Source organism: Martes martes (genome assembly GCF_963455335.1).
Source record: "Martes martes genome assembly, chromosome: 10".
NCBI classification, from domain to species: Eukaryota; Metazoa; Chordata; class Mammalia; order Carnivora; family Mustelidae; genus Martes; species Martes martes.
The window spans coordinates 34,003,446-34,147,624 of record NC_137898.1 but is presented as its reverse complement, the minus strand read 5'-3'; positions in this window follow the sequence as shown (position 1 = coordinate 34,147,624).

The window sequence follows — 144,179 nt, the reverse complement described above, 5'->3', positions numbered from 1 at the left end:
ATTGCTATACCCTCGTATGATCTGACTCTTGGCATTTGATCCCCTGTTTATACTATGCTCCTACTTCTTTGCTTACTATGTTCTATCCATCCTGAACTTCTGAATCTCAAAACTCTAAGATGATTGATGCTATAATTTCTTCATACTTCCTGATCTCTCTGTGTAAAGTGCTTCTCCACAGATTCCACATGTCAGCTCCTTTCTCATTAGTTGAGATCCAACTAAAGTATGATGTCCTTGAAATGACTTTTACTATCATTGTAAAGAATCCCCCACATAGTTATTATTGATTATCTTGTTTTGTTTTCTTCAAATCTTTAATCTGAAATTATCTGTTCACTTATTTGCTTGTATACTTATTGTCTGCTTACTCTCACTAGAATGTAAGCTTTATGACAGAAGAAATGTTTCTATCATCACTGCATCTGTGGAAACTTATAGAGCACCTTGCAAAAATTATGCTGTCCCACAAGTATTTGTTTAAATGAAAGTTAAGTTTCAGATTTTGTTGGATGCTGTATTCTTTAAATTGACATTGGAAGAGCACTTGGGTGGCTCAGTCAGTTAAGCATCTGCCTTTGGCTTATGTCATGATCTCAACGTTCTGGGATGGAGCCCTGCTTAGGGCTCCCTGCTCAGCAGGGAGTCTGCTTGCCCCTCTCTCTTTGCCCCCCCGAACTCATGTTCTTTTTCAAATAAATAAAATCTAAATAATTTTTTTTTAAAAAGTTGAAATTGGAAGATGCACACTTCATTTTAAAGACAACAGCATAATAGGGAGTAGGTATTGAACAATAATATTTCAAATGGCCTCAGAGAGCTCATAGTTACAACATAGCATACAGCAAAATCATTTCACACAAAAGAAATAACAAGAAATATTTTGAATTTTTAAATATGATAAAGATGAAATTTCTCAACCCTCAAGTTTCATTTAGTTCTTTAAATCCAATAAATTTTCTGACAAGCAAATTGCCTAAAAAATAACTGTTAATTTTGAATATGTGCTGCATTTAGAAAGTATACTCTAGAGATGTAGAGAATCATGTTTCAAATTATATTTACAGTGAAGCAACCTCTAGAATGAAATGTTTCTAATATCAGGTACACAACAGCCTATTTTATCACGTCAAGTCCTTCACAAGTACCAAATTATCTTGTAGTTGTAGTTGATGTCAAATCATTTCCTCTGTAAAGCATATCCAGTTAGACCTCATTATATTTTCTTGTTCCACATGTAACAAAATTAATTAGTTAAGTAGCATCAAGATGGCATTTATTAAATGTTATAGACCTTGTTTCTCACCTATAGCACCAGTAGTGCTGCACTGTATTGAGAGCAATATGATCTCTCCAAGCTTATGGTTCAAACAATACTGTCAAGCTCCTGCAGATCTTTGATAAGATAATGTCTAGCTGCACAAATGAAATTTGTGTGTTATAACATCATCATCATCATCATCATCATCATCATCAGTTTTTAAAGATGTGTGAAGAATTGTTCAGTCATAAAGAACACAGATGGCAAATATCAAGGTCTAAAAAATTTATAAAGAACTCAGTTTCTCCAATGCAAAAACAAAAACAAAAACAATGTAAAGCATGACACCTTTTAGTTGTTTTTATATTCAGATCCAGATATTCCCCAGCTTGCATGAGTGAAGAAATCTATTTTAATATAATTGAGAACTCTCTTCCCACCATGGGGAAGCTCTCAGTAGAGAGTAAGCAGTTTTTAGGACTGATTCTGACTGCTCTCCCCCAGCGTTGCCATCCTGTCATCTAGCCACATGTGCTCCTGATCCAAATCACCATGCATATGCATAGCCATATGTTTCCTCCTTGTAGGCCTCCTTAGTCTCATCATTTGGTTCAATATCAACACTCCCGTCCCCTCCCTTGCAATTCCACACATTGTGTTTCACTCATTGCACCTCTAACCACACCTCAGGAAAACTGTTGCTATCCAGAGGGAAATGATATTGCCTGAGATATGTGAGGGTTGTCAGTCTGACCATCTATACCATCTATACCAAGGCTGTTTTTGACTGCCTTCTCCTCTGATCTGTCATCACAGAAAAGTCAGTGTTTTTCTCTGCTTTGTAAATTGGAGTGTAGGCTGAAGTTCTTTGCCATCCTCCACTTCTCAAATGAATTAAGGTTCTCAGAATAACTCTGAGGGGAACTGAGTTTTGCATGTGTTTCTAGCAGCTTTGTCTGCAATGGAGGTGATCTAAACTGCTAGGATACCCAGGGAACTTGGGTGAGAAATGCCATCTGACTCGTCATCATCCATGAAATATAAGTGTGAAATACTGGGGCCGGGAGGGGGGTAGGTATCCAGGGGAAGGAAACAAAGTAGAAATATGAGGAGAGACAGTGGGGTTTCTTTCTCTGTATGTCAACAGGGAAGGTAAACAAACATTTAAGTAATAACTGTTTTCTTTAAGTAAGATCTCCTGAGAAACAAAATTACCCAGAAAAACAAAATGCCCTGTGGATTTGGGGGGAAAAGGAACTTTAGAAAAGGAAACTACATGGCAAGAAATAGCTTACATTTCCTACATAAAATTTCGTTGTTAATTGATTCTGCTCCTAGGTCCAGGTACATCATTTGTGAGGCCTGGTGCAAAATGAAAATGTAGGTTTCCTTGCATGAAAAGTGGCAGAAAAAAGTTATGTTAAATGTACTAAAAAGTTTTTCTTCCTTTTGTGGTCTCACTCTCAGTCTGTGGTCATGTTTATTATTCACTGTTTGATGCCATCCTAAGTAAGTAGAAATAAAAAATTTTAACCAATGATCAGGAATTTTACCTTTCAGCTTAATATTGTACAATGTCAATTTTAAATACAATAGAGAATAATTCTTATGTGGAATCCCTGAAGTTATGTAATTTGCATTTTGTGGCTTATACCTTCATATGTATTTTGTATGTACCAGAACTGTAGAAATATTTCACAAAACGAACTCACTTCTTCTACTATTTGACATGTACTCATCTACCAGTACCATCTGTCTTTGGCTTACTAAGGAATAAGGAAAGACAGGAATGTAAAGGACTATGGGATGCTCTATATCTTATTTTTCTATTTTCTGTGTCATTTTCAGCCTAAGTGGTTGACTACTACAGGGAAGCAACATCAGTAAGAAGAATATGATAGGATTCCCTTGTTACTCTTGTTTCTTACAACGTCTCTATCTTCTTTCTACATTTCAAGCAAGTTCTGGTTCAAATAAAATGTGGTCTCTTAGGACTATTAGTCCTCTTGCTTACTTTTTTTGTGAACTCAACAGGTTTACCTTTTACTTTTATGAAAGTTTCACTGAACAGTCGCACATTTTGAGTCTATTGGAATTCTGTTCTCATGGGATATTTTAAATTCTATATGCAAATGGAGTGACAAGGAACAGGGGATAAACATATTGCATATATCTCTGCTTTATTGTCCCATTGTACTTCATTTTCAAAATTCAAGTTCAAAGATAAGATCATTAAGAATTGCAAGATGGTAACAACAGAGCATTAAACCAAGTATAAAACCTGTCTGATTTCAAAGCCCTGTGTGACTATATAACTGCAATCCCATAAAGGTGTCATTGTCTACTCTTGATTGTTATCTCGGTAAGTGGGAATCTGTTTGAGAACCTTAAAGTTGTATTACATTCACCCTCATTCAGTCATGCCCTGATACATCTTCAAACTATGAGGATAAATTCTCCAACCCATTTATTTGAAAACAAAGGAAACCTTGGGGTGGGGAATCAAGAATAAATTAAATTAAGTAAATTTTGCTCAAACAAGTACTATATGTGTTAGAGATATCTGAATCTAAGGGTATCCATATCAACGGGCTTATCCTAAAGGCCTAAGGAAGGAATGGCCTATTAAAGAAAGAACACAAATCAATATAGTGATGTCTTAATACAGTCTCTATAACATTTTACAAGTAGGAGTCCTCCTTGTTTGTCACCTGTGTAAGGAATAATAGCACCATATCTCAGAGAATAATACTTAAATTTCTTGGAAGATTAATATTGGAGTATGAAATTCATACAATGAGCAGCCTCCAACCCAGAAAAGAAACTCATCAGTATTTCAGGCTCTAGATGAAATTAATGCTTTTAATACAAAATTTTTGACTTCCTGGTGTCACCACAAAAGCTTCAATACTAATAGCAATATGAAAGAGACCCATGGGAAGAGTAAAAATTTAGCAAATACAATTTGTCAATAATGGTAATAGTAGTGATGATAAATAGTAATTGTGGCTAATATTGTAAGTAAAAATTTTGAACTCTGTGCTATAGTGTGCTTAGAGTATGTATTATCTTATTCTCCACAATAAATCTGTAGGAGAGACAGAGAAGAAACAAACTTTATTAAGGTCCCATTTTAAATGTGATACATAGGGGATCTAGAGAATTAACTATGTTGCCTAAAGTCTGTCAGAGGATAGACTGTGGAGGCAAGGTTCGAGAGCAGGTACAAAGGATGACTTAGGATCTTTGGACCATCGGCATGTAATATACCTTGTCTTTATGAACTGCACCAGGAGACACCTGGGTGGCTCAGTCAGTTAAGTGGCTGCCTTTGCCTCAGGTCATGATCCCAGGGTCCTGGGATTGATCCCACATTGGGCTCCCTGCTCAGCAGAGAGCCTGCTTCTCCCTCTGCCTGCTGCTCTGCCTACTTGTGCTCTCTATCTCTCTGTCAAATAAATAAAATGTTAAAAAAAGAGAGGAAGAAGAAAAAGAAGAAGAACAACAACAATAACAACAACTCCACCAGAGGCACCTGGGTGGCTCAGTCAGTTGGGTGTCTAACTCTTGATTTTGGTTCAGGTCATGATCTTAGTGATGCAGTTATCAAGCCCCACATTGGGCTCTCAGTGGGGAGTCTGTTTGAGATTCTCATTTTCTCTCTCTCTCTCCCTCCCCTAGCATATATATTCTCTTGTGCTCTGTTTCTCTCTCCAAGAAATCTTGAACAAACAAACAAACAAAAAATACTTCACCATATCCCTCTTCCAGAGGTAGAATCCCATAGACAGGTATATAAAGTATATAAAGTACTATAGCTCCTTCTTTGAAGAAGCTCTATAGGTTGATTAGATAGGTATAAATATCCCCTCCAAATTAGTCAATAAAAATATTTGTTGAAACTTTTGAAACCTACAGTGATTTTACATCAGTACCAAGTATTCATACTCATATAGTTACAACATTTATATGCATAATAGTCTGATATTTTCTGTTCTGTTTTTCATTTCTAAGAATGCAAACTACGAAATTCATTCAATAGATTGAAAAACAAATTTTAATTTGAAAAAAAAAATACTGGTTGATAAGAATCTGTCTCCCAGGATTTTGGAATTAAGACTGAAAGAAAACTAATTAACTTCTTTTGTGATTCTAACAGTGATGTGTGAGTTCCGTTTATTGCTGTTGTGGGGGGGTGTTGGAAGCCATATTCTGCTACTTCTAATCTAAAATTTTGTGTTTGCAAAAGGTAAAGAGGAAGAGAATGACTTATAGTACTTAATTTTGACTTTTAAAAAATATTTTATTTATTTTTTTGGCAGAGAGAGAGAGGGAGAGCAAGCACAAGCAGGGGGAGCTGCAGACAGATGCAGGGGCAGAGAGAGAGGGAGAAACAGGCTCCCCATTGAGCAAAGAGGCTGATGTGGGGTTCCATCCTGGGACCCTGGGAACATGACCTGAGTTGAAGGCAGATGCTTAACCAATTGAGCCACCTAGGTGTCCCTTAATTTTGACTTTTGATTTTTCTAGTCAGTTACTAGTTTGCTGATTGGATTAGAGAAACAGAAAAACCAGGTGAGATTAAGTTCTCCCTCTCTCGGTTTTAAGTCATCATCTGTTTTGGTTCTATAGATAAGAGAGGAGAAGGAAACATTATCTAAATATAGAGAAACTGCTCTTATCCAGAGGACAAGATTATAATCCTTCTAATAAACTGGGATAGGAACATATCTCACAATCAGAAACATATGAATCTTGACAAAAAATATTGGCAAAAGCCAATATGTAAAGGTTTTAGTAAAAATAATTTTTGTTTGTTTGTTTGTGTTTTACTGTTGATTCCCACAAGAGAACCTAAAGAGAATACATGTGAGAAATACTCAGGAATCCCCTAGTATGTTTAGCTCTGGTTGACAATAAATTCAGTGTTGTGGGAACTGCCAGTTTTATTTTTGTCTCCTCTTCCTCTACAAAAGAGGAAAAGGCATTGCCCATTATTTCAGTGATAACCTGTAAATCCCATAGTTAACTGGTGAGTTATCCTGTGGGGTGCATCTTTGTTTAAACTAATCTTGAGTCACAGAGGCAATTCCAAATTCCACTTGCATTTTCTGCTCATCACCCCTTACTCATTGTCCAAAGCAATGATTGCTTATATTGTAGAGTGAGAGTATGGAAAGCTGGCACAATTAAGAACTGAACTATATGTTGTCCTGAAGCTCAAATTTACTGGGATAGAGCTGGTTTGAGAAGTTTCTAGTTCTCATTCCTATCTCTAGTGCATCAGCTTCACTACTTATATGACAAAAAACTTACATGCAATAGTAACTGAGTTGTCAGGAATCCAGAGGATTTTATGCTGGATTATAACTACTGAGACCTGCTTAAAAATATCTAGGATGGCTCAAATGGTTAATAAACATCTGTCTTCAGCTCAGGTCATGATCCCAGAGTCCTGGGATCAAGCTCCTCACAGGACTCCCTGCTTGGCAGGGACCCTGCTTCTCCCGTTCTCTTTCTGCTGTTCCCCTGTTGTGCTGGCTCACTCTTTCCATCAAATAAATAAACAAAGTCTTTAAAAAAAAATATCCAGGAATAAATATGTCACAGTCTAGCCTTCATGATTTGGCCTTTTCTTAGTTTCATTCAATAATTCTTCCATTCATATTTTTAATGGCCAATTACTACATATGAAGTGCTAGGTAATAATGTGAGAAGACAATTGTATTTTTCAGATAAATGTGTGTGTATGTGTATTTCATTTTGCATGCTCTCCCTACAATGTGACTGACACTCTTCCCACTGAGATGTATGTTTCAGGTGTCTATGCATCACCACCTTGAACCCAAGCAAACTTTTCTAACTACCTCAAGCAAAAAAATTCAGCAGAAGTGACTCTATATGATAGCTAGCTCCTATAGGGCAAAGCAGCTCCTACTGACTCTTTCTCAGAAAGTTCCTCAGTGAAATCCATGTAGGCATGAAGACTACATATGGAGGTCCAGGAACATGGGAACTGCGATTCTCAGCCAACAGTCTGAATCAATGGGAGAAAAAGAGACTTTAAAAACTCAGTCTTTCATTCTCTCTGGCTGAGCTCTTTCCTGTCCAAATTCCTGGTTCACAGAAACCAGGAAAGAAGAGAAATGACAATCATTGCTTTAAAAAATATTAATTAATTTTTATAAATAAAATATATAATATAGATTATATAAATAAAATTATTTATTTATTTATTTCTCGGGAGAGAACACAAGCAAGGGGAGTGGCAGGCAGAAGGAGACGCAGACTCCCTGCTGATCAGGGAGCCTGATGCAGGACTTGATCCCAGGACTCTGGGATCATGATCTGAGTGGAGGCAGATGCTTAATCAACTTAGCCACCCAGGTGCCCCAATAATTACTGTTTTTAGCCACTAAGTTTAGAACAACTTGTTATGTGGCCAAGATAACGGTGACAAGGGAAAAGAAAAAAAGCCCTTCAACCTCATAGAGATAATAATTTGTTGAGAATCAGATATATATTAATCCAATATAAAAACATTAATTTCATGAATATGAAAATATTAATCCAATATGAAAACAAACAACTATAAACTCTTAATTACAAGTTGTAAAAGCTAGAATGTAAACTCCAGGCAGAAATAGCATCTCAAATATTGTCTTATCTGCAAAGCTTAATGCAAAAACATAGTAACCCCTGAATTATTGAGTAGGTAAATGAATGAATCAAATGTTACAAAGGAAGTACATACAGTTATGACAGCATTTACAGAACCTGAATGAGCCTGAGGGATTAGGGCAGAATTCTTGAAGAATGTTTCATGAATTCTTTCAAGAATGTTCAGCAATAACATGTGTTAAAACCTGACTGGAAATAAGGAACGTGATATGTGCAAAGGTCTAAAATAAGGTCAGTGGAGCTGGAATACAGAGGGTAATGGTGAAAGTAGTTCATAATAGGGAATAAAGTTTTATTCTAAAGCTAATGGGAACTTGGGGCACCTGGGTCGCTCAGTTGGTTAAGCATCTGCCTTTAGCTCAAGTCATGATCCTGGGGTCCTAGATCAGCAAGGAGCTTATTTCTCCCTCTGCCACTCCCTCTGCTTTTGTGATCTCTTTCTCTCTCAAATAAATAAAATTAAAAAAAAAAATTAAGTCAATGGGGCATTTGTATTTATGTATTTATGTATTTAATCAGGGGCATGATACAACAAGATTTTTTTTTTAAATTTGATTCGGACTCGAGTATAAAGGTGTGGATGGAGGAATTAGTGCATTTTTTTTTCAGTAGTCCAGATGAGAAGTTTAGATTAAAACATTTGTAGTAGGATGAAATAAATAAGTGGGTTCAAAAGATTTGTAGAAAATAAAATCTATAGGACTTGGAGATGGATGACTTTTGGAAATAGAGGGGGGAAGAAGCATTAAGGACATCTTCAAGTGTCAAGAAATGGATACATTTTCTTCCCATAAATTGAGAAAGGAACCATTTAAAAAAATGAGGTTTAGGGGTTAAGATCACAAAATGTACCTTTTAGGCATCTGAGTGGAGATGTCATGTAGGTGCTTAGAAATATGGATTTGAGGTTCAGAGGAGATGACGACTAGAAATAAAACTTGGTATAGTATGGTATATTAATGATTAGTGAAATTTGGGGCAGAGATTAAGTCATTTAGTTCAAAGGAAGGAAAAAAAAGAGCCTAAACTAATATTTTGTAATGTATAAAGGAAGAGTCTAGAGAGGAAACTGAAATGGTATGATTAAAGAGATAGAATTGAAAATATGAAGTCATGGAAACCGAGGGAGAAATCATTGCACCAAGGAAGGTATATAGTATTGCATAGTGGGAGAAAGCCAAATGAGAAATAGATTAAAAATTATTTTTTTTAATTTTGTATTTATTTTCAGCGTAACAGTATTCATTGTTTTTTCACCACACCCAGAAAATTATTTATAGTGACCTGAAGTATATTGTTGACCTCACACAGTGTTCACTTATGTCAGGCATTAGATTAGGCTGTACATACATGTTATTCATTTATATTTACAAATGAGGAAAGAGATCAGAAGATCTAATAACTTGTTTCAGCCTTTCGTTAAACAGAAGACACATCTAGAAAACTGAAGTTAACTATGGTTTCTATTTTGGAGAATGGTGATAAGGATTGTGTACCCCACCAATGAATTCATTAAGATATATTTGTGTTTTACATGCACTCACCTTTTAAAGAAAATTAAATAGGAAGAGTTTTAAAATGGGACTAAAATATCAATGACACCAATCTGCTAGTTTTAGGGATGAAACTACATAACCTTATGCAAGATGTAAAAATCATTTTAGCAAAATAATGGATGATTTATAAACTTGTGAAATGTAGGTAATAGTTATGATCTATTGCATACTGCTTAGAGCACAAAGAGGTTATAAAATTTGGCAACAGTAAGTTAATCAGTGTACTGCTGGTCCCCAAATTAAAGTCTATAAAGTTTCTATATTGTGCATTTTACCCTTACATGAGTATTTGGCCATAACAGCGAACACTAGAATACAATCAAGTTCATAAAAACACATCATGGTGGAAAAAAGGCCATGGCCTCTGTAATGTCTAAGAACAAGGAAGAAAGCTAAGGTTTGCTACTCTAATTTAGATACTTCCTCTACTCTGGGTGGCTACTTTGCTTGCATTGGCTAATATTGAAAGGGATCAGGAGACCCTCATGGACAAGAATCACAAGAGTAAAAAGTATAAAATTATGTCTGCTCAATACTGGTAGAAAGTTTTAGAAGGAATGTGGACTAGAAAGACTTTCTTACTATGATTGGGCTCATCTATAGCTTCATGCTCCACTGGCCTTACTACCAAATTAGAGGAAATGGGTCACAGCATTCTTGTTAACTGCTCACAGTTTACCATTTCTCAGCTCAGGTGAATTTAGCATTTCTTAAAACATTGGAGGTAGAAGAAAGCAATCCATACCCAAAGGGGATAGAGAGAAGACTTGCAAGTAGAGAAGAGGTATGGTCAGAAAATATATGGGAAGGCTGTTTATTAAGACTTTGATGGGGGAAAAAAAAAACTAGAATATTCAAACTGGGTAATTTGAGAATTAAACACAGGGATAATTTATATAAATGTGTATTAAGAGTTGAAACCAATCAAGAATCGTACAGTGTTCTGGTTACGTGTATCCTTATAACTGTAAGAACCCATTGGGATTCAGAATTGAAGGAGCCAGGAGAGGAAGCATTTATTGGAACTCAGTAATGACCTGCTAAGAAGAGACCCAGAGGGATAAATATGCTTAGTTTCATTCTTATCCTTTTCTTCCATGGCCTCTTATTGACCAAACCCAACCAAAAATGAGAGGGCAAAAGAGCTTGTTGATGCAGTCCATTGAGTTCTGCTTCTCTACACATAGAACACAGTGGAGAGTACATCTGGAAGGTCAAATTGAAGACTATTCCTAAGTATTGTCTCTAATTAAAGATCATGCTGGAAGTTCCCTCATTTTATGTTTAATTAAATTGAACAAACATTTATTCAGAGCAGAATAGACACAATAGGCATACACTTGGAGACTTAGAAAGATGAACAAATCTCAAATTCTATTCTTAGAGGACCAGCAAAGTAGCCAAGAGACTATACTACAACTTACATAAAGAAAAAAAATAATTTTAAAAAGGGATATATTTACCTTAACATATTAGGAAATGAATCTGGTATGCAAACTCTTTTTAGCTGGAGAAAATTGAAAATTTTGTTGTTGGTTGTTCTAATTAAGTCTTAGCCAGTAGTCCTTTATGCTAATCAGATAAAAGAGGCACACTGGTTAAAGTAGCATGAGTCAGGAAGTATGTCTATAAAGGACAAAAATCTGCCATTATGTGTAAATAAGAAATGATATAAAATTTTTGGAACGAACAAAAGTTTTTTCAAGTGCCTGCTATGCAATAGATACTACGCTGTGTACTGGTGTTATAATAGTGAATAATAATGCAACATTCTTAGTCTTCACAGAATTAAAAATCTGGGATGGGGGAGGACAGAGAATTAGCCAGGCAATTGCAGTTCAAGTAGATGAGAATTACTATGAAGAAAGTAGAGGTGCTTTGGGAGCACAGATGAGGGAATAAGGATTAGAGATTTGTAGCTCAGGACAAATAGATCACAAGAGACTTTCCAGGTGAAGTAATATCTAAATTGTTACCTGATAGAATTTACTCAGGCCAAGGGGAGAGAATTTTCCAGGCAGAGAGATTGGCATATATAAAACTTGAGAAAATAGGGACAGTGTTAGCATGATGTTTTCAGAGAGAAGTAACAGATTGAAGATTACTGGAATTGAAAAGGAAAGATGAAACAGCTAAGATAAGGCAGATAAGCAAAGGCATATTCATGATGAGAGCATAAGAGGAAAGAGCTCAGATTTTATATAGAAGGCCTTGGAATATCTTTGAGAGAATTTAAGCAAGGATGTGGCCTTAGTCTATTTGCATTTTATTTATTTATTTTTAAAGATTTTATATATTTATTGGTGAGAGAGAGAGCTTGAGAGAGAGAGTATAGGTGTGGAACAGAAGGAGAGGGAGAAGCAGACTCCCCTCTGAGCAGGGAACCCGCCAAGGGGCTTCTTCCCTGGACACTGAGATCATGATCTGAACTGAAGGCAAATGCTTAGTGGACTGAGTCACTCAGGTGTCCCTGTATATTTGCATTTTAAAAGACTGTTCTAATTAACAGAGTAGATCAGAAGAAAGCTAGATGTTAAACTTATACACAGTAATCTACAAAAAGGATAATGATAACCTGAGCTGGGGTGGTAGGAATAGAGTTGTGAAAGCTGATGAATTCCAGAAATATTGAAGAGGTATAATTGTCTGGATTAATGATGGATTTGTTGTGGCCACAGAAAAAAGAGAAGTACATATAGATCCCTCCTGTTTCTGAGTTGGCAATTCAATAGTCTGTGGTTCCATTTATAGGGAAATTGCAAGGAAAGAAGCAGGTTTGGAGTGGGGAGAAATGAGTTTAATTTTTGATATTTCAGACTGCATTACTTGGAAAATATTCAAATATAAAAGGATAGTAAGCATTTGAAAACATGAATCTGAATTTCCTATGGATGTTATTGGGTAGACCTCTAAATTTAGGAGTTGTCAACATGAGTAGTAATTAAGCTCCTTACCAGTTTAAGGTTACTATGAGAATGTATGAAGTGATGGGGCGGGGGGGAAGATAGCTTGAAACATAAAAATTTAAGGATGGCCAGAGGAAGAGAAGCCTGCCAATTGACTAAGAATAGGTGGTGTGAGGCAGGAAAGAAACTAGAAAAACGTGGTATTCAAAAACCCTTACAGGAGAGGGTTTCCAGAAGAATTGGCTTTTGACAATAGCATGGCCATAATCCAGTGGTGTGAAGGACAGACTAAAGTTCTTGCTGATACCTGTCTTAGGAGAGACAGGTTTTTATCCTATCTTCCAGTTTCAAATTTTTGTTTTCCGTGTCTGTGACAAACAATTTCCTTCACTTCTCTATATTTCAGCAGGTCAGTGGAGACATAAACCACCATGTTAACATTTTCTAAAAGTCTGTAATATGGGTGAAGTAGATTGAGGAAATTTTCTACCACAGAGTTATTTCAGTAACTATATATGGAATTATTGCCATTTTATTTGACCACTCAAATCAGTACTTCTTAGCATCAATTTGTAAGACTTCTCTGACTGAAAAAAAAATCATTTGCCAATGTGAAAAAAGGAGAAAACAATGACAGACAAGAGGAATTTCACAATAAGTGAATATATTATTTAAGTCATATATATATTATATGAGAATGCATATGTACATTCTATCCTATTATGTTATAGTATATCAAGCATAGTACATTGTTTTATAATAATTATATATAAATGTTTGTTCTTGCTTGAGTCCTGCTTATATAAATATAATCCAGAATATATGATGAGAAAATTGGATGTTTTTGGACTTGATGAGTCAGAGGAATAAGTAGAAATTTCTTATTAGACTGAAGCATTGATGGACTCCAGACTTGCATTATCAACCATATGTTTTTAAAAAATTTTCAGCTTCCTCCTTTTATTAGTTTAGGAGTAGGACACAAAATTTCAGAGCTCTCATTTAGTCAGACACAAAGTTGTAAGAGTGTAAGTGAACAAGGCACACACTTGTTTTTGCTGTATACAAGCACATTGAGTGATTCTAATCCATCTAAATTAATTGGGCCTCTTGATACCAAGAATCAAAGATTTACTACCCAGATAATGTTAATGACTTAGCCCTGAGTGACAAAGGCACTATTCTGTTGGATCTAAATGGTTAAACTTGATAACAAAAATCTTCACCGGTTTTTCTTTTTAAAGAATTCACTAAAACCTCAAGATAGGCAAAGAAATAAAGCAGTTTAAAGTATTTATTCTAAAAAGTTTAAAAGATATCAATCAGGACAATTATACCTATATTATTAGAGATAAATAATTTTGGAAAATAAATCCTCTGGGGCAAAAACTGTGTCCATTTTGTTCATCACTATATCCTTAGCTCTTAGCACTTAATATTGCCTGGTACTTATTAGGCATTCATATTTTTTTTTGAAAGATGTAGCATAATCTCAGTTTGGTTAAAAAATTCTTGGCTAGGGGCACCTGGGTGGCTCAGTGGGTTAAGCCTCTGCCTTCACCTCAGGTCATGATCTTCAGGGTCCTGGGATTCAGCCCCACATTGGGCTCTCTGCTCAGCAGGGAGCCTGCTTCCTCCTTTCTCTCTGCCTGCCTCTCTGCCTACTTGTGATCTCTCTCTCTCTCTGCCAAATAAATAAATAAAATCTTTAAAAAAAAATCTTGGCTAAAAAATCCTGACCTAATTTAAGTATGGTTTCTGTGATCAGATAGTTTCCTCTACCCATCAATTATGATTGATGTCTAGCCCACATTACGTTGAATTGGAAGACACATTCACAGCTTCTACACAATAACTATAATGGAGAACCAAAGATCTCTAAAACTGCCTAGTGGTTCCACATATAGAACAAAGATCATCATAATAATGTTGACCCTTTAAAATTATATAACACTTTACATAATATAAAGCATTGTAGACTTTTTGTTTTCATTTGAGCTTCACAACAACCCAGGTGGAGAAGAAAGCAGAATACTATCTCCAATTCACACCTCTCTGTGTGATTAATTATTCTTTCAGCAGGCACTGATTGTGTTCCAAATGCTGGCAGTACCCCTTGCCAAATAGATACACAGATTATTAGGCTTGAATCCTACACTTAGGAAGCTGACATTCTTTTAACGGAGATATGATAACGACATAAACAATTATAAGGGAGTAAAGAGAGCAATGTCAACTAAAATGTGTAACCACATTGTATAAGGAGGCTGGGGAAGGGTACAATGAAGCCTTTAAGGAGGAAGGTACATGTCTGTGAGATTTTGAGATATGCATTTTATCAATATTTGGAGCTCATTTAATAATTAATAGATGCCTACTGTGTCTTAGGCACTGCACAAAGTGCTGTGGATACAAAAAAAAGAATTAAAACTATTTCTAATTTTTTGGTGAACTGTTTAACATTAAATGAAAGCAAATCATTACATTAATAAGGAAAAATTTGTGACAAAAATCCACTACAATAGAGCCAGTACCTCCTTAGTCCTGGACAAATGGGGACTTTGCTTCAGTCCCTAGTTCATGTAGAAAGGAGTTACATTAAAAAAAAAAAAAAATCACAGGAGATGAGACCTTGTATACTTTAGAGGAGGCCCTGGGTAATAAGATGAACTAAATATACTTGTGGGACATATACAGAGGAAAATACCTGAATGAAGTGGTTAAGGAAGGCTTCCAAAGGAGATAACATTTTAAATGAGAGGATTTGATATTAAGAACATTATATTGCTCTTTTTAGCTACTATAATTATTATTTCAAAAGATATAATTATTATTTGTACCCATTCCAAAAGGAATTCTGTGAACAGTGTTAATACAGATATAAATTTTATACTATTTACAGCATGGCTAGAATAATATGAGGCTTGAACATAAACCCTAAATGAGTTAGACCTACTATATAAAACCTTGCCAAATTCCCCAAATTAATTTGTTTTGCAAAAAAGGGTTTTATTTTACTCATACATTATTAAAATAATTTTTTGAGAATGAAAATAAAAATGATATAAGGGATATATGGTGCAATGGGAAAAGAACTGGATTTTGGTTGTAGCTATTAAAGTTATGCTGAAAAGTATTGAAACAATACAAAAAATTTATCCCTCATTTTTTTCCCAGCTTATTTCCTATAAGCACTCATGATGTGAATTGTAGGATATTGTTCATTTATTATTTCTATTTCTTCTTCCACCACAGTTAAGTTATATTATTTTTCTGGGAAAAAGTCCTTTATATTATCTAAAATGACTATCACTAAATGTGGCACATAAAAATACACTAAAAAATGGTCATATAAAATTTAACAAGTAGGAATGAGAATTTCCTTTTTAATTTCCTCTTACTGTAAATAGTTATTATAAAGACTTTTGGATTAATTTTAATGGAATGGATTATTTATGAAACAACAATAAAAAAGAAACCTATAAAAATACTTCATGTAATATAGATCAAACACCGGTTTCACAGATGGTTGGTCTTATTTAAATTTTATACTTTCAACAGATATTTGTTATCAATGAAGAAAAAAAAAAAATCCAAGTCACAAAAAACTACTCTGAGAATGAGACACTGATAAATGAAATTCACACAAGTGAAAATTATAGTAAAAGTCATTTGGTTTTTAAAAAAATTCTATTGGGGAAAACATCAAAAGCAATTAAGTCAAATCTTCTCATTGGGACCTGTTGGTAGCATTCTTAGAAGCTTTAGGGTCTCTGTGGCAGATCTGAATTTTATTTTCTCAAGAATTACAGATGAAGCCTTAAGGTGTGTTTAGTAAGTCCACACTCTCCGGAAATTTTTCTTTAGCAATTCAGTTTTGTTTCTTTATAAGAAATCTTCATTATTAACTCACAGGAAGGTAGAGGCTTTTCTTTAATTCAAGTTAGTTAACATGTAGTATGTTATTAGTTTCAGGGGTAGAATTTAGTGCTTCATCATTGCATATAACACCTAGTGTTCGTTACATCAAGTGTCCTCCTTGTTATAATATAACATAATATAATAATAATAATAAGGTTAATAATAAAAATAAAAATAAATAATATCATAACAATAATCCTAAAATTTGTATCAAACAAGAAAAGATCCAGAATAGCCAGATATGTGAGATATAGATATATGTATCTCAATATATTGATATTAAGAACATTATATTGCTATTTTAGCTACTATAATTATTTCAAAAGATATATTTTCACATCTTTTTTTTTTTCCCAACACAATTTGTTGAAGAGACTGTCTTTTTTTCCATTGAACATCCTTTCCTCCTTTGTCCAAGATTAGTGACCATAGAGTTGAGGGTCCATTTCTGGACTCTCTATTCTGTTCCATCAATCTATGTGTCTGATTTTGTGCCAGTACCATATTGCCTTGATGATTACACTTTGTAATAGAGCTTGAAGTCTGGAAATGTGATACCACCAACTTTGGTTTTCTTTTTCAACATTCCTCTAACTATTTGGGGTCTTTTCTGGTTCGATATAAATTTTAGGATCATTTGTCCTATTTCTTTGAAAAAAATATGGTATTTGATAGGGATTGCATTGAATGTGTACAATGCTTTAGGTAGCATAGACATTTTCACCATATTTTTTCTTCCAATCCATGAGCAAAGAACATTTTTCCATTTCTTTGTATCTTCCTCAATTTCTTTCATGAGTACTTTATAGTTTTCTGAGTACAGACTCTTTACCTCTTTGGTTAGGTTTATTTCTAGGTGTCTTGTGGTTTTGGGCACAACTGTAAATGGGATCAACATCTTAATTTCTCTTTCTTCTCTCACACTATTGGTGTATAGTAATGCAACTGATTTCTGTGCATTGATTTTGTATCCTGAGACTTTACTGAATTCCTTTATGAGTTCTAGCATTTTTGGAGTGGAGCCTTTTGGGTTTTCCACATAAAGTATCATATCATCCACAAAGAGTGAGAGTTTGACTTCTTCTTTGCCAATTCAGATGCCTTTTATTTCTTTTTGTTGTCTGATTGCTGAGGCCAGGACTTATAGTACTATGCTGAATAGCAGTAATGATAGTGGACAGTCCTGCTGTGTTCCTGACCTTAGCGAAAAATCTCTCAGTTGTTCCGAACTGAGAATGATATTCACTGTGGGATTTTCACAAATGGCTTTTATGATGTTGAGTATGTACCTTCTACCCCTACACTTTGTAGAGTTTTGATCAAGAAAGGATGCTGTACTTTGTTAAATGCTTTTTCAACATCTATTGAGAGTATCATATGGTTCTTGTTCTTTCTTTTATTGATGTATTGTATTACACTGATTGATTTGCAGATGTTGAACCAACCTTGCAGCCCAGGAATAAATCCCACTTGGTTATGGTGAATAATCCTGTTGACGTACTGTTGGATCCTATTGTCTAGTAGCTTGGTGAGAATTTTTGCATCCATGTACATCAAGGGTATTAGTCTGTAATTCTTCTTTTTTGGTGGGGTCTTTGTTTGATTTTGGGATCAAGGTAATGCTGTCCTCATAAAAGGAGTTTGGAAGTTTTCTCCCCATTTCTATTTTTTGGAACAATTTCACAAGAATAGGTATTAATTCTTCCTTAAATGTTTGGTAGAATTCCCCTGGGAAGCCATCTTCCCATGGGGTCTTGTTTGTTGGAAAATTGTTGATGACTGCTTCAATCTCCTTACTGGTTATGGGTCTGTTCAGGTTTTCTATGTCTTCCGGGTTCAGTTTTGGTAGTTTATATGTCTCTAGGAATGCATCCATTTCTTCCAGATTATCAAATTTGCTGGCATATAGTTGCTCATAATATGTTCTTATAATCGTTTGTATTTCTTTGGTCTTGGTTGTGATCTCTCCTCTTTCACTCATGATTTTATTTATTTGGGTCTTTTCCCTTTTTGATAAATCTGGCCAGGGGTTTATCAATCTTATTAATTCTTTCAAAGAAAAAACTCCTAATTTTATTGATCTGTTCTTTGGTTTCTATTTCATTGATTTCTGCTCTGATCTTTATAATTTCTCTTCTCCTGCTGGGTTTTGGCTTGCTTTGCTATTCTTTCCCCAGCTCCTTTAGATATAGGGTTATGTTGTATATTTGAGACCTTTCTTGTTTCTAGAGAAAGGCTTGTTATTGTTATATACTTTCCTCTCAGGACTGCCTTTGCCGTATCCTAAAGATTTTGAACAGTTGTGTTTTCATTTTCATTTGTTTCCATGTTTGTTTGTTTGTTTGTTTGTTTTTTCAATTCTTCCTTAATTTCCTGGTTGGCCCATTCATTCTTTAGTAGGATGCTCTTTAGCCTCCAGGTATTTGGGTTCTTTCCAACTTTCCTCTTGTGATTGAGTTCTAGCTTCAGAGCATTGTGGTCTAAAATATGAAGGGAATGACTCCAATCTTTTGGTACAATTGAGACCTGATTTGTGACACAGGATGTGATCTATTCTGGAGAATGTTCCATGTGCACTAGAGAAGAATGTGTATTCTGTTGCATTGGGATGGAATATTCTAAATATATTTGTGATGTCCATCTGGTTCAGTGTGTCATTTAAAGCCTTATTTCCTTGTGGATCTTTTTCTTAGTTGTTGTCCATTGCAGTGAGGGATGTGTTAAAGTCTGCTACAATTATTATATTATTTTTAATATGTTTATTTGATTTTATTATTAATTGGTTTATATAATTGGCTGTTCCCATGTTAGGGGCATAGATATTTAAAATTATTAGATCTCCTTGTTGGACAGACCCTTTAAGTATGATATAGTGTCCTTCCTCATCTCTTATTATATAGTCATTTGTTTAAAATCTAATTTATCTGATATAAGGATTGCTGCCCCAGATTTCTTATGATGTCCATTAGCATGGTAAATTATTTGCCACTCCATCACTTTAAATCTGGAGATGTCTTTGGGTCTAAAATGAGTTTCTTGTAGACACCATATTGATGGGTCTTGTGTTTGTTTGTTTGTTTGTTTGTTTGTTTCTTCCCCACTCTGATACCCTGTGTCTTTTGATTGAGACATTTAACCCATTTACATTCAGGGTAACTATGGAAAGATATGAATTTATTGCTATTGTATTGTCTGTAAGGTGACTGTTACTTTATATTGTCTCTGTTTCTTTCTGATCTGTTTCTTTTAGGCTCTCTCTTTGCTTAGAGGACCCCTTTCAATATTTCCTGTAGGGCTGGTTTGGTGTTTGCAAATTTTTTTAGCTTTTGTTTTGTCCTGGAAGCTTTTTATCTCTCCTTTTATTTTCAATGACAGCCTAGCTGGATATAGTATTATTGGCTACATATTTTTCTCTTTTAGTGTTCTAAATATATCATGCCAGTCTATTCTGTTCTGTCAGGTCTCTGTGGATAGCTCTGCTGCCAATCTAATATTTCTACTGTTATATGTTACTTTTTGTCCCAAGCTGCTCTCGGGATTTTCTCTTTGTCACTGAGATTTGTAAGTTTTACTATTAGATGATGGGGTGTGGACCTATTTTTATTTATTTTGATGGGGGTTCTCTGTGCCTCCTGGATTTCAATACTTATTCCCTTTGCCAAATTATGAAAATTCTCTGCTATAATTTTTTCCAATATACTTTCTGTCCATCTCACTTTCTTCTTCTCCTGGGATCCCAATTATTCTAATATTGTTTTTTCTTATGGTATCACTTATCTTGCATTCTCCCCTCGTGGCCCAGTAGTTGTTTGTCTCTTTTTTGCTCAGCTTCTTTATTCTCCACCATTTAGTCTTCTGTATCACTAATTCTCTCTTCTGCCTCATTTATCCTAGCAGTAAGAGCCTCCATTTCTTATTGCACCTCATAATAACTTTTTTTGATTTCAACTTGGTTGTATTTTAGTTCTTTTATTTCTCCAAAAAGGGATTTTATTTCTCCAGAAAGGGATTATCTAAAATCTTCCATGTTTTGTTGTTGTTGTTGTTTTTTTAATCCAGCTAGCACCTTGAAAATAATCATTCTGAACATGAGTTCTGACATATTACTAATGTCCATATTGATTAGGTCCTTGGCCATTGGTACTGTCTCTCATTCTTTTTTTTTTTTTTTTTTTTTTTTTTTTGTGGTGAGTTTTTCCACATTGACATTTTATCCAGATAAAAATAGATGAATGGGAAAACAAAATATTAAAAGGGTAACAGTGACCCTAGAAAAATATACACTAACGAAATAAGAAGAGACCCAAAACTGGGGGAAGGAGAAAGGGGGAAAAAAGAAAAAGAAAAAAAATATATATATATAAAAAATATATGTATATTTTATATATATATAAAATATATATAAATATATTTTATATTTTTAAAAATATATTATATTTTATATATATATTAGACTGGCAAATAGAACAGAGCCACCCACTTGATTTTGAGTGTATTCTGATCTTAGAAGAAACTACCTCTGAATATTTTAAAGAAAGAAAAACTTATTTGTATACAAAAATATGGGTAAACATGATGAAGGGTTGGAATATGACTCTAGAGATGAAAATTAAAAGATATTCTTAACAAGAAATTGATAATAAGTGGTTGAAAGAAGAAAAAGAAAGAGGGGTGAATATGCTCAGGCTGAAGACTAGAACAAAGCTATGTGCTAGATTTAAGGTACATTTTGATCTTTTAGAAAAAATTGTATCCCAAAATTAAAAAAAAAAAACTATATGTATATAAAAAATAAGGTTAAATACAATGAAGGGATAAAATATGACTATAAGAATGAAAATTAAAAAGATTTTAAAAGGTATTGATAAGATTTTTAAAATTTTTTAAAAAGTTAAAAAGATTTTACAAAGTTAAAATAGGAAAGATGAAAAGTTTAAAAAGTAGAATAAGAAAAAAATAAAATTACAACAAATTTAACTTGATAGACTAAAGGATCATTGGAAATAAACCATTAATTCTATGTATTGCTTTCCCCTAGCTCTGGAGTTCTGTACTTCTCACTGATCAGTGAACTTGGTCTTGGCTGGATGTTCTTGATGATCTTCTGGGGCAGGGGCTTGTTGCAGTGACTCTCAAATGTCTTTGCCTGAGGTGGAATTGCACTGCCCCTGCCAGGGGCCAGGCTAAGTAACCTGCTCAGATTTGCTCTTGGGTGTTTTTTGTTCCTTTAATGCTTTCCATACAGCTTTAGAGGGCGGGGATGAAAATGGCGGCCTCCCAATCTCTGCCCAGTAGGAGCCAAGAGCTCAGGGCCCCACTCCTCATTGTGCCCTCAGAGAAGGCAGTCAATCCCTCCCATCTCCCTGGTCTCTGGCTGTGCTCCGTGCTCACCCAGCCTGTGACCAAGTGTTCCTGTCTCTGGTGCACAGTCCCATTTGGAGTCTCCAAACCCAGCTGATTCCTGCAGTACTCCTACACCACTGCTCCTGGAGGAGGAATATCCCCAGATCTGCTGCTTGTTGTGTCCTTGACCAAAAAGCAGTGGCTGAACTGTGCTGCAAGTCATAGTTTAAGGTAATCCTGAGCTGAGGGCCTGCTCCTTAGCTCTGTCTCACTTCCCCACTCCAATACCTGGGAGCTTTGTCACGCTCAGGCACCCCTGGTCTTTTTGTGACCCTGAAGGTCCTGAGACCACATTGTCCCTGTAAAGGCTCCACCCCCACCCCCACCCCCACTTAGCCTCTGGAGTGATGTCCCTCAGTGGAGCAGACTTCTAAAAGTTCTAATTTTGTGTTCTGCTGCTCTATCATTTACTGGGATCTGGCCCCTCCTGCCATGGTCTATCTTCCCATTTGTTGCCTTGGATTCACTTCACCCATTCTACCTTCCGGAAGGTGGTCTATTTTCTCTTCCTAGAATTGCTGCCCTTCTTCTCTTCTCTCTCCTGTTGAGTTTTTAGCTATTTAGAATAACCAGTTTGACAACTATCTAGCTGAACTCCTGGGACCTAATGATATTTTAGGTCTCCTACTACTCTGCCATCTTGCTTCCCCTCCCATACCACATCTTCTTTATCCATATTATTTGGTGGAAGTCTGGGCTCTTTCCATATTTTGGCTATTGTGGGCTTTGCTTCTGCAAACATTAGGGTGCATGTGCCCCTCCGATTCACTATTTTTGTATCTTTTGAATAAATACCTAGTAGTATAATTCCTGGGTTGTAGGGTATTTCTATCTTTAACTTTTTGAGGAAACTTTATACTGTTTTCCAGAGTGGCTTCACCAGTTTGCATTCCTACCACAATGTAAGAGGGTTCCCCTTAGGTAGAAACTTAAAATTATATCTATATCTATATCTATATCTATATCTATATCATGTATATAGATATCTACATCTACCTACATACCTAGATATATATATATATACACATATATATATATGTATATATATATATATATATATATATATATATCGTTATTTAAGAGAAAGAGAGAGGACACAAGGGCAGGGAGGGGCAAAGGGAGTTAGAAACTCAAGTAGACTCCTCTCTTAGTGGTGAGACTGACACAGGCCTTGATCCCATAACTGTGAGAGCACAACCTGAGTTGAAATCAAGAGTCAATCCCTTAACTGACTCTGTCACCTAGGCACTCCTAAATATTTATAAATAATAATAATAATGATTAACTAAATCAAACAAAATGAAACCACTGGTTTGAATCTCATCTTCATAACTCACTGTATGAATCATTTATAGGAATTGAATTTAAATATAAAGTAGTGTTTGAAATATTTCTATTCCAGTTATGGTGAGGTAATATATTAAGCTATCCTTTTTCCTAAGAACAGCTATCAAACTGGATAAAATTGAAGGGGGAAAAAAGCATCTATTTGAATGTTAGAAAACAGCCACTAAGACTTAAAGAACCAAGACGCTAGAGACAATGAGAAATACTGGAAACACATCTAGACGTGGTATATAATTATGCCTAAATTTTCTTCTCAGGGAGGTTGTTGATTTTCATGGTGAGACGTAGAGGGTGGACAGAAAGTAGTGATCTGCATATTGTAGTTTCACTGGACAAGTGCAGCTAAAACTTGAATTTAGGGCTGCCATGGCATTCTACAACTCAAGGGGCTATCTCAGAGAAAAGAAAGCCACAGAACAGTAAACCATGAATTTCATGTGTGATTTGCTCTTGAGGCATTTGTTGGTTTCTGAATTGAATATCTGTGGGCCAAAATTCTGAAAATGTAAAATGGGAATAGTTATTGGATGACTAAAAGTCAAGCAGATATTTAAGCAGTTCCAATGTGCTAAAGACACAAATACTGGAGTTGAGAGACCACCCAGAGGGTGCTACTAGTGAATATCAATGACATTTTAGTTAAAAACTCAGCAAAGGATAGGACTTAAGACTAATAGAAATTGGAAATATATTAGTTAAGGTGATATTCCCCATAGACAATAAGCTGCCAGAGAAAAGTTAGTTTCTTACATCATTTAGACTCTGTACAATTTTTCACATCAGTTTCTAAGGTTTAATGAAAAAAAATGATGGCACTACTTGAAAATAGATCCAAATGACTAAAACAAAACAAAACAAAAAAATAGATTACATGAGGGTTACAAAAGGGAGGGAGGTAGGGGAATGGGATAACTGGGTGATGGATATTAAGGAGGGTATGTGTGGTGATGAGCACTGGGTGTTTTATGCAACTAATAAATCATTGAACGTTACAACAAAAACTAGTGAAGTATTATATGTTGGCTAATTAAACATTATTTTAAAAAGCATAAAAATAAGAAAGACCTATAAGGTATAGAAATATTGGAATTACCATCTAAGGAGTGTAAAATAACAGTGATTAATAGATTTAGGAAAATCGTTGTATAAGATAAAGAATTTCCTCAAAGAAGTTTAATGTATTACAAAGGATCTGGAAATAATGGAACTGAAAAATAAAATGAGTGACATAAAAAATTCAATAGACAACAAATTAAACAATGTAAAACAGGTAATTAGTAAACTGAATGTTGTTTTGGTAAAATAATTCAGCTTGGAAAATCCAGAAGAATAACGAACATAAAATTAGAGAAAGAATCTTATAGGGCCCAGTGAAAGTTTTAACATAAATGTAACATGAGTCTCAATGAGAAAGTACTAGAAAGTTAAGTGGGTCAGAAACAATATTCAAAAATATAATGATAAATAATTTTCAAAATTAATGAGAGCTATCAACCCAGAGATTTGAGAAAGATTTGTAACCCTAAGTAAAGTAAAAAAAGAGATTAACCATACCAAGGCATATCATAGTAAAACAAGTAAAAAACAAAGATAAGAAAAAAATCATTCAGAAATAAAAGACATACTGTCTTCAAACAATAAGATTCAGGAGTAACTGTTTACTATAAACTATGGATGTCCAAAGATAAAGGGATAACATTTTAATAGTACCAAACTAGAATATTATCCTAATATTCATTATCCAACAAAAATAGCTTTGAAAATGAAGGTAAAATTAACATCTCTGACAATTCCCACAAAAAAAAAAACAATAAAATCTATAAAGGGCTTGTGGCCAATAGATTCAAAATAAAGAAGATATTAAAGGTAGTTCTTCAGACAAATGAAAACTGATCCTACATGAAAGTTATGTAAGAATAAGTGAAGACTGCTGATAAAAGTAAATGTTTTAAATACATTGCAACAGTACAAAGAGTATAAGTTTGTACGCTCAGGAAATAGGAAAGATAACAATGTCCAGGGAAGTCACTAGAAATAATTAAAGGATGATTTTATAACAAGTTAAAAAGAGTGTATCATGGACAATTTTTATTGTTAAATAAAAACAGAATAAACAGATTAAACTTTTTGTAAAAAAAAGATTAAACTAAAATTCTTAGAAAAAGTAAAATTTGTCAAAAGTGACACAAAAAATAGACAATGTAAATAAGTTTATATCCGTTAAAATATAAACATAATTTACAACCTTTCTGCAAAGATAACTCCTGAATTAGAAGGCTTCATCTGCAAATCCTTTCAATATTTAAGAGAGAAAAAACAATACTATGTGCAATTCCAGAAGATAGATAATAAAGATGAAGTACATACCACCAAAATTTTGAAAGAACCTTAGATTGTAGAAACAAAGATAATACAATAAAAGAAAATTACAGGCATTATCTCAAAAACCTGGATATAGAAATCTTGAACACACTATTGGAAAACTGGATCCAGCAGCATATAAAATGACAACACATCACAACCAAGTTAGATTTTCCAGAAATGTAATATTGGTTTACCATTTAAAAATTATTATGATTCAGTACAGTAAAGGAAACACATCATATGTTCATTTCAATAGATATAAAAAGCAATTTATAATAATTTGATAACCATTCATGCTGAAAACTTTTGGCAAACTAGAAATAGAAGGGAACTTTGTTAAACTGTAAAGTTTAACTTAAAATCTAGAGCAAACATGATATTTAATAGTGAGTTATTGAAAGCTCCTCCCCAGGGATAAAAATTAGGGTGCCTGCTATCATTGCCTTTATTCAGCATTTTTTTTTAAGATTTTTATTCATTTGACAGACAGATCACAAGTAGGCAGAGAGGCAGGCAGAAAGAGAGAGAGAGGGAAGCAGGCTCCCCACTGAGCAGGGAGCCCAATGTGGGACTCCATCCCTGGACCCTGTGATCATGACCTGAGCCGAAGGCAGAGGCTTTAACCCACTGAGCCACCCAGGTGCCCCTATTCAGCATTTTAATGGAAATCTCCCTGATCTTCCTGAGTAGTGCAATAAAACAAGAAAAAGAAATGCATTTCATGAGATTTTGAAGGGAGGGAAAAAATTATCAATTCATAGATAACATGATTGTATACTAGAATTAATATGTGTATGTGTGTACATACATCTGAATTTAGCAATGAGAATATATACAAGGTTAATATAAAGTAATTAGATTTTATTTCCAGCAGTGAACTGTATGGATACCTAGGAACAGATCAAAAGAGAGATATTGCCACTTTGAAGCAAGGTTTCCAATGTCTTTGGCTTCCAATGTCAGTAAGTCATTAAGCATGGGTTATTTTCTGTCCTTGCTCCATGGTGGACATCAGGAGATATAACTCTCCTGTATGGTCATTTGCAAAGGCAGTTTTCTGGAGAAGAGGGCAACTGTGAGCCATTAACAGCCAATATTCACAGCTTCCAGTGGCTGGTGTCTTGGTGCACTTGCTTAGTAAGTTAGATGTTGGGGTGGAGGGCATATCAATAGAGTCCTCCACATTTGAATTTCTGCTGGTTGTCTCCTGCTATGGGCTGAATGTTTGTATCCCCTGAAAATTCATAGGTTGAAAACCTAATGCCCAAAATGATGGTATTAGGAGGTGAGACATTGGGGAAGACTCTTAGGTCCTGAGGTTAGAACTCTCATGAATGGTATTAGTGCCTTGATTGATTGATTGATTTTTAATTTAAATTCAATTTGCCAAGGTATAGTACATCATTAGTTAGGTTTGTTTTTTTCTTTTGTTTTGTTTTGTTTTTAAGATTTAATTTATTTATTTGGCAGAGAGAGAGAGAGAAAGCAGGGGGAGGAGGCAGAGGGAGAGGGAGAAGTAGGCTCCCCACTGTGCAGGAAGCCTGACATGGGGCTCAATCCCAAGACCCTGGGATCCTGACCTAAGCCAAAGGCAGACACTTAACCAACTGAGCCATCCAGGCACCCCAACATCATTAGGGTTGTTTGTTTGTTTGTTTGTTTGTTTTTATTACCATATAATATATTATTTGCTGCAGGGGTACATCGTTAGTTTTTGGTATAATGTTCAATAATTCATTTGTTGAGTATATCACCCAGTGTTCATCATATCACATGCCCTCTTTAATGCCTTTATAAAAGATTCCACAGAGGTAGCTTGCCCCATACACTATGTGAGGATACAATAAGAACTCTGTGACTCTGAAGAGGGCTCTCACCCAGCTGTGCTTGCATGCTGATCTTGGACTTGCTCCTCCAGAACTGCAAGAAGTAAATTTCTGCTGTTACAGGCACCTGAGTACTCAGTCTGTTTTGTTATAACAGCCTAAAATGACTAAGACACTGCACTAAAAGAATAATACTCACATTTCTCTAATTATAATTTATTATATATCATTCAATACTTAGTTTTAGAAGATGACATGAAATATTTTTTTTAATATACAAGAAGACATGAGTTTTATAAAAGAAGATGAGAGTATATGGTGAAATGGGGAAAAACAGTATGAGATAAAAGCAAAAATTTCTGAAAATATGCCAAAATAAGAAATTACTCTAATACAGAAATATAAAATTGAGAATTACAAAAACAGGAATATAATTTTTATATAAAGGTAGCATCCAATTAGCAAAATATATTCTATCAAATGGAAACTATAAAGTGCTTTTTAAACTAAGACATGCAATCTTGAAAACAAAATCAAAGATAATTTTTCACTAACTATGGATTTGAAGATAAGAAATGAAAATCATCACTAGTGACTGAACTGAAACACAATTTCATTCTAAAAAGAAATAAAATTTGAGGAAGGAAATGAGAAGATGTCTTTGCATTGCATGCCTTTGTATCAAAGATCAGGATCTGTACTAAGAAAACTTTGTCCTCTTTCTACTCCCTTAATCCAGTAATACATTCATGCATTTAGGCACCCTATTTATTGTAATAATTATATCAATGAGTAGATGCTAGCACACTTATTCTAAAATTTGAAGTCAGACTAGTAATAGTTTATGACAGAAAAGTCACGGGAGTAGTACAACCTTGAAATCTGTTTTCATTCAGGCTTTTTGGCAAGGGGAAACTATTACTTTAAATTACTGAAACCTAAACTTTAATTTTCTTAGTTCCAGTCAGTTTTAGTAGATGACTCCTCCCCTCAATTCTGTAGCCAGATTTAAAAATATATATATATATTGCTAGGTACACAAATTTTGCCTAGAGGATATGCACATCTGTGGCCCTCTAGCTTAAGTCCTGAGAGGAAATTCTGCTATTTGTAACCAGGAAACAGGGATAGAAACAAAAGAGAAAGACTTGTTTATGGCAAAATGCTAGGAATGACTGTTTTCTTTTCATTCAAGGATGTGTAAATAGAAATACAAACCCAAAAAACATGACCATGAAAGGTCTCTGTACTCAAGTCATAGAAAAAAGGGATAGAATACTCAAGAAACAGAAGAACATACATGTAAAAAATAGTAAAGTTAAGAAGCAAATAAATTTAAGGAAAGTATTTGCTTTGTCTTCATAATATTAATCAAAGAATTAAGGACTTAAAATTAAAACTTTGATAAAAGAACAGTATAAGATAAAAAATACATTGTTCAGAGGGGGTAAGAAATGAAAAGGCATCCAGTTTAGATATGGAATTATTGGAACAGGTTTTAAGTATTGATGGACATATAAAGAAATATACAAAATATATTTTTAAAGTATTAAAAACAGTAGATTACAAAATTTTAGAGAAAACAGACTTCATGATTTGTAAGATAACTTACAGTAATTATTAGAATACAGAAGTAGATTAATGCAGGGGAACCAAGGTGGCAAAGTGGCAAAGTTGATTAAGCATCCAGCTCTTGGTTTCATCTCAGGTTTGATTTCAGGGTCATGAGATAGAGCCCCACGTTGGGATCTGGGCTGAGTGGGGAAGCTACTTTTGATTTTCTCCTTCCTTCTCATGCTCTCTCTCTCAAATAAATAAATAAATAAATAATCTTTTCAAAAAAGTAATGCAATTGGGAAACTGGGGAGAAAGCATGATCTATATGAAAGACACAAAGGAAAACACACATTGTTTATGGGAGTTTTACATAATAGATTCATATTGAATTACTGGTATAAATCAATATGCTCATTTATTCAACAAATATTTAGCACTGCAATGAACCGTATGGTACTATAGATGAACTGGAAGCATAGATGAACAATGGAGTTAAAGATCCCCTACCTATATAGAGCTTTTAAAGTGAGAGGACAGACAAAAATAATACAATAAATAGTTACATAGCTAGCACTTTGAGGGTAGAAATTACATAAGAAATGAGGTGATAAAGATGTGTTTAATTGAGGATGTAGGATTTCTTTTTAAGATTTTAATTCCAGTTAATATACAGTGTTATTAGTTTCAGGTACAATATAGTGAGTCAACAATCCCATATATCATACAGTGCACTCCTTAATCCCCATCACCTATTTCATCCATCCCCCATGCCCCCTCCTCTTTGGTAATCATCAGTTTGTTTTCTATGATAAAGAGTTTTTCTTGATTTCTCTCTCTCTCCCTCCCTTTGGTTGTTTGTTTTGTTTCTTAAATTCTATTTTTTTTATTATGTTCAGTTAGTCAATATATAGTACATCACTAGTTTTTGATGTACTGTTTGATTCATTAGTTGCATATAACACCCAGTACTCATCACAACAGATGACCTCCTTAATACCCACCACCTGGTTACCCCATCCCTCTACCCCCCTCCCTTCTGTAACCATCAGTTTGTTCCCCAGAGTTCAGAGTCTCTCATGGCTTTTCTCCCTCTCCTTCTTCCCATTCATTTCTTTCCCTCCCTTCCCCTATGGTCCTCTGCTCTATTCCTTATGTTCCATATATGAGTGAAACCATATGACAATTACCTTTCTCTGCTTGACTTATTTCACTTAGCATAATCCCCTCCAGTTCCACCCATGTCAATGTGAATGGTAGGTATTTATCCTTTCTAATGGCTGAGTAATATTCCATTATATATATATCTATATCTATATATATATATACATATATAAATTATATATATATATATATAAATTCTACATGTAAGTGAAATCATATGGTATTTGTCTTTCTCTGATTTATTTTGCTTAGCATTGTATACTGTAGCTCTATCTATATGGTGGCAAATGGCAAGATTTCATCCATTTTATAGCTGGATAATATTCCATTGTATCTGTATACCATATCTTCTTTATCCTTTCATCAATCAATGGATAGTTGGGTTGTTTCCATATCTTTGCTCTTGTAAACAATGCTGCTATAAACATGGGGCTTCATGTATTCCTTGGAGTTAGTGGTGTTTTCTTTTTTTGTTTGTTTGTTTGTTTTTGGTTTTGGGTTTTTTCCCCCCTTTGGGTAAATACCCAATACTATGATTGCTGGATCTCAGGATAGTTCCATTTTTTAATTTTGAGGGACTTCCATACTCTTTCCCACAGTGGCTCCATCAGGTTGCATTCCCACCAACAGTATAAGAGTTCCTCTTTCTCCATATCCTCATCAATACCTGTTGTTTCTTTTGTTGTTGGTTTTAGCCATTCTGACAGGTGTGAGATGCTATCTCACTGCAGTTTTCATTTGCATCCCCCTGATGATGAATGATGTTGAGCATCTGTCCACATGTCTGTTGGCCATCTATATGTCTTCTTTGGAAAAATGCCTATTCATGTCTTTTTCCCATTTCTTAACTGGACTATTTGTTGTTTGGATAAATTGAGTTTGATAAATTCTTTATAAATTTGGAAAATTTGATAAATTCTTAATAAATTTGGAAAACGAATCCTTTATCAGATTTCATTTGCAAATATCTTCTCCCATTCTATAGGTTGCTTTTTAGTGTAGTTAATTGTTTCTTTCACTGTGCAAAAGCTTTTTATCTTGACGAAGTCTCTATAGTTTATTCTTGCTTTTGTTTCGCTTGCCTCAAGAGACATATCTAGTTAGAAGTTGTTACGGCCAGTGTTAAGGAGGATAATGCCTGTGTTCTCCTCCAGGATTTTGATGGTTTCCTGTTTCACATTTAGTTCTTTCATCTGTATTGAATTTATTTTTGTGTATGGTGTAATAAAATGGTCCAATTTCATTCTTTTGCATATCGCTGTCCAGTTTTCCCAAAACCATTTGTTGAGGACATTGTCTTTTTCCTATTGGATATTCTTTCCTGCTTTGTCAAAGATCAGTTGACCACAAAGTTATGGGTTCATTTTCAGGCTTTCTCTTCTAGTCCATTGATCAATGTGTTTGTTTTTGTGATAATACCAAACTGTCTTGATTACTATGACTTTGTAATATAACTTGAAGTTCAGAATTGTGATACCTCCAACTTTGTTTTTCCAAGTTTACTTTGGTTATTCAGGGTCTTTTGTGGTTCCATACAAATTTTAGGAATGTTTGTTCTACCTCTGTGAGAAATGCTAATGGTATTTTGATGAGGATTACATTAAATGTGTAGATTGCATTGGGTAGTAAAGGACATTTTAGCAATATTTGTTCTTCCAATCTATGAGCATGGAATGTTTTTCCATTTCTTTGTGTCATCTTCAATTTCTTTCATAATTGTTCTATGGTTTTCTTTGGTTAGGTTTATTCCGAGGTATGTTATTATTTTTGGTGCAATTGTAAATGGGATTGTTTTCTTAATTTCTCTTTCTGCTGCTTTAATATTGGTATATAGAAATACAACAGATTTCTGTATGTTGATTTTATATCCTGTAATTTTACTGAATTCTTTTATCAGTTCTAGCAGTTTTCTCATGGAGTGTTTCAGGTTTTCTGTTTATACTATCATGTCATGAGCAAATAGTGTAACTTTTACCTTCCTTACCAAGTTGGATTCTATTCATTTTATTGTCAGACTTCTGTGGCTAAGATTTCCAGTACCAGTTTAAATAAAAGTGATGAGACTCGGCATCCTTGTCTTATTCCTTACCTTAGGGGAAAAGTTCTCAGTTTTTCCCCATTGAGGGTGATGTTAGATGTGGGGTTTTATATATGTCCTTTATTATGCTAAGGTGTGTTTTGAGGAGGTGAGATTTGAGGAAAAAGATGCAGGTCATATCACCAACTCCAAGAAGATGGCTGAGGGAAAAATAATTCACAAGAAAGCAAAGGCTTTGAGAAGTTAGAGCATGCCTGTTGTCTAAAAAGAGCAGCCAGGAGACCACATCTGCTTGCTGTAGAGCAAATGAGGAGGAAACTTAGAGAAGGGAGGTGAGAGACTTAAATAGTGTGCCAGGGTCGCCTGGGTGGCTTAGTCATTGAGTGTCTGCCTTCACCTCAGGTTATGATCCCAGGGTCCTGGGATCAAGCCCCACATGGAGCTCCCTGCTCAGCTGGAAGCCTGCTTCACCCTCTCCCACTCCTTCTGTTTGTGTTCCCTCTCTAGCTGTCTCTCTCTCTGTCAGTTGAAGAAATTAAATCATAAATGAATGAATGAATGATGAATGAATGAATAAATAAATAAATAGTGTGCCAGATAAGCAGAACTTTACTTTGACTTGGAGAACCATTAGGGTTTAGAACAACACTTTTACATTTGAATTTAATTAGATGAAAAAGATTTAAAAACATTCATATCCATTGCCTTAGTAATTATATATCATAGAATTTAGCCTGAACATATACTCAGTTATGAAGTAGTGACTTAAGTCTAAGAATGGCATAACTTAGGTGGATTTATTGTAAAAAACAATTGCAAACAGTTTACTGCTCTAGTAGTAGAATAATGATTAAAATGTAAATACTCTTCAGTCTTTACAAATGTATTTTTTCTAAAAAATATTTAATAATATGAAAAATGCTTATGGCCTAAAAGGTGGGAAGAATTGAATTGAACCTGTGTAAATATGCATTTTTGTTAATGAAATTTTTAATTAATATAAGTGTATGAATTAATATGCTAAGAGAAGAGAAATACTAGCATGGTAGGAAAGTATATGTCTGGATGCTGGTATTAAGAAACTAAAAAAAAAAAAAAATTCTATAGACATATTTACCTTTAAGTTGTTTTGTTTTCTTTTATTTTGTTTTTATAAATTAGCATACATATTTGAAAGCAACAATAGATCATTCTTCAAAATAAGAAATGGATTGTGAAGCAAATCACTTTTTTAAAAAAAATGCGTGCTGGGACATCTGTATGGCTCAGTTAAGCATCTGGCTTGGGCTCAGGTCATGATCCTGGAGTCCTGGGATTCAGCCCCACATTGGGCTCCCTGTTCAGCAGGGAGCCTGCTTCTTCCTGTCCTGCTCCCCCTGCTCATGCTCTCTCTCTCTCTCTCTCTCTGACAGATAAATAAATAAAATATTTTTAAAAATTAAAAAATAAAAAATGTGTGTTTGAGAAATCAAACATGATAGAAGCTATTTTAATTATGACAATAGGAAACAGAATTCTTACTGTGAGCTAGACATTAGCTTAAATGCTTTATCTTAATTAACTCAATCTGCTTTCTAATCTGCTGGATTAAAATTAACTTTGTTGAGTAGAAGTTGTAGGAATGTATTTCATTTTATCTATTGAATCAAAAGATGTCAAACACACAGTAAATATGTCTTGATAGCATTCTGATGGGCAAAATTTTCATCTTTTGAACAGGATTTCAGCCCATAAAACTCTGATTATAAAATAAAACAAAAACGCTTTACTTATTGATGAGCATTTCTATGTTTTTGAGGTTATAGGAGTTTTCTTTTTTTTTTAATGTTTTATTTATTTGATACAGAGAGAGAGTGAGCACAAACAAGGGGAGGAGCAGGCAAAAGGAGAGGCAGGCATAGGGAAAGGGAGAAGCAGGCTCCCCACTGAGCAGGAAGCCTGATGTGGGGCCTAATGTGGGGCCAGATGTGGGGCTCTATGCCAGGACCTTGAGATCAAGACCTGAGCCAAAGGCAGATGCTTAACCAACTGAGCCACCTAGATGCCCTTGAGGTTACAGGAAACATTGACACACTTCATACCTTTTAATCTTTACAATAGTTACATGAAATAGTCATTATTCATCATTTACATCTTATAAAACCAAGTCTTTGGGTAATTACATTGTCCAAAACATCTTAGCTGGATGACAAAAGCAGGACACAACCCAAGAAACATCTAACAGTCTTATTTTCTTAACCACTACTGTGAACTCTAAGGGATACAACTTTAACTCTTAAATTACTAGATTTTTCATGCTGGATTTTGCATGCTAGATAATGTGTTCACTAAATTCATCTACTTCCTTAAATTCTCAGTCTAGGGACACCTATGTGGCTCAGTTGGTTAAGCATCTACCTTCAGCTCAGATCATGATCTCAGGGTCCTGGGATCCAGCCCCACCTAGGGCTCCCTGGTCAGTGGGAAACCTGCTTCTCCCTCTTGCTCTGCCTCTCCCCCAGCTTGTGCTTGCTCGCTCTCTCTCTGTCAGATAAATAAATAAAATCTTTAAAAATAATTTTCAGTCGGGGCACCTGGGAGGCTCAGTGGGTTAAAGCCTCTGCTTTCGGCTCAGGTCATGATCTCAGGGTCCTGGGATTGAGCCTCGCATCGGGCTCTCTGCTCAGCAGGGAGCCTGCTTCCCTCCCTCTCTCTCTCTGCCTGCCTCTCTGCCTACTTGTGATCTCTGTCAAATAAATAAAATCTTTTAAAAAAAATTAAAAAAGTAATTTTCAGTCTATCTAGGAATTTTTAATGAATATATTACATACTTAGTATAGAATGCTAGAATCCAAAAAAACTTTAATTATCTTCTCTAACCTTATATCCCAATACAAAATTTTATTTATTTTAAATTTTTTTAGAGAGGGAAATAAGGGGTATGGGCAAAGGGAGAGAATCTTAAGCAGGCTCCACACCCAGCATGAGCCAACCACAGAATTCAATCTCATAACCTTGAGTTCTTGACCTGAACCAAAATCAAGAGTCAGATGCTTAACCAACTGAGCCACTCAGGCACCCCTGCCAAAATCCCATTTAAAAATTTATTCTATTTGAGAGAGAGAGAGAGAGAGAGAGAGAGAACATGAGTGGGAGGGGCAGAGGGAAAGGGAGAATCTCAAGCAGCCTCTGTGCTGAGTGTGGAGCCCAACTTGGAGTTTGATCTTCATGAGCCCAAGATCATAACCTGAGCAAAAACCAAGATTTGGACACTTAACCAACTGTATCCTCCAGGTGTCCCCCCATATCCCATTTTAATGTGTATTTACCATGTCAGGTATTCCCCTTGCTCTAAGTTATGATATATCTGGGTGACATCTCTTGTTAGCAGTATCCTGACTGTAATCCCTACTTGAATGAAACTGTTTCCACAGCATTTTTCAAATATTGTTTGATAGTTTCAAGGATCCTTCTAGGCTTTAGTAAATTTAATGTGAGCTTATGCTCTAGTATCTTAGCCTTTAGAAGGAGCAATAGTATCCTTAGTAGCATATTTAGTTTAGTAACTGAGTCTAATGAGTATACATTCAATATTTGGACACACACATATGCACACTATTACCTCATTCATTTAGTAGCAATTATTTATTGAACACCTATTACATGTGAGGCAATGCTCTAAATGCTAATGACAGTAGTGAACAAAACAGATAACATCTCTTACCTTCAGACTTCTGTGTATACCCAAACTAGTCAAGATAATTTTCAGAATGGGAAAGAATAAAGACTACATAGCTGATACTAAGACTAGACCCAAAGTAATTGTTTTAAAACTATTAAGTTAATTTCATTAACTTAAGTGACACTAACTTTATTGCAGAACTGCCTGAGGCCTTGTTATTTTGTAAAATTTTGGAGTTGAAAAGAATAGTAAACATGACCTATGTTCAACCTTCCTGATCATGGATAGGATTCCTTTCTTTAACTTCCCCCATTGATCCAAGTTCTGACTACTAGAATATAGGACAAGAAAATATGACATAAGAAAAGGATTTTAAACATTATGATGCTTTGCAATACATATGAGCATTCCCATTTTATAAATTAAAAAGTTGACACTTAAAGATATAAATTGCCAGTCTAAAACATGCGGTTTTTAAGTGTATGATCTGATGTTAAATAGAACACAGGTCTGTCTTGAAACCTGGGCTTCTAAACAGTGTACTCCCTGCTTCATCAAGTCCTTCCAACTTAACAAGTTTAGCATTTCTGCAGAGATTATGCTAAATGATTTGGAAAATAAACCAGTGTGTCTTCACTTCAGAGAAGTACTATGGGAGTAGAGCTAAAGACATAATTAATGCCAAATATAGGAAATTGGAGATGATTTCACAAAGAATTTTTGAGGAGGGCATTAAGGATAAATAGAATGCTGACAGATATGGTAAAGCCATATCCCCTCTGGTCTTACCCTGAAATAAACAAGAGTTAACTTCCAAACACTCAAGAGCTTTCTATCACACCCAATCTACTCTTCTTAAGCTTAGAGCAGACCAAAGAGAATTAAAAAAAAAAAAAAAAAAAATTTTTTTTTTTTTTCTTTTAGGAACAGCTGTCAACCAATGACAAATGGGAGCTGGTACAGAAATATCCCAGTTCCTTTATCCTCAGGCAGGTTAACTATGAGGCACAATTCCACACAGACTCCTAGAGTTTTCAACAGAATTAAAGAATTAAGCTTCAGTAACCCATAGAGATAACATGATTTAGTGTACTCTTTATTGTTTTCTTCTCCTTCCTCATTTCCTCTATTCTTTTATTGGCATTTGTTGGTATTATTAACCTACTAAACTACTTGCATTTGAATTGACTCAAGATCTGCTCCTGAATAACCCAAACATTCCTCCTTCACCAGTCTTAACCTGCATGCACATCAGAATGGGTAGTTCTCAAGAGCTTGTAGAGGCCACTGTGAGTCTCAAGGTTATCTAGTAAATATACAAAGGCTAACTCAGAGTAGTTGTCAGTATTTGGCTTGAAGTCAACTGTGAATTTCAACTTTGGCCTATGTGGGGTTGCTAATGCTTCCAAGATTAAAGGGCTATGCTTGTTTTCTACCTTCCAAATATCATATTAGTACATTTATTGACCGCTAGTCCCAAATCTCTGAAAGTAGGGTAAGTGATGTTGAGTTGATAATAGGAAATTCAGCATAATTTTAACCTAAACTTTATCACATTATTTCTCTATACAGATGCCCCCTACTTGCCACCGTTTTCTGTTCATATCAACACCAACCATGGTGAAATTTCTCACCTTCTCTCTTTCTCTTTGCCAATAATCCTACCCAATCTTCAAAGTGCAGCTTTTGTCATTACCTTGCAATGATGTTAGGGGGCTGGAGGAGATTTGGATAAAAATCAGCCGCTTTTATTGAGAATTAACACAGGGAAGTGGTCAACCTAAGGCGGGGGGGGGGGGGAACGACCTAAGGAATAAAAAAAAAAAAAAAAAGCTGTAAAGAATTAGGACATTTATTCAAATCCATATGGCTAACTACTGATTTTCCAAATTATTTTGAAAATCTTCCATTAAGGAATTACATTTTCTGACAAGACTGACAACACGTAGTGTTCAGTCTTTCCGACTGCTAGGGAGAATTACCATTTCCAAAGTGTTATCCTACAGCCTTAATCAGTAAAATGGGAGCAGATAGTACTGCTAGAAAAGTTTTAACCTAATTTAAATTTAAAGCTGAATGTTGGTTTGATGATCTTCTTTAAAGACTCACAAAGGAAATCAAAACTACTTTGCAAACATTTTCTTCTTTCTGTTTTCTTTATGTTTGTAATCAAGGCATCTGACCAAAGATTTCCCCAAGTTTTATTTCTCTGAAATAAACAAATTCAATCTTTAGATATGTATGTATTTGTGTCTAGTGTTTGTGTGTGCCCCTGTCCATTCCAAAGGAAGAAAATACTTGCAATTATTTTCTAGATATGTATTTCTAATCACTTATGGATTGTTACAGTAATTATACCTGAAATTTTTTTAATATATAAGGCTGTCTCAAATTTGTATATTCATATTCTCATTTAATCCTGACAATAGATCTACTATGTGTGTACTTTTATTATCGCCACTTGTATAAAAAGGTTGATAAGTTAAATATCCTAAGAGCACAAACTATTAAGAACTAGTCAGAAGTTGAATCTAAGACTATTACCTTCCTGCTAGCAACCAATAAAATACTCTGCCTCTAGAAAGTACTTAGTTTTGATTAAGGGCTTATAGTACAATTTAAGAGTACTGCCCTATCATAGGCACAGTATCTATGGTCCCAGAAATACAAGACAGACCAGTCTGTTTGCAGTTTTCTTTCCATTGCCATATTTGACTCTGTATATCAGCCTCCTGATCATAGGTAGTAAACACCAGCTTTGGTTAAATTCTCCAGACAGGATTTTCTCTATGGAATCTAGATCTCCATTAAAAAAAAAATATATATATATATATATATATATATATATATATATGTGTGTGTGTGTGTGTGTGTGTATAAATATAGAAATTGATGGGTATAATTAGGATCAATGTTTCATAATTGTTATTGGAAAGGCCACTATATCACTAGTTGTGATTCGAGGACTGCTCCAACAGTAGGTGGAACACAGTCAAAATCATAATTTTAAAGTTTCCTGTGTTAAACAGACAAATGACTGGAAATAAAGAACAGCTCCCTTGAATCCTTCGGTTTGCTTCCCTGACATACTATGACTTCTCTATAATCGACTTCTAATGAGCAAGAATAACTTAAGAACACAATAAGACCACAAATAAATAGGACCTATTTTGTGTTGCTGGATTTGGTAACTAAATATATAAAAGTGTCCAATTTGTGCTATAGAAACATATGATCTTTAAAGTCCCAGGACAAGGTAGAAAAAGGGTTTGGAAACCAAACGTTAAGAAAGATAGTCCACTACAATGATCACATGGTAAGTCAGAACTTAGCATGGACTCTCTCTCAACTGTCATCTGTCCTCTATAAGGTAATTTTTTTTTTCAGAGTCCCGATTCATAAAGTGTCTTTCTGTTCTTTCTGTTTAGAACAGATTCTGTTTAAGTAACACTTCTGCCCTATTTGTGAGTCTGGACAATACAGCCAATACAGATTACAAACAAAACAAAACAAGAAAATACATAAACAGGCCATGTGGCAATTAAACCTTGATTTCACTGACTACAGGTAATGCATAAGTTAATGAAGTGGGATTGTTGAATTGCAACAGAAGAGAAATGCCAGATGTGAGGTCAACCAAGAGTTGTTACATCAAGGATTATTCTAGGTAAGAGGTAATTTAATTATTTGAAAGGAGCAATAACCAAGACTTTTATTTAACACCCAGTGAAGATGTGGTAAGGATGGACTGTCATAATAATTTTTTCAGTATTCATTTCTGAAGGATTTCTAAATACACTTAAGTTTAATGGAGTCAGAAAGAAAATACCTGTTGAGAAAACAAGCCTTAGAATACAGTTCAGAATAATCACTGTATGCTCTTGATTAGAAATGGGTTCCAAAATAAATGTATATGACCATTTAAGAGGAGAAAGAAGCAAGAATAATAACAAAATTGAATTATTCTTCATCCACACTGGATTTTAGAATTGAAGACACTTTGCTGAACAAAACTTTTAGAATTGAAGACACTTTGCTGAACAAAACATATTTTTTTTAGTTGCCTGGATTCTGATTTTCAATTTCTTAGTGCTTTAGGAGGATTATATCTGATGTGACCAGTCTCTTCTCTGCTTCAACAAGCTCTTTGAATTTCTTTAGCATATTTTTTAAAATTTATATAACCAGAACTTTAATAACATGAAATAAAGATCTTATATCATAAATTATTATCCTTCAAGGAGACAACATATTCTCCTTTTGCCAAAATATCTTCCCTCATATTTGATTGCTGGAAGTTTCCCAAGCATCTTGGGGTGTATCTTATATTTATACATTCCTGGAATACCTTACTTGTCTTGTAAGAGCATAAAGAACCATGAGGAATGCTCTGAAGTCACACTCCCCTGTTTCAAATCCCAGTGCTACCATTTCCTCATTGTATGATATTTAGCAAATTGCTTAACTCCCTAAATTTTAATGTCCTTATTTATAAACTTAGAGTATCACTGATAGCTACTCATAGAGTTGTTGAAAGATTAAATAAGATAACCCATGTGGAGGATTTAGCTAAATGTCTAGCTATAGCATATACAAAGAATGATAGCAATTCTTATAATATTACCATATCTATAAAAATTATGTCCAGGCTCTTTGAGCAAGACGAACCATTTTAAAATCTTGCTCACAGGTTCTCATGATATGTTGAAGAACTAATGAATGATAAAACTAATGTTTGGAAGCTAAAGTCAAAAAACAAAACAAAGTGTCAAATATTTCCTTAAGATCACCTAAAGATTCAATGTGAGAAGATTCTAGAAATATAAAGGGCACAGGGATGCCTGATTTTAGTGACTTAGCTAAGACTACCAAAACTTTTTGTTTTTCATTTTTCTTTTTAAGATTTTTATTTTTTTTAAGATTTTATTTATTTATTTGACAGAGATCACAAGTAGGCAGAGAGGGAAGCAGAGAGAGAGGAGGAAGTATGCTTCCCGCTGAGCAGAGAGCCCGATGCGGGGCTCGATCCCAGGATCCTGGGATCATGACCTGAGCTGAAGGCAGAGGCTTTAACCCACTGAGCCACCCAGGCGCCCCAAGTTTTTTAAATTTTTATTTAAATTCCAGTTCACTCAATTAGTGAACATGCAGTGTAATATTAGTTTCAAGTGTACCATATGGTGATTCAACACTTCCATACAATACTCAATGTTCATCACAGCAGGTGCATTCCTTAATCCCTATCACGTGTTTTTCCCATGCCTCCACCAACCTTGACTCTGGTAACCACCAGTTCTCTATAGTTAAGAGTCTGTTTCTTGGTTTGCTTCCTTCTCTTTTTCCCCTTTGTTCATTTGTTTTGTTTCTTAAATTTTAGGTCTCTACCTCCCCCTGAAAAGCCACAAAGTTAATCATGGTTTAACCCTTTTGAGATTTTCCATAATTTTCAGGGTAAAGTCTGTATTTCATTCAACAAGGGCTGCAAACTTTTCTAAATCTGCCTCTTTTCTTCCCTTCACCTTCCTTCCTTTTATTATATGATCCAGTAACACATCACTTTTTTTGTAGTTCTTTGATTATAACAAACTATCAAAACTCAGGCCTTCTGTCATATTGTTTCCTCTAGTTGGAAAGCTTTCTCTCTTCCCTCACCTTCTCAGTTTATCCTTCCAGACACAGCTTGTGCATCATCTATTATCTAAGTGAGTTCAGTGTGTGTCATTTACACACCAGTCACATTCTCTGTGTCCTTTATTCACCATAGTGTTCCATTTTTTAAAATTATATGTTTTTATTTAATTTCCAGTTTAAAAACAGTGTAATATTAGTTTCAGGTGAAGAGTTTAATGATTCATCACTTAAATACAACACCCAGTGCTCATCATAACTAGTGCCCTCCTTACCCATCATCCAGTTACCCTATCCCCCCACCAACCTCCCCTCCAGTCAACCTCAGTTTGTTCCCTGTAGTTAACAGTTTGTATTCTAGTTTGCCTCAGTTTCCGCCCTCCAGGTTCATATGTTTGTTTCTTAAATTCCACATGTGAGTGAAATCAAATGATCTTTTTCTTTCTCATCTTACCTCACTTAGCATAATACTCTCTAGCTCCGTCCACATTGTAGCAAATGAAAAGATTTCACTTTTTTGACAGCTGAATAATGTTCCATTACACACATGCATGCACACACACACACACACACACACACCACATCTTCTTTATCCATTCATCAGTCAATGGACATTGGACTCTTTCCATTATTTGGCTATTGTTGATAATGTTGCTATAAACATTGGAGTGCATGTAGTACAATTGATAGATCATAGGGTAGTTCTATTTTTAACTATTTTATGAACTTCCATACTCTTTTCCAGAATGGCTCTACCACATTGCATTCCCACCAGCAGTGTAAGAGGGTTCCCCTTTCTCTACATTCTTGCCAAAGTCTTTGGTTTCCTATAGTGTTCATTTTAGCCATTCTGACAGGAATGAGGTGACATCTCATGTGGTTTTCATTTGCATTTCTCTGATAGCAAGTAATAATGAGCATCTTTTCATGAGTCTGTTGGCCATCTGTATGTTTTCTTTGAAAAAATCCTTATTCATGTCTTCTGCCATTTCTTAACTGGACTATTTGTTGTTTGGGTGTTGAGTTTGATAAGCTCTTTATAGATTTGGAAAACTAACTCTTTATCAGATATGTCATTTGCAAATATCTTCTCCCATTCTGTACATTGTCTTTGTTTTGTTGATTGTTTCCTTCACTGTGCAAAAGCTTTTTATCTTGGGGTGCCTTGGTGGCTCACTGGTTTAAGCCTCTGTCTTCAGCTCAGGTCATGGGATTGAGCCCTGAATTGGGCTCTCTTCTCAGTGGGAAGCCTGCTTCCCCCTCTCTCTCTGCCTGTTTCTCTGCCTACTTGTGATCTCTCTCTCTCTGTCAAATAGTAAATTTTTTTTAAAGCCTTTTATCTTGATGAATTACCTGTAGTTTATTCTTACTTTTGTTTCCCTTGCCTCTGGAGACCTATCTAGTAAGAAGTTGCTACGGCCAATGTCAAGGAAGAAAATGCCTGTGTTCTTCAGGACTTTGATGGTTTCCTGTCTCACATTTAGGTCTTCCAACCATATTGAATTTATTTTATTTATTTTATTGTTGTGTATGGTGTAAGAATGCTCCAGTTTCAGTCTTTTTCATGTTACTATCCAGTTTTCTCAACACCATTTGTTGAGGACACTGTTTTTTTCCTATTGCATATTCTTTCCTGCTTTGTTGTAGATCAGCTGACTGCATAGTTGTGGATTCATTTCTGGGTTTCCTCTTCCGGTCTATTGATCAGTGTGTCTGTTTTTGTGCCAATACCATACTGTCTTGATTGCTACAGTTTTGTAATATAACCTGAAGTCCAGAAATGTGATGCCTCCAGCTTTACTTTTCTTTTTCAAGGTTTCTTTGACTATTTGGGGTCTTTTGTGGTTCCATACAAATTTTAGGATTATTTGTTCTAGTTCTGTGAAAAATGCTATTGGTATTTTGATGGGGATTACATTGAATAGTAAAGGACATTTTAGCAATATGTTTTCTTTCAATCCATCAGCATGGCAGGTTTTTCCATTTCTTTGTGTCATCTTCCGTTTCTTTCATAAGTGTTCTATGGTTTTCAGAGTACAGATCATTTATCTCTTTGGTTAGGTTTATTCCTAGGTGTCTTAGGGTTTTTGGTGCAATCAGTGTTCTATGGTAGCCTGCTTTCATCCTCTCTTTTCATCTTCAGTAGGAAGTGAGCTTGAAAGTGGAGGTCCTGTTCTTTTCTGCATCTGTGTGCAGTACACTGTGCTATATACATAGGAGGAGTATAAGTGAGTGTTAATATCTGATGACAGTATTTTGACTGGACTTTGTATGATATAAATAAATAACTTATGCCTATTAACTGATAGGATGAAGCAGGCTTTGATAACAAGGAGGACCCCATGGGGAAGAATTATAATCATAAGACTAAAGAAAGTATAAACACTTTGGTTATAAAATATAAATTACCTATATCCTATTCCAATGAAGTAAGTAGGTATATGTATTTTAAGCTATTCAGATAACATTTTGCACAGTTAGTACTAAGATTCAATTATAAAAAGTTCTCAGAAGATTTTATTGTCATGTTTTGGTAACAAAACTCTTCTGGTGTAAATAATGATAGTGGGCCTAAATCTCTACTACTGAAACTAAGTATTAAAAGTATTCACATGATTGGAATGCTCATGGAATACAATGGAATGTTCTGGACAATTACATTTCTTGATTGAACAGTAATTTTCATAATAATCCCTTTTATTTTTTCAGTACTCTATTAACCAAGTTCCTTTAATATTGACAAGAAGATTATGGAATAGATATAATTCTTAATTTTCACAGGTGTTTCCTATAAGGGCTATATCTACTTACCTAGAAGTTGTATAAATGGTCACATTAATTACATTTTGTTTTTGTTTCTACTATGTAGAATAACTTTGTAAAATGAGAAAATTGTAACAATTGAGAGCTGAAAAATAATTTTTCCCATTCTTGTGTTAAGCTTATTTCCTGCTTTATGAAGAAGAATAAATCTTGCCATTTGAAATAAGTAAGTCCTATGTCCTTCACAAATATCCAAATTCATGAATATCAATATAACTCCTTTGGAAACAAAGAGTTTTAAAGTCATTTTTTGAGACTCCCTAAATAGTGAGCAATGTATGTCTGAATGACAGAAATGGCTATTGAGAAGCAAATATAGATAACAGATTTAACCTATAGCATCCACTTAATACTGATTCGAATTTGTGACATAAAAATTACAAACAGCCAAAAGTTATGGATCCTTAGGGCAGTTTTTGAGTGGCCCAAACTATAAAGAGTAAATTTATAGTAGTCAATCCAGTAAAGATATTTAACCCTTTGATATTTAAAAGGTTTTTAGTGCTCTAGGATCTTGACTCTGAGTCTGATTTCTACTTATATGAAGGTATAATAGTTCAAAAAGGTATACAGAGTGAAATGCATAAATTGGTAAGCAGATAGTTAGGGATCCAAGAGCAAGTGCAAAATCTTTCTCTCTCTTTTAACAAGCCCATTATATCAGTTTCTTTTCTTGATTATTATCTTTCTGTCCTAAAATCAAAGTACAACAAATGAAAATTTCTCAATATTTCTACCTCCTTTCCTCTAGCATTCTAATAGGGTTCCCTAGAGTAAGATATTGAAGGTTGAGACCAGTCGTGCCAAGAGAATCTTATTTATCTAAATATGCAGTTCTCCACATATCAAGAAGGTATATAAAGCTTAAACAAAAAAAAAAAAGGAAGAAAGAAATTGCATTTCTCAGCTGTTAAAATTTAACAATTTTTAAAAGATTTTACTTATATGAGAGAAAGAGAGAGCATGAGCATGACCAGGAGTAGGAGTAGAGAGGCAAGCAGACTCCCTGCTGAGCAAAGAGCCCTACCTGGGGCTCCATTCCAGGACCCTGAAATCATGACCTGAGCTGAAGGCAGACATTTAACCAACTGAGCCCCCCGGATGCCCCTAAACAATTTCTACAACATCACCATTGTTTTTTTTTTTTTTTTTTACCATTGCTTTCTTCTAGTTTTTTGTTCATATTGCAAGCATGGTACATTTTGGAGATGTGAACATAGTCATATCACACTTTACTTAAAATAGTAGGATGCCTTTTCTTTGGGATTTCTTAGGAAAAAGACACAGATGCTTCCTAAGAGGATCTGCTCTGTGGCCTGACCCCTGCTTACCTCTCTGACTTAATTTCCCAAGGAGCAATGAAATCTCTAAGCAGTCACTTCTTTAGCCTTCTTCTTATTTCTCCAAATTACTGTGTTGCTTTTGCACTGGGGCTTTTGTTCAACCTCTCTTCTCTACACCTCCTTCCTACTGTCTTTGTGTAGATATCATCTTTCCTTTTTTCCCTTCTGAGCTCATTCTCAGTTTCTTCAGGAAAATTTTGCCTACTCTCCCTGAATAGGTAAAAGCCCCTATTAGAATTTTTTTCACAGACATTATTTCTTTTTTACAGCCTTTATCACAACCATAAGCTTATTTGTTTGTGTAATTATTGATTTGTTTATTTGCCCTTCTGTAAAGGGCAGTAAGTTATGTATTGATACTCTGTTTTAGTGATATTATATCCCAGCATCTAGCAGTGTGTCAAGGACAAAATAGGTGCTTAATAAATTTTGGTGGGCTGTTATAAGAATTTATAGAAACTAAAAATGTATATGCTTCATATTATATAATTCAGTGATGGCTAGAAAAGATAAATGAATATGAAGTCATATGGCCGAATAGGTAATAAGAAAATTGAAAAATTGGAAGTCTTTTCATATGTGTGGTTTGAGCTCTTCTTAACTGATAGGAAATTGATAGGTAAGGAAATGTTTAAAAAATGGTTACATGCTAGGAATCACAAAATGTAATTTAATTTTGTCACCTTATAATTAATGGATTTTTGTCTAAGATCCTGTCTGATATATAACCGTAAGGATACTGTCTTCATCACTCTGGGCTGCTGTAACAAGTTTGTGGCTTAAACATGAAACACTTTTTCTCATAGTTCTGGAGGCTGGAGTTCAAGATCAAGGCAACATCAGATCAGGTGTTTGGTGAGATTTTTTTTTTTTTTCTAGTTTGCAAATGGCCTGTCTTCTCATTGTATCCTCATGTGGTAGGGAGGGAGAGAAAGAGAGAGAGAGAGAGATCATATCTCTCAAGTCCCTTCATATAAAGGCATTAATGCCATTTGTGAGGGGTCTTCCCTTATGGGCTAATTACCTCCCAAAGGCCCTACCTCTATTACAATGGGGACTTGGGCTTCGATATATGAATTTTGGAGGGATACAGGCATTCAGTACACAGCAGATACAGTATGCTTGTTATGGAAAACAACATTTGTTATGTTTATTAGAAAAATCCTAGTTGTTCATGTAGGGTTATAAGCCTTATCAGTCATAAGAGGATGATTTTTCCATCTATATTAGTGGTAATTAATTTAGTGAACATAACTGATCTACCTCTAATTAACTGGTAAAAAAATATGGTGAAGTTCCTAAATTTATTAAAATGAGGAAATTACTAGAGGAATATTTAATCCTTATAAGATAGATTTGCAAATAGAGTCAATTTTAAAATAAACCACACATCCTAAATAGTGTGAAAATGGTGACATGTAATAAAACGTCTGTTAAATAACTTTGTGGGTTTCTGGTTTAATCAAAGTTAAATTAGATTCTTTATTTCAGTGTCTCAGAATCTTTAATATAATGATCTTCACTGTGAAACTTAAGGTAGGGATAGTACAAACTGTATTTAATAAATTCATTTGGAAACATAATTCTTTTTTTTACAAGCAGCTCCAAAAGAATATTCTAGCTGATAGTGGAATACTTTCCATTTCTGTAATGTTACATTCCATTTCTGTAATGTTACATTTTATGTCTTAAATGTATACTACAATGAATATATAGTATACTATAATGAATATATCTAGACAAGTGAAAAGACATGTGAAAAGAAAAGACATAAACTGTTTTTAAATAAAGTGAGGATATCAGGCTTAGATAACTGGGAAAAGTCATTCAGATATAGAATTAAGGTGGAAAATGGCACACTCAGCCCTCTGCAATTCCCCAACTCAACTCTGAATTTGCAATGTTATTCCTTCATGTAAAGTATGCACATAAATTAACCCCAACATTTGTTGGTTAAATATGCTAATGATGTTTTCATGACTGTGTGTATAATCCAAATATTTACTTCACTGAACAGTTGCACACTGACTGGCTAGTTTCAATAGACAATTTAAAATTTAAATTCTAAAGTAGTTAAGTAGAAATTTCTTTTCATGCCCCCCTAACTTAAGCATCAAATTATATTAATTATTTAAGATATTTTGTCAAGAAATGTGGCCAGCTTTAATTCATATCAGCAAATAAATTTGAAAGAACACATTCATTATATTCTCCCATTATGTTCTTGTCATTGTTATTGGTATGAATGTTCTGACCTTTGAAAATGATGAACAATTTAGAAATTAACATTAAAAAAGCAACATTAAACTGTGATTAAGGATACTAAAGAGTTGTTTTGATATTATTGACTTTTGGAATTTGCTACTAGTTGTTACCAATTTCATCTAGACTTTCTCTTGATAAAAATACATGAATAAACTCTAAAGTAGCTGTAAAGCAGACATATGAGAACTTTTATTAGAAATTCAAATATGGAGTTTTAAGACTCTTTCTCAATCTTGCACCATGGTATTACAGAATCTATTCAAATGTTAAAGGTCAGGATTTTTATCCATCACATTCTGTTGCCTCTAATTTCTATTTACCAAATGTCTACATGCAGAAGGTAAATGCTCAAATTACCTTCTGAGTAATTGGCATTTTTATTTAAGGATTTATAGTACTTTTGGTATGTAAATATATAAAGAACTAACAAATAATGCATGGGCTGCCTGAGAGGGTCAGTCCTTAAGCATCTGCCTTTAGCTCAGGTCATGATCCCTGTGTCCTGGGATGGAGCCCTGTATCAGGCTCCCTGTTTGGTGGGAAGCCTGTTTCTCCCTCTCCCTCTGCCCTGTTTGTGTTCCCTTTCTCTCTGTGTCTCTCTCTGTCAAATAAATAAATAAAATCTTTTTTAAAAAGCATGCATTTAAATATAGAATATCCAATGTGATGACATCACAGGAGAGATGCTACATGTGGATTTCAAGGAAGAATGCAAAACAGGTTATTTTAGTTGGGTCTTAATACATGAGTAGGTCTTCACAGGAGGGAAAAAAGAGGGGGGGTCATAGTAGTAAAGGCAGAATTGGGGCAACCTAAGATTGCCAGTTTGGACAAGAAAGAATATAGGATGTCTTTGGGAGTCTCTTATTTTTTTTTTTTTTTTTTTTGCATTCCAGATTCAATGGGACTAGTATACCTATATGATTGATTGATATTAACTTACATATATAAGGGATAATCTTGTGTCAATACAATATTGAACTTAGAATGGTGTGGAATAAAAAAAAAAAAAAAAAAGAATGGTATAGAATGCCAAGATGCTACATAGAGTGAGTGGGAGTCAATGAAACTCAAAGTATGTGAATTTAAAAGACATGTGGAGCAACCATTATGGAGAATGATAATAATTACTGACTAGTACCAATGAAAAGAATTCCCTCATGGCATTGAAATTGCAGTGAATTAGAAGTGGTCTTTATATATTATTTCCAATATTTGTATACTTGATACAGTGTAAGCACATATACAGATATAGTTTTAGGTATATGAATGCTGCTTATGTATTTTCTTAAATGCTACATATACCTAATTTTATTTTACTGTAAAATGAATGCATATGTAATATAGGGAATTTGAAAGTACACAATACATAAATAGAAAAGAAAAAAACAGAGGTACCTGTGTGGCTCAGTTAAGCATCTGCCTTCCACTCAGGTCATGATCTCAGACTCCCAAGATCTAGCTCCAAGTCATGCTCCCTGCTCAGTGGGGAGTCTGCTTCTCCCTCTGCCCTTCATCTCACTCATGCTCTCTCTCTCTCTCTAAATTAATAAAATATTTTTTAAAAAAGAAAAAATAATCATATCAGCACATAAACAACATTTTGTTATTACATATTATATATGAAAATATAGATCTAGAGATATTATATGCATACATAGCTATATATAATATTTAAATATTTGTGCACTATTCTTGCACTTACTATTACAGGAAATCATTTTACTTAATTAAAATAATATGAAAATACTATTTTCAATGGCTACATAATATTGTTTGTATTGATAATTACTGAAACAATTCCCAATTATTTAACTTAGAAGGCTTTTCAACTTTGCATTGTTAGAATAACACTACAGTAAAATAATCCTGTAACATAGAATTATTGTTTATATTTTTGATGTTTTTAGAATGAATTCCAAAAAGCATAATTACTTAATTAAAGCATATGCATTTTTTAGCTCTCTGGATTTGTTTTGACAAATTGCTTTCTAGAAAAGTGTTATAAATTAACTTCTGGTAGTATTTGATTCAGTGTAAATTCACAAATACTCAATGGTTTTAAAAATTACTATTATAGGAGCACCGGGGTGGCTTTGTTGGTTAAGCATTTGCCTTCAGCTCAGGGTGTGATTGCAGGGTCCTGGAATGGAGTCCTCATATTTCTCCCTCTTCTTTTGCCTCTCCCCCTCTACCATCCTCTCCCCATGTACGCTTGCTCACTCTCTCTCAAACTGTTCTTGAAATTTGAAATCTCTTGAAAGTCGAAATCTCTAAATATTCTTGAAAATTACATTTCTTTCTTTACTAGGAAATTTTATTAGGAAGAGGAAACATGGGCGCTCCTAATTTTATGAGTTATCTGTTTATGTCTTTCCCCAGTTTTCTATTAGGCTTTAACTTTTATTTTCTTAATAACTTAGAACAACTATTTATTCTTTTTTTTAAACTCATGGTCATATCATTTAAAATATATTTCTAATTGTATTTGCTTTTTGTGATAGGAATATGATATATAGTAACTTGAAAGTTTCATGTAGTCAAATGTGTCACTATTCTATTTCCTCATTGTTTGTTTGCATAGAATAATTTTCTCTAGCCAAAAAGTAGATAGATATTCATTAAACTTTTTAGTGTTTTATTTTATCTTTTTCTTTCTTTTTTAAAAACTCCAAATCCTTTAAAATTTGTTTTGGTGCAAAATCAAAGGTAAGGATGTAATATACTAATAATTTAGGATAGCCAAACTTCCCACCTCGATTTATTGATTGACAGGATTATCCCAAATACAAGTTTGCAGTGAATTATTTTGTAATATATCAAGTTGATAGAGACATAAACATTGATATATAATCTGTTTTGGTACCATCTGTTGTGTTACTTTCAACTTACTGTTCACTCTTGAACCAGTTCCACACTTAATGAGGCTGTTTAATTTGTATAGTGTCAGGACCACTGCCCTCAACCTCTTTCCTTAAAACCATTATGCTTAAGTGTCCAAAATAATTTCACTGATGATTTTTTTTTCAAAAAAAATAGTTTTGTCAATTCCTTTTGTCAAGGGAATTTTATTAGGTTGATATCAGGACTATAAATTAATCTGGTAAGAACTAAGAATTTTGAAACAATGTTCTCTTCAAGAAACATAATTCTAACACTAGCATTTACTGGATGTTATTATATACCATTATTCTGAGGCATATCCACTTACTAACTCATTTAAAACCAAATGTACTCACTTCTTTGGTGATTTGATTGAATTCCAAGGGTTTGAATGTACTTTTCTATGAGAACATCTACATTTCCTTTTCCAGTTAGGAGCACCATCCTAAACTCTATAAAATATGAATCACCTTCCTACTCAACACCTCTTCTTGGAGTTTAACAGCATTTCAAACATGACATATCCAAAACTGGACTTCACTACTGCCTTCTCTTTTTCAGTTAATGGCTTCATTTAAAAGCCTCTCAGTCTTAACAGTCTTCTCTTCATTCCATATTGTACATATAATATATCATGTGCTCTTACATTTATAATATCTCCTAAAATACATCCATCAATATCTCTTCTTTCAAAATATATCCAAAATCTAAATATTCTGGATTTTTTTTTTACTGAATGTATTTCTCAGTACACCCACTGCCATCACATTGGTCCAAACCATCTCACACCTATATTGCTGTAGTAGCCTCCTTAGAGGGTCTCTTCACTCTGATCATTGCTCCACTAGGACATCTTTCCAACAGAGTAGAATTATTTTAATAGGTAGCTCAGGTAATGCCACTTCTGAGGGTACAACCTCCCATGGCCCCTTCATTACAGTGGCCCCATGGCCACAGTCATTACAGTGACCTAAAATGCTCTAACATTCCAATTTACTTATTTAGTTTTCCTTTGGTTTATTTTCTGTTTGCCTCTTGAGAATGTATGATCCCCAAAGGTGGGGACCTTTGTCCATTTTGTTTATGGGATATCAAAGCACCCAGAATGTATATTTTTGGCAGAAGATAGTTACTCAGTATCTTTCATTAGTGTATAAAATCATAATGCAATCCAATAAGTTATATACTATTATTGTTTCTACTTTTCACATGAGAAAAACAAGTCATAACAAAACAAATACTCTCAAGATACTTAGAGTCAATTGTCAGAGACACAGGTGCTGCTACTGGAATCTGAATTCTTAATCTAAATTGCATATTGTAACCAGCCACTATTTTTTTTTCAGTTAGGTTAAGGTTAGTATTGCATTACCTCCCCCCTTTGAAATTAGCTATAACATATGTCTTACTTTGGCCAATGAAATGTAAGCAGAAATGGTGCAGAAGTCTGTTGAACAATTTCCATCCTTCTTTCCCCTTGCCACAGTACAAAACATATCAATATCTGGGTCCCTGAATGAGAACCAGAGAAGTGTAGCCCCCTTCCAATTGACCAAAGATGTGAAACGTAAGTGAGAAATAAACCAAGTTATTTAGGGGAATTATTTGTCCCTACAACATAACCTACCTTATCCAGAAAAATACAAGCATTTTATAATTTTTTTTTCTTATAGGTTCATATAATTATATTACTAAGCAATGGTTGAATGTGTATATGTGTGAAGAGTATAGTGTTTTCTGTGTTTACATTATGGTATACTTTTGGTTTTAGGATATTTGATTGAAAAAAATTTTTTTTTATATTTCAGGTACTGTGTTTCAAGCACAGCTGATGTACTTAATTTTTATATTAATCTGATTTTTATACTAATCTAGAATACAACCACTTTTTAAAGATGAATTCTGTCTAAAAGGTTATCCCCCAAATCTCTAACATTTCTTTATAAATAATTCTGCCACCTGCAAATAATGTTAATTTTGTCTCATTTCCAAGAGTTATATCTCTTATTTCTATCTCATGCTTTATTACTTTGGACAGAACTTCCAGACAATGTTAAAAAATAATGATGTCTTTGTCTTGTTCCTGATTTTAATGGGAATGACTATAGTATTTTACCATTAAGTATGATGTTGGCATTTGGTTTAAAAAAACATTCTTTATCATGTGAAAGAAGTAACCTTCCATTCTGATGTTTCTTTGTGTTACTTTTCTTTTTATCCAGAAGTAATTATTTAATGCCTCTAAATGCCTTTTTGGTGATATTGTTATTTATCAAAATGATAGTTGTTCTCTATATTAATCAGTAGGATTAATATTACCATATTAATTGATCCCCAAGTGAGATGATATTTTTGATGTGCAATCTCCCAAATAGCCCCTTTTCAGCAATTTGTTTTTCTGAAGCTCTTCCACCACTAAGGTAAGGCTTATAGCCACAGTTAAGAATATGAATACTGCCTCTGGAAGGAAAAAGAAGATACTGAAAAGTTGCTTACAGACCAGAAGGGAAAATGGCAGCACCTTCTGTTGCAAAGGTGAACTTCTAGGAAGAGAGAGGGAAGGATAGATAGTACCTGGGGGTCTGGAGCACACATACCCCCAAAGATGAAATCCCTACTGTCTCATATGTACAGATGACCCAAGATATAGGGGATAAAAATATTTTCTAATTTTCCAAAGTTTTTGTAATATGTTCTTAAAATAAAGAAAACTATTTTTGTTCCTAGGTAAAAGCAGAAGTTTAAGCTTCTGACTGGTGGCTGTTTAATACTTATAGTAAAGGAGCTATGAATTTTTAGAGATTTTTGACATTTATCATTTGGCTGGTTGTTTAGTGAAGTAATCACAACTCTTTGGTTGCAAGTAACAGAAATTCAACTTAAAGCAAATTAATGAAATAGTGAGATTGATGCTTATAGGTATGCATGGGTGGCAGAGTCAGTTAAGCTACGACTCTTGGTTTTGGCTCAGGTAGGGATTTCAGGGTCATGAGATTGAGCCCCACCTTGAGCTTGACATAGGCTAATCCACAATGTTGAGTCTGCTTAAGGTTGTTTTCTTTAAGGTTCTTTTCTTCCTCTGCCCCTCTCCGTGCTCTCTCATTCTCACTCATACTCTCTTTCTAAAACAAATAAATAAATTTTAAAAAGTAGGAAACAAAAATTATGGTATGAGGTGAGCTGAGAATTTTTCAGTTGAGATGAAAAGGACACATGGAATCTTATGTGCTAATTTTAAGTTCCTATATCCCAATATGTGTGGTATCACAAACATTCCAAGCACAAGGGTAACACCCACAGAGTTATGGCACATCTTTATTTCTCATCTACCTGAGAATTAATAACTGTTCTTGAACAGCCACAGTGTCAAGAGACCATAAAGAAAGAAGGTGGTTCATGGAAGATGGGCTAAAACTTAAGTAGCATTTCCTTTTTTTTTTAATATATTTTATTTATTCATTTGACAGAGAGAGACAGCAAGTAGGCAGACAACAGACAGAGAGAGAGGGGGAAGCAGGCTCCCTGCTGAGCAGAGAGCCCGATGTGGGGCTTGATCCCCGGACCCCAGAATCATGACCTCAGCCGAAGGCAGAGGCTTAACCCACTGAGCCACCCAGGAGCCCCTAAGTAGCATTTCTGTTAATAAAGAAGTTAAGCTGTCTAAATAGTATTAAGTAGTATTTAAAATTAAGTATTCTATTATAAAAATTAGGGAGATGAATATGATAGTATATAAACACTTGAAGAAATTAATATGGTTACAAAGGAAAAGCTCGATGAAATAAGGTTTCAAGTCATGACAAAAGATATATGTATTGGATGAATTTTTTATCCATCCCCATATTCTCTTTGCCTACAATTTTATTCCAGGCTTTGGTGTGGAATCCAGATTTCAACAGGTGTAAACTAATACACCACTTCTCAGTTGTACTATATACCTCTCACTTTCTGCTTCCAGGCTTCCATTCAACCCTTTTGATATTTTTACAAACAAATACTGAAGTAGTTATGTGTCAACCCTTGACTGGTAGGAAATAAAATCTAGTGGATTAACACCTGCCTCTTCTGACCCTTAGGCAGACAATTTGAATTGCATTTTACATGAATCCTCAAAGACTTCTAGCAGGATTGTATCCCACTTGCCCACGATAGGATTGGCTTGTGACTTACTCTTTGGGTTATCTTTTTCCTTTCCTGTTGCACATTTCCTGATCCCTCATTCTTGTTCTCTGGGATCACTTTCCAAAATAAACTACCTATACAATAATGCCCTTTTCTGGCACTGCTTTTGGGGAAATTTTAGAGTAGGGCAATGGGATAAAGATGATATACAAGTATGATTGGTACAAATGAATTCAGGGAGGCTGAGGAACAGAACAGATGAAGTTTGCATGCTAAAGGGAAACAGTAATAAAGACGCTGACTTTTTAAGTTATGATCTGGTCGGTGAAATGATAGTTCTACTGTTTGGCGAATATAGTATAATGTGAGGAGATTACAGTGGAAAGAAAAACTTCTTTAGTTTCAACTTCATTAAGAGACACTATATACTATGGTACTCAGAGGCATGTAACCAAAAGCAAACTACTTAACTTCTATTAGCCTCAGTATTTTTTTTTTTAAGATTTTATTATTTGACAGAGATAGAGAAGTAAGCAGAGTGGCAGGCAGAGGGAGAGAGAGAAGCAGGCTCTCCACTGAGCAGGAAGCCTGATGCAGGGCTTGATTCCAGGACTGTGGAATTATGTCCTGAGCCGAAGGCAGCCGCTTAACCAACTGAGCCACCCAGATGCTCCTCAGTGTTCTTATTCTATATAAAATATAAGCAATGATAGCATCTACTTCTTTTGATTGTTTTAGGACCAAATTGGGTAATAAGAAGTAATGATGGTATCTACCTCATTGGTTGTTATAGGACCAAGTGAGGTAATGTCTCTAAATCACTAATATACTTTAAAAATACAAGGGCCAATTTCCCCTTCCTGAAATGAGGGAGAAACAGTTTACAATGTAGTCTGATATATTAATATCTTTTCTGGAAAGAAATTGGGATTCTTCCTACCAAAGTACTCTCAGTAACCATATAGTAATTTTCAGAGGATCACCTATTGTCCAGCAATTTCTTAGGATACCCTTATGCTCTTACTACAACTTCAACAACTACAATTTAACTTCTATCAATACTATTACTTGTGTATCAATATGACTTTATTTATATCTGTACTACTAGTATCTAGCTAGTCCCTTACTTGAGTACTCAGTAAATATTTGTTGAATGTGTAAATAAACAATTTGCTGAACTATGAGAGTATAAAAATTATCATAAAGAGTTGATAGCTATAATGCTATGTGAAATCTCCAGCAGATGTGGTCTCCCTGGTAGCACCAGTTTTGTAGTAAAGACAAAAATTAATATAATTTTCCAGATCTGAAAATAAATTGACATCATGATAGATGTCTGCATCACAGGAGTAGACAACAGAATATATTTTTGTTGTTGTTGTTAACATATAATGTATTATTTGCCCCAGGGGTACTGGTCTGTGAATCATCAGGCTTACACATTTCACAACACACACCATAACACATATGCTCCCCAATGTCCATAACCCAGCCACCCTATGCCTACCCCCTTGCCCCCCAGCAACTCTCGGTTTGTTTTGTGACACTAAGAGACTCATGGTTTTCCTACCTCCCAATTCCACCTTGTTTCATTTTTTCCTTCCCTACTCCCCACAACCCCCCACCCTGCCTCTCATCTCAGAAAGATAGTATAAAAATTCTTTCTCTGATTGACTTATTTTGCCTTAGCATAATACCCTCTACTTCCATCCACATCATAGCAAATGACAAGATTTCATTTCCTTTGATAGCTGCATAGTATTCCGTTGTATATATTATATATATACTGCATCTTCTTTACCCATTCATCTGGTGATGGACATCTAGATTCTTTCCATAGTTTGGCTATTGTGGCCATTGCTGCTATAAACATTAGGGTGCAAGTGCCCCTTTGGATCACTACATTTGTATCTTTAGGGTAAATACCCAGTAGTATGACTGCTAGGTCATAGGGTAGTTCTATTTTCACCTCCACGCTGTTTTCCAGAGTGGCTGCACCAGCTTGCATTCCCACCAACAGTATAGAAGGGTTCCCCTTTCTCTGCATCCTCACCAACATCTGTTGTTTCCTGACTTGTTAATTTTAGCCATTCTAACTGGTGTGAGGTGGTTTTGATTGTATTTCCCTGATGCCGAGTGATGTTGAATACTTTTCCATGTGTCTTTTGGCCTTCTGGATATCTTCTTTGCAGAAATGTCTCTTCATGTCTTCGGCCCATTTCTAGATTGGATTATTTGTTCTTTCAGTGTTGAGGTTGATAAGTTCTTTATAGATTTTGGATACTAGCCCTTTCTCTGATATGTCATTTGTGAATATCTTCTCCCATTCTGTCTTTTGGTTTTGTTGACTGTTTCCTTTGCTGTGCAAAAGCTTTTGATCTTGATAAAGATCCAAGAGTTCATTTCTGCCCTTGCTTCCCTTGCCTTTGGCAATGCTTCTAGGAAGAATTTGCTGTGGCTGAGGTCGAAGAGGTTGCTGCCTGTGCTCTCCTCAAGGATATTGATGGATTCCTGTCTTACATTGAGATCTTCATTCATTTTGAGTCTATTTTTGTGTGTGGTGTAAGGAAATGGTCCAGTTTCATTCTTTTGCATATGGCTGTCCAATTTTCCCAACACCATTTGTTGAAGAGACTGTCTTTTTTCCATTGGACATTCTTTCCTGCTTTGTCAAAGATTAGTTGACCATAGAGTTGAGGGTCTATTTCTGGGCTCTCTATTCTGTTCCATTGATCTATGTGTCCGTTTTGTGCCAGTACCATACTATCTTGATGCTGACAGCTTTGTGATAGAGCTTGAAGTCTGAAATTGTGATGCCACCAACTTTGGCTTTCTTCTTCAACATTCCTCTGTCTATTTGGGGTCTTTTCTGGTTCCATATAAATTTTAAGATTATTTGTTCTATTTCTTTGAAAAAAATTGATGGTATTTTGATAGGAATTGCACTAAATGTATAATTTGCTATAAGTAGCATAGACATTTTCACAATATTTGTTCTTCCAATCCATGAGCATGGAAGATTTTTCTTTTGTGTGTGTGTGTGTGTGTGTGTGTGTCTTCCTCAACTTCTTTCATGAATACTTCATAGTTTTCTGAGTACAGATTCTTTGCCTCTTTGGTTAGGTTTATTTCTAGGTATATTATGGTTTTGGGTGCAATTGTAAATAGGATTGACTTCTTAATTCCTCTTTCTTCTGTCTTGCTGTTGGTGTATAGAAATGCAACTTACTTTGGTGCATTGATTTTATATCCTGAGACTTTACTGAATTCCTGTATGAGTTCTAGGAGTTTTGAAGTGGAGTTTTGGATTTTTCACATAAAGTATCACATCATCCACAAAGAGTGAGAGTTTGATTTCCTCTTTGCCAATTCAGATGCCTTTAATTTCTTTCTGGACAACAGAATATCTTAAGTTTTACTAGAATGAACAAGCTTTTCCAATTTCAACACATTAGTATGTTAAAGAATAAATATCAAGTGTATATATGTATGTATGTATATATATATATATATATATATATATATATATATACATACATACATTGTGATGGGATGAAAGGAGACAAAGGGAAGTGGCAAACGTAATTCTTAGGTTTAGGCCTATGATGAATTGGAGAAAATTAGGAAAGAAGCAAAGTTAATGAGAGATGAGGAGTTTTCCTTTAGATGTAACTTTAGGATACCTGTTATATACAAAACAAAATTTTATGTCAAAGAACAGTTTAATAAGTAAGACCATATATCTAACATTTATTTAGTGTCTACTAGAATGAGACACAGGAAAATAAACTTTCTCCTTGTTTTTGTCTTTATGTAGGTAGACATTTGTTGTTGTTATTATTGTTTTTCCTTGTGGGTCTAGAGGAGAAAGCCAACCTGATGGTCTTGTATCATAGTAGAACTATTAATTGTCAAGCATCAGAGTTACAAATTAGAATGACCCTTGAAGTGTTCTGAAGGATATACCATGTTTATAAAGGAAACATTTATTTTCTCAAAATTTGGAATGCTTAGTTTATTTAAATATTCAATCCGAAAATATGTTGTTATTAGGGTACAGAGTCGACCACCCCTCAATTAGACAGAGAACACTCTCGATAATGCAAGTCACACAGGGAGGTTTATTTGACAAGCTTAAGCTTGGGCCCAAGTATACCCAACACAGTGGAGTAGGGACTTGGACCCCAAGCCAGATTATAGTCAGAGTTTTTAAAGGCAGAGTAGGGGTGGACTTGGCAGTGGGTGAGGACAAAGGAGGTTATCGATGATGTAAGTCTCTAAGGAATTTTGGAAGTGAGGTCTCTAGGACCTTGAGGGGCTAGCTGTTGTCTGGGGAAAAGGTTATTCATTACCAATAATAAAAATCTTCTTGAGAAACCCTTTAGATGTATATCAATGGGTCATATGCTTGAGAATATTCGCTGACACTATCTTGGAGGTTTAGAGATAAAGTTTCACATTTCTCCTATCAAGTGTCCCTGTTAGTGAGATTTAGGTTTAGAAGAAATTTAACTTTATTTACATTTCCTTCTGCCTCAGCCTCCTTCAGTTTTATGGTGGGGAGGGCGACATTAGGGCTTAAGGAACTGAGTTATTTATCTCTTGAAACTGGGCTATTGAGAAGATAGCTTCTGTGTTGTAAATCACTAGGACATTTGTAAACTGGGGGAGACTCCTGTCTTGCAGGATTGTGATCTCTGCAAGTTAACTATTTGTTTTTCTTTTAGGGCAGCCAGGAGTGGCTGAGGAATGTCATACATACTACCGAGGGGAGGGGAGCAGGTGAAGAGAGGGTGCAAGGTGCCAGCTTTTGCTTTGCCAAGATGACTGTACTTATGTCAGGGCTAGACTCAAGGTGGGTACAGCCTTGTTTTTCTTGGCCTCCACAGTTGTATTAATTTCCTGTTGTTAAAATTATCACAAATTTATCATCTTAAAAAAAACTCAGATATATTGTTTTATAGTTTTGGAGGTCAGAAATCCAAAATGAGCCTCTTTGGATTGAATCAGTGTCATCAGGGATGTTGTCCTTTTTGGAAGCTCTTAAAGAGACTCCATAGTCTTGTCTTTTCAACTTTTAGAGGATGTAGGTCCTCCTTGGGTCATGACCCTCTCTCATCTTCAAATTCAGCAATGGTGGCTGAGTCCTTCTCAAAATATAACGCTGACTCTCCTGCCTCTCTTCCATATTGAGCTCACTTAAATAATCCAGGATAATTTCTAGATCTTAAAAATCAGCTGATTAGCAAATATAATTCCATATGCAACTTTAATTCTCCTTTTGCTATGTAACATAGCATATTCACTGATTCTCAGGATGAGGATGTGAATATCTTTGGCGAAACATTATTCTGTCTTTCACATAAACATATAAACTAAGTTTCTCAGGTAAACATTCTAGAAGAAAAGGAAGCTAGGGGAGCCTGGGTGGCTCAGTGGGTTAAAGCCTCTGCCTTCCGCTCAGGTCATGATCCCAGAGTCCTGGGATCAAGCCCCACATCTGGCTCTCTGTTCAGCAGGGACCCTGTTTCCCTTCCTCTCTCTCTGCCTACCTCTCTGCCTACTTGTGATCTCTGTCTGTCAAATAAATAAATAGAATCTTTGAGAAAAAAAAAAAAAAGAAGAAAAGAAAAGGAAGCTGATGAGACCAATGTTAGGGATAACCATTTCTCTATCAATTTTTTCTTTTCTTTTTTTTTTTTTTTGGTTGTTGTTGTTGTAAAAGATTTTATTTATGTGTTTGACAGACAGAGAGTACAAGTAGGCAGAGAGGCAGGCAGAGAGAGAAGGGAAGCAGGCTCTCCACTGAGCAGAAAGCCCAATGTGGGGCTCCATCCCAGGACCTTGAGATCATGACCTGAGCTGAAGGTAGGGGCTTTAAACCCCTGTGTCACCCAGGCACCCCTCTATCAATTATTTTTGTGTATTTTATCACATTGTGAAGAAATATGTAAAGGAAATCACAACATCATTTGCAGCATTTTAAGCATTTCCTAGGTCTGTATCACAACATAGTCAGGTATTAATTACTGGATGAAACTTATGGCTCAAAATGATCCATAGAAATGGATATGTGTTCAGAATTTGCCTATCAGTGGCACCCTACATGTCAGATTTGTTAGAAATGGTCTCTTAGTCTCTTAGTGGGTAACATAATTTTCAATGGAATTTTCTAAAAAACAAAATAGATAGATAGATAATAGATACATAGATAGATGATGGTTAAATGGATGATAGATGATAGATAGGTGATAGATAACTGTTCTTGGCAACTCCTCTTCTTCCCTTCCTCTAAATTGTATATAAATGACTTTATAACACTTTTGGTGGAAGAGAGGCATGATCCTTTCTTCTGTGCCCACATGCAGATAGGAAATTAAATGTATTCTATAGACTTCTGTCAGATACTTCCAGACCACACTTAAATGAATGTCTCTGAAGTTCTAACTATCAAATAGCTTAGATAGATATGCCTTGTTCAGGGAAGACTTCCCTGTGACCCTCACCTTAGAATAATTTCTTCAGTGATATTTCTTCATGGTACTTTGTAATTTTTCTTCATATTTGCTGCAGTTGTAAGGAATTAATTAAATGATTATTTATTTGATAAATTTGTGTTCCTTGAGTACAAAGACCGCCTCTCTCATTGGCTACCTTGCTTTATCACTAGATCTTTACATATGACTTCACCACTTGATGCTTAATAGTTATTTGATGAGTAAATGAAGTCAGCAGACTTAATGTAGATATATATTTTATAACTTATTTATCTCAAAAGATTAATAATAAAGTTAAACTTCAGCAATCCTGTGGGTACCTTATTCATTCCATTTTGAATGGCTTCTTGGAAATCTGGTAAAATGTGTTTTAAAAAATACTCAAGCTAAAATTTTTGTTGCCTTGTGCATTTGTGGGCCTAGAATAGCTACTTATCTATATATTTAAAAGTAGATCCGAAATTATGGAGAAAGATCTTGACCCTGCTGACATATATATACTTGGCTCACCTCGGTGTGGACCTTTAATTTAAGACATTGTTCTTATTAAAACATCTAAACTGTCATAACTTAACCTCTAGACACAATAGTAATCAACATTTATTTAATGTTTACAACCAGCTTTCTACTGTTCTAAATGCTTTTCATACTCATTTAATCCTCACAAAAATCTTGTAATATAGGTATTGTTTACTGCCTTCATTTTACATACCAGGTAACTGAGATACAGAAAAGATAAATACTCAAGGTCGTACATCCTCAAATCTGTTAGTCAGGATTCCAGGTAGCCGGGATTCAATCCAAGGCTGATTTTGCTCCACAGTCCATGCTTTAAACTAGTATAATTTATTGACTATGCAGTAATTGGTAAAGCAACAGAGAATACCTTTATTTCAGGTAATTTTTAAAGGGTGTAGTAAGATGCTCAAACACCAAATAGTTTTCCAAAGCTCAAAAATGGGAACCAATATTTATATGAGACTATCTGAAGAACAAATAGTCTGGACATTCCTCTAGAGCAATGATTCTCAAAATGTAGTCTCTAGACCAGCAGCATTAGCATCTTATGGGAATGTGTTAGAAATGCAAATTCTCTACCACATCACAGACTTACTGAGTTAGAAACTATGGGGGTGGTGCCCCACAATCTGGGTGTTAACAAGCCTCCTACATAATCCTGAAGCATGTTGAGGTCCAGGAACCTCTGCTCTCTTGCATGAGTGGGAAAACTATGGCCCTTGGGCCGAACCTGGTATGCAAGCATATTTTTAATAACATCCCATTAGCAAAGAATTGTTTTTACATTTTTAAAGATGAAAAAAGCAAATGAAGATAATATTTTCTGACATATGAAAATTAGATGAAATTCACACTGTCCGTGAATAAAGGTTTGTTAGAACACAGTCATGCCCATGTATTTATATATCATCTATGGTGCTTTCACACTAAAATACCAAAGTTGAATCATTACAACAGACTCTATGGCATGCAAAGATTAAACCATTTGTTACCTGACAGTTTGTTGATCCCTGATATAATAGAAAAGTAATAGTGAACTAAGAAAATAGAGCTTTGATGAACCTACAGATGCAGAGACCCAACCCAGAGCTATTAAGAATTACCAAGGATAGGACTTAGGTATATGTATTACAACAAAAACAAACCAAATCATGAGGTGCATTTCAGATGCACCCAGTTGAAAACTCCATTTCTAGATACACAATGTCAGGTTTTCCTCTCAACAATACTGAGAAATAAGTGATATTTATTATTTTCTCCAAGTTACTGATGGGAAAACTTAAGTTCAGAGATGTTAAGAATCTTGCTGAGTCACAGTTCGTAGGGTTTGAGGCCTGGATTTTCACTCCAGGCTGAAAACAAAACAAAACAACAACAACAACAACAAAAACCAATGTCTTTAACCCCTTCCTCTGTACTGCTTTGTTTTGTTTTGTTTTGTTTTGCTGCCTAAGGGTGTCTCCTGTGGGCCTCCACCAGTGCATTCCTTTATATATTCTTTCATACTCTTTTCATGGCAGTACTTTTCAGATTCCTGGTTCTCACTTTTTCTAAAGTTTTCTAATGTGTTTGTATATTTCCTCCAGCCTATAAACTTGTGTTTAGCTTTCCAGTCTCTGATCACACAATTTTAGCTTTTAGTTCATTTTCATTTGCCTGTTGTTTCCTGTAGGTCTATCTTGACCTTGTCTCTATGACAAGGTAAAACCCATTGCTCTAGTTTTCAGCCTCTGAAAGCATATGAGCTGTCTTTTACAGGGCTCTGGATTTCTACATCATGGGTCATGCCCTTAGTAGATCTGTTAAACACCTAGAATACATCAAGAGAGCTATGTTTCCATTCAGAAGGAAGGTTATTTTTTACTTGAACCCCAATCAAAAGTAGAACCTATCTTGCTGCATAAATATAAAGCACCATTCACACAGGTCAGAATGCTATCTATGGAGAGACTGCATAGATCAGAGAGCAATGTGGCACCATGGCTCTCATTATTAGAACAGCTCTTTACAAAGTCTGCTGCCGGGTGACTAAGATCACCTGAACTTAGGACTTGTATCAGAGATTTCTAGAACTCTCTAGTATATGAGCTATCCTTTTCTTGGGCACATGGCTAGACTCCTTTCCCCAGAATTCTTTATGTGAGGTGCAGCCATACAACTAAGTTCTGTACAATGGAATAAGAACAGAAGCAGTGTGTTCAAATTCCATTACTGATCCTTAGAAATCTGCCTACTGGATACCCATGCTTTTCTCAATTGCTGAAAGTAGAGAAATCTAAAGATTTAGAAGAATGTAGAGACACAGCATGGTAGGAGCTTTGGTCTCTAAATTTGTGCATAAAGTAAACCCCAACACACACACACATGCACACGCACATGCTACAGTCATTGGATGCATTCTACATGAACAGGAAATTTACTTGTGTGAAGCCACTGAGGTTTGTGCATTTATCTCTAATAACACCCAGTATTATTTACTTTAATACAGTACTTAAAGTCAGTTCTGAGTAATCACATTTGTTGAGGTGAAAATAATATGAAAATAGGCATCAGAGCCTAAAAAACTCAGTTCTGAGTAATCACATTTGTTGAGGTGAAAATAATATGAAAATAGGCATCAGAGCCTAAAAAAAAGGAGGGAACTAAGTACAGATGACTTGGACAGTGAGACATTGCATTTCACAATACTAACTTATTTAATCTTTCAAAACATATAGATGTAGAAACTGATGTATAGGGAGGTTAAGAAACTTTTTTCAAGTTATATAGTTTCAGGTGGCAGAGCTGAGATTCAAAGCTGGTCACTTAGCTCTAAAGTCTAATCTTGGCTACTGTACAATACAAAAGTCTATTGATACGTTTATAATCTTCAGACCACCCTGAGTTAAAGATTTCTTCCACAACCTTTAGGAGCCTTTTGCCATGATAAGACAGTTAATGTACTCAGCAATTATAGATCTGATTTGTCTGAATACTCTATATTGATGCTATTACCCACCTTATGCAGAGGATAACACTGAAGTTTGACAGTTTAAGGTTCAAGGTTCTGCAACTGGTCTGGGGTATTCTTATTAGTATCTTCAGATTCCAGAGCCTCTGCTTTCATAAGCATGCTCTGCTATCTTAAATCTTTGGAAACTCCTCTTCTAGAGTATTCTCTTCCTCCTGGCTGAGTGTCTACAGAGTTGCTTTGTGAGCAGAATGACATAACATTTGGGAAAGTGCTCTGTAAACTAGGAAACACTACACAAACACAAAGTCTGGTTATTACCATTATTACTTAAGACAGAAAACAAACCATGACAGCCAAATTGCATGTACTTCCTTGTTATTCAGAAAGGGAGCTCAGAGGAAAAGGCTTGCCTGGGGAATTCACTGCCATCTGACTGTACGCTCTGCACTTCATTCAGAAAACTGTGATTTGGCAGTTCCCTTCCTAACTTCTGCTTCCCAGTAATTGGGTGATATTCACTTAGATGCAGTGCAGTAGGATCACCTCTGCCTCATGCACCCATGCCTCATTTCCTCACTCAATGTCTTCTTAGTTCCGTTATTTATTTTCTTTAATATTACAGAAGTACAGCAGGATGAGTCACCGCCTGCCATTTCCAGTAGCACCCTCAAAGGCCTATGAAACAATAAGTTGATTGATGAGGCCCCTTCTACCCCAGTGCTACACAATCATGGAAGCTCATTTTCACAGCATTGCTCTCCAGATCAAGAACAGGTGCAGTAATCTGATCAGGGAAGGGGCTCTGGATCCTTTAACTGAGCTCCTGTAATGAAACCATCCTAATACAAGGATACATGGATGGCTAAAGAGAGATGGTAGAGACAAGAGTATGAGGACAAGCAGATGCAGTCTACTGGAAGAGAGATCACAAAAACAGAGCTCAGTTTATACACTATTTTCTTAAGAGAAGGAGAGGGGGTGAATGGGAGGGATAAAGGGAGGGAGAGAATCATAAGTAGGCTCCACATCAAGCTCAGAGCCTGACATAGGGCTCAATTTCACAACCCTGAGATCAAGACCTGAGCCAAAATCAAGAGTCTGATGCTTAACTGAATGAGCCACCCAGGTGCCCTTATATGTTATTTCTTAGAATAGGAATGCCATACATCTAAACCCATAGTTCTCAACTAGGGAATATTTTGTCTCCTAAGGATCACTTGGCAAAAATCTGGAAACATTTTTTTTTTTTTCACAACTGGAAGGAAGAGTGCTATGTGCATTTAGAAAGTAGAGGTCAGAGATTTTTTTTTTTTAAAGATTTTATTTGTTTATTTGACAGAGAGAGAACAAACACAAGGAGGGGGAGCTGCAGAGGAAGAGGGAGAAGCAGGTTCCCTGCTGAGCAGGGAGCCCAGTGCAGGGATCAATCCTAGGATCATGGGATCATGACCTGAACTAAAGGCAGACATTTAACCAGCTGAGCCACCCAGGCGCCCCAGAGGCCAGAGATGATTATAAGCATTCTATGATACACATGACAACTCCAACATAGAATTACCTGCCCCATTTCAGTCATGATGAGGTTGAGAAACCCTGTTCCAGATGAAGAGAAGGCACCTAGTCCCATTCAGAATTGAAGTTTGAACTTTGGGACTGTGATGGAGGAATATGCAATATGATTGCAGTCTCTCAACTGTTGGCGACACCATTATTTTCTTCTATACCATAGTGATTCTTTTGAAAGTTAAATTATATCACTTTCTTTTCAAAATTTTTTGCCAGTTTTATCAAGACATAACTGACATATAACATTCATTAAGTTTAAGGTGTGCAATGTAATGATTATATATATATATATATATGTATATATATATATATACACACACATATTTATATCATGATAAGTTTAGTTAAAATCCATCACCTCACATAGTTACACTTTTTTTTTTCTTTCTGACAAGAACTTTAAAGAGCTGTCTTAGCAGTTTCAAATATAAAATACAGGGTCATTAACTACAGGCATACCTCAAAGATATTGCATGTTCAGTTCCAGACAACTGTGATTGAGTGAAAATTTGAATAAAGCAAGTCAAATAAATGTTTTGGTTTCCCAGTGCATATTGGAGTTATGTTTACATGTACTGTAGTCTATTAAGTGTGTGATACCATTATGTCCATAAGTACAATGTACATAACTTAAACTTTATTGCTAGAAAGTGCTAACCATTATCTGAGCTCTTGGCAAGGCATAATGTTTTGCTGGTGGATGATCTTTCTTCAGTGTTGATGGCTGCTAAGTGATCAGCATGCTGGTTGTTAAAGTTTGGAGTGGCTGTGACAATTTCTTAAAATAACACAACAGTGATCTTTGACTCATCAATTGACTCTTCCTTTCATGAATAATTTCTCTGTATCCTACAGTGTTGTTTAATAACATTTTACCCACAGAACTTCTTTCAAAATGGGAGTCAGTTCTCTTAAATCTTGCTGCTTTATCAACTATGTTCATGTAATAATATATATCTTTTGTCGTCATTTCAACAATCTTCATAGCATTTTCACTAGGGGTAGATTTTATTTCAGGAAACCGCTCTCTTTGCTCATCCATAAGAAGCAATTCCTCATCCATTAAAGTTGGGTCACAAGATGCAGCAATTCAGTCACATATGCAGGGTCCACTTTGAGTTCTAGTCCCCTTTTTATTTTTACCACACCTGCAATTACTTCCTCCACCAAAATCTTGAACTCCTCAAAGTTGTTCATGAGTTTGGGGGGTCAACTTTTTCCAAATTCCTGTTCATGTTGGTATTTTGACCTCTTCCCATGAATAATGAATGTTCTTAGTGGTATCTAGAATGGTGAATTCTTTCCAGAAGATTTTCAATTTACTTCACCCAAATCCGTCATAGGAATTACTATCTAGGGCAACAACAGACTTTTCGAATTTATTTCTTAAATAATAAGATTTGCAAGTTAAAATTACTCCTACAGAATGGGTGTTATAAGAGACACAAAAACAACATTAATATCTTTGCATATCTTTATCAGAACTCTTGGGTGATGAGGTGCATTGTCAATGAGAAGCAATATTTTGAAAGGAATCTTTTTGTCTGAGCAGTGGGTCTCAACAGTGGACTTAAAATATTCAGTAAACCATGTTGTAAAAAGATGTCCTTTCATCCAGGCTTTGTAGTCCCATTTATGAAACACAGGCAGAATAGATTTAGCATAACTCTTCAGGGCCCAGGGATTTTTTGAATAGTAAATCAGCATTGTCTTTGACTTAAAGTCACCAGGCACATAAGCCCCTAACAAGAGAGTTAACCATGTCCTTTGAAGCTTTGAAGTCTGTCATTGGCTTCTCTCTAAGTATGAAAGTCCCTGGAGGATATCTTTCAATATAAGGCTATTCTGTCTATGTTGAAAATCTGTTATTTAGTGTAGACACTTTCATTAATTATCTTAACTAGATCTTCTGGATAACTCACTGCAGCTTCTTCATCAGGACTTGCTGATTTATCTGATAATTTTATGTCACAGGGATGGCTTCTTTCCTTAAACCTAATGAACCAACTTTGACTAGCTTCAGACTTTCTTCTGAAGCTTTCTCACCTCTCTGAAAGACTTGCCTGATAGGGTTGCCACAAGTCTTCAATTTATAAATAATGCATTATCTGTGAAGCACAAAAAAACAAAGCACAATAAAGTGATGCGTGCCTGTAGAATGATCATGCTATGGATATATGCATGTAGAATCACCTACATCCCCAGAGCTTATGTATTGTATAATTGGAATTTTGTACCTTTTTGAGCACTTCACCCAATTCCCCCACCCCATCCCAAACCCCTGTCTCTGGCAATTACCAATCAGTTCTCTGTTTCTATAGTTCAGGTTGTTTTAGGTTCTGTCTGTTGGTGAGCTTATATAATATATCTCCTTCTCTGGTGACTTATTTCACTTAATATAATGTCCTCAAGGTCCATTCCTGTTGTTGCAAATGGTAGGATTTCCATCTTATATGGGGATGAATAGTATTCATATATACCTATATATCTATATCTATAGCTATATATATCATATATATCTGTATGTAAAACATTTACTTTAGTAATTCATTGGTGGATACTCCATATCTTGGCTGTTGTAAATAATGCTGCAATTAACACAGGGTTGCAGATATCTCTTCAGGATATATCACTTTCTTTTTTCTTTTTTTTTTTTTTTTTTTTTTTTGCCTTAACAAAGAGCTTTCTTTATTATTAGCATATAACTTATTTGTTTCAGGGGTACAGGTCTGTGATTCATCAGTCTTACACAATACATGGTGCTCACCACAACCCATACCCTCTCCAGTGTCAATCACCCAGCCTCCCCATCCCAACACCCCTTCCCATCCAGTTACCCTCAGTTTGTTTCCTGAGATTAAGAGTCTCTTATGGGGGCACCTTGGTGGCTCGGTTGCTTTGGCATATGTCTGCCTTTGGCTCAGGTCATGATCTCAGGGTCCTGGGATCAAGCCCCATGTCAGGCTCCCTGCTCAGTGGGGAGTCTGCTTCTCCCTCTATCTCTTCCTTTAAAAGACTGTATTTATTTGAGAGATATATCACTTTCTTAATGAGGAAGTATGTGGACTGAGGAAGGGGCGATGACTTTGGTGGTGGACAGAGTTGAATTCAAAAGCATGGTCAGTCACTTACTAGCTCTGAGACCTTAGAAAATTTTGTAACTTCTTTATATCTAAATTTCTACACCTGTACAGTGGAAATGGTTAATAATTAACTTGCACAGTTGGGTTAATGTTCAATAAATTGTTGAAGTTCCCTGTTAAAATTGAAGTTCTCCACTGTCAGAGCTGCAGTCTAATATTTGGGGCAGTGGGAGAGGAAGAGTGTAAAAATTTGTTTTAGAGCCTTCAATGTGTTGGTGATTTCACACATATCATTTTACGTAATAAACAGGACTTGAATTAGATTGGTTGCAGGGACATGCAAGGAGAGGATGGATGCCACATCCCCTCCTCTAGAACAAGATCAATTGACTGAGGTTTTCCCAGTAGGGATCCTAATTATGCCTGTGGGATGAGGCATTTTCTTAGTGCAGAATAGATTTGACTCCTTAGCAAGACTGCTCACAGTGTCCCCCTTTGCATCTGTGACACTGTCCTCCCTTTGCCTTTGTTCCCACTTTTTTGACTGTTTTTTGATCAACCTCCTTGAAGAAACCATCTTAATTAAGTATTATTGTGTGCCTAGGCCTCTGTCCTAAATCCTCTGAATCTCTGGTTCTTTGTTACTCATTCTTAATTAATGCTGTCCATAAATTATCTCAACAGCCGCTTATAGGAACAGTATATCCAGAATTGCATTTATAGCTCAAATATATATTTTAAGTTCTACTGAGCATCAGCTTTACAAAGTGAGAAAGTCTTGCATAGTGGTTAACAAGTATAGACTTGAAGATATCCAGAATTGTAACATTTTGGCTCTGGAACTTAAAACACATTAAATGAAACAAAGTCATCTCTTTGAGCCTTCATCTTTAAAATAAAAAGATCAATACCTTCATCACAGGACTTTTATGATGACTGATACATGAAGGGCCCATTAGAGTTTCTGATAGTAGGCCACATTATTCTTTATTCAACACAGGTATATTAAAGGTAATTCTGTCTAAATGTAAGTTGCTTTTTTCTGTATTCTGATTCTCCAAGGGAGAAATCCTCCCTTTGTCTTAAATTCTACATCCAAAAACCTATAAATTCTACCTCTAATTCTATTTTGAGTCTGACCTTTCATTTCCATTCTTACTGTTCTTGATTTAGTTGAGGTCTTTATCATTTTTTACCTGAATTACTAAAATAGACTCAAAATGTGTCTTTCTACCTCCACTGTCCCCCACTTCTCTAAACCAACAGTGCATTGATCTTTCTCAAATGTAAATCTGATTATTTTCATTTTGGAACTCAATGATTTCAGTTAACTTTCAGAATAAAATTCAAACTTTTAGTCCATAAGGTTTGTGGTCTGACTCTTGCTGTCCCCTCTAGCCCCATTACTTACTACTCCACCTAGTGAGCTCCAACCTCAGTACTTCATTCACCTTATAAATGACCATTTTTAGAAGACGGACTCCATCATCTCTAAAGACAATTAACTACTTCTTCCTCTGTGTTGCTACGCCACCTTGGTCTCACCTCTGTTTTAGCATCGGTCAGATTATTGTAATTATTTTCTATGTGTCTGGGTGGATTAACTGAGTTTCTGCCAAGAATTTAATATCCATTTGTCACATGAGTGACTAGTAAATGAATTAGTCTTCCAGTGTGAAAGTCAGCAGCTATTGGTATCATGCCCTTGGTATATAACTTATGCTAGTATATCATATTGCCTATTTTTTCCTGCTATACTAGGTGTGTTAAGGTAGAGTAGCACTTACTTGTGTCTGTATTTTTGAGGGGTAAAGGAGAAGAATAGTTCATATATACATACATATTCATATAAGTATATATAGATGCATACTGATTCCCAGTATATAGTCTATGTAGCCAGAACAGGCACTTTTTATTGGGTAGGTGAGATTATTTTATGTATATGTAGCCTGTATACTCCATGAAGTTGCCTTCCTGTTCTTATGAAATTAAATTGTTAAAAAAGGTACTGCTATACATGAAAGAAGTCAAATGCTTCCAGAGACTAGGCTTTCAGAGTTGTGGCTTCCTTTATCACCAAGACTGGTCTAGTAGAGCATGATGTTGAAGGGCCCAGCTTTTGTGGTTAGACAAGTCTGAATTTAAATCCTGCCACTTACTAACTTTGTGAACACATGTCATTTAATCACTTCCAGGGGCTTCATCAATAAACTGAGAATATTACATTCGCCACATAAGACTTTATGAGACTCAGTGTCAGAGTTTCTTGACATTGGCACTATTAAGGGTTTTGACTGAGCAATTCTTTGTTGCGGGGGCTATCCTATTAATTGCAGGATGTTAAGCAGCATAATTGGTCTTTGCCCATTTGGTGCCAGTAGTACCTACCCTGGACGGCTAACAATACATACAAATATTGTCAAATTTCCCTGGGAAAAGATGAAACAGGAGATCACAGTGGTTAAGGGAAAAAAAAAAAAAACTTACATGTGATCATGTGTGTGATATGCCCAGAATATAGATGTTTCCTTAATGTCCTTTTCTTTTCCTTCCTTGACAGGGCTAGTGAAATTCCATACCAAGTATTTACATTTCCTCAGAAAAAAAACAAAACAAAAAACATTTATGTCTACTAATGGCTACATGCCAGTGAATGTTTAACCTGAGATGTGTGGAATTATCAGCCTTGCCTTGCACTCTACAGCTTCGCTTGGAAAACCTGAATTACAGTGCAAAGTGATAGTCTGAATTTTCCAATGGCAAAGTGTGGCCTCTATTAAGTGTTGTCTGTGAAGAAAGAAAAGATATACTTCTTTTAGTAAGAGAGGAAAGAGAAGGAAAAGAAAAAGAAACTACAAACCTGAAATAAATTGGAGGCTGTAGGTGTCATGGCAATGTGAGTTGAGGGATGATCGATTCCCTGAGATTCTGAGTGGCACATTCTGTGCACGGAGAATTGGCTGACGTCAATTGGATTAAGTGGCCTCAATGGGAGCACTGCATGCAAGATGAGTGAAACACAGGCCTCGGATTTGTCATTGCCTCCAAACACAGCTTCCTTCTTCATAGTGGAAGGGAGGGAATCTGGGAAGGAAGAATGAGAAAGGCATGTTCTTGCTTAAGGAAAAGCTTTCTGGGTTTGTAGAATCACTGCAATGCAAGTGAAGTTTAAAAACACTTTACCGTTTTTATGCATGCATTCATTGAGTAGTATCTCTAACCAAATGGCATGCTTTCCTTTTGGATCAGGGCATATAAGCTCCCATTGCTCTATTTAGAGAAAAGGTGACAAACTTTCAAGAAAATATTACCTAAAACATGAATTTAGAGAAAGCAGAAGCTCAGAGTTTATGAATAAATTTGCTACTTCTCCTAAATTAATAATTTAAATGAAGTAATTTATTCAAGGGGCTTAGAATAGCGTCTGACATAATAATTCTATGTGACTGTCAACTGCTTTTATCATCATTACTGCTGCTGCTACTGCTACTCTCACATTTTGCCAAATACTATTTTTCAAGGGTCTTTTGAGGAAAGATTTCCCTAAATTTCCAGGATGGTTAGGCTCCCCTTTGGTGTGGTTCCACAGACGTAAGTCATCTTATTTACAACTATGCCATTTTATTGAAATTGTTTGCTTCACTGTTTTTCTTTATTGAAATAACTTCTTGGATTGTAGGATGTTATTCCTTTTTTTGTGAATTTTAGCATTAGCAAGTTGTTTGGTTCATACATGTTCGTATAATTCAGTTATTAAAATTATTTTCTTAGTGAACAATCTTCATGATCTTTCCGGAATATTTCTGTCATAGAGAAAACATGCTTTAATAACTAATCAAAGTACAAAGAATATAAGAAATTACTTTTACCCCCAAAATTATGGGTTTGCTCTTCAGTGTCATTCATCTGAGTCCAGTAGAGACTGTCATTCTCAGGATATCTGACCAGAGACACATAGGTGGCCCTGTGCAGTAAAGAATTCATCTTAATCAAAAGGTTTTGTTTTTTTTTTTAAGGTTTATGTATTTATTTGTAGGGGGGTGCAGAGGGAGAGGGAGAAAGAGTCTTAGTCAGACTCCATGTTGAAGGTGGAGTCTGACACAGAGCTTTGTCTCAAGACCCTGAGATTGTGACTTGAACTGAAACCAAGCGTTGGACACTGAAATGACTGTACCACTCAAGTGCCCTCAGGAGGTTTACCTTTTATCCTCAACTACTAAGAGTTAACCTCTAGGTCAACGGTATTTTCTCTCTGATAGAGTGTCTTTATTTGCCTGAGGGCTTTCACCACCAAACTACCTAAGGATATGATTTATGATAGAAGCTTTGAGACATATATTATCATTTCCAAACTCTGGGAGAATTGGTGATTGTCATCCAGATGTCTAAGAGGGGTTGAAGACTAAAAGTCACCCATATAGATGATATGTTATCAAGCCATAGTAAAAACTCCAGCTATCAAAACCTAGGGAGAACTTTCCTGGTTGGCACTACTGTACACATATTATCACATATCATGGCCAGGAAGAAGTAATGCTACCCATGACTCCATAAGAAGAGGTCAACCATAAACTCATTGCTTGGACACCTCTGAGACTACCCCATGAATTTGTTTCTTTGGCTAATTTTAACCTGTAACCTTTCCTTATTATAAACCATGGGTATAATAGTGAGCTCTGTGAGATCTTTCTAGTGAATTATCAAAACTGAGGGTGGTTTTGGGAAACCCCCAAACTTGATGTCAGAAGTAAGGGTGGTCTTGTAGAGAATGTTTCTTCTAACTGCACAGTTGGCTAAAACCACTGCATAATGACTAATGGCCATGGTTTGGATAAGTTAATTGTATTATCATTATAAATCATTACTCTGTAACCAGGATCTTTGAGTCTACCAGAGACTTCAGGAGTAAATTTTCCTACCCTTGTTTACCAGCCACAACTGAGTGATTACGGGGGAGGAGGTAAACTGAATATATTATAAGAGTATTAGAAATAGATTTTATATGGGTTGTTTTCCTTTTTTTTTTTTTTTTAACTTGAAAGGCTATCACCCTTTCATCATGAGCTACCTATGGCTTGTGCTGTCCAAAGATAGCTACTTTTGCTCCTCACTTAGAACTATGCATACCTTAGATATATTACTAGAGAATTGACATGATTTTCAGAGTTGGGTCCAGGAACCAACAGAGCAAACCACAGAATAACTTCTTAAGAGGAATACTACTGTCTTTCTTTCTTTCTTTCTTTCTTCTTCTTTCTTTCTTTCTTTCTTCTTCTTCAGCACAAGTTTTATTTTCTACCACCCTCCTGTATCTTCTACCTTTCATCTTGGGACTACTAGTCAGATACATCCTAAGGATATAACAACAAGTTTATAAGTCATGAATCAGAGAAGGTCCACAATCTTCAAGTTCAGGTATACAAATATGTAACTTTCTTATTTAGAACTCGAACACCTTCTATTTCAACCCCTCACACTGGTAGGCTGGAAAGGGATTTTAAATCACTTCCTCTCGGGATGTATCATGATTTCCAGGGACACATGTATACTTTCAGGGTTTCATAGGAAGTGAGAAAGAATATATGTTTTTAAAGATACCTAGATACACAGGTAATCACTGAAACGTCCATATCCCTGGTTAGTTCAGTGGCCCCTGCTTGGCTCTGCTTCCATGCCACTTTGAGTGAGCCTCAAGACTCTTTTTTTTTTTAAGATTTTATTTATTTATTTGAGAGAAAGAAAGAGCACACTAGTGGGGGGAGGGGTAGTGGGAGAAGTAGGTGACCCACTGAGCAGGGAGCCTGATGCAGGACTTGGTCCCAGGAACCTGGCTGGGATCATGACCTGAACTGAAGGCAGACACTTAACCAACCATGCCACCCAGGCACCCCTGAGTCTCAAGACTCTTTGTTTGATCTCTCGAGATCACATTTTCTTCCACTGCCCAGTTCCCTCTCACAGATATTACTACCTTCCAGGGAAGCTACTGAGAAGTTGATGCTGTTCTTCCCTTGCTCTTCTTCCCCATATCTTAGGCCGGAGGAGAACTTCTTATGCCTGTTTTTGACTAAAGTTCTCACTTGTCACTTTTCATACCAGTCTTCTAAATTATATTGGGGACTTCAGTTTTTAGAACAGAAAACCAGAAAGACTATAAAATTATTTTTATTTTATTATATCTATCCCATGAGGCAGTGAATGAAGAACTGACAGTTTCCTTAATATTAGAAGAGGAAAGAAGGAAATTCAGGGAAGGAGAAAAGAGAAGATAATATATTCTAAAGTTTTGCTTTAAAACCTTAAGCTCATTCTACAGCATAACATACTTAGCATCATGGCCAATTACCACATGGGCATACTACCATATTACTATTCATTGTAATGACAAATTATCATGTGTATATACACACACATATACAGTGTCATGTGCATATATACAGACATATAAATACACATATATATAAATACCTATATATATGCATGTGAGTATGTATAAATAAAAGAGAAATACAAATTTTTAAGAAAATGCTTGCCTCTACTATATTGCATGTACTCTGTAAAATGTACTTTCCTATATTCTATTTTGTTATTGTGAATGCCATCCACCAGGATGATTTTATGAGTACTGATGTATTACACAGTTATGTTTAAAAAACACTAACTTGGTTATGTGGCAATTCTTTTTTCACTGTTGAAATTGACTTTTGAGGGAAGTAGCTGAATTCCTTTCAACTTTTAGGTTAAAGAGTCAGTGATCCATCAAACCATGCAATTGGAAGGATTTTGTTGCAGAGGATTATATTAAAGAGATTCCAACACCTATTAAGTCCTATGATTCTAAGAGCACCGTTTGGAAAACTAAAATTAAGACCTTAATAAGTTTCTTTTTTACGTGATCCTAAATCTCTCATATCATCACTCTGGTACAGGTATTATTGTCCTTATTAAATTGACAAAAGAAAAGAAAGAAAGGGAAGGAGGGAGAGGAGAAGGAAGGAAGGGAAAAAAGGAAATTCTGAAAGATTTAGTATCTTTAGGGTTACAAAGCTGATAAGTTCAGATATAGATCCAAATTCATATCCTCAAATTAACTTCATCCATATTTTACTATTCTACTTTGCATTTTTAAGTACATTTAAGGTCAGACTAATAAAGAACTTATTATAAGCCTGGTACCTTAAGACCATTGTAAGTAGTAACTAGTTTAATCATCACTGTTACCCTATAAGTATTATTTCTGACATTTTAAGAAAGCTAAATCTAAAGCAAAATAGTAAAGTAACTTTTTCAATATTATACAAATTACAAAACATGGAGGTAGGATTAAACTGAGATATCTCACTCAAGAGACTCTTTAGTTCAGGGGTGTATAGGAAAGGCATGTTGTTCACTGATCCAAAATAATTTAAAAAATTAGTGACAACTTATTGCTATGAATATAAATTTTCTTACATTTTTAGTTAAGTAGTTATGTCATGCCTCATCAAAATACAGATAACATTAATAACTATAGTGTATGAATGACATGATTACTGTAAACAAAATATATAAATCATAGCAATAATATAATTTAATGTAATGTGGCTGTAAAGTTTACTAAAATATATATGATTTAAGAGATACATTTTGGGATGCCTGGGTGGCTCAGTCAGTTGGGCTTCTGATTTCAGCTCAGGTAATGGTCCCAGAGTCCTGGGATCGAATCCCACATCAGGCTCCCTGCTCAGTGGGGAGTCTGCTTTTTGCTTTGCCTTCTGCTCATTCTCTCTCTTTCTCTCTGACAAATAAATAAAATATTTTTTAAAAAGTACATTTGAAGTGATATAAATAAATCAAAAAGGGAAAATAAAAGTGGGAGAACAATGTGCAATTATTACATAAGAGTCATGATGAAAGGCCTTGGCTTTGTCCACTTGAGACACAGAGAAATTATTTAGTGCTTGTGTTCCTAGAAGGCTATACAAAGAGGTACAAACTGATTTTGATTATTTATAGGATTTTTTAAAGTAAAGTACATTTTTATTACAATGTAACATGGAAAAGAATTGCATTTCATAACAATATTTGGGTAACACCAAAAATCAATTACAAAATTGGCCCAGAGAATTTATGGTTCTATCACAATGTTAGGATTTACAGATTAGCATTTAAAGATAAAGATTTAAAGCTTAAAAGCCAATAAATTCTTGATAATACACATTAGAAAGTAAATAGAAGTGAAAGTGGCATGTGTGTATTAGCAAAGACCACTTCGGTTTAGCAGAACTGTGGTGAGAAATGGACCATATTATTTAGGTAACTTTGCGTGGAGAGTTAAATAAATCTCTGGCACATGGGCACAATCCAGTATAACAGGTCTTGAAGTCTGCCCCCCCATTTCTTTTTAAGTTACACTTGCCAGTGATCCAGTATTTGCAGATTTTGATAAAATATCGGGTTTTTAAGGAAGTAAATTACAGCAATAATTTATAATCCAAACTGGCGAAAATGAAAATTAAAAAGGATTATTAATAATTACATTGTGATAATAGGCATAAAATGGGACCATCTGGGACAATTTGAGAAGTAGAGTCACATGGAGGACATTTAGCCAGTATAGTTGCCAAAATGCACAAGTTATTTTTATGCCAGTTAGAAAATGCCCAATTCTCCAGTGTCCCTAAGTATCTTTTAATGCTTCTGAACCACTTTAGCATATACCCTAAGTCCTGTGAGACCAACTGATGACTCAGCAAATGAAAGGACAATGACGATGGACCCTTTACAGCATGACTTCACTGGAGTCCTCATACCCACAGTAGGGTAACCATTTCCTGGTTTGTACCTAACGTCATTCAATCACCAAAAAATGTCCCAAATTGGATGATGAATTTTATGAATACCCTAGCCATAGGGTAATGGATTTTATGACTACTCTATCCATGCTGAACAAATGTAACAATTCTGATTGGAAGAAGAAAACAGAATATAAACTTTTTCTCAGTTCCCAAATCCTAAACAAGTATTAAGTACTCAAGTTCTGAAATATGGCACATAATAATAGCTTCTCAGTATGACTGGTGTCCTATGGAGTGGGTCTTGCAGCTTTACTCTAGTACACAAAGTGATTTTACTTGAAGCTGTGGACTCCTTTGAATGAGGGTGAGTCAGATAGTCCTTTGGGGCAGGAGAAGGGAATGTACATTACTGCACTGGAATTGATTCGATTTCCTGTGAATATTGTCTTCTCCAGAAATAGCCTTTAGTTCCCAGTAATTATTTTAATATACGTTCCATGTTGACACTGTATTGGCACTTAATATTATGTTTATTTTAAAGCAAAAAGATATTCCAGTCTACCTATATATACTTATCTTATCAGTATCACATTGACTGATGTTCTTCTGGAAGGTGGAAGTGATCAGAAAAGACTAAATTTGCACATTCATAGACTCATTCAATAATTAAATATTTATGAGTACTTTTTTTGTGTGTGACAGTCACTGTCCTAAGTACTTAGAACATATCAGAAAACAAAACAAAATTACTGGGGAGATTGGCACTTTTAAATAAGGGTGGTCAGGGTTATCCTCATTAAAGTGAGATTTGAACAAAGGCATTAAGGAAGTGAGAGATTTAGCTTTATGAATACTTTGGAGAAGAGAATTCCCAGAAGTGAGAATAAGCAGTACATAAGTTCTGAGAGGAGTTTTGCTTAGCCATTCAGAAAGCGTTGTGGAGGTGGGGATGGCTGAAGCTGGGTAAGCAGAAGATGAGGCCAGACAGCAAACAGGCTCCACATAATGCGCAGTCATATAGGGTGTTGTAGCTATCTTTTGTTTCAATCTGACAAAAATGGGAGGTCATTGGATAGCCCTGTGAATATCTGTGACATTGCATGACTTACAGTTTATAAGGCATACTTTGGCTGTTGTGGGTTGAAAGTAGACTGTAGGGATACAGATCTGGAGCCTATTGTAACAATCTAGGAGAGAGATGGTGGTGAGTCAGAATAAGGAAGTCAGGGGCGCCTGGGTGGCTCAGTGGGTTAAGCCTCTGCCTTCGGCCCAGGTCATGGTCTCGGGGTCCTGGGATCGAGCCCCGCATCGAGCCCCGCATCGAGCCCCCCATCGGGCTCTCTGCTCGGCGGGGAGCCTGCTTCCCCCTCTCTCTCTGCCTGCTGCTCTGCCTGCTTGTGATCTCTCTCCCTCTGTCAAATAAATAAATAAAATATTAAAAAAAAAAAGAACAAGGAAGTCAAAGTGAGGGCGGTAAGATTCATCCTATATTTTACAAGTACAGAAACAATATTTTTAAAAAATTTTTATTATGCTCAGTTAGCCAGGATATCATACATCATAACTTCTTGTTGTAGTATTCAATGATTCATTAGTTATGCACAACATCCAGTGCTCATCACGACATGTGCCCTCCTTAATACCCATCATCTGGTCACCCCTTCCCCCCACCCCCTCCCTTCTGTAACATTCAATTTGTTTCCCAGAGTCCAGTCTCTCATGGTTTATCCCCTTCTCTGATTTCTTCCCATTCAGTTTTCTCTTCCTTCCCCTGTGGTCCTCCATGCTGTTCCTTACATTCCACATATGAGTGAAACCATGTAATAATTGTCTTTCTCTGCTTGACTTATTTCACTCAGCATAATGCCCTCCAGTTCCAACCATGTCAATGCAAATGGTGGGTATTCATCCATTCCGATGGCTGAGTAATGTTACATTCTATATATGTATCACATCTTCTTTATCCATTCTTCTGTTGAAGGGCATCTAGTTCCTTCCACAGTTTGGCTACTATGGACATTGCTACCATGAAACAATATTTTTGAGAGGTCTGAAATATGGTAAAAATTAAAAAGGGAAAAGTCAGGGATGATCCCAATACTTGTGTTTCTTTGTTTTACCAATCAGCTTTGTTTTACAGATCACCTGTTGCCATCATGTCATATAAAGATGTTGTGTAGATAAAGATAAGAGGATTGGATGTGGAAAATCCATTTTTTAAATTTAAGATATCTTTTGGGCATAAATGAATATGCCATGTTGACATGTATGTAAGTCAGGAATCCAGACCTTATTTAGGTTTTAATGTGTGAGAAACTGCATTGTATACCAGAGAATATAAAATTGTAGAGGGTACCTTCTTTTTGATCCTGTGACCTCTTCAGTTGATTTATTTCTCTCTTTCACAGCCACATTTTTCAAAAGCACAGTTTATACTTATTTCTACTCACTAAAGATCCCACTCTCAAACCACTACAGACTTCTTCCTTTACTAGTTTTACTCTAAAACTAATCATCCTAAACCAATATGTAATATGCTTGCTGCCGCTCTGAAAGTTATTAGTTCTTTTACTTTACCTCTTCTGATATGTGACAGTGTTGAACATGTTCTCCTGGAAATTGCCTTCCCTTGATTGATGAGGAAGCTCCTGCTCTGTTACTCTTCCATCTCACTATTATTTTCCATTTTCTCTTAATAGGTGATGTTCTTCTGTTCATACTTGAAAGGTAATGTTGTCTCAGGTTGCACAACTACCCTTCAGATCACCTGTCAACAGGCTCTCTCTATGAAATCTGCTTAGTTTCCAGAGCTTCAATGATACACTGTTGACACTGAACTATGTATCTCTAGTTTGGACCTTTTTCGTTGTCCATAGACTCAGAGAGACATCTACTTGTTTGGTATCTTTAATGGTGCATTCCACAGATATCTCAAAGTCAACATCATCTCAACTTTAATTCCTCTTGGACACAAATGCACATACACATGCAGGTATACACATAGTTTCCCTTCTCATTTATGACATTCCCTTCCAAAACAGTCCCTCAAGACAGAAATCTTAAAGTTATCGTGACCCCTCTCTTTCTACCCCACCTGATTAATCCTACCAATTTTAGGTTTTTTGATATAATCCAATTCCTTCCTTTATTATTTCCATTCCCATCACCAGATTTCCTGAGTGTTTTCTTAGTCCAGCCTCACATGCATAAATAACATATATTTCTGGAATTGTTACTTACAGAGTAGACATTATGCTAGCTAACTAAGATGACAATGTGCATATTAAACTTTGCTTACTTGCCTTGTCCATGAAATTCCTTTATTATTTATTTTCATTTATTTTTTAAAGATTTTATTTATTTATTTGACAGAGAGAGAGATCACAAGTAGGCAAAGAGGCAGGCAGAGAGAGAAGGGTGGGGGAAGCAGACCCCCCACTGAGCAGAGAGCCCGATGTGGGGCTCGATCCCAGGACTCTCAGATCAAGACCTGAGCTGAAGGAAGAGGCTTAACCCACTGAGCCACCAGGTGCCACTATTATTTATTTTTATTGAAGTACAGTTGACATACAATGTCACATTAGTATCAAGTATACAGCATAGTGATCCTGTATAAATGTACATTTACCTGTTATGGTGACAGTGGCAACTGTATACATTATGCTGTGCTCACCACAAGTGTAGCTACAATCTGTCACCATGCAACAGTATTACAATACAATTGATTATATACCCTATGAGGTAACTTCAATCACTGTGACTTATTTATTCCATAACTAGATGTCTGCATTTCCCACTCATCTTTGCTCATTTTGCCCAAACCCCTCCCTTGGCAACCATCAGTTTGTTCTCTGTATTTGAGTCTGTTTCTACTTTATGTTTGTTTGGTCATTTCTTTCTTTTTTTAAGATTTTTTTTTTTTTTTAATTTGACAGAGAGAGAGAGAGAGATCACAAGTAGGCAGAGAGTCAGGCTGGGGGTGGGGGGAGCAGGCTCCCCGCCGAGCAGAGAGCCTGATGCAGGACTTGATCCCAAGACTCCAGGACCACGACCCCAGCTGGAGGCAGAAGCCTCAACCCACTGAGCCACCCAGGCACCCCTGTTTTTTTTTTTATGTATTGTGAAATATGTTTTGTGTTTTTACATGTAAGTGAAGCTATATGGTGTTATGGTATTTATCTGATTTATTTCACTTAGAATAATACCCTCTAGCACCATACATATCATAAATGGCAAGATCTCATTCTTTTTTATGGCTGAATAATATTCCATTTTGTGTGTGTATACACACTTCTTTATCCATTCATTGATTTATAGATGATACTGTGTTACTTCAATATCTCAGCTATTGCAAGTAATGTTACAATAAATATATAAGTGCATTTTTTTTTGTATTAGTGTTTCCATTCCCTTTATTTCCTTTCATTGCCAGTAGCAGAATTTTTGGATCATATAATATTTCTATTTTTGATTTTTTGAGGAACTTCCATACCATTTTCCATGCTAGTTGCATCAGTTTACTTTCCCAATATTGAATGTGTTTATACATAAAAATAGGAATTTTGTAAATATATATCTTTAAATATATCTTGTAAATATATATCTTTAATCAACTTAATATCCCTGATCAGTAGTAGAATTGTTATACCCATTTTATAGGTGAGGAAAAAGTTACTATTTACCCAAAGTCATAGAGTACAGAAGTGGTTAGGCTTATATTGAAATTGAAGTTTGATTTTTCAGACAAAGACAAATATTCCATGATTTCACTTACATGTGGAATCTGGGGTGGGGGAAGGGAGACACAGAGATCAGATTGGTGATATTCAGAGGTGGGGTGTGGGTGAAGGTGGCCAGAAGGTATAAACTTCCAGTAATAAGATAAATAAGGTCTCAGGTTGTAATGTAACAGAATGGTGACTATAGCTAACAATACTGTATTGAATATTTAAAGTTGCTCAGAGAGTAGATCTTGAACATTCTCATCACAAGAGAAAAAAGTGTAATTATGATTATTGTGATCACCATTTCACAATCTATACATATATCAAATCATTATGTTGCACTCCTTAAACATATATGTCAATTATATCTCAATAAAACTTTTTTAAAAAGTACAAAAATAATTTAAAAAAAAAAAACAGAAAAGTCTGATTGTAAGAGTCACCTCTCAAGCTCCTCCTAATGCTGCCACTTTAGACAAAACTGGATACTAGGTCACTATGTGATGAGAAAGAACCAATAAACCTCCTGAATAAGCCATCCACATTATTTTTCGTAACATTCTGAAGTGTACAAAAGAAATAATATCATTTCTACAAGTGAAATTTAGCAAAAATTTCAGAGATATTTTTAGGTAAAGAAAAAAACTTTAAGTAAAATTATATAAATGCTCTTACAGTATAAATGTCTTTTCAAGTTTTTTCTCTATTTTTTTGAATTATAGTCAACACACAATGTTGCATTAGTTTCAGATATACAACAATGATACTGTATACGTTATGTGTTATGGTGATGACACCTGTATATTTCATAACTGGAAGACTGTATATCCCACTAAGCTTCATTCATTTGGCCTATGCCTTTATTTGCCTTCCCACGGGCAACCATCTATCTGTTCTCCATATTTATGGGACTGTTGCTGATTTTTGTTTGTTTAATTGTTTTGATTTTTTTTTTAAGATTTCACATGGAAATGAAATCATATGGTGTTTGTCTTTTTCTGTCTGAGATATTTCACTTAGCACAATACCCTCTAGGTCCATACATGTTGTCACAAATGGCAAGATCTCATTCTTTTTTATGGCTGAGTAATATTACATTACATATATGTACCACATCTTCTTTATCCATTCATCTGTCAATGAACTCTTGGGTTGCTTCCATATCTTGGCTATTGTAAGTACTGCTACAGTAAACTAGGAATACATATATCTTTTTACATTATTTTTTTTTCCTTTGGGTAAATAACCAGTAGTGGAATTACTGGATTATATGATATTTTTGTGTAATTAACAGTATAATAATTTTAGGATAATCATAGGATAATCAATTTTTAACAAAACCTAGCAGCATTACAGAACATCGAGATTATTTATTTCAGTTAATATTCAACCAATAGGAATCATCCAGCTTATGTTTATTTTGATAAATATTATAGAATACTAAATAAAATTAGAAATATGAAACTTTGCTTTTTCCTTGCTACTTTGTGATGCAGAAGTGAAAGTAGATTAATCTCTTTAGGAAACTCAGTAGTCTTTTATGGATATCATAATGAATTGTAAAAATTTCTTCTTTTTGATTTATATGTAATGATTTAATGGATAAAAATTTATAAGTGGCCTAATCTAATCTTGGATTATTTATGTTTCATCAGATGTACCTATTAAATGATCCTATCCCCCTTGAGTAGGATAAAACTGTAGGAAGTATGCATGAAACACATACGTTACTTGGTATAGTGTCAGTGTTTTTAGTGTTGTCATTATAGAAGTAGTATTTGTTATTTCTATTGCTATCATTGCTGTCATTATTTCTTTATTATAAGACCCTCAAGGAAAATAACTCAATGGTGCTGTATCCATAAGAATTTTATTTCAGTGTTGTGGGTATCAACTTGTCATGGTGATGATGGTGGTGGTGGTGGTGGTGACAATACCAGCCCATTATTAATAATTTAATATATATCTTCATATTTAGATATATTATCTTACATAATCCTTACTATGATTCTATAAGATGCTCTTTCACTAACTGCTTTTGGCAGGTGAAGAAATTGAAGTTCATAGGAATTAAGATCTATGCCCAAGTTTATATAGCTTATCTGTTTCTGATTATCTTCAAGGTCCATTTACTTTCCATTTCTCATGCTGCCTCTGTTATGCCAATCTCCTTTCAGTCTTTGGCATATTAATCACTGGGGAGGGAACTCACCAGAAGAAACTCATGAAACTTTGAACTTAGCAGTTTGATTAAAAAAGGCATCTCTATCTCTATCTCCACCAAAAAGAAGAGCTTCACTATTGTGCAGCCATCCCTTAAGCAACAATTTAATTCCACCTGTGTATAGTCTTCTCCTGAGAGATTTACCTTCTATTTTGATAAATTATCTCCTGCTTCGGAGAAGCTTTCCTGCACCATTGGAAATACTTCCACCATATATTTTCACTTTTTAATACCCCTAAGAAGAAAACTTGAAGTTTCATATTAGAGATGTATTTATTCCCTATTGAGGAAAGGGGAATGACAATAAAATGCTGAGAGGCTAAAACTTTATAATTCTTCTTAAACTAAGATGAAGCAGTCTAATCCTTAAAGTTGAAGCTTACTTTCTAAGAAATCAAGTTAGGTTTTTTAGTAGCTTTCAAATTATTGTATAGAAAATTTCTGTTGGAACTTAGAAGTTAATGAGAATATCAGAATCAGTGTTTCTGACATCTTATGGTAGCATGGGTCTGACTTGCCTTACTGTGAGTGTGCATCAAACAGAGAGCTTTTAAAGATACTGATGTTTCTGTCACTTGCATTTTTCTCAATGTCTCAGTGAAAGTAATGTCCACAAGTAGTTCTTTAGGAATGGATGTGGAAGGAACATGTTAAATCTATTACAACATTTTTCTCTCCTCAGTTCTTTAGAATTCACCTTCTACATTATTCCAGGAAAGTGTGACACCTCAACTTAATCTAATAGAAGCGATTATTGAGGCCAAGTTTCAGACAAAAAAGAAAGACAAACCTACTTCTTTTTAAAGTTTTTATTTAAATTCCATTTAGTTAACAGGCAGTGTAATATTAGTTTCAGGTGTACAATATAGTGATTCAACACTCCCATACAACACCTAGTGCTCATCACAAGTGAACACCCTGACCCCCATCCCTGTTTAACCCATCCACCCCTGCCCTCTCCCCTCTGATAACCATCAAGTTTGTTCTCTATAATTAAGAATATTTTTGGTATTCCTCTCTTTCTTTTTTTCCCCCTCTTTGCTCATTTGTCTTATTTCTTAAATTCCACATGAGTGAAATCATATACTGACTTATTTCATCTGGCATTATACTCTCTAGCTCCATCCATGTCATTGCAAATGACAATATTTCATTATTTTTTATGGATGACAAATATTCCATTGTGTATATTCCATTGTGTGTGTGTATATACATACACATCTTCTTAATCAATTCATCAGTCAATAAACGCTTGGGCTGTTTCCATATTTTGGCTATTATAGATAATGCTGCTATACACATTGTGGTGAATGTATCCCTTTGAATTACTGTTTTTGTTTTCTTTGGGTAAATACCTAGTAGTGCTGGGTTGCAAAGTACTTAGATTTTTAACTTTTTGAGGAATCTCCATTCTCTTTTCCACAGTGGCTCCAACAGGTGAAGAAGAAAATCTAATCTTAAACTGGGTGTGGAGCCTGACTCAGGGCTCAATCTCATGACCCTGAGCTTGTGACCTGAGCCGAAATCAAATGTTGGACACTTAACTAAGTAAGCCATCCAGGCACCCCATTTATTTATTTTTAAAATAATGTTCAAAGATGGTACAGAGAGTTACAATATATCCTGTCTTAAATTTGCCCATTTTTAACATCTTAAATTTTATGATAAATTTCTTAAAATTAATGAGACAATATTGATATATTACTAATAATTAAAATTCATGATTTTTTGAGGTCCCCTTAGTTTTTATCTAACATCCTTTTTCAGTTCTAAGATGGCTTTGTGGATATCATGTTATATTTAATCATAATACCTTCTTCAGCTCCCCTTTACTGCGACAATTTCTCACATTTACTTTGTTGTTAATGACTTTGACATTCCTGAGGAATACTTTTCATGTGTTTTTAGAATTCCACCCAGGTGGGATTTGTCTGATGTTTTTTCATTATTTCATCAGAGTTATGCAATTTTAGTAGAAAAAAATATGTAGAGGTAAAGTACCATGTTTTTATTATATCATATCCAGGATACCTGCTGTCAACCTGATTTATCATTGTTGCTGTTAACTTGATCACATGGCTGAGGTACTTTATGCTGTATTTATATACTATAAAGATCTTTTTACTATATTTTTACTGTACTTTTGTGGAAGGATGTAGTGACTATGCACAGCTTACATCTAAGGAATGAGGAGTTATGTTCCACCTCTCTGAGGGCAACGTATCTCCATAAATCATTTGATAGTCTTCTGTATGGGAGATTTGTTCATTCTTCCCTGTTTGTTTATTCAATCCTATATTAGTATCACTATTGAATATTTGTCTAAGTATACAGATATTGATTTTATACTTCGGGTTAAAAATCTAGTACTTATTTATATTTATTTCATTTCTCAACATGTTCTAGCTATGGCTATTAGGGACTCTTTCAGTTGGCTTCTGTATTTCTTTAATACATACCCATCGTGTGTGTGTGTGTGTGTGTGTGTGTGTGTGTTTCAACTTTCTGTAACTTCAGGTTTACCCTGTATACACTCTACCCTACTTTCAGATCAGCCATTTCTCTAAAGAGTTCTGGATCCTTTCATGGGAACATAGTATTAGAAATCAATATCTGAGTGCTAGGATACTAACAACCACTGGGATATTTTGCTTATAGCCTCTTTCAGTTGACAGACTAAAGAAATATATGTATGTATGCTAACAACTGTGTATATACTTGTCTATTAATACCTATTTGTGCAAAAAATTATTTGTGCAACCACTTTTATCTATATTAAACTGAACTTGAGTTCCTCTGTATGTCTCCAACTCTGATCCATTATCACATGGATCACACTGACTTTTCCTTTACTTGTCTCTAACCACCCAGTCCAACATTAAGAAATCTGGCTCCCACCATTTGCCATACATAATCATAATTATTCAATTCAGTATATATTTACAGCATTATTATAATGTTAGCCTGTACCTGTGGGGGGAGGGGGGAAATTATCAACTAAATTGTTATTCTTACATATATTTCCTTTTGCCTTTAGTTTTACAGATTGCACATATTTCCAAAATAACTCAGGTCAGCATCACTTTATTCATCTCCTTCAGTAAGGTGATTTCATATATTTTTAATACAGTTACATTGTTGTGTCACATTCTGCATACTAGCATTACATTTTCTAACCTTGTAAATGGGTACTGAAATTTTCCATATATTCAAGTTCAGTCTTTGTGTTGTAAAGTACTCTGAGTTTTGATAAATGTTTTGGTGTATCCATCACTATAGAGCATACAAAATAGTTGAAAGCTCTAAAAAATCCCCAGTGCTTCATCTATTTAAATTTCCTCCATTCCCTAAAATAACTAATTTCTCACCATTCAGTATGATATTAACTGTAGGGGATTTTTTCGGGGTTGTTAGTTTTTTTTTTAACAAAATGTGGCTGTTCCCTTCTATTCCTAGTTTGCTTACTTTTTATCATGAATTACTGTTGTAGTTTGTCAAATACTTTTCAGCATCAATTGATAACAATCATATATTTTTTTTAGTCTGTTAATATAGCAGTTTGAATTGATGATTTTTGAGTGTTGAACCAGTCTTGCATATTGGGATAAATTATATTTAGTCACAGTGTAGTATTTTTCTACATAGCTGGATCAATTTTCTGATCTTCTGTTGAGAATTTTACATTTATGGTGTGAGATTTTGATCTGTACTTTTCCTTTTTTGTAATATCTTTGTTTGATTGGGTATCAGGTAATGCTAACCTTATATTATGAGTTGGGAAGTGTTCCTTCTTCTTTTATTTTTTGGAAAAAATATTTCTTTATAAATATTTGGTAGAATTTACAAGAGAAACCATTGGGGTTTGATGCTTTCATCTTTGAAGATGTATTCATTTTTGATTCAATTTCTTTAGTAGATGTAGGCCTGCTCATATCAATTTCTCCTTGTGTAAGTTTTGGCAGCATGCATGTTTAAAGAATTGGCCCATTTCACTTAAGTGACCAAACTTGTGGACATAGAGATGTTTGTTGTATTCCTTTATTATAATTATTTTATGTCTATGGACCAGTAATGGTCCCTCTTTCATTTTGTTATTGGTGATTTGTGTCTGTTTTTTGTCATTGTTATCAAACTGGGTAGAAGATTGTCAACTATATTTATATTTTCAAAGAACCTATTTTTTTGGTTTTATTGATTTTCTTATGTTTTTAACCTGTTTATAATGTCTGCACTATTTTTTATTGATTTTTTCTCTTATTTTTATTATTTATTTTCTTCTTGCTTTGGGCTTAAATTGTTCTTCCTTCACTAGTCCTAAAATGTAAGTTTAGATTATTGATATTAGATCTTTCTTCTTTTCTAAAATATGCTTAGTGGTATAAATTCCCCCTTAAGGACTACATTCACAATATCCTGCAACTTTTGATAAGTTACATTTTTTCTTTGTTTAAATTTAAAACGTTTAAATATTTCACTTCCTCAAAGTGGACTTTCACTTCTATCCATGGGTTATTTAGAACTTTGTTACTTAATTTCTAAATGTTTGGGTATTTTTCTGCTAAATTTCTATTACTAATTTCTAGTTTAATTGCATTATAGTCTGAGAACATGCTTTGCATGATTTAACATCTTAAATTTGTTAAAGTATGTTTTGGGTCCAGAATGAGGTCTTTATTCCATATTCATTCAAAATCCATATGAACTTGAGAAGAATGTGTGTTCTGCTGTTGTTGAAAGGTGTATTCTATAAATGTCAATTAGGTCAAGTTGATTGATTATGCTATTTGGGTCAACTATGTCCTTACTGATTTTTGCCAGCTTGATCTATCATTTACTTAAAAAGGAGTGCTGAAGATTCAAACTATAGTAGTGGATTTGCCTTTTCCTCCTTTAAGTTCTATCAGTTTTTGGATTACATATTATGACACTCTGTTGTTAGGGACATACATGTTAAACATTATTATGTTACCTCCTTGGAAGATTTTCCCTTTTATCATAATGTACTTCCTGTCTTTAAACCATGTAATTTTTCTTGTTCTGAAATCTGCTTTGTTGAAAATTAATACAGCTACTTTGGCTTTCTTAAGATATTCGGTTAATGTTAACATGATATATCTTCTTTGGTTTCTTTATATTTAACCTCTCTGATACTTTGTATTTAAAATGCATTTCTTAGATGACCTGCTTCTGGATCAGGGTTTCCTATGTAACAGAGCAGCTCCCTCACTGTGATCTATTGAAACCTCAGCCCTATACACAAGTGTTTGTAAAACAAATTAAAAAAAAATTACAAAACATATAGTTAGGTCTTTTTTTTTTCTCTTTTATCTAATCTGCCAATCTCTGCCTTCTAATAGGTGTATTTAGACTATTCACATTTAAAGGGATTATTAGTATAGTTGTGTAACTATCAACCATATTTGTGACTTCTTTCTATATGTAATATTTGTTGTTTGTTTTTTCTTTTGTTTTTTTACCTCATGTTCTATCTTGTCTGGTTATAACTGAGAATTTTACATTATTACATTTTATTTCCTCTTTTAGTATATCAGTTATACTTTAAAAAATTTAATGGCTATTCTATAATTTTCAATATAAATTTATTCTTAGTTCATGCACTTTTTAAAAAAATATTTTTTATTAATTATTTTTATTAACATATACTGTGTTATTTGTCACCTACCCTCCCCAAAGTCCATAACCCAGCCAACCTCTCCACACCTGCCTACCCCCAGCAACCCTTAGTTTGTTTTGTGAGATTAAGAGTCTTTTATGGTTTGTCTTCCCCCAAACCTATCTTGTTTCATTTTTCCTTCCCTAACCCTCAAGCCCCCAACTCTGCCTCTCAAATGCCTCATAACAGGGAGATCATATATTAATTATCTTTCTCTGATTGACTTATTTTTCTCAGCATAATACACTCTAGCTTCATCCATGTTGTTGCAAAGGACAAGATATCATTTCTTTTGATGGCTGCATAGTATTCCATTGCATATATATACTACATCATCCTTATCCGTTCTTCTGTTGACGGTCATCTAGGTTCTTTTAATAGTTTGGTTATTGTGGACATTGCTGCTATAAACATTTGGGTGCACGTGCTCCTTCAGATCACTGCATTTGTATCTTTAGGGTAAATACCCAGTAATGCAATTGCTGGGTCGTAGGGTAGCTCTATTTTCAACTTTGAGGAACCTACATGATGTTTTCCAGAATGGCTGCACCAGCTTACTTTCTCTGCATCCTCTCCAACATCTGTTGTTTCTTGACTTGTTAATTTTAACCATTCTGACTGGTGTGAGGTGGTATCTCATTGTGGTTTTGATTTGTTTTTCCCTGATGCCAAATGATGTTGAGCACTTTTTCATGTGTCTTTGAGGCATCTGGATGTATTCCTGCAGAAATATCTCTTCATGTCCTCTGCCCATTTCTTGATTGGATTATTTCTTCTTTCATGTTGAGTTTGATAAGTTCTTTATAGATTTTGGATACTAGTCCCTTATCTGAAATGTCATTTGGGAATATCTTCTCCCATTCCGTCAGTTGTCTTTTGGTTTTGTTGACTGTTTCCTTTGCTGTGCAAAAGCTTTTGATCTGGATGAAGTCCCAATAGTTCATTTTTGCCCTTATTTCCCTTGTCTTTGGCAATGTTTCTAGGAAGAAGTTTCTAGGAAAAAGTTGTTACAACTGAGGTCGAAGAGGTTGTTGCCTGTGTTCTCCTCAAGAATTTGGATGAATTCCTGTCTCACATTGAGGTCTTCATCCGTTTTGAGTCTATTTTTGTGTGTGGTGTAAGGAAATGGTCCAGTTTCATTCTTTTGCATATGGCTGTCCAATTTTCCCAACACCATTTGTTGAAGAGACTGTCTTTTTTCCATTGGACATTCTTTCCTGCTTTGTCAAAGATTAGTTGACCATAGAGTTGAGGGTCTACTTCTGGGCCCTTTCATCTGTTCCATTGATCTATGTGTCTGTTTTTTGTGCCATTACCATACTGTCTTGATGCTGACAGCTTTGTGATAGAGCTTGAAGTCTGGAATTGTGATGCCACCAACTTTGGCTTTCTTCTTCAACATTCCTCTGTCTATTTGGGGTCTTTTCTGGTTCCATATAAATTTTAGGATTATTTGTCCCATTTCTTTGAAAAAATTGTATTTTGATAGGGATTGTGTTAAATGTGTAGATTGCTTTAGGTAGCATACACATTTTCACAATATTTGATCTTCCAATCCATAAGCATGTAATGCTTTTCCATTTCTTTATGTGTTCCTCAATTTCTTTCATGAGTACTTCATAGTTTTCTGAGTACAGATTCTTTGCCTCTTTGGTTAGGTTTATTTCTTGGTATCTTATAGTTTTGGGTGCAATTGTAAATGGGATCGACTCCTTAATTTCTCTTTCTTCTGACTTGCTGTTGGTGTATAGAAATGCAGCTGACTTCTGTGCATTGATTTTATATCCTGAGACTTTACTGAATTCCTATATGAATTCTAGCAGTTTTAGAGTGGAGTCTTTTGGGTTTTCCACATAATATGTCATATCATCCACAAATTGAGAGTTTGACTTCTTCTTTGCCAATTCAGATGACTTTTATTCTTTTTGTTGTCTGACTGGTGAGGCTAGGACTTCTAGTACTATGTTGAATAGCAGTGGTGATAGTGGACAACCCTGCTGTGTTCCTGACCGTAGGGGGAAAAGCTCTCAGTTTTTCCCCATTGAGAATGATATTTGCTGTGGGTTTTTCATAGATGGCTTTGATGACATTGAGGTATGTACCCTATATCCTTACACTTTGAAGAGTTTTGATCAAGAAAAGATGCTGTACTTTGTCAAATGCTTTTTTAGCATCTATTGAGAGTATCATATGGTTTTTATTCTTTCTTTTATTATTGTATTATATTACATTGATTACTTTGTGGATGTTGAACCAAACTTGCAGCCCAGGAATAAATCCCACTTTATCATGGTGAATAATCCTTTTAATGTACTTTTGGATGTTATTGGCTAGTATTTTGGTGAGAATTTTCACATGGTGTTCATCAAGGATATTAGTCTGTAATTCTCCTTTTTGGTGGGGTCTTTGGTTTTGGAATCAAGGTAATGCTGATCTCATAAAATGAGTATGGAAGTTTTCCTTCCATTTCTATTTTTTTGGAACAATTTCAGGAGAATAGGTATTAATTCTTCTTTAAATATATGGTAGAATTCCCCTGGGAAGCCATCTGGCCCTGGGCTCTTATTTGTTGGGAGATTTTTGATGACTGCTTCAATTTCCTTACTGGTTATGGGTCTGTTCAGGTTTTCTATTTCTCCCGAGTTCAGTTTGGGTAGTTTATATGTCTCTAGGAATGCATCCATTTCTTCCAGATTGTCAAATTTGTTGGCATATAATGCTCATAATATGTTCTTATAATTGTTTGTATTTCTTGGTGTTGGTTGTGATCTCTCTTCTTTCATTCATGATTTTATTTATTTGGGCCAGTTGTCTTTTCTTTTTGATAAGTCTAACTGGGGGTTTATCATTCTTATTAATTCTTTCAAAGAATCAGGTCCTAGTTTCTTTGATCTATTGTACTGTTTTTTTGTTTCTATTTCATTGATTTCCACTCAGCTCTTTATGATTTCTCTTCTCCTGCTCAGTTTAAGCTTTCTTTGCTGTTCTTTCTCCAGCTCCTTTAGGTATAGGGTTTGGTTGTGTATTTGAGACCTTTCTTGTTTCTTAAGAAAGGCTTGTGTAGCTGTATACTTTCCTCTTAGGACCACCTTTTCTGTGTTCCACTGATTTTGAACAGTTGTGTTTTCATTATCTTTTGTTTCCATGATTTTTTTCAATTCTTCTTAATTTCCTGGCTGGCCCATTCTTATTTAGTAGGATGCTCTTTAACCTCCATGTTTTTGAGTTCTTTCCAACTTTCCTCTTGTGATTGAGTTCTAGCTTCAGGGCATTGTGGTCTGAAAATATGCAGGGAATGATCCCAATCTTTGGGTACCGGTTAAGACCTGATTTGTGACCCAGGATGTGATCTATTCTCAAGAATGCCCCATGTTCACTAGAGAAGAATGTGTATTCAGTTGCTTTGGGATGGAATGTTCTGAATATATCTGTGATGTCCCTCTGGTTCAGTGTGTCATTTAAGGCCTTTATTTCCTTGTTGATCCTTTGCTTGGATGATCTGTCCATTTCAGTGAGGGGGGTGTTACAGTCCCCTACTATTATTGTATTATTGTCAATATGTTTCTCTGTTTTTTTATTAATTGGTTTATATAGTTGGCTGCTCCCATGTTAGGGGCATAGATATTTAAAATTTTTAGATCTTGTTGGTCAGACCCTTTGAGTATAATATAGTGTCCTTCCTCATCTCTTATTATAGTCTTTGGCTTAAAATCTAATTTATCTGATGTTAGTATTAGCACACCAGCTTTCTTCTGATGTCCATTAGTGTGGTAAATTGTTTTCCACCCCCTCACTTTAAATCTGGAGGTGTTTTTGGGTCTAAAATGAGTTTGTTGTAGACAGCATATTGATGGGTTTTGGTTTTTTATATATTCTGATACCCTGTCTTTGATTGGGGCATTCAGCTCATTTACATTCAGGATAACTACTGAGAGATATGAATTTAGTGCCATTGTATTGCCTGTAAGGTGACTGTTACTGTATATTGTCTCTGTTCCTTTCTGATCTACTACTTGTAGGCTCTCTCTTTCCTTAGAGACAACTTTCAGTATTTCCTGTAGGACTGATTTGGTCTTTGCAAATTCTTTTAATTTTCGTTTGTCCTGGAAGCTTTTTATCTCTCCTTCTATTTCCAATGATAGCGTAGCTGGATATAGTATTCTTGGCAGCTGCATTTTTTTCTCATTCAGTGCTCTGAATATATCATGCCAGTTCTTTCTGGCCTGCCAGGTCTCCGTGGATAAGTCTGCTGCCAATCTAATATTTCTACCATTTTATGTTATAGATTTCTTTTCCTGAGCTGCTTTCAGGATTTTCTCTTTGTCACTAAGACTTGTAAATTTTACTATTAGATGATGGGTGTGGACCTATTTTTATTGATTTTGAGGGGGTTGTCTGTGCCTCCTGGATTTTGATGCTTGTTCCCTTTGCCATATTAGGGAAATTCTCTACTATAATTTGCTCCAATATACCTTTTGCCCCTTTCTCTTTTCTTCTTCTTCTGGAATCCCAAGTATTCTAGTATCTAGTATTCTAGTATTCTAGTATTGTTTCATCTTCTGGTATCACTTATCTCCGCTTGTGATCCAGTAGTTGTTTATCTCTCTTTTGCTCAGCTTCTTTATTCTCCATCATTTGGTCTTTTATATCACTAATTCTCTCTTCTGTCTCATTTTTCCTAGCAGTAAGAGCCTCCATTTTTTATTGTACCTCATTAATAACTTTTTTTTTTATATCAACTTGGCTAGATTTTAGTTCTTTTATATCTCCAGAAAGGGATTTTATTTCTCTGGAAAGGGTTTCTCTAATATCTTCCATGACTTTTTTGAGCCCAGCTAGCACCTTGAGAATCATCATTCTGAATTATACTTCTGATATTTTACCAATGTCCATATTGATTTGGTCCCTAGCCATCAGTACTGCCTCTTGTTCTTTTTTATCTTGTTTTCTTTTTTTTCTTTTTGGTGAGTTTTTCTGCCTTGTCATTTTATCCAGATAAGAATATATGAATGAGAGAGTGAAATACTAAGAAGATTGCAAAGACCCCAGAAAAATGTATGCTAACCATATCAGAAGAGACTGCAAACTGGGGGTGAAGAAAGGGGGCTGAAAGAAATAAAAATAAAAAAATAAAAAATAAAATTATATATTAGACTGGTTAATAGAACAGAGCCACCCACTTGATTTTGGGTGTATTTTGACACTGAAAAGAAAAACTTCCCAAATTTTAAAGAAAGAAAATCATATATATATATATATATATATATATATATACACACACACACACACACACACACACACACACACACACAAAATAAGGGTGAACACAATGAAGGGATGTAATATGACTTTGAAGATGAAATTTTTTTTAAAAATTCTGAAAAAGGAATTGATAAGTAAGTTGGTTGGAGTAAAATAAAAAAAAAAAAAATAGGAGGGAATATGCTCAGACTGGAGACTAGAACAAAGCCATGTGCTAGATTGGGGTATATTTTGATCTATTAGATGAAATTGTATCCCAAAATTTTAAAGAAAAAAAAAAACATATGTATACAAAAAGTAAGGGTGAATACAATGAAGGGATAAAATATGACTATAACAATGAAGGTTTAAAAAGATTTTTTTTTTTTAGAAAGGTATTGTGAAGATAAACTAGTTAAAAAACGTTAAAAGAGGAAAGTGGAAAAGTTAAAAAAATAGAGTAAGAAAAAAATAAAATTTAAAAAAATTAGCTTTGCAAGACTAAAGGATCATGGGGGAAAAGCCATGAATTCTATGTATTGCTTTACTCTAGCTCTGGAGTTCTGCTGTTCTCCTTGTTTGGTGAGCTTGTTCTTGGCTGGATAATCTTGCTGATCTTCTCCAGAAAGGGCCTGTTGCAGTGATTATCATGTGTCTTTGCCTGAGGTGTAATGCACCACCCTTGTCAGGGACCAGGCTCAGTAATCTGCTCAGGTTTGCTCTTGGAGCTTTCGTTTTCTGAACTCTTTCTGTAGAAATCTGAAGGATGGGAATGAAAATGGTGGCCTCCCAATCTCCAGCCTGGAGGAGTTGAGAGCTCGGGACCCCACTCCTCAATGTGCCCCCAGAGACAAGCAATCACTCTGGGCTCTCTGGTCTTCATGCTCTGTGCTCTGTGCTCTGTGCTCACCTGGTCTGTAACCAAGGATTTCTATCTCTGGCACACAGCCCTGCCTGGAGTCTCCAAACCCAACAGATTCATGCCATGCTACTCCTCTCAGAGGAGGAATGTGAGTCTCTCTGGATCTGCCACTTTTGGGGTCCCTACTCAAAGAGCAGTGGTCTGACTGTGCCTTGGATCATGGTTTAAGGTAACCCTAATCTGAAAGCTCACTCTTTGGCTCTGTTTCTGTAGTCAGCTTCCCCGCTCCAATAGCTGGCAGCCATGCCACACTCAATCTTTTTCAGTCTTTCCAATCTTTCTGTGACCCCACAGGACCTGAGACTACACTGTGCCCACAAGGGCTCCACCCCTGCTTAGCCTCTGGAGCGATGTCCCTCAGTGGAGCAGACTTCTAAAAGTTCTGATTTTGTGCTCCAATGCTCTGCCACTTGCCAGGAGCTGGTCCCTCCTCCCACAGTCTATCTTTCTGTTGCTTTGGATTCACTTCTCCAGACATCCTACCTTTCAGAAAGTGGTTGATTTACTGTTCCTAGAATTGCTGCTCTTCTTCTCTTTTATCTCCTGTTGAGTTTGTAGGTGTTCAGAGTGGTTTGATACCTATCTAGCTGAACTCCTGGGATCTGATGTCATTTCGGTCTGCTGCTCCACTGCCATCTTGCCTCTCACTCTAGTTCTTGAACTTTTACTATACCATTACTACACTATACTCACATGCGGTGCAGATAACTTATGATATAGTATTATAGTATCTTCAGTCCCTTTATTTGAACATTCCTATTATTAATTTCACTTATCCTTATGCTATAATCACCCCAATATTCCTATTATTATTTTAAACATTTATAGATCAGTTAAGAAAAAGTATTTTACCTTATGTTATTTCCTATTTGATGTTCTTCCTTTCTTTATGTAGATCCGTTTTTCATATATATCATTTTCTTTCTCCCAAAGAACTTTATTTTTTTAACAGTTCTTATGGAGTAAATCTGCTAGTAATGAATTCCTAATGTTTTTATTTGTCTGAAAAAGTCTTTATTTCTTTTAAAGTTTTAAGGGATAATCTTTACTAGTGAAGAATTCTAGGTATTTTCTTTCAAAATTTAACTATTTTCCTTCATTCTCTTCTTATTTTTTCACTTATGATGAAAATTTCACTTTAATTCTTATCCTTGTTCTTTTATAGGTAAGGCATTCTTTTTTTATTACTATTTTCAATTTATTTTTCTCTGTTTTTGTGCAGTTTTATTACAATCTGTGTAAGGGTCTTTTTGTTGTTTACCTTTCTATTTTCTGAGCTTGTTGACTCATTTTGTTTATTATTAACTTTTTGAATGCTATTAGCCATCATTTTTGTCAAATATTTATTTTTCATTATTTTGTTAATTTATCCTTTTGTTATTGTTGTTGATGATGATAATGATGGCAATTATCTTTGAGTGAGAGCAAAGTTGCTTTTAGCTTTCCGTAGTCCAAATGGAATGAGGGTCATTCATTTTATTCTTTTGAAATTGGGGAAGCCTGTTACCGAGATTCTTAACTACTCTAAGCCAACTATTATGTAGGGTTCACATAAAGGTGTTTCTGCCAACACTCCAGATTGATCCCCAGGTCATAGGCAGCAATAATTACCATTCACCTGAAAGATCCATCTAGGGTAGGGATTAGCAAACCATGGCTCTATTTTCCAAACTATCTTATTAAAATAAACAAAGACATCCATTTCTATTGTCTATGACTGCTTTTGTACTAAATGGCGGAATTGGGTAGATGTAGTAGAAACTAGAATGTCCATAAAACCTAAAATATCTACTATTTTTCTCTTTGGGGAAAACATTTGGTCTCTGGTCTAAGACCTTAAGCCCAGTTGAGCTTTCAGATTATTGCAGCCTGGTTGACATTTGACTGGAAATGAATGACACCCTACATGTAAGAACCAACCAGGTGAGACTTTCCCAACTTCCTGACCCACAAAGTCATAAAATAAAATTGTTGTTTTATACAATTAAGTTCTGAGGTAACTTATTACATGACAGTGGAAACAGGAACAACCAGCAGCTTATTTCTGATTGTGTTAAAGGTCCAGACTATGATCAGATTAATCTCAGAATCTTCTATGAGGGTCTATTTGGTAGAACCACCTTAGATTAGATAGATAGATGATGATAGATAGATATACAGATAGATGATAGGTAGTACTATAAGGGTTCAGTCAAGAAAATAGATACATATCACTTATTTTAACAGTAAGAGTCTTATGTGAGGAATTGGTTAAATTGACATTAAAAGACTGGAAAGGCAAGAAGAAAACTCAGAAGTGACAGAGATACTAACATCCAGAAGCAACCAGCATTCTTTGGAAATAAGAAACAAAAGAATGACACTGTGATGTTTAGAACCTTGAAGCATACAGGAGAGGATTTGTAGAGCTTGCAGATAGACCTCAGAAATGTGGATACTAACTGATTGTGGTAGTCAGGAGCAAGAAGAGCCTCTGTCAACTAGAACCAGACCTCTGAGTCCTCTATGCAACTGAAAACAAAACCTCTTATCATGGCCCAATTTGAACCGGTGCTTCAGAAAACCACTGGTGGGGCCATACAGAGCTGGAACGCAGAATGAAAATCACATACTGGTCAGCTCTTGTTACATTTCAAAAAGAACTCTATGAAACTTGTTCTGGGACTCTGAGGGAACATAGAAACTTGGAGTAATAGGTCCTGCTGGTATGAAGGAAGAGTTGCTAGGGAGAAGCTGACAGGAATACAAATCAGAAGAGGAAAGAGTAAGTCCTTTTATCTTTTGAGTATCCCTTTAGCACTATTTACTGTCAGAACCCAGTAGAGAACCCCTTGGTAAAATATATATGCTTCACCAAGAACCCCCTATAAGAGTGTTTTGGAGGTTGGATAATAGTGCTTAATAACTATCAGACCCTTATTATGGGACATCTACCTCATTCTCCATTCAAGGTATTCCCCCAGACAGTTCTGTAAATAAGCAGGTACATCATCTGAGCTACTGTATGACATTCACCGTATTTCTTCCTCTCATGTTCTAACTCTTTACAGGCATTTGTATTTGAAAATCAGAGAGATAGTGGCTTCCCAAATATTTCTCTTACTGGGGCTACTTCTGGGTGCTAGTGTTACTTCTTACTAAAAGCTCCCATGGCATTTCAAGTGTGCAAATACTACACAGTGCTAATGCCACTCAGCTGTGATAGAGATAATTCCCATACACTACATTTGTAGTTTATCCCCACTACACTAATAACTTTTGTATTAGTTAGGATTCATGGATTCAAGCACAGTACATTCTTGCTAACTCAGGCAAAGAGGAATGTTTTGGAAGGATATCCCAGAAACTAGAACGTCTCTTGGATCTGGGGAGTTGGAATTTGTATTCTCTTCAAAGCACTATATAGGGATGAATGAATTTAAAATAGTTTTCAGCCTTTGTGTCGCACAAGTAAGATTCAAATTTGAGGTAGGGAATCTGATTTAGGTTGTTTAGTTTCCTGCATTTTGCTAAGGAGAACAGAACACCTTGAATGACAGCATACTAAGATAATATGCAGTCAGGGAGGATTAGTTTACTTAAGTAAAATCAGAATTTTTCCTTGAGATAAACAGGGAAAAGATTCTCATCTGACAAAAATAGCTAAATAACTTATCACCTCCTGTAAAACTTTTTTTTTTTTTTTGAGCGGAGTGTTTATTAGTTAAGAAACAGGCTGAAGTACAGTAACAAAGACATTGAACTAACAATGGCTTAGACAAGATAGACGTTTGCTTCTTGCTTGTGTAAAAACAGATAGACAAGCCAGAGTGGGCATGGCGGTTCCACAATCACGAGGGACCCTGGTTCCTTCTGGTTTCTTGCTGTGACATCTTCAACACAGAGCTTCCTTCTTGTGGTCTAAAGAGGGCAGCTCCGGCTCCCACCATCACATCTTTTTTGTCTTTCCATTTTCAAATGTTGATCTCGTAGTGGACTCCAAGTCCCAGCATGCAGGACTGGTGGTGGGAAGGGAGTTGGCCATGATCTGCCCTCTCCTCCCTGCCCTCTGGTGGGGAGGAACAGAAGGAAAACAGGACCTGCTTCCTTAGGTGTCCCCTGCTGGCCCCTCCTGTAAAACTTTTTGATGATTACCCAAAAGGATATAAATGTATGTTTCTTATACTTGTAAACCACTTCTGATATTCTTTTGTAAGTCCTTTTGCCTAGGACTCAGTCCTTCTCTCAGATAGATCCAGTGTGCTCAAGATAATATTACCAATACCCATACCTTGTGTACTTGTACAACTCAGGTCCTATCTTTTCTTCTAATCACCCACCCCAAATTCTGCCTTCATCATGTTTAACATGGGCTAATATTTTACTGTAGAAATTTTGCTTCTTTTTTTGATTATTGTTTGTGAATCTGAAAGTCTAAGAATGTAGTCAAAGACTTACTTTAAGCACACTATAAAGAGCACACTAGAAAATGACACTTGAAAAAAAAACTTTTGGTCTTTTTTTTTTTTTCATTTAATTTAATTTTATTTCTTTTCAGTGTTCCAGCATTCATTGTTTATGCACCACAACCCAGTGCTCCATGCAATACACACCCTCTGTAATGCCCACTGAAAATTTTCACATGAATTGAGACTGCCACTCATGGTTCAAAATTGTTTTAGAATCAGCATCATGAATTTCCCTAACAAGAAAAAAAGTTCAGGTGAGTTAATGATACCTAAATGGATGATGAAAATGTGTGTGAAATATTAGGGTTATTAGTTATTTCATAAACTAACAAGAATGTTCTAGGTTCTGTGGCTTTGACATATGTTATACCACTGATTGCTAGAGGAGATTTTCCCAAATATGAGTGACTAAAATGGCATGCTTTTTCTTTTTTACTTGTGTAGGATTCATTGTAAAGCTACCTAATTATCTAATAGGATCTAAATTTCTAATTAAACAGTTTCTTTCCTGAAAACTTAATGTTTTTGATTAAAGGGTTTTTCATCTATTTCATTTTAATTCATATATACATATTAAATGTCTATAATATGTCAGATTCTGTGACAAACATTAGGAAAAATACATTCTCTATCTTGTAGAGTTTAGAGATAGTGAAAGGAAAAGGTATTAAATAATTTCAGTCTGCTGGATCCTAGGATTGCCACATTTAGAAAACAAAAATATAGGGCACAGTTGCATTTTAGTTGCGGATAAAAATTAATACATATGTCCTTTGCATTATATGTGCTATCTTATACTTAAAAACTGCCATTTATTAGAAGTTCAAATTTTACTGTGAATTCTGTATTTTATCTAACCACTGTAGATGGACAGTACAACAGAAGTATATTTGGAAGTATGTTTTTATTTTTTTTAATAAAGATTATCCCTAGGTCTTAAAGTCACAATTAAAATAATAATAATGAGCCAGCCTGGAGAAAAGATATGCAGTGGATCTGCATGGGACTTTTTCTCCAAGATCATATTGAGATAAATAACTCAATGTCACAAAGCAAAAGGATTATTTTTACTTTAGGAGAAAAAATACATATCCTCAATAGGGTATAATATTCTGCCTCAGGAAATTCTGTGTGGTAGTGTTGCCATTTGTGAATATTGCTGCACCTAATCATAAGACCACTGCTCCCAGCAGAAACGCAAACAGTCTGAAGTGAATTTTGGGAGTACCGCATAAACCTAACTTCTCAACCAATACAGAAAAGACTGAATGTGAGACATTGGAAAAGTGGGATATAAACTATGAGAAATGCAGTCTGGCAGAAAGATGGAGGTCAAGGGGTAACAGAGGGTAACAATCCCAGTTTTATTACTAGAAAATGCTTGTCCATTATAGTCCATGAAGTATTTGTTGCTACATTTTGCACATGGTAAGCTGTTGAAAATTGCTCTTAATTTGGGCATCTCTGTGTTTCTATGTCCATTTATTCATCTACTGAATACCCAAAATATATTAAGATTTACAGCTTAATGATTATCTCAGACATTTCTTCACCACTTAATAAGTGTCTGTTTCCAATTTAAATCTCTACCTGAATGCATTATTTTAATCTTCACCAAACCTTTAAGAGATAGAAACTTTATTATCTCCATTTTATAGATTAAAGAATTGAGGCTCAGAATATTTAAGTTATTTGTCTGAAGTTCAGTGGCTAACAAAAGATGGATATGGGATAAAAACTAAGGCAGTCTAATTCCAGAACATGTACTTTTGATCATTAATGAATTCAGTCTCCAAGTGATAATAGCTACATTTTTTTAGTTCACTAAGTACTTTGTATGCATTATCTTATTTAATCCCTATATGAACTTTATGAGGATGCTGGCTTAAGGAGATCATGTAACTTGTCCAGGGTCACAGAGTAAGGAAGTAGCAGAGTCAGGATTCAGTCCTAAATCTTTCTAATTCCTACATTATTCTCATAATGACTACTAAATGCTGACTATTTCATCATATGTAGGAGGAATCTGCAACTCCTAGAAATTAAGAAGCTGACCTAAATTCACGCATCTAGTTAGTAAAAAGGAATAAGACCAATAAATAAGACCAATAAATAAATGTCTATTGACTTCTGGCCCAAAAAAGTTTTGATTATTCCTCTGGCAGCTTTCTCATTTAATTTTTTTCACTTGCTGTTTATTAGTTATTTAGAATATTTCCCTCATCATACTCTGCTGATCAAGCTTAGGAATGCTGACTTCCTCATATAAATCATAGTTTCTACCATAGTCCTCTATCCAGTAGACAGTGACGTCTAGAACTTCTGCCTAATCTTGTCAGTTCAGAAAATTATAGACTGATAAATTTCTTTTTTTTTTTTAAGATTTTATTTATTTATTGGACAGAGAGAGATCACAAATAGGCAGAGAGGCAGGCAGGGAGAGAGGAGGAAGCAGACTCCCCAGCAAGCAGAGAGCCCGATGCGGGGCTTGATCCCAGGACCCTGGGATCATGACCTGAGCTGAAGGCAGAGGCTTTAACCCAGTGAGTCACCCAGGGGCCCCTAAACTGATAAATTTCTTAAAGGGTAAAATCTATTTAAAAATATATAGACTGTAAACATAACCAAAAATTATAATTTTAAATAAATTATCTGTCACCTGTAATAAAATTTAGATTTGTGATAGTCCTCAGAAATTTGGTATAGATGTCAGACATCTTTAATTCCATTTATAATTTTGGTTCTGTCATTGGCAAATTTATTTAAATGGGCATTTCCAAAATTATATTCTGTATCATATTATTTATTCTGCTAAAAAAAGGAGTTCAGGGCCAAATGCATTGATATAGCCAACATGATATAGCCGTTTACATATTTATAGCTTTAATATAATTTTTATTAAAATCACAGGCAGGATTTTTATAGATGTAGACAAGAATATTATTTTATTATTTTATTTTATTTTATTATTTTATTTTGTCAGTGTTCCAAAATTCATTATTTATGCATCCCACCCAGTGCTCCATGCAATATTTGCCTTCCTTAATACCCACCACCAGGCTCACCTAACCCTCCACTCACCCTCCCTTCCAAAACCTTCAGTTTGTTTCTCAAGAGTCCACAGTCTCTCATGATTCATCTCCTCCTCCGATTTCCCCCAATTCACTTTTCCTTTCCTTCTCCTAGTGTTCTCTGTGTTATTCCTTATGCTCCACAAGTAAGTGAAACCATATGATAATTGACTCTCTCTGCTTGACTTATTTCACTCAGCATAATCTCTTCCAGTTCCGTCCATGTTGATACAAAAGTTGGGTATTCATCCTTTCTGATGGAGGTGTAATATTCCATTGTATGTATGGATCATATCTTCTTTATCCATTCATCTGTTGAAGGGCATTCCACAATTTGGCAACTGTGGACATTGCTGCTATAAACATTAGGGTACAGATGGCCCTTCTTTTCACTACATCTGTATCTTTGGAGTAAATACCCAATAGTACAATTGCAGGGTCATAGGGAAGTTCTATTTTTAATTTCTTAAGGAATATCCACACTGTTTTCCAAAGTGGCTGCACCAACTTTATTCCCACCAACAGTGTAAAAGGGTTCCCCTTTCTCCACATCCTCTCCAACACTTGTTGTTTATTGTCTTGTCAATTTTGGCCATTCTAACTGGAGTAAGGTGGTATCTCAATGTGGTTTTGATTTGAATCTCCCTGGTGGCTAATGATGGTGAACATTTTTTCATGTGTCTGTTAGCCATTTGTGTGTCTTCTTTGGAGAAGTGTCTGTTCATATCTTCTACCCATTTTTTTTGGCGTGACTATCTGTTTTTTGAATGTTGAGTTTGAGGAGTTCTTTATACATCATGGATGTCAGTCCTTTGTCTGTAGTGTCATTTGTGAATATCTTCTCCCATTCCATGGGTGGTCTCTTTGTTTTATTAACTGTTTCCTTTGTTGTGCAGAAGCTTTTGATCTTGATGAAGTCCCAAAAGTTTATTTTCGCTTTTGTTTCCTTTGCCTTTGGAGACATGTCTTGAAAGAAGATGCTGTGACCTATGTCAAAGAGGTTACTACCTATGTTCTCCTCTATGATTTCGATAGATTCCTGCCTCATGTCGAGGTCTTTTATCCATTTTGAGTTTATCTTTGTGTATGGTGTAAGAGAATGGTCAAGTTTCATTCTTCTATACATAGCTGTCCAATTTTCCCAGCACCATTTATTGAAGAGACTGTCTTTTTTCCACTGAATATCTTTCCTGCTTAGACAAGAATATTCTAAAATTAATATGGAAATCCATAGGGACCTAGAATAGCTGGAACAATTTTGATTTAGAAGAATAAAGTGGAGGAATCATTCTAGCTTATAGCAGCAGTAGTCAAAGGAGAATCGTATTTGCAGAAGAATAGACAGACAAATCAATGGAATCAAGTAGGAGAACCAGAAACAGATCCATGTAAATATGCCTAACTGATTTTTTTTTGGTTTTATATAACATATTTATTGAGATAATTTGTATACTACAAAGCTCACCTTTTAAAATGAAAAAAAAACCTGTTTTTAGAATAGTCACACAGTTATATAACCATCACTGCTATATATTTTTAGAACCAACATTTCATCACCCATAAAAGACACTTTATATCCATTGGAAATTGCTTGTTATTTTCTCCTCAATCCCTGAAAATCCTAATCAATTCTTTATCCCCATTTGAATATTCTAGACATTTCATGTAAATTGAAATCAACCAACACATGCTATTTTGGGATGGCTTCTTTCACCTAGCATTGTGTTTTCAAGGTTTATCCATCTTACAGCATATACCATTACTTTACTCCTTTTATTGGTAAAAACATAACATTGTATGATTATCCATATTTAATCATTCATCTTTTGGTTTTGTTTCTATTTCTTGGTATTTGGTTCTCATGCTCCAGCTTCCTTTTTTTTTTTTTTTTGGTTATTATGAATAATGCTGCTGTGAATATTTGTGCACACATTTTTGTGAACACACGTGTTCATTTCTCTTGGATATATGCCCATGAGTGGAATTGCTAGGTCATATATGCTTAATATTTTGATCTACCAAGCAGTTTTCCAAAGCAGCTGCAGTATTTTATAATTCCACCACCAACAAATGAAGATTCCAATTTCTCCACATTCTTATCAACACTTCAACACTTGTTATTATCTGTCCCTATCATTTTAAACATTTTAGTATGTGTGAAGTAATGACTTGTTATAGTCTTGATGGTCATTTTTCCAATGATTGATGAGTTTGAGCAATTTCTGTGTGTGTATGATTTGTGTGTATTCTTTGAAGAAATGTGTTTTCAAATCAGTAGCACATTTTTTAAATTAGGTTATCTTCTTTTTGAGTTTTTAGTGTTCTTTGTATATTTGAAATACAAATGTGAGATGTGTGTTTTTATCTTTTCACTTCTTGATGGCGTCTTTTGAAGCACAAATGTTCAATGTTGATGAAGGCCAATTTCCTATTTTTTTATTTGTTTCCTTGTGCTTTTGGTGTCATATCTAAATGTTAAGGATTGTAAAGATTTGCTCATATGTTTTCTTCTAAGATTTTCATAATTTAATTTCTTATATTTTGGTTTATGATCTCTTTTGAAATAATTTGTACATGTGGTATGAAATAGGAGTCTAACTTCTTTTTTATTTAAATTTTTTTAACTTAAAAAAAAAAAAAGATTTACTTATTTGAGAGAGAGAGAGTGCACAACCTGAGGGAAGGGCAGAAGGGAACCAGACCTGCTGAACAGGGAACCCAGTGCTGTGAAACGTACAGCTCTCAACTCAGGGGTCATCTCCCTACCAGGAGATCATGATGTGAGCCAAAACCAAAATTCAGATGCTTAACCAACTGAACCACCCAGGTGCCCCATCTTTTTTATTATTTAAAAAAATTTACATATGGTTATCCACCAACTGTTTTTTTACAGTTGCTAAACCAATTCAGTTGAGGAAGGATAGACTTTTCAACACATGATGCTGATGCTGACTAGAGTAATTGAACATCCATAATCAAAAACTTAACCACAATCTCAACTTTATACCTTATGTAAAAATAGTCACAGTAGATTATGGACTTAAATGTAAAACATAAACTAAGAAGCTCTTAGAAACAAATATTAAAAAATTTAGAAAGACAAATACATAATTTCACTTGTATGTGGAATTTAAGAAACAAAACAGATAAACATAGGGGAGGGAAAGGAAAAATATACAGTGAAACAAAGAGGAAGACAAAAACATAAGAGGCTCTTAACTATAGGAAACTAAGGTTTGCTGGAGGGGAGAAGGGTAGGGGGGATAGGGTAACTGGGTTGATGAGCATTAAGGAAGGGCACTTGATGGAATAAGCACTGGATGTTATAGCCAGCTGATGAATCACTAAATTCCACCTCTGAAACTAATAATATACTATATGTTAATTAAATTAAATTTAAGTAAAATATTTAGAAAAAAATACGAAGAATCTTTGGGATCTTAAGCTAGGTAGAGTTCTTAGACTTGACAGAAAAATATCAATTAGAGAGGAAAATTGAAAAAGTAGATCTTATCAGAATCTAAAGTTTTTGTTCTTTGAAAGAACTTATTAAGACATTGAAAGCTACAGAGTAGTGTTAATATTTGCAAACCACATATCTTAAAGTACTTGTGCCTAAGGAAGTATAAAGAACACTAAAAAATCAACAGAAAAAAAATAGATGATGAATAAAGCACAACAGACATTTCACTGGAGGATATACAGATGATAAACACATGAAAAGATGTTTAATATCATTAGCTAGTAGAAAAATGTAAATTAAAACTATGAGATATCACTATAAGCCTGTCATGGCAAAAATAGAAAATACTGATAATACCAAATGCTGGTGAGGATACAGAGAAAACTGGATCATTCATTGCCGGTGAGAATGTGAAATGGTGGGAAATCATTTAGCAATTTCATATAAGACAAAATATGCAACTACCATATGGCCCAGCAATTGCGTTTTAGGGCGTGTTTATTCCAAAGAAGTGAATACTTATACTCACATACAGACCTACTCAGGAATATTCATAACAGCTTTATTCATAATAGCCAATAGCTGAAAACAGCCCAGTGCTCTTCAGCATGTGGATGCTTAAACAAATCATGATGAAGCTAAACCATTGGTTCTTTTTAAAAAATTATTAACATATAATGTATTATTTGCTTCAGGGGTACAGGACTGTGAATCATCAGTCTTACACAATTCACAGCACTCTCCATAGCACATACCCTCCCCAATGTCCATAACTCAACCACCATATCCTTCCCCTCCCACCCCCCAGCAACCATAGATTTTATTCAGCAATAAAAAAGATTAGGCTGCTGATATAGCAATAACTTTAATGGATTTCAAGGGAATTATACTGAGTATAAAAACAACAACAACAACAACAAAAACTAATCGCAGATAATTGCATACCATATGATTCTTTTTCTATAACATTCGTGAAATGATTATAGAGGAGGATAGACTATTGTTTGCCAAAGATTACAGGTGGGGAAGAGAGAAAGCAAGTAAGTGTGGCTATAAAAAGGTAGCACAATGGATCTTTGCAGTGATGAATCTATTCTTTATCTTAACTGTGCTAATGATTACAAAAATTTATATATGATAAAATTACATAGAAAAACACACACACCCACTGGGACACACACTCAAATGAACACGTACAGATCTAGTAAAATCTGAATAAGTTCAGTGGATTGCATCATTGCCACTTTACTGGTTGTGATATTGTATGATAGTTATTTAAGGTGTTACCACTGGAGGAAAACTGATGAAGGGTGTATGGGATTACTCACTCTGTATTATTTCTTACAACTACATGTGAATCTAGATTTACCTCAAAAAGTTAACAAAAAAAGAAAACTTCTCAAACTAGAATTTTTGATCTCGAAGTAGATGATTCCAAGGGGAGCAAAAGCTGTGTTATTCATAAGTATAATTGAAGAGATAGTAGAGAAAAAATACTTCCATTTCCTCTGAAGAAAGAATAAACCATTTTAATTTTGGTTAGAAGACATATAAAATATCATTAAGGCAGTCCCATAAAGTCTAATCACTTCGGAGCCACCAGTGTAATATTTCTAAAATGTAATTGAGATCATGTCTTTCCTAAGCTGAAAATTCCCCAGTGGTATCCCATTGCACTTAGAATAAAAATGAATTTCTTTGCTGTGGTTTGCCAGGCCCTATATGATATGGCTCCTACATATTCTCTCATCTCATCTTATCTTCTTTTCTTTCTTGTATTTGTTACCTGTTGCTGTGCCACAAGCAACTTCAAAATTTAGCAGCTTAAAATAACACGCATTTATTACTTGTAATTTCTGGGAGGTAAGACTCTGGGTGTAGTTTTGCTGGTCCTCTGCTTCAAGATCTCTCACAAAGCTGTAATCCACATGTTAGCCAGGGCTGGGTTGTCATTTAAAAACTCAGCTGGAGAAAATCCTACTCCCCATGCTCCTCAACATGGCTGTTGGGAGGATTCAGTTCCATAAAGGCTGTTGAACTGAGAGCCTCATTCCTTGTTAGCTGTTGACAAGAAGCTTCTCTCAGTTCTTCCCACAAAAATCTCTGGCCTGTCTCTTGTTTTCTCAAGGCTACCAAGAGAGGGAGAGATAATCTGCTAGAAAGATAAAAGTCAGTCTTTTGTAACACAAGTCCAGAAGTGACATGCTCTCAATGATGCTACATTCCATTTGTTAGAACCAAGTCACTTGTGAGAAAGGCATTGCACCAGGCTCTGAGTAACAAGAGGTAAGAATCACTGGGGGACCATATGAAAGCTTGCTTATCACACCGATCTTCTTGCTATTCATTGTATATCTGATCCAAGAGTGTTATAAAGATGACTTCTCTTTTGGTAGGTCACAATACAGTGAGACTTAACTGTAGGCAAAGCTCAACTCTATAGATTTTGAGTGGAGGTCTATCAGGTTTATGGGTAGCTGGTAAACTAGCTGAGTGTTTAGGTGTGGCCTTAGATTGTTGAGTTAGGCTGGCCTGAATAGAAATTTAGAAATGGCAATGCAAGTATGACACTTAAACATTATGGAAGGAGAATAATATTTATTGAATAACTTGTATCACTCCAGTCTTATTTGGAATGTATAATCTTAACCTGTCACATAACAGAATCCAAGGCCCAGAAATATTAAGTAACTTAAATTCACACAGTAGAAAAATCATTCAAAACCCAAGTTTTTTGGACCTCCTCTTCCCATACTGTCCCCTGGGGTGTCAGATAGGTCTGGAGTCAGGACTCCAGACTTTGGAATCAAGAATGGACGGGACTCCCGTTTACCAGGACTTGCCTAGTGAACTTCCCACCCCACCCCACCCCCACAACCCACTGATGCTCCTTTGCATTCTGCTGCCCCCTAATGTCCATAGCTGTAATTGCATCCAAGCCTACAGCCTGGGGCTGTTTCCAAGGCTGGGAGGCAGGAGTCTGAGAGAAGACAAAACATTAGCCATTTCAAGGAAACAAAGGGTTTGCCTAAAAACATAATAAATGTAATACACACACATACATATACACATACATACATATATATGTATAATATATACATCTATTATACATATACATACTTACATACACACACACACATATAAAAGAAGGCAAGAAGGAAGTAAATAAAGGAAATGAAAGTTTGTAGAGTCAGATCAGATGCTAAAATGGTGGTATAGATCACTTTTTTTTTTTTTTTCTTTTTGCCCAGGCCTTCCTAGAAGAAAATCCATCTAGAACTTAAGGAAGTACATTCTACATGAGCGACTGGTGCTCCTCTAAGAATCAGACAGATGTAGATGAAATGACATTTCCTCTCCTGGCTTTAAGAAATACAGGGAAGCCGGTAGAAGAGCCAGGCATCAACAAAATAATGAAGACTGGGCTGGCCTTTTAAAAGATCGTTATCTAATCTAATTTAATTACGAAATAGTAGCTATAAATATAAAACACAAACATAAAATTAACCTTTAGATACATTTTTGCTTTGTATTATCTATGAAAACGATTTCCCATCATTCCCATTTTACAGACTGGAACATTGAGGTTTAGGGCAATTTGGACTTTCTCCTAAAGTCACCTGGTTAAAAGTGTCAGACTCCGATAATATTTCATAGCTCCCACTTCCAGACTCTGCTTTTCCTATATCTATCTTTCGTTTTCAAAGTATCTCTAACCTATTGGTTGTCTCTCCAGGTGGTCTTGTGGATTTTATTGATGCTTTTTTGTTTCATTGCCTAGTTGCATCTTCTTAATCTTTAAGCTACAAGGCAATTACTCATGTGTGGTAAATTTGCACATCCAGACCACCAACATCTTTCCGCACCTTCAGATAATGCATATTTAGAACATTTGAGATCAAGTTGGATAGACTGTACAAAGAAAGATATCAATGAATTTTAAAAATTTGTTCTTGATCTCCTGGGAGGAGACAGAGTACCTAGTTAGGTACTCTGAGTGCTAATTGATTGTGTTTCCACCCACCACTCACCCCTCAGGAGGTTCTCTACCATCCCACACTTCTATTACATAGGTCTTAAGTAACATGATTTCCAAACCCTCCAATAATTCACCAGATTAATATACGAGAGTTCATAATCACAGCTTGGAGATGAGGGAATGAGATCACATTGACTGAAGAAATAAAGGGCAGTTTGGAAGGGAGGACCAGGAGCTGCTCCTGCATTGTTTTTCCTGCCTGTCTGTAGATCATTGTGTTCTTGAAAATGTTACTTTTCCAGTACCTAATGAATGATACATCAAGGGCTGCCACGAAACTGTAGGGAGAAACTTTATGGTATGACTCATGAGCCATGCTGAATTACAGATCTTTTCTCATTAGTCTGATTAAAAACCTAAGCTCATTATGGCTCAGGAAGTGATTTAGTTTCAATGCCTTTTAGTTATGTTCCTTTTTTATTTTCTAGGAGCACATATTTTGGCTAAGAATTCATTTTCTATTTTAAATGGTTCTAAATTTCAATTCTTAAAATGTGTGTTCATTATCATATCATTCAGACCTGTAAATGTTCTTTTTATATTTTAAGAACTATTTTTTTAAAAGCAAAAGTGATTTTGATTTTTATCTAATGTAGTATCTTTCTTCACAAATAGGATTCTTAAAGAAAGGTTTTGGCTTTTTAAAAAAAACTTTTTGAAGAAAATAGACTCCGTAATATCATAGAAAGAAAATGTTGGCTTTGAAGTTAGACCTAAGGTATGTACCTTAGCCATTGCTAACATTTTCATCTTGGTCAATTTACTTAAGCCTACTAAGTCTCAATTTCTTCATCTTCTAATGAAATTTGAATAACAACAATTAAATAGCACTGCTATGAAGATTCAATAAGTTAATATATTTAAAGCATGTGAAATAGTAGGAGCCCAACAAATGTGTCTCCCTTGCTTTCTCTGCTATATAGAGATATAGAGCTTTTATATTTTAGTGCTAACAAAAAAAATTAATCAAGAGGCTGAAGAATTGAATTTTAAATATCCCATGTCTGTTGTGTGGATTTAAGTCTGTGTTTGCATATCTCTGGGGACACATGCAAAATTCTAAATGTGAACTGGGAGTTGATTGCTCAAAACTCTTGTGATTATTTCTCATGAACTCATCTGGCATAAAGCATGCAAATTAAACATGGTCTATATGTGAGGATGTTTTAGAAGACACCTACTTCTGTGATATCCCAATGAATTTACCAGAGAAAACTATATAATTTTAAGCCTTGGAGTAGCCTGATGATAAGTATGAAGATGTTTCCTCTCTATTGGCAACTAGAATCTCAGATAAGGTATATCTGAATGAAAAAATTGAAGACATCAGGACATTCATTTTCTGGCATACGTACCTGTTCCTTGTTAATTGTTAACTGAGTAATCCTCTTCAAGATAGTCATACCATGGTTCTCAACAGAAGGTGGGTAGTTTTGTCTTTCAGGGAACATTTGGCAATGACTGAAGACATTTTTGGGTGTCATAGTGGAGGGGTAGTACTGTTATCAGGAATACTGCTAAACATCATATAATGCCCAGAACAGATCCTCTCACAAATAATTATCTGGACCACAATTTCAGTAGAACTGTTATTGAAGAACTCCGGCCTGATAACATTACCATTTCCCCCAAGTGTTTGAAATATTTTTAAAATGTTTTCTTGATGTCATGTAGAAATAGCCAAAGGCTTACAAAGTCTGAGGGGTTGTCATGGCTATTGAGGAGAGATGTGACCAGCTGTGCTTTCTTTCCATTCAGGATTGATCAAGTGAAAATAGATCTGAGGTACAAAGAGCTTAGTTTGAATTGAGGAATAGCTGCCTCTTAGTAAGGAAGTACAATGCTATTAACCTTGGCATTAGAATTTTAAGATAGACTAGGGAAATTATTTTCTTTGCATTTTTTCACATTGGTGGTCATCCTGTATTGCAAGTTGGTTATGATCGAAAAATTAGTTAGATGGCAAAGACAGCCTTATTTGGACTCATAAACTTTTATTAGCTAAAGCTGCCAGTTAACCTTACTGTCTTTAACACTTTGACTTCCCAACAAAGTACCATTTTACATAACAAAATCTTGGATAAATACATTTTAAAATTTTTCTTTATTCTTTCCTTCAAATAATTCTTTATGGGCTTTCTTCCAGCATATGACATCAATATCTATCTTATTACCATACTTTTACATATCCATGGCAGTTTACAGAAAACTCCTAAATGAAGAAAAGAATATGAATATGTTCAGAGCATGGCAAATACTTCTGAAACTTCCTGTAACTTCTTAAGCTTTGATTCTTATGATGTTCATAATGAGAGGCAACAGGTGTAAAAAGGGTAAGTTGGATGGATTTTCTTAGAAGTCTGGACCTAAAACTACCCAAGCAGAAAGTTTTCATTGTTTTATGGTCACTTACAATCAATCAGTCTCCTTTATTTTCACAATTTTAAGACATTCTTCACTCTTAGTTCATTTTATGATGAAACCTAACATTCTATGGCCTAATATGCTCCAATATTAAGTTTCATTTTCAAAACCAGGGCTTGTTGGTAGTTTTGTCAGTTGCAACTTCAGAGACTGCAAACACTTATGCTCGAAGGAATCTAACTTGGAATCAAAAGGACATAACTTTTCACATATAAGTATTATGTTTCCTATATGTGAGTTATCTCATGACCAGGAATACTAAGTATAGGGGAATATGGAAGAAATTTCACAGATTAATGAAAACTTTTAATCTGTGAAAGTGTTCAACTTCAATATGAAGATATTCATTGACTATTAAAAATCTTTATGAAAGAAATTAGAAATGAAATATGTCAACATTTAAGATTGATATCCCTTTGTTCAGCAAGGTCATTATTAGGAATCTATGTAAAGGGGCGCCTGGGTGGCTCAGTGGGTTAAAGCCTCTGCCTTCGTTTCAGGTCATGATCCCAGGGTCCTGGGATTGAGTCCCTCATAGGGCTTTCTGCTCAGCAGGGAGCCTGCTTCCCCTCCTCTCTCTCTGCCTGCCTCTCTGCATACTTGTGATCTCTGTCTGTCAAATAAATAAATAAAATCTTAAAAAAAAAGAATCTATGCAAATACATTACTAAAAAACAGTATATATAATGGACCTATAAGTATAAGCATTATTTATAATTGGAATTAATCTAAATGTATATCAATTAGGAACTAGTAAAACAAATTTTAACATATCCATTTGATGGAATTCTAGATGGGTTTCAAAAAATATGATTGATTTTTATGTACGGACATTAAAAGGTCTCTACATCATGTTCAATGGAAAAAAGAGATTGTCCAAATAATATAGTCTTGTTCATGTTAAAACCACGTATATACATACACATCACAGAGAGAATAAAGACTAGAAGGATATTTAGAAATAGTTTTTCATTTCTTGAGAGAGAAGCAGCTTTTGTTTTTCATATTTCTATTCTCTACTATATTTCTATATTGAAGCTTTTATAATAAGCATGAAGTCATTTTATAATAATATAAACATTTTAATAGTTCAATATTGAAGAAAAATCATAGTAAGTTAGAGAAAATTATAATGGCTTACATTAATTTACTCAATAAGTGTTTGGGAGTACTTGCTATAGAGTGTATAGTGGGAGAAACAGATACTGATCAAATAACTACATGAATAAATATATATAATTTAGAGCAGGTGTATGAAGCAGAAGTTCCTGTTAATATAAGAGAATGTAATAGGGCTTCCTGACCCACATCATCAGAGAATTTTTTCTCTTAGGAATGTAATTTGATCTAAATATAAAGTATAAGTAGGAATCAAGTGGGCAAAAGGGGAGAAGAGCATCTTAGTAAGATAAACTGTATGTAAAGAGATTTTTCTGATAGGAAATACATTGGTACATTTCAGTGGCTGAGGGACAGTAAGTGTAGTTGGACCATGAAGAACAAAAGGGCCTTGGTGAGAGGTAAGACTGGTCCAGGCCAAATACTACAGACCCTTTAACTCACATTAAGGATTTTGAGACTATAATAAGCATAAGAGGAAATCATATATTTCAGAAAATATAGCAAAAAGTTCTGGGTATGGAATACTATTTTGGAAAGATCGGTCTGGCTCCAGTGTAGAAAATAATGCTACCATAGCAAGAGAGGATTCATGAAAATGGATACAAAGCCTACTGAAGCCCTTACCATATGCTCCAACACCTCATATAATGGTGGCACACATAGTGGCCATTTTTCCAACATGTTGGAAGTACATGACTGGTAAACAATCTTAGGATCACTTCCAAGGGAGGATTTTTCTTTTTTAATTTTACTTATTTATTTGACAGACAGAGATCACAAGGAGGCAGAGAGGCAGGCAGAGGTGGGGTGGGGGGAAGCAGGCTCCCTGCTGAGCAGAGAGCCCAATGCAGGGCTTGATTCCAGGACCCTGAGACCATGACCTGAGCCAAAGGCAGAGGCTCAACCCACTGAGCCACCCAGGTGCCCCATAAGAGAGATTTTTTTTTTTAATTATCTAGAAATGGAGTGTGATATCTTCAGAAGAAACACACAACAATATTTTGAAAATGTGCACCCATTTAAGTACAATTCCATTAACTAGAATTAACTTCAGAAATATATCATTGGAATTTGACTGTGTTTCTGAAAGCTGCAATTTTCCAAAAGGGTGAAATGACCAATATAGAGCCCAGAGTACAAAGGATACTATAAACAAGATTTTTGTCAGACTGTCTCTCATTGATAGAGGTCTTGTACCCTGATTATTTGCCTTCTAATCTAATTGGAAGGCATATCCCTATAGAGGAGATGGACATGCTCATTCAACATTTTTGCTTTGATTCCACGATCACTAAGCAGCTTTCTGGTTACAATTTGTCTTTCTGCATAGTATCCTTCAAGATAAGAGCATGCTTCTCAGTTTAAATGAGTCATTCTGATGATTTACAGTTTTACTTAACATGAGACATTATTAAATGGGCATAGTTGTCTCTTATAGTTTTAATTTCATGAATACCTCTGATCTCAAAAGACTGATCACTTTTGAACAGGTATCATAAAATTGAGGCTCTAGGACTACAAAGCTGAAGGCCAGATTCTGGAGTGTGGGGAACTCAAATGCTTACCATGTAAACTCTTCATGATTGATAAGATATCATCTCCTAGCCTCCCAGTCTACCTTGAAATCCATTCTTCCAGCAAAAACTTCCTAACAAAGCAGTCATCGCAGAAGAATAATAGCTATAGGATTGGTGTTTATAATGCCCGAAAGTCCAGTCAATCATCTTGACTGAGACTCATAGTTAGAATTCTGCTGGTAGCTGGTTGCTACCAAAATTAGAAACAATTCAGGATGGTGGCTAAGAACACAGTCCATGGAGGTAAACCCATGTACATTTATCCAACTCTGCCTCTTACTAGCTGTGGAACAGTGGGCAGTCACTTAGGCATTGGAGGCTGGGTTTCTTCCACTGTAAATGGGGGATAATTTTGACCTCAACTAAATGTCAATAGAGATTAGTTCATTACATATTGTCTGATCGAGTAGGTTTTCCATAAATAATAGCTTCTATTATTGGTGTTATTTTTATTTACTTTGCCCCTCAAAGCTCTGAAACCCTACCTTCAACCATCTAGAGAAATTCTATTTCCCATGCTTCCAAATATTTTTTTGCACATGATACTGGACTTTGTCTGTCATAGCAATGTTTCACTTCTCTTTTACATTTTATACTCTGCTCAGCATGTTTTCTGAGGTGTAAAAGAGAGACATTCTTCTGATAATTGTTCTCTTGTCACATATTTTAAATTCTAAATCTTGGAGAATATGCTTGTGACACAAAATGTATATTTGATATTGATGAGGGCATCATGGGTAAAAGAAGTTTAATGAGTATGTCTTACAATTCCACTCAAATAAGCAATAAGGAAAGGGCTCTGTGCCTCATCAAAATAAAGGGAAAGTAAAATCCCAAACACCAGGGTGTTTTCTCTTTGATCTGCCACATGTCATCAATGCCTATCTTGAACTGCACACAAGCTATCTGGCAGGCAATACTTCTCTTGAAGATGAACAGGTGCAGTGACTTATTCCACAGGGAGGGCAAAGATTAATGAAGTGTGGGTGTAAATTCTAGGAATATGAGAGGCAACAGTCAACCTTTTAATAATAATTTAATCAACACTGATATAATGCATTAACTAACCCTTAGCAGCACATTTTGACTCATTTGTTAATCTTGTTCTTAACAGCAGCTGTTCAACTGTATCAAAAAGCATTGCTTCTTTGTTGCATGTTAAAGAGCCCAGAGCCACATAAAATAGCCTACAATGCAATCAGGCTACTTGGCTGAGAAGAGGTTGTTAGAGAAGGCAAAAAGAATACAAAACACTGAAAGAGTAAATAAATTTAAAGTCATTAACTACATTGTGGGTTGTAACAGGCCTTCTGGTAGTCCAGCACATCATATTTTACATGGAGTTTCCCTAACAACCCATGACATTTTACTCTTTCTAGATGTTTGTTTATGCCATTTTGTAGCCTAGAACAGATTTCTCATCATTCAAAAACCAACCTCCCTCCCCATATTTATCTATTCTTGATCTACTTATCTAGATCACCTTTGTCCATGTTTCTACTACCCATTTGTTTCTCTTTTTGCTTTGATCGCACTATCATATAAATATCTGTTTAAATGTATCTGAAAATACCACTAGACTTTGAGTCTTGAGGGCTCAGGCTGTATGTTGCTTATTTCTAGAGCCTTTTCCAGAGTTTAGCCAGTGGTTGGTATCTGGTAAGCTCTCAGTAGATATCTGTGGTCTTAATAAATAAATTAAAAATCAGTTAATAGAATTCACATAAGTTATTAAGAGATTTTATTTGAGTCAGAATTGTTCTTTTATGTCCTTTAGATTTAGCAATCCACAAAAATAATGAAAATCATATTTCTAAGAATGATTGCTTCTTATACCTGTGATAGAAAATTGAATATTCCTAATGAAACTGTAGCCATGTCTACAAAGTCAGAGACTAAGAATCCATTCCATTCTGTTTACCATGGCAAATCGTTCTGATTGTCCCACGGCTAAAAGCTCTACTAAATGTCATAATTAAGCATCAGTTTAAAAGGAATTCCAGATGTCAAGAAACAAAGAAATTATTCTCTCAGCAAATTTTCCAATGCCCTAGGTCTTTACAAATTCTGCTCTTTATATAGATCTAGATTTATCACCTGTCTGTTGGCTTAACTCTTGTCCACTTTTCAAGCTCAACTTCATGGTATCTATAAGGCAGACTCCCATCTGTGACACTTTGTATCTACACCCATTTAAGGAAGTATTTTTGTGTGTGTTAACTGATTGTTCAAGAGTATGTTTGCCACTTATCTATTCGCTTTTGGTCCCAGTTGGGACCAAATCTTTTCAACTTTGTATCCCTTTTTTCCATCAGAGTACCTAACCCATAGTAGGTCTTCAAAAATATTTGATGAATAAATGGTTATTTAATGCAAACAGTGGTTTTGGATTATGACTATGTTTAATTTCTATGATGATTGAATTTTAGTAGAAGCATTTTCTTGTCAGGGATAATAAATTTATTTTAAAACACAACTGAGTGTATGAGAGAAGCTTCTAAAGCTTGGCTTGTGTTCTGGTGCTCCATTTTTCTGTGTCATTCTTGAATTAAAGCTCACAAGAACATTAGTGCTCCCAGCACTATATCACTCAGTAACTTTCTTGATTTACTGGAATAACCCAATGCAATGTTCATGTCTTTAAAGGATGGATCACCCAAATACACAGACACTCTTGGGAAATAAACCTAATAAAGAGTTTAACATCAGTTCTGGAAACACTTTCACCATGAGATGGCATTTTGTAGTACAGCATAGCTGTATTAAATATGTGGGGATTAAAACAAAACAAAACAAAACAAAACAATAGCTTGGCCATTTATAAGTAGCTATTCTTCATTTTCTTAATATGAACAGTTATGGTATTTGGCAAACCATAAGCCCTCTGATGTTTGGCATTGCTTACACAGGATAGGTTTACTAAGTTATCATACAGATTTTATTTGTTTCCTTATCCATTTGGTTGCTCTCATCAGGTAAACAGTGCTCTGAATCACTACAGTAAGTTTGGACATTTGGGTCAGTGATTATTGAAGTTATTTCCCTGACTTTCTTCCTAGAATAAGAAGTTCCTTGAGGGTATAGATTTGATCTTATTCATCTTTGTATTTCCATTTTACTAATGCATAGTACTGGACATGCATTAAGTTTGTAAAAATGTTTGTTCTTAGAAGGTGTTGTTGAATTCCCATGTTTTTATAAGCTTTATTCCTAGTATCACATGTATGCACTAAAAACACACATATGTATACACATCATTTGGGATGTAAAAGGAATTTTTGACACCTAAGTCATTATTGATTTCATCTATTTGTCATATCATTAATTACTATTTATATATTATATGTTTCATTTTCCATTTTATGAATTGTGTCTAGTAAACACTTTCATTCTTCAGTGAGTTCTATATATGTCAAAATTAGAAAACTATTTTGATATCTAAGTAGCATGAAAGACATAAGTAGTAATTCCTCCTGCCAAGTAGGATTATGTGGAGGGAAAGAGATTTCTAATATCAGACTGACAGATATAGTAAAGTTTGCTCATGGATGGAATAGAATGGGGAAACAAAACAGAAAAGACACTCTAAAGGCATGTAGGAAGATGGAGAGGAGAAGTGAGTTCGGGGAAATTAGAGGGGAAGACAAACCATGAGAGACTGTGGACTCTGAGAAACAAACTGAGGGTTTTGGAGTGGGGGTGGGGGGTTGGGTGATCCTGGTGGTGAGTATTATGGAGGTCACATATTGCATGGAGCACTGGCTGTGGTGCATAAACAATGAATTTTGGAACACTGAAAAAAATTAATTTAATTTAATTCAATTTTTAAAAAGTTGAAAATAGAGCTACCCTACAACCCAACAATCTCACTACTGGGTATTTACCCTAAAGATACAAAAGTAGTGATCCGAAGAGGCACATGCACCCAAATGTTTACAGCAGCAATGTTCACGATAGCCAAACTATGGAAAGAAACTAGATGTCCATCAACAGATGAATGGATAAAGAAGATGTGAGATAGATATAGATATAGATATAGATATAGATATAGATATAAGATATAAGATATAGATATAGATATGGAATACTATGCAGCCATCAAAAGAATTATGCTGAGCAAAATAAGTCAATCAGAGAAAGAATTACCCTATGATTTCCCTGATATGAGGAATTTGAGAGGCAGGGCGGAGGGTTTAAGGGGTAGGGAAGGAAAAAGTGAAACAAGATGGGATGGGGAGGGAGAAACCATAAGAGACTCTTAATCTCACAAAATAAACTGAGGGTTGTGGGGGGAGGGGAGGTAGGGAGAGTATGGTTGGGTTATGGACATTGAGGAGGGTATGTGAAATGGTGAGTGCTGTGAAGTGTGTAAGCCTGACAATTCACAGACCTGTACCCCTGGGGCAAATAATACACTATATTTTAATAAATATAATTAATAATTTTGTTAAAAAAGGTACTTAGAATGTAGGTGCCATTTATGAGGGTGGATTGAATATAGGAGAGAAAATATTTTACAAAAACTGGTCATTTGACTATGTGAGGTTTGAGATGACCCATAGACATCCAAGTTAGTGATGTTGAGTAGGCAACTGGATATATGTCTCTGTAATTCAGAAGAGAGACTTCCCACCAAAGATAAAAATAGGTATATACCAAAAAAAAGATGGTATTCCAAGCCAGAAGATGGAATTAAATATTAATAAATATTGGAGATTACTACTCCTGTAATAATCACCATCACTTGTGATCATTATGTTAGCCCTGTTTTCTTCTGTGAGGACATCAGAGTCATGCTGCCTTTGGTCTAGTGTAGAGATTGTGATGTTTAAATAATTGTTTTGCCTCTAGATAATTAAGAGAAAGCAGATAAAAATGTGGTAATAGAGAGTGCAGCCATTCTATAAATTGTAGCTGGAAGAGCAAAGATTTTGGGGTTGATTAAAACGTTGTCAGGTCTAAACGTTGAACCTATTTGCAAACCTGATCAAGAATTGTTGGAATAAGTGCGCCTGGGTGGCTCAGATGGCTATAGCGTCAGCCTTCAACTCAGGGTCCTGGGATCAAGCCCCGAATGGGCTGGCTCCCTGCTCAATAAGGAGTCTGCTTCTCCCTCTATCTCTACTTCTCCCCTCACTCATGCTCTCTCTTTCTCTTTCAAATGAATAAATAAAATATTTATTTAAAAAACAGAATAATTGGAATAAGTTAAAGCTAAGTGACAAAGCAAGCCCTTTCATGTTCTAGGAGAAATAGTTTGAGTAATTAAGGGCAGTTTTGCACTTTTATTTCAGTAGCATAATATTTGCATTGCATATTAGAACGGTGTTAATCTGACAATTGGTTTCTCTGCTCACAATTCCCTTTCTTAGTCACTGATACTGAAAATGATTCAGAACCTCATGTAATAATAATCTCTTAGCACAATTCAGCCAATTTAGAGACCATTTAAAATAAATTCACTCACCCGCTCATTTTCTACTAAAAGTAGGTTAAATTGCAGGCAATCGATATCCTGCAAGGTCAAATTCTGTTTGTGGATTAGGAATTAGAATGCTCAACTCTGAACGAGGATTTAGCTAATTTTTCAACATTTTTTTTAATTAAAAAAAATAATTCTGCAGTATACACTATTACTAATATTAATACATTAACTTCCAGTTATTTGTACAAACTGTGCCAAGTATCCTGCTAAATACTTTGGGAATGCTATTTTATTTAATCCCTACAACAACCTTATAAGGAAGCCACTGCCCCTGTTTTACAGATGAGAAAACTAAAAATAAGAGTGTTAAAGACAGTGTTTCTCAAAACAGATTCAGATCAGTAGGTCTGGAGTACAGATTGAGATTTTGCATTTCTAACAAACTCCCAGGTTTAGCAGACTTGGCCACAGAATGTATCTGGTCCAAAGCTGCCACTTATAATCTACTTACTTTTAGTCCAATTTCATCCCATTGTAAAAAAGAGTATTTCTTCCTACAGCTGAGCTCCTTTCTCCAGTATCCTATGGCAACCCAACTCTTCAAGGAAGAGAAGACTACTTCACATTTTCTGTGAAATGCAAATCCGTGAGTGAGCTTTAATGCTTGGACTTCATATATCTTCTATAACTGCACCTTCTTTCTGGCATCCCAACCAAATCACAGGTTCAACTTCTGTATTTAGAACCTACCTATTCCCTTGGCCTTAGTGGAGACCATAAAGTTTCTGCTTCTTTGCCCAGACTCCAAGGATCAAATTCATGGGCTTCCCTAGATTATCTAATAATCAGTCACTCTTCCTTCCCATCCCCTTCTGCATATTTAGATTAATCGTCATGCAGAAGGTATGGAGGAGCAAAGAAGCCACTGCTTGCTCTCTCTTTGTATTCTCACCTCCTACCCTATCCCCTATGAGCCCTTTCTCACTTATATTCTCAATCATGCCATTTGCTATTCTTGGAACGATCTTTTACTTTAAGTCTACCTTCTTTCCTCTTTTTTTGGTTTTCTAAAATCTCACCTACAACAGTAAATTCTTCCAGAAGTGAAGCCCTGTCGTAATTCTCTTCCCAAGACTGGTAAGTAATTTTCACATTTTCCATCCTACAAATTACAAACATAGAGACTTTTGTCAATAAAAATGTATATGTAATTTGTGTCTTTCCCATTAATTTTTTTCTTTCCATAAGCTATGTACGTCCTTTTTCATGATATTAGAACCAGAGAGTACCTTAGATTTTATCTAGTTAAAAAAAACAAAAACAAAAACAAACAAACAAAAACAGCATTCTGTAACTAGAAAATTAAGCAGAGATTTAAAAACCACTGCATACCAATACCATGTGAAAGTTAAATAAGATAAAGTTGTGTGCCTAGCACTCCAAATATAAAACATGAAAGAAAATATTAAAACAAAATTTTAATAGCATAATTTATTAGTAAAATTGTTGAGGACAAAAATAGTTCAGTATTAATTCAGTATTCTTTTCACTCAACCATCTGGAATTAGAGCATTTAAAATTCTCAGACTATGACAATAATGGTATAAAACTGAGTGGCTGAGTTTTTAGGACTCACAGTAATAAGACATTCTAATATATCTCGGGCCTTTACTGTAAAGACATACCTGCCTGACAAGGCTGGTTGAGGAAATATGATGAGAGAGCATTCCCTGCTTTTTAAAATCCAGAGGAAGAGCAGGACAAGACAGAGCTTAAAATAGGACCCTAATCTAACTGAAATAAGAATAGAGACCCTTAGGCATTTGTGACACAACTATAGTCATAAGTTCAGCTTCTTCAGGGGTGTTAGATTCATCCTTTGAAGGTATCCCATGAATTTCCTGAGAGAGAAAGGAAAGACTGGGGAAGGAAACAATGCACCTTACTACATCCCAGACTTGATTTTACAGAGTTCTAATCATTTGTTTGATCCAGCCACCTTCAATTATAGGCATCTATAATTGGGTGCCTTTAAAAAGACCTCTATTTTTCAAACCATTCTCTACCATGTTCTCTTAAAATCCTTGATTCTGCCTTCTAAACTAGGGAATTTGGTATCATTCTGGATGCCTGCCTCCTTAATCCCCGTCTTCCCATTTAAACAAAATATAGAAAGTCTTTTATATCTAGAGGTTTTTTAGATCCATTTTCCCCTGTCTTTCCCAAATTCCACTGTGTTAATTCTAATCCCTTATCATCTTTTACTTAAAAACTGCAATTATAACCAAATGCTCTAAATGCCATTACATTTTCCAAATGACAAAAAAATTGTCACAAATCCTTGTTCCTTAACACAAGGCTGATCACAACACACTTTGGTCAATATTTACTACTGGCTCTTTGTCTTTGGATAAGTCCTTATTCACAAGGAAGTTCCCCTACAATCTGGTGCAGTATAAAAATCTGTCCTTGATAATGTTACATAACCAACAGCCAACAACACTGAGCTGAGTCTCAGCTACTAGGAACCAAAAATGTACATATTACTTTTGTTTAATTGTTTTCAGCCTTTATTACATATAAGATTCACAGTTTTTCTTTAATCAGAAAATACCATAACCTTGAAACATAAAAATAATAGATCAAAGTCCAAAAGTTTACTTCAGTAGCTATTGGGTGGCACTTACTTTCTTAAAGGAGATAAGATACATACACGTAGCTTGAGGTAGGTTAAATAACAAAGCATTTCCTTTAAGCTTTTATATCTCTTATCGAGTGTTCTCATTGTCTTTTGGGGAATATCTGCTTTTGTGGGCTGTAACATTATAATTTCAGTTGGCTATCTGGTGGGATTGTAGTCGGGCACAGGAAATTTCTGTGTGTGCTACTTAAAAATAAAAGGAAATTTCATAGAGTTAGTGAATTATTTGACTTTAAAATTTGCTAGATAAAATATTACAGGAAAGAAGTTTCTTGGCCTGCTTCTATGAGAACTTCTTTGGGTGAATACATTTGTAGAGACGTATGAAAGCATTCATTAGAAGTGAATCATAGTGTACTTTCTTCAAATAATTTTCCATTCAAGTGACTCTTAATTCATAGTTTATACATTCAGGGCCAATAGCTACACAATCCACATTCCATGAGGAGTACCAACAATTTATAAGGTGTTCCAGGTTTTCTCAAAGTAGAACATATTATGTCTACAACAGATGATAGTGAGAGGAGTGAAATGGTGAGATTGTCAGCATCCTTTTGATGTCTTTTAAACAAAGATCATAATGAACATTTACTCATTTTCACTCCATGTGATCTTATGGAAGAAAAATTTTGTTTGGGTCTTGGGATCTTAAGCGTGCAATGAACCTAGAATTCATTCCAACATTTTTTTCATTTTTGTGGTGGGAATATTTTTTATTCTTCAGATCTCAGCCTCATTAAATTTGTAAGCTACAAAGACACATAAATAGCATTCAGTATATTTGTGTATGTGATGATTTCAGTAAATTCAAGAGCCCTTTACCAATTCACTACTCTACAACATCTGAAGTGGGAAATTCATCTCCTGTAAATTGTCTACCTGTAATGCTGGATACCACTAAGAATAACTATCTTCATTATGTTTTTAAGTGGGGAAAATGAATTTTCCTAAAGAAAATAAATTATGTCTCAATTACTCTGTAAGATTATTTGTTTGGTGGGAAGTGCCATCTTACCTCCTTTAATATACCATAGAAAGTGGATTCTTTATTGCTCTTTAGTTTTTCCATTGAACTAGATTCTCCATCATGCAGATATTTTTCTGAGATTGAAAGCTGAGTATTTGGGGTACATGGGTGGCTTAGTTGGTTGAGTATCCAACTCTTGATTACAGCTTAGGACATGATCTCAGGGTTGTGAGATCGAGACACATGTGGTGCACAGCCCTGTGCATGGAACCTGCTTAAGATTCTCTCCCTCTCCATCTTGCCCTTCCCTCCTTAAAATTAAATAATAGATAAATTAATTAATTAATTAAATATTTTGATAGATGTGTTTGTTTAAGTCTCCTAGGCCACTAGAAGGGTAGGAAAAGGCGGGGGAGCTATTGAGGGGAAAGTTATGCATGTTGGTACCCAGTACATAACAATAATTGTGTTTAATATGATCCCTTGAAGAACATTTTGGGTAGAATGAGATCTGAATAAATGAAGATGGACAAGAGAATAGTGAATACAGTAAGTGAATATTCTTATGGCATAAAATACCATTACAAAATATTTATAGAATATGTCCATAGTCTTTACTCAAGAAATTTTCTGTTTAGTAGGTGAAAGATTTAGTTTTCTTACCCCATTACCTCTTCCAAAATCTCAGTAAGAACTTTTAAACAGAATTATGGAGAGTAGGTAAGGAAGGTTATTTCCCTCTCTCTTAAAACTCCTTCCCCCAAACCTCACAAGACTAAAGAACGCTTAAACTCTTCTTTACTTGCTCCTCTTCCTCCACAAGGAAATTAGGTGCCTCCCTGATATTTCCTGAGTGGAGAAATGAGAAGAGTCCCTAGCTTTTTCTCTTTGGATATTTGCACATGCCTCAGAAGACTCACAGAGAGCCAGAGGCACCATGGAATATTAATAACAGTGAGGTAGGAAGAAAAGTGTTTCTAGTGATTCTCTAAATAAAGTTCAGAAATCACAAGAAGATTAAGTAAATAAACCCTTGGCATCAGGGTTAGCAGAAAACAACTCGTCCTGAAAAGGAAATAATCTGGTGGATTTACCAATATTCAGATCTTCCCTATCATTGAGTCAAAGACAATTCCTGTCTTAAATATTGTGATAAGAAAACATAGTGACCAGGATGACTAAACTGTATATATATTATTTCATGGTGTATAAATCTGAACTCCATTAGAGTCCATAAGGTTTTAAAGATTCCTAACAATGGTGAGAGATAAGAAATCATGAAATCTTCTACTGTCCATATGATCAAAAATTTCCAGCTGAATGACTTTGAGATCCTTTGGGTAGGAGTCCAAGCTATCATACTCTGTCAGACTCTTAGGATCTGGTTTTCCATTGCAAGAGACATTTGGTCATCAGATGCATGTTTGAACTCTCTTGTTGCCAGAACCACTGTAAGTTGAAATAGGAGTTTTGGTGTTGTTTTAGCTTTTATTTTATTTTATTAATTTAATTTTATTCTTTGGGGGATAGCATGTTATTTCTTGGTTCAGCCCATTGTTTTAAAGCCAGATAAACCTGGATTTCAATATTGGATCTGGAACTCACTTATCTGCTTATCTGACCTTGGGAAATTTACTTACCCTTACTGAGTTAATTTATTCTGCCATGGAAACATGTAAATTCTTTTCTCCTGGATTTGTTAGAAAGAGTTAATATTATACCTGTATAGTAATAGTAACAGCAGTTCCGCATCAAGTTATCTTTGCTGTATCTACAGTAAGTCTTCTAACTGAAAATGAAAGTTTGGATGTTGTCTCAGTGCTTAAATTATAAGTCATACCTGAGTTCTTATAAATGAGTACCTCCCTTGGTTTTTATCCTTATGAATGTATTTTGTTCATCCACCTAGAACCTGGATTTGGAACTCTTATTTAACTATAAGACAGTAAGCCAGTAGACCTGGTGAGTTCCTGGCCATTACTTTTCCTGCCTGCTGACCTACCTAACTGCTTTAAGACTGTCACTAGAAACTTAGATGGATTGTGCCAGTTATTACCACACTGAGCACTGGACTTTGCCTGCCAATGGGAATCTCTTCTTAACTTCAGTAACTTGGTCAGTTCCTCTAGTACATGTCCTTCCTTGGTTAGGTAGGCCTAATATCAGAACTACCCTCTGTGCTAGTGATTTTTTTATTCTTCTGAGAGAAAAAGGACAAAGCATGATTGAGTCCCAGGATATGAAAGCACAGGCCCTTAGCAAGACATTAAGAGAGTGGATTAACTTCTAATAATAGGAATATAATAGAATAATAATCATCACCCTAGGTAACTTATACTTCTGCTTGACAGATACTGTCTATTAGCTTCAGAATAATCCTAAATGCTGATTATTATTCCCATTTTATAGATAAAGAAAATTAGCTTCAACTCCACTAAACCACTTGCCCAGAAATATTTTGTTGTTAGTAGAGGAAAATCATAATTGAATTCAGCCAATTACAACTCAAAAACCTATGCTCCTTTTACCAGTGTCTTCCACATTGTCATGAGTTATGCCCCATTTTTAATGCTGTTAGAAAAAAAAAATCCCACTGTAATTTATACTTTTGTTCAATGTAATGGAGGTATTTTCCAGAAGCAAAGTAGTCAAATTGTCAGAATATCTAGTGTCAATATCTATGGGGACTTGCCCTTAAATCCCTAACACTCTCATCATTCCAGTTTTTTTCCTTAACTTGGTAATGTACAAATTACAAAATGGTGGTAGTTTTATAGTAGAGTTGTATTTGACTTGGTAGCCTTTGACATGGTTTAGTCAGGTTTTTTACCTGTTTTAAACTGATGGAAGTATCTCTCTGTAGCTGTCATCTGTATCTCTTTGTACACATCAGTCTGTTGATTTTATGATTCTAGTCGGGTATACTGGAGAATAAAATTAATGAGCAGAACATTTGGGACACTCGTGACTTTGTTTATAAACCCTTTTTTTTTTTTCTGAATTAGGTGGGGGAACTGAGGAAATTATCTGGAAAATTATCCTCCTGTTGGGACTGAGGCTTAACTCATCAACATCACATCTCTGGTTTGCATGTGCTGGCCTCGGATAATAGTTTTATCTGGGTTGCCTTGTATTTGTTCAGATAGAGGAACATATCACAGAGCACACATCTTAACGCTATTATTCATCCCATTATAAATGACACTTACAAATGTGAAGGAGGCGGGGGCCCTCTTATGAAGTATTCATGACACACTCCTTTTCTATCATCCCACATCCGCCCACCCTGACATTTCCTGATCCAAATTGTGTAGTAATTCTTCTCCTCATCCTATGTTTTCCACACATTCTTTCAGGTCAATACACAGATGCTTTTACTTTTCTAAGTTTGAAAATAAATTATCCTCCCACACCCATCTATAAAAGATTATTCAAGGTCATGTCAATAACAACTCTTTCTTCTTGTGCAAAATAGAATAGCTTTGCTTTCTTACAGTGGATATTCTTTGGTGTTTGCCTTAAAAATACTTTTGGGATAAAAATAAATAAATTGGAGTTTCCAGTGTCTTTCACAAATTCCAAATGGTCTGCTAATATGAGTTAACACATGCTATATTAAAAGTAAGAGCTTTGTAGGTGCATTATACCATTTAGGTCAGTTGACTCTTAACCTTGACTGCCCATGAGAATCACCTGAAGCACATTTGTGTATGTTCAACCACTGGTTCTTACTCTTCAGTATTCTGATTAAAATAATTTGGGTTGGGTTATCAGCATCAGTTTTTTTGCTTTTTGCATTTTTAAATGTATAGCTAGGGTTGAGAATCACTAATCCAGACAGTATAACTCAGGTTAAGAACATAGACTTTGTAGTCAGGAAGACTGAAGGCTGGATCTTAATCTTTCATCAGCTATTACATCTTGGGCATTTATTCAACTTTACTCACCTTAAGTTTCTTCTTTTATAAAATGGCTTGACAATACTTCCTCAGGAACTTATTATGGGAATGGAATAAGATAATGAACATAACATACTCAGGAAGTGTCTGGTACTTAGTTGTTGCTCAAGACATTTTTTATTGTAATGATTAAAGAATTTTAGGTGTGATTCTATGGTAATATAATAGAGAGGAGACAAGCATTTTTCTAACAATTTATTTAAATTTCCAAAATCGAATGTATCCCAAATATCGTTAATAATATTTGCAAACATTTATTAACTACAATAGTATATGCCAGCCTCTTTGTTGAATCTCTTATTTTTGCTTGCTCAAAATTTTGAGATGTGCTAAAGCCAGTTTTACAAAAGAAAACCAACCCTACCTGGCAGTCCCATGGTTTATTTAGCAGGTGACTTGGCAGGGACCTGTTTCTTATCTTATTTCCTTTTTTTTTTTTTAAGATATCTAGTATCTCCTGATATAGTAGTTATTATCTCCAGAATCTCCCGAATCACTCATCTGCTCTGGTTGAGATGCCATCCCCATGGGAAGGAAAGTATAGCATCTCCAACCTGAGCCAGAGCCCCACATTTTCATTTTACACTTGACCTTCAAATTAATAACAAAATATGGAAGAGTTTGACAGAGGTGGGATTGGGTGGATGGTTTGGTATGTTTGGAAAGGATCGGGGCAACATGAACCTACCTTAGCCTGATGGGACTGAAGCTGAAATGATGTGTCTAGTGTTTAGAACCAGAGGCCCTAGATTTTTTTAGTGTTCTCAATGTAAATAACACCTGTGTTGTTTATTAGTTGTGTGATATTGGATAAGTCACTCACCATCTCTAAGCCTCAGTTTCCTCTTGTATAAACTTAGCACAATTATTATACTAACCTCATGAGCTTGACAGGGTTAAATAAGACAGTATATGTGGAATGATTGTTTATTAGTATCTGGGAGACAGTAAGTACCAGATAAATGTATTTATTACTATTTTTATTTTCTTTTTGACTCATAGTTTCTCTGGGCTGAGACCAACTTTGTCACGATGAAGTATTTGACCAAGACCCTGTAAAGAAAAAGATTGCTGAGAGTATGTCCCTTCTTATTTCTCAATCACAGTTTAGATACCCCCAAGAAAAGTTATTTTATTTCCTATTTGTTTAATCAGATTTCATGGGAATTGTAGTTTCCTATTATACACTTTTATCAGCCATCTCAAAAAATAGGTTGTGTCTAAAATGAAAAGTTCAGCTTTGTTTTCCCTCCTTTCTGCTCCCTGAATGTCATAATTGAATTAGAATTCGAGAACCATTTAAGTAACAATTGTCAGACTGGCCTCTATCCCCAGCACACCCACATGAACATCTACATATTCTCCTTCCTTCCTCTTCCCTCTCTCTCTTTCTCTGGGGATGTCCATTCATATACTCATGCTAATGTTCCTTGAAACATTTAAGATGCATTTCCAAGTGACAGGAAGGGCTTCTATACAGAAGCATCATCTTTTTTTTTTTTTTTTTCTCCATCCTCCAACACATTAATTGGTTGGATTGATTTTCTGGATGAGTAAGAAGGGAGAATATGCATTTAAGGAAGACTGATAGGATAACACAGTTGCTTGTGCTTGAAAATACAGTTTTTCTCAAAAATAAGTACACAGGACATGAAGAGACCTAGATCAAAAAGTACATACCTTGCCGTAATTCATCTCATCTAGATAAAAATATAGTCTTCTGAATAGAAATAATGTTAACAGATATTAACCAACAAGTCATCCAGAGAAAATAAAAGTGGAAAATAAACATACAACAAAATTTAATCCCATGAAGATTGAACTTAAAACAATGATATTTTTCTTTGCATTAATCAATTTAACAGATTTTTCTTAAAACTTATTTTGTTTGATCGTGAGATTTATCAAGGTATATACCCTTATGAATGTAAACCATAAGCCATTTTGGACTGTAAGTTAAAAATTAAGTTTTAAGAGTCTCAAAACTGTTAGGACTTTGAGTTCCAGTTGTTCCACATCTAGGAATGTTGTTTAGGAAAATGATAGGAAATACAGACAAAGATCTATATGTCAAATGTTTATTTGTATCATCAATTATAGTAGTAAATAATTGACCACAAGATGAATGTCAAAATACAAGCTCTGAATAAATTATTTATTATTTTTTATTTCCTCTCCTCTAATTCCCCCTCTTAGCATTTTCACCCCTCCCCTCTTAGATATCTCTATTTCTTCTAGTTTGTTGGTGTTTATCTGAGGAAAATGAAAGAAATGGGAGGAATGGTCCTGCACTGCTGGCATAGCCATGATCTCTGTCTGATCTCCCTTAGAGTACACCTGTGGGTGACCATCATCATTATTGGGGATCTTTACTTCTCAACTATGATCAGCAACTCTACTAGAGAGACTCCATTTGACACAGACTCTGTTGGAGATCTCATTACCTTTACAGGCAGTTCACTTAGGTCAATTCTTTTTCAGATGGGTAAAGGAGAGATATCTATTACATAGCCCCCAATTGGTCCATGAAAAATGCACATCCTTTGCCCTAGCTGTCCACAGCTTTCCCAATGGTGTCACCACTATTTTTTCCCACCATCAAAGAAGTCATCTAGTAAGAATGTCACATTTTTAGGCTGTTCTGGGAAAGGATTCAGCACCAGTTGCAATGCTCCCACAGATACTAAGGAACAAAGATCAAGCTATCCAAGTTCTCTTATGGAATCCTCTCTCACTTATCTTGATGGGAAAGGGAAACATTAAAGAACAGAGTAGGTAGTCTTACTCCATATAGCTTATCCAAGGGAATTTTCTCTCCTAGATGTTTAACCTCAGTTCTCTTATATATTCTTCATGAGTACTAAGCCATAGTTGAAAAAAATGAATATTGGCTACCTCTTTTATAAATTCTACTAAGACAGAATGGCACATCACTTTGTATGTTGGAATAGTTGGCATTTGTAATCTTGCCAGCTCAGTTCAAACTGAGATTGAAATAATCTTATATTTACATTCTTTTACATTATGCAATATTAATTGATAAGATATGCAACAATATAACAGAATACAGGAGATGCATCAATCCAGACCTGTGAGCAGGGAAGACTTTCCCAAAGAAAACAATCACCAAGAAGAAACCTAAAGTATAAGTATTAGTAAATAGAGTGAAGGAGATGAGTGGAGGAAACCCAAGACAAGCTAAAAGGCCAGCATTAAAAAGATAATATTATAGGAAAACAAAATGGTATAGCCACTTTGGAAAACAGTATAGAAAGCAGTTTCTCATAAAGTTAAACATAATACTTAAAGTATTATCTAGTAGTCCTGCTCCAAGGTGAAAAGATAACATATTCATACAAAAGCCATTATGTGAATGTTTATAGTGATTTTATTCCTAATTACTCCAAACTGGCAACAAAGCTAATGTTCTTTAACCGTTGAATGGATAAACTGTGGTATATCCACAATGGATGACTACTCATGAATAAGCAGGGGCTCATTATTAATCCATGTTCTAACATGGATTAATAATTTCAAAAGCATTATGGTAAATTGAGGTATCCAGACTCCAAAGGCTCCATGCTGCATGAATTTATTTATATGTTTTTCTGGAAAAAAGGAAACCATAGAGACAGAAAGCTATCCATTGTTTACCAGAGACTGGAGGCAGGGACAGAGGTTAACTAGATATGAGGGAATTTGGGAGGGGGTAGAAAAGTTCTCTATATTGACCATAGTATAGTCACACAACTCTATTCATTTTGTCAAAGCACATAAAACTGTATTTTTAAAAAAAAGTGAATTTTACTGTTTGTAAATTATACCTCAGGTTAAAAAAGAGAATATGTCTCCTTTCAGAAACTGAAAAATAGGTACTATAGAGATAGAGTGAGAAGCAGAGAAAGGTAAGTGATGAGGCAAGAAAGATACCTGAGTATGTACCAAGTTATTAAGGCCCTTGTAAATCATGTTCTGGAATCAGAGCATTACCTTAATTATCCTTAAGATAATGGCAAACTATTGTTTCCTTTAACTTTGTTACTGATCATTTTAAAGGGATCACTCAGCCAGTGAAGTGAAAACAAGGAGATGGATTGAGCTGTTATATAGAACTATAGTAAACCAGGTAGGAGAAACCACTTGTCTAGGAAAGTGTGGTGGAAGTTTACCCATTTTTTAACAATTACATTTTGAGTGGCTGTTATGTCGTGGACACTGAGGTGTTTCCTAGAAATGAAGTGGTTGGTAAAACCCAGACATATACTCAGCAAGTTCAGAGCTCATGATCTGTTGGCATAGACAGCAAGTATATACTTTTGTCTATATAAATAATAAGAAAAAAAGTAGTTATATTATGGAAGTGTGTACTAAGGAGGCTTTGCCCAATATGGTTAGTTACCGACCCAAAACATATTCTCTTTTTTCTTGCTAACAGAAATTCCCATTGTGTTAGGGGCACCTATGTTATCTTGAAAAGACAGTATTTCCTAGGTTCCATAGCAGTTAAGGCAGTCATGTGACACAGTTCTGGCTAGTGCTGTATGAGTGGAAGGATGATGGATTTTTCTAGGAAGGTTTTGCTTTTCTGATCATAGTTCTCCTTCTTAAATTCTTTCTTCTTCCTGTCTAGTACATGTGATGATGGTTGAATTAATGACAATGTCAATACTTGTGTTGACATGGCAACTATTTTGAGATTTTTAAAATTTAATAAATGATACTAATTATTGATTGTAACCTCTATGAGACTTGTGTTTGTTCCTCCCTTTCCTAGCTGCAACCCTAGTGCTGAACAGAAGTTTAGATAAAAGATTCCTCACGCATGGTATGGTTCATCCTACAAATTTCTGTGCTCTCTGACTCTTACCTACTACCTAAATAACAATGTTTAAGGACTTGATTCTTCAAGCCTAAAGCAGGTTAAATAGTTTTGTGTGTGTGTGTGTGTGTGTGTGTGTGTGTGTTTTGTGGGGGGAGGGGTGCAGTGGGGCCAATGGGTCGTTTTCACGTATGATAGTTCTAATCAATTGGTATTAGCATCCCCAAACATTGTGCTGAGGAGGATTCTGTATCAGCAGGAAACAGTATTGTCTTCATTAGTAATGTTTGCCATCTATATAGGAAGGAAGATTGGCAATAAATATTTTTTGTCATCATGGTATCGCCATTTAAGTAAGAAAGGTGAGACAGACCTTTTTGATATGGCTTGTATGCTCAAGAACACAGAAACAGGAGGAGATAGTTCTTGGAGCACTCCAAAGCCTGACTTACATAGTTTACAGTCTGAGCAAATAGGCCTGAGAACAGCAAACACACACCCGGGAGCGAAAGAATATGGTGATACCCATCTCATGGATGGCATAGGCTCTGATACCAAAATCTTCATTTTTATCAGCCTTCACCTTAGTGAGTTCTAAAACCCCTTGAGTAGTTTCTCTTGCCTGAAGCCATTTGCTACCCATGGAAGCCATTTTCTTCCTGTCTGAAAAAAGTGAGGAGAGGTGAAGAAATGAGGCCATGAGTGAAAGCAGCCTTCTGTGCCAAGCAGTCAGGTCTCAAGCTAAAAGGAGAACAAGCCATGAGGTTAATTTTGTCTAGTTTTAGGTACAAATTACTTTATTTTAGTTTTGGGGGAAGTAAAATGAAGCAATTCAAAAAGAAGAAAGAATTCAGGAAAGAAATTCTATTCTTACCAACCCAGCAGGGATGTACATTTCAATTGCTGAGAGGAAACAATATTAGATGTAATACTAGAGGCTCATTGGAAGCGGAAACAGGAGCCCTAATTTGAAGCGGGAGCCATTCATAAAATGACTCACAAACTCGCTTGCAAGAATTAAACCAAGTTTATGAAGAATAATTCTTGTTTGCATTTTTTTCCCTTTTCAAGCAAGTAATGAACAGTAATGTGGTCCATATCCAAGGTCACGTCAGTGTTTTTCTGGTTTTTAACCATGGTCATTATTAAAGGGAGAGATGGACAGATACATATGTTGAGTAACCAAGGAGTAACTGACAACTGAAGGAGGAATATTGGACAATCCTGGCTCCTGGCCATACACTGGATTAATAAGAGGATAGAACAGTTAATGGTATTTCGTATTTGAGGTAAATCTGAGGCCCAGATTTCTCTCATGAAGGACATTACGCAGCAGAGGAGCCAGTGGCAGGTTCTTTGATATGCCAGTTTGGCTGCCTCAAGGGATCTGCATGATGAAAGCAGGCGATTAACGGAAATCATGTTTTCACTGTAGGGCTTTTACACATTTCCTGCCGGACAGCTCCATAGTCAGATGGCACCCTTTATTGAATTAATTGATCAGATTAGTACCAATGCCTTTCCGTGTTCCGTGTCCTCCCCCACATTCATGTATCTCACCTCTATCTGGGACAGAAACAGCTTCACAAGCAGTGGATGCCAGCAAAGCTTCCGCTTCTCGGAACCAAAAGAGCAATATCTTCTTCTGACTCATTTCTCAAGACTCCTGACTATTACCACTTTGTATCGCATTATGGGGCAAGCAAGCTGCTTTGGATCACAGAACTGCTATGCATTCCAAACTTCTTCCCCAAGAGAGAAAACACAATGTAATGTACAGTCATGGGCCTGAATAAATTTCTTTTCTCCCCATAAATTGCTGTTGTCTTATATTACTGCCAAAAGGAATGAACCTATGTCACATAGTTCCTTAAATCTGCCCTTTCCACTTCAGGACCCGACTTTCGGGGAGAATTGGACATTTCGTTCCCTGGGAAATCCAATCCAGAGTGTTAAGGCCTTCTCAACTGAAACATGGGTCAGATGTCATGTCTGTCACTGAAAAAAAGGAAAACTTAACCTCTCTTATTGGATTCATATTTTTGTTTCTCCTCTCCCATTTCCCTCTTCCTCATCAATGGACGTTTTCTGAGTGTCTTGAGGGAAAGTTGGGACATCCTCACTCTGTAGAGCAATAAAGTTGGGGAAACAATAAAAACACTTAGCTTTTATGTAGTATGATTCCTGTCTACTTTCCTAAGTAGTTACTTAAAATAACTCAGTCAGTCATCATAAAATAAGCCTGAGGTCAATGTTATTTTTAATCCTCATTTTACAGGTAAGGAAGCTGAAGCATGTGGAAGCTAAGAAACCTGCCCAAGTTTGCAATAGTATAAATAGTGTAACTAGTATTCAAACAGGTAATCTGGCTTCAAAATACATGCTAAATGGCTTCTTTACAGAGATATTCTTGTTAGTCGGCATATTTCTCAGTATTGAACTACTAAAGACTTCTGTGCTAATGAATGTAGTTAGCTAATGAAGAGGGAGCCAAGTAGAGAGCTAATGAGAGCTGAAAGAAGAAATGCATTTATACATACACACACACACACGTGCACACACACAAACATGCACTGAATCATGAACTTGTACGTTCATGTGTTTATTGATTATTCATTTTTTTCTTCATTCAGAGCATGTCAGCAGCATGTGTCACTTTGGAAAAGTATTCCCAATCTCTCTGACTCCCCAGCCTTTTGTCAGACAAAAATACCAAGTGTAGACGTAAGGTTTTTTTGTGAGATTTAATTGAGATGTGGCATGTAAAATGTAAGCACGGTCTAGCCCATAGTATGGTTCAATTACTATTTATTTAAACTAATTATTTTTACTAATGATTTAAAGAAGAAGGTAAAGCAAACAGCTAGTATTTATTGAGCCCTAACTATGTGCAGGGTCACTGTGTTTAGAGAACAGGGTAGTTAACCTGTTGTTCATCTCTGTTTATGTGATTACTGCATACTGGGTTTCTCTTGCATCCCATAGCCTTCCTTCATTGATTTTTATGTTTTGGAGAGGAACATTTTGATCATGGGCCAGTTTGTGTCACTACCCCTCTAAATACCACTTTTTCCCCCCTCTGGCTCATTTCACAAGTGGTGTATTTTCAAAGGTCTGACTTTATTTCTGGACTGCCTCTCATGATCCAGAGCCTCATTCAGTTCAAGCCAATTTAATTCAATTCGGTTCAGTTCAAAGAAAAACAAATCATGTGGCCTCTACAATATGATACAAAGATGATTAAGGCAAGATCCTGCATCAAGTTCCTTACAGACTTTTCTTGTTCTACCTCAAATAATGCTGTTGGTAGTCTCCCTTTATAATTGGAGTTTTGGCTCAGTCTTTATCTTGCCACCATCTTACCTCTAACAGGCCTGAGCAAGTTAGAAGACTGCTAGCTCAACCTAAAGAGGCGAGAATGACTATCTCCGAAAATTCATTCATTATGTGCCAAATGTACTCACAAAGAATTCTTTAAAAGAATGGCTAATCTTCAACTACATCAAGAATTTAATAAAGCTCTGTGAGTCAAGAGCATTTTTCAAGATGATAATGAATATGACATTAACTAGCTTTGCTTCCTATCAGCAAAGTGCATTCTAGTTTCCTTCTAGGGTCGGTCTATATGAGGCTACCTCAAAAGCCTCCATCAAAACCCATTTTCTTCTTCCTTTCTCTTATCCTTTTGTAAAGGACATTAAAACTCCAACTTCATTTGGGAGCCTAAACACTTCCCTTTGTTTGTATTAGAATATTAACAATCCAAATACCACAGCTATGAGGGAGAAGCTGAGTCTTAATAAAGTAAGTATACATTCTGCCCAGATTCCATTGTTTTCCAATGAAGTAACATGTTCATTTATGCATAATATTTCTGCCCTACTCTTACCATGTAAGGTAAAGAACAGACTTCCAGAAGGCAACAGCCCCATTAGACTAAGTCTTCATTATGTTCTAAAATAATTTGACAATGAAGACATAAGACAGATCAAAAAGAGAAGGAAACTGAAATGCCAGAAACAAGACTCATCTATTAGGTAGTATGACCGTATTTTGTTTCCTGTGTTAAATAGAGATATTACAAAGAATTGTTAATATTCCCATGACCTTGATGTTAAAAAAAAATAGTTTTCAATCTTGTGAATTCCTTGTGTGCTGCCTACAATACACAAACAGCTTTCTTGTCCACATAAAGACTAGTTTGCCAGTTTTAAATATTTCCAAAGAACCAACTATAGGTGTTCTGTGTTTTCTTTATTGTGCATTTATTTTCTGTTTTATTAATTGGTGCTTTTATCCATGTTATTTCCTGGCTTTAATTTATTTGGGTTTGATTTGCAACTATTGTTCTAAGTCCTTGAGATAGTCACCTATATAACTAATTTTCAAATTTTCTTTTTTAATACATGCATGTAAGGCTATATATTTTCCTCTAAGCATAGCTATAGTTGATCAATGACTCAGAGAAAATAAAATAATATGGGTCCTGCCCAAGAGACCTGCCCAAGGTAGCAGTGTCCAACATGAGATGCCTTGATCCAAACTTTAGGGTTTAGAATACAGCTATAAACTGCCATGTTTCTTTCAGATTCTGAATAGTAGCTTGGGTTCTGTACTGACTTTCCTGGTTCTTGCCCTAATTATAATAACAAAAGAGGCCATTGTTCAAGCAATACCCATACTTTACCCTCTCTACCACCTCTTATTCCTCATATCGGTATTGAGTAAAAGGAGAACTTTGTTGCTCCCCTAACCCAAATACCCCCACCCCCAATAAGAGCAGGACTATGTTTGATCAGCCAGTTAATCTTCCACTGGTCAAAGAAAGAAGTGCAGAATTTTGCCATGATATATATCTAGAATACCCATTTTAGAATATACACCTTAAAAAAAAAGAATACCTGGGTGGTTCAGTTGATTAAGCCTCTGCCTTTGGCTCAGGTTATGATCTCAGAGGCCTGAGATCTAGCCCCAAGTCTGGCTCCCTGCTCAGTCTGGAAACTGCTTCTCCCTCCCCCTCTGCTGCTCCCCCTGCTTGTGCTCTCTCTCTGTCAAATAAATAAATAAAGCCTTTATTTAAAAAAAAGAATATGTATCTTAGAAATTGATACTGATAAGAAAATCGGAAAGCTGTCCCTCTATACCTTCAAATCTTGACCCCACAAGGTAGAAAAAAATCATTACATTCTCTGGTCCTACCACCCAAATCCATCCTGTTCCTTTCATGAAAGACAATGAAGCAAAAACCTGTGAAAGTGGAAATTTTTTCTTACATTATTTCTAGAACACCCAGATGGGTTAGTGATACCTCCTGTTTTTACCCAAAAGGAATTTCCCTTACCTCATTTCCCTGTTAGCAGACCCAGATTTTACTAAAGTACTAAGCCAAAATTATTGATATTTGGTAAGAGAGGTCCAATCCTAACTATTTTTTCCCAACCTTAACTTCTGTGAAATGAGAATGTAAAAGGGAAAAAAAAAAAATGTTCCTGGGAAATGTTTTCTTCCCTAAAGAAAGCATAATCACATCTTTTGTCCCTCCCCCTGTCTCACTTCCTGCTTTTCACTGTGGCCATGTTTCCTAAAGCTGGGGCAGCTACCTTCTGACTATGGAGTAGTAACTCAAGGATGAAAAACCAGTCCACAAAGAATGCTAGAGAAAATGTAGTAATGGACCCATGTTCTTGATGAGATTATTGAGCAGCTGAATCAATGCCAGCAGCTGCCTACCTCCATATTTCTTATTATGTAGGATTAACAAACTCCCAGTTGTTTAAGCCCTCATTAGTAGGATATGCCATTATCTTTTGTTGAAATTCTTTTCTTTTTTTTTTATTAAAGATTTTATTTCTTTATTTGACAGACATAGATCACAAGTAGGCAGAGAGGCAGGCAGAGGGGTGGGGGGGGAAGCAGGCTCCCCACTGAGCAGAGAGCCCGATGCGGGGCTCGATCCCAGGACCCTGGGATCATGACCTGAGCCGAAGGCAGAGGCTTTAACCCACTGAGCCACCCAGGTGCCCCTGTTGAAATTATTTTCTAACAGATAAATATAATTTTGTCTCAGTTTAGACTAATTAATACTTCTTTCCCCAGTCCCAAAACTTCAGAATCTACTCTCTGACTAGAGTGGCAAACTCTTTTGTGCCCAAGGTATTGATGGTTAATAGTGACTTAATGAGTTACATTACCCAGGAAGTATTTATATCTCAAGAGCTGACTTAAAATTCTTAAGAAAGAATGGGTATTTTGATAGGGATTGTATTGAATCTGTAGATTGTTTTGGGTAGTATAGACATTTTAACAATATTTGTTCTTCCGATCCTTGAGCATGGAATGTCTTTCCATTTCTTTGTGTCCTCTTTAATTTCTTTTATAAGTATTTTATAGTTCTTAGAATATAGGACTTTCACTATTTTGGTTAGGTTTATTCTTATTTTTGGTACAGTTGTAAATGGGATTGTGTCTTTTTCTTTCTGTTCCTTCATTATTAGTATATAGAAATGCTACAGATTTCTCCATGTTGCTTTTGTATCCTGCAACTTTAATGCATCCATTTATCAGTTCTAGTGGTTTTATGGTGGTGGCTTTAGGGTTTTCTTATTTATTTATTTATTTTTATTTTTCTCACCATAGCACATACCCTCCCCAGTGTCCATCACCCAGCTACCCCATCCCTCTCACCCTCATCCCCTCCAGCAATCCTCAGTTTGTTTCCTGAGATTAAGAGTCTATTATAGTATGTCTCCTCTGGTTCCATCTCGTTTCAATCTTCCCTTCCTTGACTTATGATCCTCTGTCTTGTTTCTCAAATTCCTCATTATCAGTGAGATCATATGATAACTGTCTTTCTCTGATTGACTTATTTCACTTAGCATAACACCCTCTAGTTCCATCCATGTGATTGCAAATGGCAAGATTTCACTTTATGGGGTTTTTTGATGATGGCATAATATTCCATCCACATACCACTCTTCTTTCTCCATTCATCTGTTGATGGACATCTAGACTCTTTCCATAGTTTAGCTATTGTGGACATTGCTGCTATAAACATTCAGGTGCATATGGCCCTTCAGATCACTACTTTTGTATCTTTAGGGTAAATCCCCAGTAGTGCAATTGCTGGGTCATTGGGTAGCTATATTTTCAACTTTTTGAGGAACCCCCATACTATTTTCCAGAGTGGCTAAACCAGCTTGCATTCGCACCAACAGTGTAGAAGAGTTCCCCTTTCTCCACATCCTCACCAACATCTTCGTTTCCTGACCAGTTAATTTTAGCCATTCTGACTGGTGTGAGGTGGTATCTCACTGTGATTTTGATTTGTATTTCCCTGATGCTGAGTGATGTGGAGCACTTTTCATGTGTATGTTGGCCATTTGGATGTCTTTGCAGAAATGTCTGTTCATATCTTCTGCCCAGTTCTTGATTGGATTATTTGTTCTTTTGGTGTTGAGTTTGATAAGGTTGTTATAGATTTTGGATGCTAGCCCTTTATCTGATATGCCATTTGTAAATGTCTTTTCCCATTCTATTGGTTGTCTTTTGGTTTTGTTAACTGCTTCCTTTGCTGTGCAAAAGCTTTTGATCTTGATGAAGTTCCAATAGTTCATTTTTGCCCTTGCTTCTCTTGCATTTGGCAATGTTTCTAGAAAGAAGTTGCTGTGGCTGAGGTCAAAGAGGTTGCTGCCTGTGTTCAGTTCAAGGATTTTGATGGATTCCCATCTCACACTGAGGTCTTCCATCCATTTTGAGTCTGTTTTTGTGTGTGGTTTAAGGAAATTGTTGAATTTCATTCTTCTGCATGTGGCTGTCCAATTTTCTCAACACCATTTGTCTTTTTTCCACTAGATATTCTTTCCTCCTTTGTCAAAGATTAGTTGACCATAAAGTTGAGTGTCCATTTATGGGCTCTCTATTCTGTTCTATTGATCTGTGTCTGTTTTTGTGTCAGTATCATACTGTCTTAATGATTACAGCTTTGTAATAGAGCTTGAAGTCTGGAATTGTGATGTCACCAACTTAGGCTTTCTTTTTCAACATTCCTCTGGCTATTCAGGGTCTTTTCTGGTTCCATATAAATTTTAAGATTATTTGTTCCATGTCTTTGAAAAAAGTTGATGGTATTTGGATAGGGATTGCATTAAATGTGTAGATTCCTTTAGGTAGCATAGACATTTTCACAATATTTGTTCTTCCAACCCATGAGCATGGAATGCTTTTCCATTTCTTTCTGTCTTCCTCAATTCCTTTCACAAGTACTCGATAGTTTTCTGTATACAGATTCTTTGTCTCTTTGGTTAGGTTTATTTCTAGATATATTATGGTTTTGGGTGCAATTGTAAATGGGATCGACTCCTTAATTTCTCTTTCTTCTGTCTGGCTGTTGGTGTATAGAAATGCAGCTGACTTCTGTGCATTGATTTTATATCCTGAGACTTTACTGAATTCCTGTATGAGTTCTAGCAGTTTTGGAGTGGAGTCTTTTGGGTTTTCCACATAATGTCATATCATCCACAAAGAGTGAGTGTTTGACTTCTTCTTTGCTAATTCAGATGTCTTTTATTTCTTTTTGTTGTCTGATTGCTGAGGTTAAGACATCTAGTATGATGTTGAAAAGCAGTGGTGATAGTGAACAGCCCTGCTGTGATCTTGGCCTTGGAGGAAAAACTCTCAGTTTTTCCCCATTGAGAATTATATTTGCTGTGGGTTTTTCACAGATGACTTTGATGATATTGAGGTATGAGCCCTCTATCTCCACACTTTGAAGAGTTTTGATCAAGAAAGGATGCTGTACTTTATCAAATGCTTTTTTCAGCATCCATTGAAAGTATCATATGGCTCTTGTTCTTTCTTTTATTAATGTATATTATCACACTTCTTTGCCAATTTGGATGCCTTTTATTTCTTTTTGTTGTCTGATTGCTGAGGCTAAGACTTCTAGTACTATATTGAATAGCAGTGGTGATAGTGAGCAGCCCTGCTGTGATCCTGGCCTTGGGGGAAAAGCTCTCAGTTTTTCCCCATTGAGAATGATATTTGCAGTGGGTTTTTCATAGATGACTTTGATGATATTGAGGTATGAACCCTCTATCCCTACACCTTGAAGAGTTTTGATCAAGAAAGGATGCTGTACTTTGTCAAATGATTTTTCAGCATCCATTGAGAGTATCGTATGGTTCTTGTTCTTTCTTTTATTAATGTATATTATCACACTGTTTGATTTGCATATGTTGAA